A 144179-nucleotide genomic window follows, 5' to 3' on the forward strand; every position below is an offset into this window, starting at 1 on the left:
TTATTACTGTTGTATTTCACAACATGTTAAGTTAAATCAAAATTCCAATTCATCTGTTCAACAAGTATTCACCATATATTTAACAATGAATAAAATGTGGGGCGCCTGGGTGGCTCAGTCAGTTAAGCGCCTGCCTTCGGCTCAGGTCATGATCCCAAGGTCCTGGGATTGAGCCCCACATTGGGCTCCCTGCTCAGCGGGAAGTCTGCTTCTCCCTCTCCCACTCCCATTCCCCCTGCTTGTGTTCCCTCTCTCGCGGTCTCTCCCTCTCTGTCAAATAAATAAATAAAATCTTAAAACAAAAAACAAAAAACAAACAAACACAATGAGTAAAATATGAGTAAAGGTTATGGCAGGCTTTTTTTTTTTTTTTTACTGATCTCTGTCATGTAGAAACTGGAATTAGTGAGTGCCAAACACACTTGAATAAATAAAATGAAGTGTGATAATTATTGTCTTGAACATTGAATAAAATGCCATCTCAGTTTAAAAGTGAGAACAATTACCTCTGCCTTAATAATTTATGAAGCTACCTGGGAAATAATGTTTGACCTGGGTTTTGAGAAATGGGCTTATCAGGAAGAACAGAGGAAGAGACAAAGTCCAGGCAGCAAGGCTATGTGTGCTAACATAACTGGGTACAGAAGATCACAGGCAACAAAAATGAATTGGAAGCTCAAAATGACTGGATTAGAGAGGAGATTGTGGAAATGGTAGGAGGTATAATTAGAATGGTAGAATGAGTCAGATCTAGGAAGCCGTTTCATGACATGTTAAGGAATTTGAAAATTATTTTATAGATATTAGGAGCTGCTGAGATATCATTGCACAGAAATAGTATAATTAAATAAAATGGCTTTAAACATAATCTTGGCAACAATTAAAGAGGGGAAGACTTGAAGCAGATGTACCCTTAACTGAAATAATCTAGGCAAGAAAATATAAGAATTTTTATTAGGAGAAGCAATCAAAAGGAAGTCTGAGATTTAAAAATGGAAAATGTATTAGCTAAGAGACAGGCTAAAGTAGGAACTCTCAATTGGCAGCAAAAGTTCTGGTAGAGTTTTGAACATATGGGCTTAGAGGAGCCTGAGGGTCATGAGGATGGACACATACCTAGGTAGTTAGCAATACTGGTCTGGGGGTTCCTGGGTGGCTCAGTCGGTTAAGCATCTGCCTTCTGCTCGGGTCATGGGATTGAGCCCTGCCTGGGGCTCCCTGCTCAGTGCAGAGTCTGCTTCTCCCTCTGTCCCACCCCCAGCTTGTGCTTGCTCTCTCTCAAATAAATAAAATCTTAAAAAAACAAAAACAAAACAAAACAAAACAAAACAAAAAACATACTGGTCTAGAGACATCCAGAGAGATGCAAACTCAATAGATAGATTTTAGGGGTCATAGGTGTATAAATATTATTGGAACGTGTGCAATTAGACTTTTTTCAACATAGTTTGGTGAGATTTGCTTCAAAGAACACTGATGTTTCTCAGATTATCCTCACTGAGACACTACAGTAAGAGGATCATGAAATAAATGGACTGTCAAAGAGGCTTGGGTTCAACTACTAGCTTGGTGATATACTATTTATGTATTGTTGGATTATGTATTTTTTTTTACATCCCAGTTTTCCAGACTGCAAAAATGAATAATAATAATTTAACAAATTTACTCTGACTGAATGAGATTATTTAGGCACAGAATACCTTTATCTACAATTCTGAAATCCACAAAATTCCAAAAAGCAAAAGATTTGGTTCTGTTTTGTTGTTTCTGATAAGTTTGTTGCAAAATCATGATGGCAAGATTTGACCTGAACTGTAGAAAGGCTATTTGTAGTCCTTATTTATCACACATACTATGAACATTCATGTTTGATTTGGAGATACTGATAATTATATAGTATACTCAATGTACTGGTTTCCTAAAATTTGAGAGTCCTAAATGCAAAACACAACTGACCCAAAGGGTTTCGGAGGATTGACTATGAGCCTGAATATGTAAATTGCTTGTCCAACACAGAATGAGCTCTTAATAAACATTAGCTACTGGTATGATTATCATTATCTGACTCTACAACTCTCTGTTCATACCTGCTATTCAATCTTACCTGACTTCACATGTTGCTTATGATCCATTTAATACTTTTATGCATGACCAGTTAGCCTTAGTTTTCAGACTTTGATTTTTTTGTCATTTCTTGGGATTGATATTCTCCTTTCCCTTTCCTACAGATAAGCATCATTACAACTCTTTCTGGATCTGAAAGACCCACTGTAGCCACATTTGCCCACTGGTTTTCCTAAATCACACAACTCATAAGAGTATTAGCCAAATGATATTGAAGGAAGATATGATGAATGAGAATAGAATGGGACTTAGAGTAATTCTGGGGGTAGATCAAATCCTAAATAGCATAGTACTCAGAGAGACTGAGGAGGAGGGAGTGAAAACAGAAATGCCAGGATCACAGAAGTCAAGAGAAGGGAAAGATTTAGGAAGAAGGAATGGTCAAATATATCAAGGGTAAGAGAAATTCAATCAATGGGGAGTGAAAAAAAAACCAAACACAGGGGATTAGGCGTTACAGCACGAGGAGGCAGAACTGAGACTATCATAGGTTGACATTGAGAAGAAAGTGATGCAAATAACTGTAGATTACATTTCCATAATAATGAAAGTTTTTATGTTTAAGAATACATTATGTTGACCCCTGCTCCTGTCAATGGAGAAACAGAAGAATGCATTTTTAATGCCAATTCAAAGATACAAAATGAATAAATCCACATAGAGATTTATATATAGAAGTTAGACTTCTACAAAGTAATCTTTTTATTACCAGAGGAAGAGAGAGAGAGAGAGAACCTCAAGAAGGCTCCATGTCCAGCCCAGAGTCCAACATGGGGCTTGATCTCACGACCATGAGATCCATGACCTCAGTTGACGCTCAACCACCTGAGCCACCCAGGTGCCCCAGTAATCTTTTTAAACTGTTGCTTTAATTTTTTTAATACTTTAAACTTGTATAAGGAAAGAAGTGGTATGTATTACTTGTGAATGGATGTTTCAAAGCTGGTGCTCAACCCCACAGACTTCTCTTCTTTCTTAGTCATCATGAAAGCAAGTCTTGAAAGCAGTGCCCTGGAGAGTCACTAAGGCCACTAGCAGGTCCTGCAGAAGTGAGAGAAAAACTTTTGTTATATTAAGTGACTTAGATATTGGGGTTGTTTATAATCTATACTCTCCTAACTTACACAAACTCACTGAATAAAGGAAACATCCTATCCTCCCTCCTACCTTATATTTGACTATATAATAATGTGCATACTTATGAAAGGACTTCTTTCAGATTAAATGGATATTTTAGCTTGCTTTCTTCCTTACCCCTTTACCCTTATCTCAGTGTTTTAGGTCTATCTGCTTATAAGGACAGTCAGTCAGATCTAATCCCTTCTTAGTGTATATATGCTTCTCTGTGATTTTCTAGACTTCCTAAGAGGACAATTACAAATATCTTTTGCAGACATATAGGGAAGACATTTTGGTGCATTTCCATACACCTGTACTGAACTTGCAACGGCACATATGCCACCAAATATTTGTACTGAATATGTCCAAGTTATATATCTTTTCTATGGTGGAACAACAAAGATAAGGAAAAATTACGTAAAGAAAGAGATGAAGGGGGAAATGCATGGAAATAATTTTTGCCAAACTAGAAGTAAAATGAATTTAAACACACACACACACACACACACACACACACACACACACACACACTCCCAGATATATCAATATTTTTTATACCTGACACCCAATATTTTCTTTCTACATAATAAGTGACTTCGATTAACCCAGGGCATCTTTTCATGCTGTTATTCCAATGTAAATCTCATATTTACAGGAAGAAAATAGAAATCACTTCTTGAAATCATGAAATGAACAGTGACCCATATTTATTTTAAAAAGGAGAGACTATTTTTCTTCTTGTACTGTAGAATTGGGCTCCATTGAAAAGTAAAAACTTCAAAGTTCAAAATGTGTGATTTTACATGTAAAATCAAAGTAATGACTTTAATGCATTTACAGACAAATAACAATAGGTATTCAAAAAGGATTTAAAGCCAAAAGATAAATAAAACACCATTCCAATATATATGCCTTAGTAAATATTTTTAATTTTCTTTAAATCTGATGAGTACTTTGTGACTTGTTTTAATTGCTTCTTTTACATTTTTTTTTTTTTATTTTCCTGAGAGCATATCTCCAAGCCTTCCAAACTTTTAAAAAAGTTACCCACCAGCATGAACATTTAATCATGGGTTTTGTTACAGTTGTGGTGGTACTCTGTAGCTGAAAACAAGGCAGTGTTGATGTGTCTGGATTTATCACAAGTTCAAGATGTTCTGGAAATCTGAAGGAGGCCTCTGGCAATTCACCTAGGTACCCTTCACCTTGCATCACTTATAGTGGATTTCATGGCAGGAAAAAAAAATCATATGGGTTCTAGTGACAGCAGATATAGCTCAGATCATGAGCAGGATAAAAATAGATATGCATCTCTATTATGAGTATACATGTACTTATAGATTCCATAGTCTCCAAGTTTTTCTCACTTGGATAATGGCTCAAGTTATATTTTCCTGCCAATTTGCACTATGTTAGTTACACACGAATGCATTTTATTATATTGTAAAATGCATTTAAATGTTAGCATTTATTCTTATCACACTGTGTTAGAAAATACTACAAAGTTCACACAAGCCAACTATTCTATTTAAATAGAAGTAGAAAAAATTCAGACATTAAATCAGTCAAACCAATATGATGCTTATTATATTTAAATAATCTGTTCTAAATGCCTTAAATAGCATATTTCTATTCCCCAACTGCCCTCATGGGTAGGTAATAAAATTATTATCCCAACTTTCTAAGTGGGGTTAAGAAGGAGTAATTTAGCTTCAGGGAAGTTAACTTGCTTGCCTAAGTTACATAGATAGTAAGAAAAGATAAATCTTAAACCTACGTAGTCTAGTTTTAAATACCCCCATAGTATACTCACAATTATGTATTTCAGAATCTAGAATACTTCATCTGGAAGCTAGAATGTTATATGCTGGATCGTTTATCTCTCTCTCTATGTCAACCTTTTTACCTTTCTATTCATCCAGGTGTAGCTCTTCCCACTAAAAAGTAGTTTATTGGAAATTGATTTATTTACTAGTCTCATGGGGAAGAGGACAAGGTGAGGCCAACAGAGGTTGTGAAAAGAGTTTCTCTGCTCCCACAAGTCTTAGAATATTTTGTTCATCTCTGCTCTAAGAACAAAAGCATATATTCTACTCAGATTAGGTTTAAGAGACTAGTGTGCAATACACTCAAAAGAGAACATGGGTCAAGAGAGGTATAACAATCTATTTTAATATTTGTTATAAGCACTAAATGTGCCCTCAAAGTGACTCTGTTATTTATGGTGTGGCTCACAGATGGATATTATTAACCATGTGTGCCATCTAATAACTTCCTATTTTAACTAGTCATTCTAATAAGTAGTACTAACTCTTTGAAATTATTATTTTCGTGTTTGCATTGTCTAAATTTGGGTGAACTAGGGTAGGGTACCAATTGTGCTTTCCTAATTATATTTCTGTGAGCTGGGTGTGAAACTCAAAGAATAAAAATAAGCCATTTAATAAAGCAAGTTTGAGCAAGTTGAGGAGTGAAAGTTTGTGAGGTCTGAATGCTCTACATCTGAAATAACTTTCAACATTAAGTCATATATAAATAACAAAAGGAAGATTATTATATATCTCTTAATCAATGGTTGTAGTACAACAAATGGATATCTAAAGATTTCAGTTGTTAAAGAATTTCCAAAAGTACATGAACATGTGTTACTAGTTTCTTGTTTTGTACAAGTATATATGGGGGTTTGTCTTTGTTTCTCAATTAATTAATCTCCTAATTAGCTATAGACTACTTTTAAGGAGCGACACTGGAGGAACATATTCTGTGGTTCTGGTAACAGTCATGAAGAACCATACATTGAACTATCTGGGCATTCCTAAAATAATTCAAAAATCAGGATTCAAGGGGTTTTCAACATCCAAGGATCTCGGAGTCCTTCGCTGGATTCTTTTCCTTCAGACATCTGCAGAATAATGAAAGATGAAATGGAGATCACTTCTTCCCATATTCTATAGATTAGAATTTGTCTTATGGCTCTACCAAGATGCAAATGTGGGAAACATGGTCTCTGTCTAGAAGTAAAATGTAGTGATTTGGTAAAGGCGTAGCATGGTCTTTACCAATTGTGAGAACCTCATATTTTATTAATACTTAGCTCTTAGTTCACATGATTTTAGCTATTTTGATGTAACATACTCATGATTTCAAGGAGTGTGAATGGGGGACTTCAACAAAGCCAATTTCATAATAATCATTCATTCTCCTCCAGTGTGCTCTTTTTATTTGTGCAACAAAGTTACAGATTTTCCTATTTCTGATTAAATAGTGGAAAATACCTTGTTCTGTGCTTAAGTAGGTTCTGTGTTTCAAGGGTGAAAGGAAATAAGATGAGAAAAATCAGTGATTGGTATTTATCCCATTTACCAAATTGACTGCTAGCTCTGCAACAGGCAAAGGGGTTTTTGAAAAAGCTGTGTTGTGTCACTATTGCTTTGGATGAACACAACATACCATTTTATCATCTCCCTATCCGTAGTAATGAATGTAACACCCAACTTTTACAGAGAAATATTTAAAAGTGTATTTTATTTAATGATATGCATAATGTATAATGAAGTATAACTTGATCTTGCTCCTAAAACTAACATTGGAGCTCAAAACTTAAAACTGTTTTCTTCCTCTAAAAAAGGAATTAGTTTTGGGAACATGACTAGTAATTCAGAAACCAAACAGTTGTCAGTTGTGGAAAAAGAAATCAAGAAGACTTAAAAGAGTTAAGCATCTAACTATAGTAAATTTGAATTTGATATAATTCATATGATTGTTTAGGTATTTAATTATCACAATGAGAATTTATAAGATATAGGTTGAGCTATCAAAATGTTTGAATATTGATCTTTAATATTGAATTAAATGAAAATTAACTAGCAATGATTTAATTGCTATCTCCCACTGACAAGACCTCCCTTGAATTAAATGGCATATAAAGAAATATGAGTATTAAAATGAAGAAAGACAAAATTAAATATAAAGAGCTTTGTAAAAGGTCAAATGACTCATGAGTTCAATTACTGGCTAAAACATCATATCTTGATTCCTGACTGAGGGTTAAAACTATGGCCAAATTTTCTCTTCTCTTCCCTTTCAAGAAATTCTAAATTAACAACAGTTACAACATGTTTGGCAGTCATGCTTCCCAGACTATCAGTCTCTCTACAATTATGTTGGGCTATATGTACAGGTTATTTTGATTGATCTGACCAGTCAAAGCAGCCCATTGATTTTCTCAAAGCACATCTTTGACTACAGTTTGCTTAAACTCCTGCTACTTTTACTATTTAGATTCAGGTACAAAGCAGAAACATGTAGGTAGAAGAAACAATTGTAGGCATTAGTTATTGAACATTGCACTTACAGGATTAATAATTTTCTAAGCTATTCAGCTGTATGCAGTCCATGGGAAATAAAAATCTCCTTTGAAAATAAAACTTCTGTAGTGTTAAAACCATCCATGAAAAGTCCCCTAAAGCTTGTACTGCTGCAGATTTTCACAACAGAGGTACGATTTTTTTAAAATGTACAAAATTAGATTAAATTTCAAGATCTAGTTTACATATAGGAAATATAAATGAAGACTAAGCATTTAACTGTACTCCTTACACTGTGAAAATTACATATGAAGGAGGCTTGGAAACTCAAGAGCACAAAAGAGTAAGAATGGAAATAGTTTAACCTGAGTGGGCCTTTGAGCATACACAGTAGGCAGTAATCTAGAAAAAATATCATGATCAAAAATTTCCTCATCCCTGCCAGAATAAGTGGTCAATGCATTCATTCTTCTGTGTCTTCTGAGTTCTCTAAGTTGATTCATTAGGCACTTTTTCTTAAGTAGAACACAGATTTATACCCTAAATCTCAACCTAGCACTGGGAGCTTGATATTTACCCATAGAAGTAGAAGCCAGGACCAGTTTCAAGTTGTGAACATTCTAAAAATCAGGACAGAGTTACAGACACAAGCAGGAGAACATCAGAAACTTCTCACTTTGCATTATGACCACATACTAAATCTCATTCAGGCAGACATTGTGGTTTTCATTTTACCTTATAGTTTAAGTTAAAATAAGAATATGTTAACATTATAATGACTTAACATCATATACACATTAAAAGCATGGATCTTCTTTAGATTTATCTCCTTTCCATGTCCTGAAACTTCTAAAAAGAACTCTGTCAGACAAGACAAGTGAAATTGTTCTCTCATCATAATTTAAAATTTACCTAAAGGGTATATCTTTTGTATATTTTCTTTATTTAAAAAAAAAATTAAAGTAATCTCTATGCCCAATATGGGGCTCAAACTCACGACCCCAAGATCATTAGTCGCATGCTCCACTGACTGAACCAGCTAGGCACCCCTGATATTTTTTTTTTTAATACACATCTTTTTTCAGGTGGTCTCTTTCTGGTAATAATATACTACTACTAATGGTAATAATAATAGATAATACTTATACTTATTGATTGCTTTCTCTGGCCAAGAATATATAATACTGCATCATCTGTATCCCAATGTTTTTCACTGGCCAGAGCTATACAAGGTTGCAAATAAGAATAAGCCTTTTAAAGAAACTTCCTTTTGTTCAGCCATTCCCTTGGAAAACATCTGCATCAATCTGCAGAAGAACTAGGACCATTAAGGACTATTGATTGGCTTAACTTTGTGTATAGTCAACAAGGAAGTTGATTGACTTCTAAGACACGTAGGTTAATGATTGTCTGTGAAGCAGGTAATACCCGATGTCATGCTCTCAACCTGTGAATTAACATTCTGAAAGTTTGGATTCTTGAGTTAGTTAACAAGGGAATTATTATTTATAGTGTCTCCTGAGAAGATTATAGTTTTATTTATGACACTCACTTCATGAGCCTTACGTATTTGTTTAGAAAGTCCCCATGAAAAGCCATTAAAAATCCTATCCCTAGAAAGTTAAATGTGTCTATATTTATCTATCCGTCTTGTATCGAATTACTACAAAGTACTGGGAGTTAAAATCTGTTATAAGCAGAAATTTAATATTCATGCAAAACAGTTTAGCTTTTGCTGTCCAGAGCCTCTCCATAGCACAAGAAGGGCCAAGCATCAGAGTGTGAAGAGTGTCTCCATGGTTCCTTAAAATTAGATATACTAAGTTAGCTTCCATGTATTGAGATAGGGCCATTTTGGCAAGTAAAGGAATCTACATCTTCGTATGGCAATATAGCAAATGCAATAATTTAGGCCAGTAAACAGACTCAGATTCAGGTATCAATGGTAGTCTAATCTCATCAGCAGACACTGACAGTTTGATTATTGCAAGAATATTTTCACTGTGCCACATCTTTGCAAGTAGAAAAATAATAGTGCTATTAAAATTGGAAACAAAGTCACTGGCCAAGAGTTCTATGTTATGGAAGCAAAACATGTTAATTTCTTGACAAGCTGAAAATATGGGATAAAAACCCTTTTACTTATAGTTGAATCTGGACTTATTTAGAAATGGAGAAGGAACTTAAATTTATAAATACTTTTAGAAATATCCACTAACTCAGAGTACTTCAAGATAGTCTCAAGGTAATGAAAAGACCAAAGGGATGTACATCTTGATTTTTTGTGTTGAGAAACAATAGACAAATTTTATATTGAAAAATAGTTTATTTTCAAAAGAGGACTCTGTTGCAAAACTCTACTATAATTTTTTATCATAATGAAGAGCCACATATTTTTGTAATATCTTCTTTATGTAGAAATATTGAGTTTTGCAGATTTGGCTTATTCATTTAAATAATCCTGGACATAAGTTTGGGATATCTGGTTAGGATCCTGACCTAAAGGTACAAACTCTAATATTCTTTGTATGGCAAGTATATCTGTATAAGAAACTACATACTTCAAAAATCATCGAAAAGTGCAAAAATGAAGATATATTAATTTTTTTCATAGTTTGGTTTAAAAAGTTTTAAAAGTCAAATGTTAAAACAAAAATAAAAAGAGATAAAGAAACAGTATGAGCCATGAGTTTCTTACTCTAAAGCCATTAAAATTGAATCATTCTGTTCCCCTTCTTCCATTGAGATTATTATGGTTCCATGCTATGTAAGCAAGTGAAACTAATAATAGCATTCATCCTCATAAGCATGCCATTAAGACAGAAGATGACAGCAGAAGCAAGAGAAGAAACAACATTATGCATAAATCACTCTGACCTAGAAGACTGAAGGAAACATAAAAATAAACTGTAAAAACAGGACTAGTCACAGTCTCAAGAGTTGTAACTGGGGTGGGTCAGCTATCAGAAGAGCATCAGAGTGGCATTCTAAAACAATATAATACATCCAGGGGATATCTACGAAATATCTCAGAGGGGAAAAAAAAAAACAAAAAAACTAGATAATAGTCATTAGTAAGACCATAAATGTTTTCATTAGGCTATTTGCTAACCTAATAACTGAAAGAAACTATGAATTCATTCCCACCCAGAATGATTGCATTTAAGTTATCCCATACTACCATTTTGGCAGCAAAATTAGACTGATCAGTGATCTCCAGTATACAGTTGAATTGATGATGTCAAATTTTTTAAGGTGTTAACAACTTTGGGATAATATGTTATTACATGACCACAGGATATACTACTCATAATCTTATATATCTTTTCAGTCCTGTTCCAAACATTATTTTATTGACATTTTCTCACTGAACTTTTATTTTCTAAATATTCATATTGTTTGCAAAAGTTGACCTGGTAGACTAGATAGAAAAATCTACATCTCAGGTAACTTTTATAACTTGTGGATTTCAAAATCCACAATTAACTTGCTAAAATGTATTATTTGAAAATAATTACAAATTATTATCAAAAAGGTATGGCAAAGAATGGATGCTTGCCTTTTGATGGTTTAGGGTAGGGGTCAGTAATTTTTTTCTCTAAGAGACCAGATAGTAAATATTTTCAGCTTTGAAGGCCATATGGTCTCTGCCTGCTATGGTCTGAATGTTTGTTTTCCTCTAAAATTCATATGTTTAAATTCTAGTCCTCAATAGAGTGGTATCAGGGGGTGAGGCTCTTGGGATCTGCTTAGTGCTCTTATGAAAGAAATCACAGAGAGCTCACTAGCCCCTTGTACTATGTGAGTATATGGGGGGAATCAGTGACCTGGAAGAGGGCACTCACCTGACTATACTCTGATCTCAGACTTCCAGCTTTGTAAACTATGAAAAATAAATTTAGAAGCTACCCACTCTGTAGTATTTTATTATAGCAGCCCAAATGGAGTAAGTTACTGATGTAACTACTCAGCAATACCATTGTGTGCAAAAGAAGCCATAGACAACGTGACTTTTCCAAAGGAACTTTTTAATAAAAACAATCAGTGGGCCAGGTTTGGCCAATTGGCCTTAGTTTTCCCATCAGTGGTTTAAGAAAAGCTGAAAGTAAAATTACAATTTAACTATGTTTTCAAAGTCAAATTTACAAAAGGCAAATTTATCCTCTACATTATATGTTGCTTTCTCTCTAATGATAATATTATAACTATTCCACTGAAATATTTTAAGTTCATTGTCTAATGATTTCTTTTCACTTTTTCTTAATTAGAACACAAATATATAGTCCAAAACTCAAAATCCATAATATTTGGTAAAACTATGCTGATGTGAAGTGAAAAGATACACAAAGATTAAAGTGTTTAGGAATTAAACATATAGTATAAGTTGTATACTATTGTTCAGTTGTAGCCAGACATATTATTACCCTAGCTGGAAGCTGCTTAGATTGAAGATATTGTACTTGAAAATGTCACCATAAGTATATTTGTTCACCAGAATATGTGTTAGTTAAACCCTTTCTGACTCTATACACTGGCTCATGTTGTGATGTTGCCACTGACATCAAAATGTTAGAAGTACATATAGATGTAGCAGCCATTTTCTCAGATTATAAGTTATAATCTATTTACTAATTTCTAAATGATCATTAGCCATCAGGGAAATTCAAATCAAAACCACACTGAGATACCACCTTACACAGTTAGAATGGCGAAAATTGACAAGGCAAGAAACAACAAATGTTGGAGAGGTTATGGAGAAAGGGGAACCCTCTTACACTGTTGGTGGGAATGCAAGTTGGTACAGCCACTTTGGAAAACAGTGTGGAAGTTCCTCAAAAAATTAAAAATAGAGCTACCCTATGACCCAGCAATTGCACTACTGGATATTTACACCAAAGACAAAGATGTAGTGAAAAGAAGGGCCATATGCACCCCAATGTTCATAGCAGCAATGTCCGCAATAGCCAAACTGTGGAAAGAGCCGAGATGTCCTTCAACAGACGAATGGATAAAGAAGATGTGGTCCATATATACAATGGAATATTACTCAGCCATCAGAAAGGATGAATACCCAACTTTTACATCAACATGGATGGGACTGGAGGAGATTATGCTAAGTGAAATAAGACAAGCAGAGAAAGTCAATTATCATATGGTTTCACTTATTTGTGGAACATAAGGAAGAGCATGGAGGACATTAGGGGAAGGAAGGGAAAAATGAAAGGGGAGAAATTGGAGGGGGAGATGAACCATGAGAGACTATGGACTCCGAGAAACCAACTGAGGGTTTTAGAGGGGAGGGGGGTGGGGAATGAGTTAGCCTGATAGTGGGTATTAAGGAGGGCACATTCTGCATGGAGCACTGCGTGTTATACAAAAACAATGAATCATGGATCACCACATCAAACACTAATGATGTATTGTATGGTGATTAACATAACATAATAAAATTAAATAAAATTAAAAAATAATTACTAATTCAGGATAATAATCTTTTATAAATTTGGTTTTGGCATTTAATGGCCTAACAATCTTTATTTTTATTTCTATTTTTTTATTTTTTATTTTATGTTATGTTAATCACCATACATTACATCATTAATTTTTGATGTAGTGTTCCATGATTCATTGTTTGAGTATAACACCCAGTGCTCCATTCAATATGTGCCCTCTTTAATACCCATCACCAGGCTAACCCATCCCCCCACCCCCCTCCCCTCTAGAACCCTCAGTTTATTTCTCAGAGTCCATAATCTCTCATGGTTCGTCTCCCCCTCCGATTTCACCCACTTCATTTTTCCCTTCCTACTATCTTCTTTTTTTTTAACACATAATTTATTATTTGGTTCAGAGGTACAGGTCTGTGATTCAACAGTCTTACACAATTCACAGCGCTTACCATAGGGGAAATACCCTTCACTCTTTTGAGAGGCAGAATACTTCACTGTGTGTCAGAATTTCCCGGTGCTCCACAGTAAATGGAAATTGTCATTCAATTAATAAAAAGTGTAAAGAAGCATAAAATTGTAAAAGTTACCACATAATGCGTGATTCTCCTGATTTATTCTAGTGTTCTCTCACAGAATTTAGAATGACGAGCCCCTTACTTTCCTCATGTCACTTTCGGAGTCTTTTGTTGGTATTTTATTCTCTGTAACATTTTTTCCTGGTTATTCATTCTCGTCAGTTAAAGTTGGATAGAAAATGCATTTTTCCTCTAACTTCTGGTGATGTAGTTCTCTGCTTATGCAGCACTGTCACTTTTATTTTTGGTATTTGTAGGTAATGAAAGTAATTTTGTAAATGTATCTTAAAGGGGGAGCAGAATATGCCACCCCAAAACATTCCCCCGTAGTAGCATGTGGATTATTTTGACCTGATGGCAATCAAATCCCAGACAACTCAGGAAAAACTTTTACCTCTTCCTTAACTACCTAAAAGAATTTATATAGGGGACCTATACCAGAAAAAGAGCTATGATAATTAGAGATAACTTTTATCTGGAAGACCTATCTGCATTGAAGGGCAGACTTTTAATTACCAAATATTGCTCTCCTCCCCTCTGAAACAGCAGGCCCATATCCCATTCCTTAGCTGATGGCATATAAGCTTTAATTGCCTGACTTGCCCTCGGGCTTCATATATTTACGGGACTCCCATATATACAAAATTTGTTTAACTCCCATTAATCTGTTTTAAGTCAATTATAAGACCAGACAAAGAACCTAAAAGGGAAAATTTTTCTACCCCAACAATCTCTTGAATTAAGGGTTCCTTCCTGAAAGCAGGAAATTTAGTTTTGTAATTCTTAGACTTTTCTGAAGGCTTAGGCCAGTATAGTTGGGGAGTGGTAGGGTAGCTATCCATTGCCCAAAACAGCTCTTTAAATTTCATTTTCTTGAATAACCTTACATAGGAAATGTATAGAGGTAAACATATATGGAATGAATGCATGCATTCTAAAAAAGTTGAATTTATTTCAAATTCTGTTTGCCATTAACATCTATAGTAAAACTGAAGATGTTTCAGCCAGCTGGTTTGCACTGAAAAGGAATTGCTATGATTGATATCCTGAATAACATATATTAAGATGTATTGAAGTTTTATACTAACAAAGAGTTTCAGATCCAATTTAGCAGCTTAAGTTTTAATTCACATTTTTAGTAGTTGCTCAATTCTAGTTTATCCCTGTGTCCTATTGGCCATCCCAGTTTCCCTCAAAACTGTGGCGTTTTCTCAGGTTTGAGGAACTCTTGATTCTTCTGTGAATTATCATAAACTCTGATACCCTCATTTTCTTTCTGCTTGGGTGTTCTTAGAACTTGAAGACAAACCAATATCCAAGCTTTATCATTAAATTTTCTACTGTAATTTGGTCTAAAAGTTTATTCCCCCAGAAAATAATTCTGTTTTCATAAAAAGGAAAATATATAACCTTCAAAAATACTCAATTTTTAAGTTATGTAGGGTCACGAATTGATATTATATTTAAAAAGCAGTTTTTAAAAATTCCATTTAATTGAATACTTCAGAGGCATGGAAACTTCATAAACTCTCTTGCAGCTAGGGTCCTGGTGTGGTTCATTTTCTACCAATTAGTTGATTGACATGTTGGCTGGAAGATCTGGATATCACACAAATAAGAACCCATGCCTTTCAGAGTGAATTCTTTATTCTAAAATCTTAGAGCAACTATAGTATTTTAATATTCAGTAAAAAATTAAAGTAGGATGATACATATCTAGAGACCAAGACTATTTTTTTTTTAAGATTTTATTTATTTGACACAGAGAGAGAGAGAGAGAGAGAGCGTGCACAAGCTGAGGGGAGGGGCAGAGGGAGAGGGACAAGCAGACTCCCAGCTGAGCAGGGATCCTGATGTAGGACTCAATCCCAGGACCTGGAGATCATGACCTGAGCTGAAAACCTTTAATGAACTCACCCAGGCACCCTGAGACTGAGAAATTAATTCTAATTCCAAAAACATGTTTCAAAGATAGCAATAGTTATTGGAATCAAATAAAGTATATAAATTTTAGCATTTCACATATTCATTTCAATCTTATGTTCACATTACAATTTAGTGGTAATTACATTCTAATAGTTGCATACGAGAGCATTTTCTATTGACTTTCAGTTAATTTCAAACTATTCAAATTAAAAGATTCAGTTTTTATTAATATAAATACAACTTTTATTAATGCACTTAACTTTGGCACAACAGACTCATGCTCAATGCACAGATATTGATTTAAAAATATTTTGCAGTTTACTTGAATTTTATTGATATTTTTGATTCTAATATATCATAAAGATAAAGAAGTTCCAATAATAACAGCACTAATTCAGATATTTAGCAGAAATTTCTCTCTAAAAGAACTTTATTTATATGTATTTGCAAAATTTTCAAATTAAAAAGATGCTTTGATCTGCATTTTACAATGGAGAAAAACTCATGATGAATATTATTTGTTCACTATAATACTTAAATGAAAATAATTAGAATTGATTATAAAATTGTAACTTACAAGATACTCCACTGGTTCCAAGCAGTAAATGCCTAAGCAGAAATACACATGGAATCATTTCAGACATTCTATCAGACACTGCAGCAAAAGCTAAATGTGAACCTATATTGTTTTCAAGTCAATCCTTAATGAAATGATTTTGTTGATTAATTATACACATTATTAAACATACTGACTCTCTACCATATATTTTTATAGACATTTTTTAAAACATGGGATATAAGAGTATTGCTACAACATGCCTTCATTCATTTACTCAACAACATACTTGTGTATTTGTAATTATTCAAATTTTGATATGTTATTATGGATATAAATATTTAGAATAAACACACATACATAGTAGTTGCTCTATAGATTATCACACAAGGGGGAAAGATACAAGTAAATAGACAAAAACAATATACTTATAATAAGTGTTATAATGGAGCAAAATATGACTCAAATTTATCTAAAAATGCAACCTTGAAGACCCTCCCAATCAACACAGTGTAATTTTACATAGGGTATGTATTTATGTTTAAAAAAAACATGGGTAGCTGGGTGGTTCCGTCGATTAAGTGTCTGCCTTCAGCTCAGGTCATGATCCCAGGGGCCTGGGATCCAGTCCCTTATCGGGCTCTCTGCTCAGCGCTGAGTCTGCTTTTCCTTCTTACCTCTGCCCCTCCCCCCTGCTTGTGCACTCTCTCTCTCTCTCAAATAAATAAATAAAATCTTTAATAAAAAAATGACAGGCTTAGATCATTGTAATTATTATTTCAAAATTTGACTCTCTGAAGTGTTATATTTATCTTTCTACACACATCATTATACCGTGTCCTAACATCTTTTTCTATTATCCAAGTTTTGTGATTTTAACATGTTTAACTACCAGATTTTTCTTTCCTATATATATATATCAAATTCAGAGAGAAGCAGATAATAAATTAAATGTGTCAGACTAATAGGAGAGGGCACTTCAATACAGTCCTAAAACCAGATCCAACACACACACACACACACACACACACACACACACCTACCTATATACATATCACACACACAGACATTTTTATATACTTACACTACACATACACATATGCATTAAAGCCTTCCCTTTGAAGAAACTTAACTGCTCTGCATACATGGTTCATCTTGAACAAACACTAAAAAATAGATTTGATGTGAGAACAAATGAGTAAATATTCAATGGAAATAATTACTCTATGCAATCAAAGTATGTATGCGAAACATTGGGTCTGAGTTTTTTGAAGGAGAAATTCTAAAATCAAGCTTAGTCAAAATATGAAATACCTTGAAAATCATAAAAATTACCTATGCAAGTTTTTGTGCTATATGACCAAAATGGACTTTATAAAAGATTAAACAGTGTACAAGGTAGATTGAAATCAGAAGTAATCTTGGAATCAGGATGCTGATCTCAAGGCATATTTTAAATGAATTAATAAGACTCAAAAGAAAAAATGAAATGGAGAAGGATTTGTATATACCAAATTAGTGGGTACATTGCTGAGGTTTTTGGTGAACCTTTGGTCAGCAATTTAAATCCATGCACTTAAGAACTTTGTTTCTTGTATTGTTTTCTTGTATAGTTGATTTAACTCAATACACAATATAAATTTATAAACCAAGGATGTTCATTCTGGGCACTTTTGACATTCTAAGCTGGATGCCAGCAGCACTTCCTGATTTGTGACAACCAAAAATGTCTCTAGACATTGCCAAATGTCCCCTTTGGAGCAAAAATTTTCCCAGTTAAGAATCTTGCTAAACACTAATTTTTTTTCTATTTTTTAAAAAATTTCAATACTTAAACTATCTATAATCCCTGTTCACAATAATGATATATAACTAACTCTCTCAAATGTTTAGTGGCTTCTCAAAACAAATGTCTGTTTTTCTCACTCAGAGATATATGTGCCAGTGGGATTTGGCTGATCTTGTCTGGGCTTGACTGGACCTAGTCAGCCTGGCTCTGGGCTATTGCTCGAGTTCAAGTATGCTTCCTGGAAGTATCTTATATCAGAGTCTAGGTTTAAGGGGCAGACATGGCATATGTTTGTCTCATGATGATGTCAGGACCCCAGCAAGACGGCCTAAATATGTATGCACATTTGAAGCTTTCACTTATATTGAGTCCTCTAACATCTAGTTGACAAAAATCAAGTCATGTAGCTAAAGACCTAGGGAGGGGCAAGGATATCATTCTGCCTAACACGTAGCCGTGGAAAAGGTATGGAGTAAAGACTTGGAATCGGCATTCAATCTCCCACATCTACCACCTACTCAAATAATATGTGAGGCTCTTTTTGTAAAATTAAACCAATTAATTCACTTACTTCTATAATATTGCATCACTTTATACAATTATTTACATAGCTGTATTAATATATATTTATATATAGGACACATATGTGTATGCATATTCCACACTAAATTGAGAGCTTTATGGTGCCTAGTCCAATGCTAGACGCAGAAGTGTTTGAAGAATAAATGTGGGACACCTGGGGGACTCAGTGGGTTAAGCATCCAACTCTTGATTTAGGCTCCGGTCATGAAGTCAGAGTAGTGGGATCAAGCCCTATGTCAGCCTTTGTGCTCAGCACAGAGTCTGCTTATCCCTGTCCCTCTGCTTCCCATTCATTCCCACTTGCTCACTCTCTCTTAAATCATAATAAATAAATAAATAAAATCTAAAAAAAAAATGAGGAAGATAATCATCACCATTATTTGAAAGGTTGTATTTTTAAATTGTAAATAAGATATTTTAAGACACCAAGTAAATAGCATTGCATATATAACATTAAATGCCATTATATTAAAAAGAGTCATGTTGAATATTTTTAATAACAAAAAAATCTTAAAATGACAGGTCATTCTGTAATTTGTGGAGAATCGTGTTGCCCATGAAATGTACTAATAATACTTATTGCTACTTGGCAAGATATTAATTCTAATAATTACCTTCTTGGGATACTTGCTTTCATCATTTTCACTTACCTTAGTAACTTAAATAATTAAATAGATATAATTAAATAAATAGAAAAATAATCTGTATAATTATAGATATAATTAAATAAATAGAAAAAAGTAAATAATCTCTATAATTTCTCTACAAGTACTTTTGACTTACGTGTACTACTTGAATGACTTATTGCTCACAAAATCTAGCTTCTCTGTTCTTCTAATCCCTCCATTGTCTCTTTTCTCAATAATTCTGTGAATGCCCAACTTTTTGGAAATCAAAAACAAGTGTTGGAATGACAACATAGCATGCTTTTATATAATGAGTAAAGAGGTATTCAATTACAATGTCATTTCCCTTTGAAAAGAGAATTTGAAAAAGTGTCTAACAAACTGAAGTAGCAAGTACTCTATTTTACTTCTTTAGATAAATCAAAAAGGTAACCAACAAGTCTAAGCATTAAGTCAGTAGAATTTGTAACTGAAAACTAACTAATAACTGTAGGTATCTTATCATTTGTTCTTTCCCTGGGGTTATGTTCAATAATATATTGGATTCACAAACTTAAATATACTGGGTACTTCATGTTTTGCCTTATATAAATAAGCTTACTGCCAGTTCCCAGCAATAAAAATAATACTATATATTACAGACTATGCTTTAAAAATGTTAGATACTATTTAGAAAAGATTCACATACCTTCTGGGGAAAAAAAGATCAATTTATTTTAGAAGACTTGAGAAAATTGCCACAATAAAAATATGATTATAAATATATACTTTTAGTTGTTTAGGGATATGACTGAAAAAGACAGACAAAAGACAAAGAGGCAGAGAGACAGAGATGTCTCTTAGGCTACATTTATTTATCACAAAAACCACAGCTTCCTAAAATCCATATGAACCATGGGCAAAAAGAAACAACTGCAATTTATTCAGTTCTTGTTATGTACCAAGCATATTGTTCTTCTAATACCTATAGTCCTCACAAAAACTCTTTGAGGGGGGCACCTGGGTGGCTCAGTCGTTAAGCGTCTGCCTTCAGATCAGGACACGATCTCAGGGTCCTAGAATCGAGCCCCGCATTGGGCTCCCTGCTCCGTGGGAAGCCTGCTTCTCTCTCACTCCCCCTGCTTGTGTTCCCTCTGTAGCTGTGTCTCTCTCTCTCTGTCAAATAAATAAATAAAATCTTTAAAAAAAAAAAAACTTTGAGGTTTATAATGGCTGGTTTGTGTGTTTAGTTTTATATAAGAAATGGGACACAAAAAAGTAAAATGGCTTATTTTCCAAGTCAATAAAAAATAGTTTAAACTTTGATGTCCAGGTTAGTTTGTCTCCAAAGCAAATAATTATTTTTCCTATACCATGTTTCCTTTCCCTACACTGTGAGTCATTTTCTACTTGTAATTGTTTTATATCCAACAATCTCTTGTCTGTACTTTCCTTAGAGATCAGGTCTCATTTACAATTCCACATGTTCTATTGCCTGCCATTGATCTAATTCTTTGACTTGAATCCTGAAAAATATTCTTGAATCTGTGTTGTTACCAGGTCCCAAATCAAATCCAAACAGATGCACACCCCACATATGTTCAGCCATCTTTCCTATGAATTCTAGTAGGAACAACTTTTAACCAAAAAAAAAAAAAACATTATTCTTTAAAATACCTGCATCATTGTCTGGAAGGCCTCTAGCAAGGAATGTACCATAGAACCAATACCCAGAATTTTAGTTTTTTACTAACAAAATTCCCTTTCCAACCAAAACTCCTCCCCGGAAACTTCCTCTTTATGCCCTATATCCTTCAATCTCAGGTATTAGATGTCCTCTCTCAGTTTGCCATCCATTTTCTTTTATTTAATGCACCTAATAACTATATAATTTTTTTAAAGATTTTATTTATTTACTTGAGAGAGAGAATGAGAGAGAGAGAGAGAGAGAGCACATGAGGGGGGGAGGGTCAGAGGGAGAAGCAGACTCCCTGCCGAGCAGGGAGCCCAATGTGGGACTCGATCCCGGGACTCCAGGATCATGACCTGAGCCGAAGGCAGTTGCTTAACCAACTGAGCCACCCAGGCGCCCCTATAATTTTTAATTATAGGTTTGATAAGGGGTCTTGTGCACATACACACACACACAAAACTTCTAAGTTGGATACAACTAGTTATTACAAATAGAAAATATTTTTCTTATTGTCACAAGTTTATTATATTAATTAAGGTCACCCATCTTTCCTGATCTACTACTTAAACACATATTCAAATGCTTAGAAATCCTGCCATTCTTTTGGTTCTATTGACCTATGGCCTTTCTCAGACTGTGGTAACTAAGAATCAGGCAACTTCTTGGATATATATAATCAATCATGTTTCAGAAATCATCTTTATCTGGCTATAGGATAGTATTTCTTTAAAAAAATTAAGAAAAATTAAGTCAAATTTCTATACTACTTTCACTCACTAATATCAGAAATGATTTCCCCATGGAGAAATAAAAATAAAAATAAACTATTAGGACCAGATAAAATAAAAAGCTTGCACAGCAAAAGGAAACAATCAACTAAACTAAAACACAGTCTACTGAATGGGAGAAGATATTTGCAAATGACATGTCCAGTAAAGGGTTAGTATCTAAAATATATAACTTACACAACTCAACACACACACAAAAACAAATAATCCAATTAAAAATGGGCAGAAAACATGAACAGACATTTCTCTGAAGAAGACATCCAGATAGCCAACAGACACATGAAAAGATGCTCAACATCACTTATTATCAGGGAAATACAAATCAAAACTACAATGAGATATCCCCTCATACCTGTCAGAATGGCTAAAATCAAAAACAAGAAACAACAAGTGCTTACAAGGATGTGGAGAAATGGAACCGTTATGCATTATTTGTGAGAACGCAAACTAGTACAGCCACTGTGGAAAACAAATATGGATGTTCCTCAAAAAGTTAAAAATAGAATTACCCTATGATCCAATTGAACTAGTGGGTATTTACCCCAAAATACAAAAGCACTAATTCAAAAGATTCATGCACCCCAATGTTTATAGCAGCATTGTTTAGAATAGCCAAATTATGGAAGCAGCCCAGGCATCCATCAGTTGAAGAATGGATAAAGAATGTGGTATATATATATAAATATATATATATATATATATATATATATAATGGAATATTATTCAGCCATAAGAAGGAAGAAATCTTGCCATTTCAACAACATGGATGGAACTAGAGAGTATAATGCTAAGCAAAATAAGTCAGAGAAACACAAATACCATATGATTTCACTCATATGTGGAATTTAAGAAACAAAACAATTGAGCAAAGGAAATAAAAAAGAGAGAGAGAGAGAGAGAGAAAGCAAGAGCCAGACTCTTAATTATAGAGAACAAACTGATGGTTACCAGAGAGGAGGTGGGGGGATGGGTGAAATAGGTGATGGCGATTAAGGAGGGCACTTGTGATGGGCACTTGATGATGTATGGAATTGTTCAATCACTATATTATACACCTGACATTAATATAAATCTGTATGTTAACTATATTGGAATTAAAACAAAAACATAATAAATTAAAAAAAAGAAATAATTGCTGTGGAAGGAGTGCAGTATTAAAACACTGAAAAAATAGCATATAATTCAGGAGATTTATGAATTTTTATGAGATAAAAATTAGCAACTTACAGTTTCTGAGTTATTAATATAACTCTGGATGGTAAGATCTCAAGTGTAACTAATTTATAAAGGAAATTAAGCAAGCAGGATTTAGAGTAGTAGTATATTATTTTCAAACCAAAAGTTAGATAACAGATAAATAAAAACTTAAAATAAAAAATTACTAAAAATAAAGAGCAAGGAAAAGACCAAGAATAGCCAAAACAATATTGAAAAAGAACAAAGTCAGAGGACTGATACAACCAATTTCAAGACTTTTTAAAAAGCTAAGTTAGCCAAAACAATGTTAGTAGTGAAAGAATAGAAAAATCAATGGAACAGAGAACCCAGAAATAGACTCACATAAATATAGTCCACTGATCTTTGATAAAAGCAATACAGCAGAGAACAAATAATCTTTTCAAAAAATGGTGCTGGAACAATTGAAAATTCACATGCAAAAAACGAATCTAGACAGAAACCTTACACCCTTCACAAAAATTAACTCAAAATGTATTGTACATGTAAATTTAAAATATAAAACTGTAAAACTCTTAAAAGATAACATAAAATCCGTTTGATCTTGGGGATGGTGATGCCTTTTTAGATACAACACCAAAGGCAGGATCCATGAAATAAATAAGTGACAAGAGGAACTTTATTAAAATTAAAAAAAAACTTTTGCTCAATAAAAGACAGAGTGGGAATGAGAATGAGAAGAAAAGCCACACACTAGGAGAAAATATTTGAAAAAAAACACATGTGATAAAGGACTGCGATAAAAAACATATATATACAAAGAATTCTTGGTGCACCAAGTGGCTCAGTCAGTTGAGCATCAGATTCTTGGTTTCAACCCAGGTCATGATCCTGGGGTCTTGGGATTGAGCCCTGCACACTTAGTGCAGAGTCTTCTTGTCCCTCTCCTTCCCCCTCTGCTCCTCAACCTGCTCCTTCTCTCTCTCAAATAAATAAAGAAAATATTTTTATAAACATAAACAAAGAACTCTTAAAACTCAACAGTAAGAAAATGAACAACATGATTAAAAAGTGGGCAAAAGACCTGAACAGACACCTCATCAAGAAGATACACAGTTGGAAAGTAAGCATATGAAAAGATGTTCCATTTTATGGCATCAGGGAAACACAAGTTTAAAACACCACTACACAGTTATTAGAAAGGCTAGAATCTGTAATACTGACAACACTAAATGCTGACAAACACATGGAGCAACAGGAACTCCTCATTCATCACCACTGGGAATGCAAAATGGTATAGCCATTTAGAAGAAGTTTAGCAGTTTCCTACAAAAATCTCCATAATTTTACCATACAACCCAGCAATTGTGTTCCTTGGTATTTACCCAAAGGAGTTGAAAACATGTCCACAGAAAAACCTGCAAACAGATGTTCATAGCAGCTTAATTCATAATTGCTGAAACTTGGAAGCAATACAGATGACATTTAATACATGAACAGATAAATAAACCGTGGTATATTCAGTCAATGGAAAAAGATTCAGGGCTAAAAAGAAAGGAGCTATTAAACCATGAGAAGATATGATGGAAATTTAAAAGCATATTACTAAGTAAAATAGCCAATCTGAAAAGGCTATATCCTCTATGATTCCAACTATATAACATTCTGGAAAGGAAAAACTATGGAATAGTAAAAAAAACTCAGTATTTGCTAGGGGTTATGGTGTAAGGAAGGATAAATAGGCAAAGCACAGAAGATTTTTAGGTCAGTGAAAGTATTCTGTATGATACCATAATGGTAGATACATGTCATTATACATTTGTCCAAATCCATATAATGTGTAACACCAAGGGTGAACCTTTATTATAAACTATAGACTCTGAGTGATAATGACATCTCAATGTAGATTCATCAATTGTAACAAATCTACCACTTTGGATGGGAGGTTAAATAGTAGGAGAGACTCTGGAGAGGGAGGGGACAGGGAATGTATGGAACTCTCCATAGTTTCAGCTCAATATTTCTTTGAACCTAAAACTACTCTAAAAATAGTCTGTTAAAAAATTAAAGAACAGAAAAGGGAGAAGTAATATAAAAAAAGCAGAAGAAAGTAAAAAGAGATGTTTTAAAAATCTAAATGATTAAGAAATCAAAATAAATGTAAATCTACTGAATTTATCAATTAAGACAGATAAGGTAAGAATAGAGTAAAAAAGGAGAATCAATTAAATAATGTTTAGAAGAGGCTCACCCAAATTCTGGGATAATAATAATAAATGATAAAACATTGAAAGCTTTCTGAAGAAAGATAAAATTTTAAATCACTGAGTTGTGCTAAAAAAATAGCTTCAAATTAAAGATATTGTATTATTTTTCTACACTGTGTAACAAATTATCATAAACTTAATTGCTTAAAAATGCAATTTATCATCTTACAGCTTTTTATGGATCAGGAGTTTGGGCCCTGCTTCTCTGGATCTAATAAGACTACAATCTGGGGGTGCCTGGGTGGCTCCGTCGTTAAGCAGCTGCCTTCGGCTCAGGTCATGATGCCAGGGTCCTGGGATCGAGCCCCGCATCGGGCTCCCTGCTCCACGGGAAGCCTGCTTCTCCCTCTCCCTCTCCCACTCCCCCTGGTTATGTTCCCTCTCTCACTGTGTCTCTCTGTCAAATAAATAAATAAAATCTTAAAAAAAAAAAGACTACAATCTGGGTGTCATCTAGGACAGTGATCTCATCTGAGTTTTGTGCTCTTCTTCTGAACTCCTATGGTTCTTGGTAGAATTTATTTATGCATTTAATTAATTAATAATTAATTAATCTATAGCTATAGAATTGATGGTAGCTAGCTCTCTCAAGGACAGAAATAACGAGAAAGAAAGAGAGTGTGTTTTTCAGGTCTATACCTTTAGAACCTCTTTTATTAATTTAAAAAATTATGTTTGAGTAGAGTTGACGCACAATGTTACATTAGTTTCAGGTGTATAACATGATGATTCAACTCTGTTCACTGCAAATGTAGCTACCATGTGCCATTTGTACACTATTGTACAACACTATTACATTATCATTGACTATATTCCCTATGCTGTGCCTTTTATTCCAATGACTTACTCACTCCATAATTGAAACCCTGTATCTCTCTCACTGCCTTTCACCCATTTGCCTATCCTCCTACTCCCTGCCCTTCTGGCAAGAAATAACAAGTGTTAACAAGGATGCAGAGAAAAAGGAACCCTAGTGTGTTGCTGGAGGGAATGTAAATTAGTATAGCTACTGTGGAAAACAGTATGCAATTTCTTCAAAAAATTAAAAGTAGAAATATAATATGCTCCAATAATTCTACTACTGGGTGTTTACCTAAAGAAAATGAAAATACTAATTTAAAAAATATATATGCACCCCTATGTTTATTTCAGCATTATTTACTATAGCCAATATATGCAAGCAACTTAAGTGTTCATTGATAGATGAATGAATAAGGAGGATGTGGTACACTCACACACACACACACACACACACACACATGCACACACAGGAATATTACACAGCCATAAAAAAGGATGAGATTATGCCATTTGTGACAACTTGGATGGACCTGGAGGGTATTATGCTAAGTGAAATAAGTCAGATGGAGAAAGAAAACTACCACATTATTTCACTTGTATGTGGAATCTAAAAAGACAAAACAAATGAATAAACAAATAAAAAGCAGTATCATACATATAAATACCCTCTTTTAAAAGGCTTTATCTGATTAGGTCAAACCCACAAGGAAGTTTTCCTTTGGTTAACTCAAAATTAACTGATCCAGTCTCTTATTTCATCTTCAAAATAATTTCACTTTTGCTTTATAGTACAGTTGACCCTTGAACAACATGGATTTGAACTTCATAGGTCTATTATATGCAGATTTTTAAAATAAATACAGTAAAGTACTATAATTGTATTTTATCTTCCTTATGATTTTCTTAATAACGTTTTTCTTTAGCTCACTTTACTGTAAGAATATTGTACATATTATAAAATATGTGTCAATCAACAGTTAGTGTTATCTGTAAAGCATCTAGTCAATGGTAGGCTAAGTTTTAGGGGAGTCAAAAGTTATATGCACATTTTTTTTAAAGATTTTATTTATTTATTTGAGACAGAATGAGAGAGAGAGAGCACATGAGGGGGGGAGGGTCAGAGGGAGAAGCAGATTCCCCGCCGAGCAGGGAGCCCGATGCGGGACTCGATCCCAGGACTCCAGGATCATGACCTAAGCCAAAGGCAGTCGCTTAACCAACTGAGCCACCCAGGCGCCCCTATATGCACATTTTTAATTGCATGGGGGCTGAGCACCTCTAATTCCTGCATTGTTCAAGGTGTGCAATGGTTTGTTGATAATCATTCCTGGAGGTCTAGCCTGGAACCTGTTCCTCCAACTTTTCTTTTTGAATGCACATAATTCACTGCATTACATATTTTTCTTTTTCTTTTCTTTTTTTTTTTTTAAGTAGGCTCCATGCTGGGCCTGGAGTTCAACACAGGGCTTGAACTCACGACTCTGAGATCAAGACCTGAGGTAAGATCAAGAGTCAGATGCTTAACCAACTGAGCCACCCAGGCACCCCCTTTCTTATTAATATACTATGTTGAACAAAAAAATTCTGATATACATAATTTTGTAAGTATGACAATATAGAGTTTGATCCTTACTTCATGATATACTAAGTAAAATCCATAAGGAAAAAGAACTTAAATGTGAAAGGCAAAATTATATGAACATTAGAAGAAAATATAGGCTAGAACATTTATGTTCTCAGGATGCAGGATTTTAAAAGGAAACAAAAGGATTAACCATAAGGAAAAGATTGTTGAATTTGACTACATTAAAATTAAGAACTTCAGCCTATAAATAAAAGAGTAAAAAATAAGACAAAAACTAGGAGAAAATGTTTGAAGACATATAAATAAACAGGAAAAAAGGATGTAGGTTATATGGAGGAAAAAAGCTTGTTTGAAATGTGAATAAAAGGAATTTCACAGAAGAGAATACACTAATGGCCAATATACACAGAATAGATGCCTAACTCATTTAGCAATTAACGAAATGCTAATTCAAATCACAGTGAGATACCATTTTACACATACTATATGGTGCAAACTTACAAAATCTGGTAATATTAATTGTTGGCAGGGTACAAAGCAAGGGAAACACTTAAATACTACTACTTGCATAAAATGTTTGTTGGAAGAATAGGGAAGCAAGAGAAAATGAAAGACAAAAATGTATTAAGAATAACATTGTGAGAATGGAATGTATATGCAGTGGGAGTTCTGAAAACATGTTGGTCAAAGAAAGCTTATAAATAAGGGAAATTTGCATTAATGGGGAGCGTCCAAACTGTAGTACATCAGCATGCCCTCAGGTACTGGATGAAAAATGAAACCAGTTGATATATTTTATAAGGATAATTCGAATTCAGGAACTTGGGATGAAGAAAAAAAAAGGAAAGTGAAACAGCACAGATGTTTTTATAATATAGCATTCCACAAAATGAAAGAAGTTGAAGCAAAAGAGGTAATCATGCCTTGCAATCACATTGACACCCTACAAGTTTGGAGACAGGTGACTATTGAGCAGAAGGAATTGGAAGCATTAGCATTCTGAAGTGTTCTGATATGAGGTCATATTTGGTGGAGGAGTTGGGTTTTGACCCATCTACATATGACTTGGGGAGAGGGTCAAATAGAACAACAGAGTTGGCTAAAGCTATTTCTATCTTCCATGCCCTATTCTTCATCTACAAAACCACGCTAATGAATTAGGGAAGCAACATCTAGAGCACATTATAACTTGCATACTGAAATTAATAGTCCGATTAAAATTACACCTTAAATAAGTTACACAAAAGTCTCAGTTCCTTCATATGATTAAGGTGAAATAATATTTCAGATAGAATTAAAAGTCGCTATTTTATTCCTCTAAAACACAGATACAAGAAACTCTCTTTCAAACAGCATATTTAGTCAATTGAAAACAAAATTATTTTAACTTAGATATTTTCATTTTATTTTAACTTCAAGTTTTTATTTAAGTTCTAGTTAGTTAACATGTATAGTAAAATTGGTTTCAGGTGTAGAATTTAGTGATCCATCACTTACATACAACACCCAGTCCTCATCATAAGTACCCATCACACATTTAGCCCATGCCCCCACCCATCTCCCTTCATCAACCCTATTTTTTTGTTTTTTAAGATTTATTTATTTATTTGAGAGAGAGAGAAAGCGAGTGAGCGGGGGGAGAAGCAGAGGGAGAGGGAGGGCATAATATCAAGGAGACTCCCCACTTAGCACAGAGCCCCACATGGGACTCGATCCTATAACCCTGAGATGGTGACTAAAATCAAAAGTCTGGTGCTTATCTGACTGAGCCACCAGGAGCCCTTCCACCAAACCTCTTAACTTAGATATTTTTTAAAATATCTAAAATTTGCTAATTGCGAATGTTGCTAGGTTCTCAGAGCTAGATGGCCGGAAGATAAGGAGGGCATAGTTCTCATCTAGTTTATTCCTTTTATTTGGGAGAGTGACCATCTAAGTCTTTACACAACCTCTATATGCACAAGTAGCTTAGTTGTAGTCTCTATTTTTCTCTCTCACTTTCTCTTATCTTCAGATAAATTATTTCTTCGTGCTTCCTGACCAATATATATTTTAAATTAATTAATTAGAGAGAGAGCACACACCTGCACTCTTGTGAGTGGGAGGAGGGTCAGAGGGAGAGGATCTGGAGCAGACCCCCCACTGAGTGCAGAGCCTGACAAAGGGCTGGATCTCAGGACTGTGAGACCATGACCTGAGCTAAACCAACAGTCTGTAACTCAACTGAGGAAACCCACCCAAGCGTCCTGGTGACCGATACATTTGACATCATATCCTGGTTGTTATTGGGTTCCTGCCATAAAGAATCATTAAAGATGGCCTAATCATCAAGAGAAAAATAATTTCTTTAGATTGATAATTACCTAAACCTTTAAAGAATTATAATCCTTTTCCCAGTGGCTGTTCTTCCAACACCCATTGCAAAACTGCCTTCTTCTTCCTAATTTCTTTTTACTCTGAAGTGCATGCCTATATCTAGGAACTCAGAGCATTGTCATTCCAGTAGACATTTGTTCCTGCAAAGTGGGAGAAAGCAGACTTATCTTAATCTCTAAAACCAAAAATTTAATATAGATGTAAGAGAATCTTTTCTGGGTGTACAAATTAACATTATTTACCAGGTTTCAATGAAGAAAGCTTTAATCTCTTGGATTAAGAGAACAGTGCTGTCTTAGGTTAAGTTTCCTAAAAACAGAGCCAAAGACAGATTTATATGTTCTTCAGGATGAACCTGAGAGTGAGGGAAGAAAGATAGGAAAAGGGGAGGATACCAACAATAATGTCTTCAGTAAAGTCTGGTCCTGGGCAGATCCAAGGGAACATAAGGGGACTCAGTATCACAAAACCCACCAGAATGGGCCTGCCTTGAAGCAAGAGTACCAACCTTTGCTCAATAAATAACTAATTGTCCGCTGTCTGGGGTTGAGAGGGATAACTTGCCGGGTGGTCTAATAAAGACTACTCCCATCAGCAAGTTGTATCCCTCACTCACTATTCCTCACTCAGAATCAGAACTGACTTCATGGGAGTGTAACCTGTGTAGTCACATAGGACCCTGCACTCAGAAGGGCCCCATACTTTGTTCAATGATCTGTCTCTGTCTTCAAAATTTCAGTAATATTGTCTTTGAACTTGTGAATTTCAGTGAGACAATGGGGTATGTTAATGAGCAGAGGAATTTCATGTAATATATGTGTTCCCCATTTCTTGCTGCCCCATTTGCAAATAGCATTTATAATGTCCTGTGAGCATGGAATTCCAGTGGAGCCATGACATGTCGAGATTCAGTGAGAATCAACCGAAACTTGCTTTGAATAAAGAATGGCAACTATGTTCTTAGAGACACAAATTACAAAGAAAAAAAAAAACCCTCATATCATTTTTTATTCCTGTTACTTCTCTGTAGTAGCCAACTATTACTCTGAAAATGAGGAAAGAAGGAAGGGGAAAAAAAGGGCCACCAATAATTCCTTTTCTTTTCAGTTCTTCCTTACTCAGGAAAAGGATAGTGTTGAGAGAATGTGAGCAAATCAAGAAGTAAAATAAAAGCAGTTGAGTTAGTTTTATGCTTTTCCACTTTTCTGTTAAGAATGAAATGCATATGCATGTATGAGTTATGAAATTTGAATTGGATAATTTTGGTGTTTCTAAAAATGACTTAAATGCTCTAATATCTGCCTTTAAAACTGGCATTGCACAATATAAAGATGAATGATAAAATTCATGCAAATAGTTTAAAATTTTCATTTTACATAGCAAATAAAAAACTTCAGCACAAGACAAAGATCGTGAAAAAAGACAAAGCTTTATATATTAGTTCCTTTAATGACATTCTTTTCTGCTTTTTTTATAGCTTTGTCTTTTCTTTTTAATTTTTTTATTGTTATGTTAATCACCATACATTACATCATTAGTTCTTGATGTAGTGTTCCATGATTCATTGTTTGTGCATAACACCCAGTGCTCCACACAGAATGTGCCCTCTTTAATACCCATCACCAGACTAACCCATCCCCCCACCCTCCTCCCCTCTAGAACCCTCAGTTTGTTTTTCAGAGTCCATCATCTCTCATGGTTCGTCTCCCCCTCCGACTTACTCCCGTTCATTCTTCCCCTCTTGCTATCTTCTTATTTTTCTTTTTTCTTAACATATGTTGCATTATTTGTTTCAGAAGTACAGATCTGTGATTCAACAGTCTTGCACAATTCACAGCACTCACCATAGCACATACCCTACCCAATGTCTATCACCCAGCCACCCCATCCCTCCCACCCTCCACCACTCCAGCAACACTCAGTTTGTCTCCTGAGATTAAGAATTCCTCATATCGGTGAGTTCATATGATACCATGTCTTTCTCTGATTGACTTATTTCACTCAGCATAACACCCTCCAGTTCCATCCACGTCGTTGCAAATGGCAAGATCTCATTCCTTTTGTTGGCTGCATAATATTCCTCTTTTCTGCTTTTTGAAGAAAGGCCCCACATTTATATTTTTCACTGGACTGTGCAAATTATATAATGGCCATGGAAATATGGCCAAAGCCAGTTTTCTAAACAAGTCTCCAGGTATATACCATTAACTGCAGCATGCCTCAGAAGTCACAGGAGCTAGGGAGAAAAGGTATGGCAATTAATAAATAGCTACAGCATTTCTTCCAATTAGCTCCTTGCCCAACACAGATAAACCTACTTGCTTTACAAATTAAGTTCACTCTAAGAACACATAGAATCTCAAGGATAATTGTTGGTCACAATTTCTAGGAAAACTTATAAGAGATGGTGGGGCAAGCTATAACCCTGATTCTGCAGTTGGTTTAGAGGCTTTAACTGATACTCATCAATTTCCTACCCATCTCTCATATTTCATTGCTTCTTATTGTCTAAGTGGCTAGCCTAGGTTGACTCAGACCTCCACTTTGAGGCATCAAAACAAGAATTTAAGTATTATATACACAATTTGCCAGATGCTGTAAAAGTGACACTTGAAGGGAACTAGGAAATGATGAGGGATGGGATTGTGGACTCAGTGGACCTGCTATAATACAGGCCTGGACTAAGACTCCACTTATCACCTAATTCCCATGCACCAGTTCTCTAACAGGCATGACACAAAGATTATACATTTTTGTCTTTGGTGTAAATATGGAATCTCTTTTCAAAAGGCTTTAATAGGTCTAGGTATTCTCTTTTCCTCAATGAATTATTACTGAATAAATGAACCTAAGTCTCTGGAGAACACGTGGGGGAGTCATTAGTATATATACTTCCTCAGGGGACCTAATCCCTCCATTAGCTATTGAATTGCAAGTGTGAAAACTTGCTTAAGTCTGTAACATGGAAAAGGGATAGTGGGGCTGGCTGACCATATCTTACCATTCTTAAAAACCTTTAATTATATATATTAAGCAATACTGTGGGCTGGCCATCTTCTCTTTAAGAAAAAAAAATGTGTCAGGAATAGCAAATAAAACCACAAATCACCAGTTAAATTAGGATTCAGATAAATAAAATGCTTTAAATATAAACACGTCCCGTGCAATATTTAGGACATACTTATACTAAAAAATTGAGCATTGTTTATCTGAAATTTAAATATAATTGCATGCCTAGCATTTTATCTGGAAATGCTTCTCTAGGAAAACCATAATTTGGTAGCCACTGTTAGAGATCCCCACCAGTCATGTCACCCTGGCTGACATTCAGAAATTGATGGCCATTAGGATGACAATAACAATCTTACTTCTGATTGTTAATTGTTGCCACCTGGCCTTTCCTGTTGGGCTGTCAGTGATCACAGTTATGTTTCAGAATTTCTTACCATAAGTATCAGCCTACAGAGCCTCTCAATGTCACTACTGTCCCCCTTGACTTGTACATCCTTTGCTCCCTTAACAAATAAGGGTTCTCCCCAAAAACATATACAGCTAGTGTGTTTCCTGATCTTATATAATTAATTCACTGATACATCTACTTCTCTTAGTGATTTTGCCCCTTCCTCCATGGCCTTCCAAGCAATTCTGGAATTTCTACTTTATATGATACTGGCTATTATCTATCTCCATCTTGCCTCCCAATTTCCAAGAGCCATCATGACACTGAATTATAAGTAGTCACCCTCTCTTTGCTACCTTGGCCAGAATGTTAAATCTTGTTTGGTAGGAAATTGGTCCCACATCACAAACACCATATCCAGGTTTATGTTCTACCTCCGTTGATCTAACTTCATCAGCATGTTCTCCCAGGTATACTTTTCCATTCCTTGTCAATAGAACATCGTCAGGACACATAGTTTATGATTCGTTAGCCTATAATCCTTCTCTCCTTTTCTTTGCTCTCTGCACTTCACCAGTTGGGTCATGCTGAAATTTTCTGAAATAGATTTTGTTTTTCTTTTAGGTGGCCTGTACAGGAAGCTGGAGAAGATCCTAACTCAGGAAGCATTATCCTATAGGACACCTCACTGATTTGAGGCCTCTGAAAGAACTACAAGTAAAAGAAACGGGAGATGGGGCAGTAGTTGCTACCCTTCGACATGTTGGAGTTGGCCACATCTAGAAGCCCAGTGTCAAGGGAATCTGGGTGCTCAATGTTCTCAAGTGCCTATATCCAGATATCCTCATTTTTCAATCTCAGTCCTACTTTTTTCCTATCAGTCATAAGAGACTTGCTGGAGATGAGAATTCAACTTTTTTTGGAGTTTTGCTATTTCTGCATAAAGTTCCTGAACCTACTCTTCAGTGTGATCAACTCTCAGTTACAGGAGATGACTATATCTTTAAACACTGTCATTGAGGCCCTCTGATTCTCACATTTTGTATTAAATTGGTGATTGATCATCTGGAATCTATCATTTTCTCTCTTGTAAGCATCATTGGTACTCAGCAATAGCCACCCAGTTTCTATGCCCTTATCATAAGTATGTTCCCTGTTCTTTTAAAAAATCAGTTATTGCTGTTGCATGAATAAGTGCACCTTCCTCCACCTCTATCCTTTCCCAGTTCACCACAGTAAATTCTTAATGACAATTCTTAATGACAAACTGCTACAGAATGCTAAGAACAATTAATATTCCACTTACCTTAAGTGACAGAGTGCTCATTGTCAGGTAGCTAGCTGATGAGTCATCTCTGAAATCAAATCCTTGGTGTCCTTCCCACAACCACTTCTGATACTAACTCTCCAAGGTTAGGCACCACACAAGCAAAGCCAGGCCAGAGTCAGGGATTCAGGTGCATGAGATTAATTAAGGAAATTATTATCAGGAAAATCAGGAAAGCAAAATAGGGAAAGGAAAAGAGTTGAGCAAGAGTATAGTCTCACATAAATTCTAGCCTTGATCTGATTCATGAGCATGCTTTGGTGCATAAATCACATTGCAGATTCATCCTCCTGAGGCAAGGCAAATAGACCACAGTACTCCCATATAGAAAGTCACTAACTTCACTGGGGTGCAGAGTGTAACAAGTGTCCCAAGTGTAAGCTGTGAACACAGCCTCCTACAACTAGGTTGGACATACCAGCCAATAAAGTGGATATGGGCAGGGGACACCAGCAACACTTACAATATTTGCTTTATATAGTCAGTTATAACTACATTGAGACTTTAATTTATGCAGTATTTTGAATCATCCTAATACATTAAAATATGCTTACTATGTCTCCTTTTGCATAATGTAATCTCTCTCTGTAAATCATTTTTTATCTCAGGGCCAATTCTGCTTATTGTAGTATCTAAATTACCCAAAACATTTTTTGTAACCCACTACTAGTATTATCAACCTAAGAAATGTAGGTTGATGATATACAGCTGCTTCCCTTGTTTAAGGGATAGAGTCTGGCCCTAATTAGGTTCTATTTCTTTTAATATTTATCCTGGGGTCTATTTAAACTCTCATATTCTATTTTATGCTTTGGGTCAATTATTATTCATTTTTATTTTTCTGCGTATCAGTGGCAAATTTCTTGTTGGCTACCATTCTGACCCCTGCTTACTATTCCTTATCTATAGATTATCCTTACAAATATAATCTAATATACATATATAATATTTATATAATATATATTTATAATTACTTTTTCCAACTCTAAAGTAAATCATAAACACTCTATGCCAATCATTTCTAACTAAGAGGGGGCAAACAGGCTGTAGAGTAGGTAAAGCAAACATCCGTACCTTGTTCTTCATAAAACATTATCCCTCTGGGAAGTAGGCTGTTGTATGTCTGAATTATATTCATTATAGAAGCACAATGTGTATATATTGTGCCAGGACACCCCAGGTTTTTAGGAACCAGACTAACTGTTAAGATTTACATATTAAAGTGGGAGATAATCTCCATGAAGAAAATATTTTAAATGACAAATGGTAATACTAATAATGTAAAGGGAATGTAAGATAACTGATTTACTTTTGTTTGGGTTAATTTTGGTCTCATTGATATATTTCTTTGTAATACATTTTATTTAAGTCAGGAATAATCTTACTTAGCATAGTTGACTATAATAAAAAAGAAATCCAGTTGTTATTTAACGTTATTTAAATGATACAACATTACAAATTACCATTAAAGATTGCACTTAAATCGCATATTTAATTGGGTATCTATTTACCCAAATAATTTGCCTTTTTATGTTGAAAATACAAATCTGTCTGAAACATATTGATCTCTTCATCTATTTTTTATTGTTGATTCTCTCTCTGTGTTCTTTATCTTTTTAATTGTGTATTTAATGCCATATCATAGCTATGAAAATAGCCATTAGAAGATAAACTATGTAGAATAAATGTCTTCTGTGCCCAAGTAGCTGAGATATTTTATTTATCAAAACCATACCTGTACATATTAAGTATAATGAAATCCCCAAGATGCTATATATCTCCAAGAATATAAAAAGCTCTATTGGCCCAGATGAACAGGCAAAATGGAGAAGAGATTATTTTCTCATAATCTCTGTTATACTGGTAAAAAAAAAAATACTGAACTTGAATAAGGTAAGTCAAAACAAATTCTGTCTATTGTTACATCAAATGAAAATATCCCCATAATGCTGAAAACTTTTAAATAAAGAAGTAGTTCAGATCAACCATATGATTTTAAGAATTAATATTTCTGGGGCAACTAGGTAGTTTATTCAAGGGAATGCATTATGTATGATTCAGCACTACTAGACAATTCCCTTCAAATACTATAAGAATCATTAAAAATCAAAGGAAATAATATTTTAAATTTCCTATTTTAAAAGAATCTTTTATTTCCTACTGTAGGCTACTAGGTATATTACCCATGGCTTAATGAAAGAGAGGGTAAGTATGGAATTAGAACTGAAAGGTGGGAGATATATAATAAGTATAATAATTTGGGTTTAAAAAATAAAACTTTAGATAAAATAACCATTATTAGTTTTATTGTCCCTGTAGAAAAAAACAAAATAAAAGCCATCATGGACTGGTTACAAAGGGGATACTGATCAAGGGAACAGATTAAGAGATGATAAGCCTTTACTCAAATAACCACCATTTACTGTCACCGACAGGGAACCACAGGGAAGATGAGTCAGTGCTCAATTATCATCCAGTTGGGACTACCAGCTAAATGCAGTCAGCACATGTCCACTTGAGTGACCAGCAAGAGCAGGAATGAGTCAGTGTTTGTGGCTCATTATGTTTATACAGTGTTGTTTGCCCCATGCCCCATTTTAAAGAAAAAGAGTTTATGAATATGTTGCCAGGGCCTCCCCCAGGAACTTGAAGGGACTTAGACTAGTGAGCCTCTGTGAAGGTTCATTAAGTTTTAAGTAAATTAAATTATTAGCTTGAGTTCATTAACTTTATGGTAAATCTACTTCTGAGCCAGAGTGATGACCATCCCTTCCCCCAGACTTTGCTCAGTTTCCACCCCAACACTGCACTCCCATCAACGACCTAAGACCCACATAAGACTTTTCTTTCAATCTATGAGTGAAAAAGAGAGCAATGGAACCAAAGAACAGGGATGGTGGTGAGAAGGTAGCTGTACCTACTCCTACTCTGACCGTAAGTCAGGATAATGTTGAAATGCACCATCTCTGTTTCAAGTAGTGTCTTCTGTGGCCATAGAAGAACCAGGCAATAAAGCTAGAGAAAGAAGAACTAAGTAAACCATTTAATTATATTTGTGAATAATAATGATATTTGTTATCTTGTCAACTAAAAAAGAAATGCAAAAGGACTTTTCTTTCTTAAATATTTGTGATTATATTAAGAATTTCTTATGCTATTGTGTTCTAAGTAGAATGAACTAGAAGAATCATTAATTGGTGAAAGTAATAAGAGCAGCAGAGAACTACAGAGCTGGATGGTACCTTAGAGATTGACAAAACCAACTCTTGCATTGTCTAGTTGAGGAAACTGGCAGTCTGGAGAGGTTTAGTGACTGAATAAATGTTTCGCAGCCATAGGGTAGCAACATCAGAATTAGAGCTGAGGTAATAACTCCAAGACAAGCTACCTGTGTAGATAGATTATAAAATATAAATTTTAATTGAAGATACGTTTTCTATAATTCCTGAGCTTTGTCCTTTCTCAATTTCTAACAAAATAAAAGTACATGAACAGAAGTTGACTCTAGGAAAAGGCACAATGAGGAATTAAAAGAAGACCTGAATTAGAGTCTTGGCTCTAGTGACAACAAAAAGACAGACATGTAAAGGTCCTAAGCTGCTTTAATTCTCTTACTTGTTCAGGCAAAACAAAATATTTTCCCTGTACGTGCCCGACAGCTCTTGTAAGAGTCAAATGAAATAGTTGTGAAAATATTTTATGAAGTGTGAAGACAGTTTTACAATTATAAAAAAAATTTATGAGAAATAACATACTGGGACTGTGCAATCACACTATTTAGGCATCATCACTTTGATTTAATTTGCCTTAACTCAAGTTCTGTGATCTTTTATTATATAAAAACAAATTCACAATAAGAAAACTAACAACCAAATTAAAAAAAATATCAGCCAATCTGTGCTTCAGATTATATTTCTCTTCTCTCTTACCAAATCGTCCTTCTAAAAAAGCTGATGTATACTACAATTCACTTCAATCTAGTTGTATTCCCTATAACTCTACTAAATAACTTTCTTGGGGCACCTGTGTGGCTCAGTTGATTAAGCTCTGCCTTCGGCTCAGATAATGATCTCTTGAGTCCTGGGATCAAGTCCCACATCTGGCTCCCTGCTCGGTGGGGAGTCTGCTTCTCCCTCTCCCTCTGCCCCTTACCCCTGCTTGTGCTCTCTCTCTTACTTGCACATGCATGCTCTCTCTCATATAAAAAAATAAAATCTTAAAAAAATAACTCTCCATAGTTACCAATCCTTACTGATAAACCATTGATTAATCATCAATCATTTTTTTTCTGACCTACCCATTAATTACTTTCTTTTCTGAGAACATTTTTTTTTCTCTCTGGCTACTCCTTCACTGCATATATATATATATATATATATATATATATATATATATTTCAAATACTGTATCATTCATGAGCCCTGGGTGTTGTATGTAAGTGATGAATCACTAAATTCTACTTTTAAAACTAATATTACACTATATGTTAACTAATTGGAATTTAAATAAAAACTTGAAACCAACAGAGCTAACTAACTAAATAAATACTGTATCATTAAAATTTCTATCTTACCCTCTTTTTCTTTTTCTAACTCTGGTCTTGCTTTCTGTCCTCTCACCCTCCTCTATGGTTTTAAGTGCTATTTGTATGTTGTTGTCTTTCAAACCTGGATCTCTATCCCAGAACTGATTGAATGTTAAAACATGTTCCATATATCAGTTATATCTTGAATATCTTTACTTGACTCTGCTATTGACACCTCAGACTTAGTATTTCAAAAAATAAATATTTCATCTTCAGTCTCAAACCTATTTTTATGTTCTAGTCACTGTCTTGAAGAATGACATAAATTTCCTCCTAACTGCCAAAGACAAATCTCCATATCATCCCTTACTCCTTCCTCTTCAATTTTTTCCATATCCATTCAACCACAAATTCCATGAATTTTATATAATTCCATAGGAATTTACTTCTATCGACACTGCAACTATGAATCATCCACATGGAATTATTTCTAACCTGGTAATTTTAACTGCTTTATAACTCCTTACTTCTTCTTCTATCTTAACCTTCCTCTAGTCAGTTTTCCATTCATCAAACTGAATTATATTACTAACACAGAAGCCTGATAATATTTTTCTCCAAATCCAAAGTTTATCAATGACTTCCCATGCTTTTATGCGTAAGTTTAAACTTCATAATATGTCCTGCAAGATTCCTCATCAACTAGCTTCTGATAATATCTTTGACAATAGCAAATTTTTTCACTTCCATGAAAGTGTGTATTCTCCTTAACTCTAAACATTTAACTTTCCTGAAACACCCTTCATAAATCCTTTTGGTCCATGCCTATTTCCAGCTGACTAATCTCAATTCTTCATTCAGTTTAGACATCTACTAAAAAGAATTCCTTTTCTGATTTTTGAAATCTTTTTTCAGAATGCTCTCTAAAACAAACTACTTCCCTCACTAGCATACTTCTCACATTGTCTTCTATTTGCCTGTGTGATTGTCTCTATCCACTATTAGAATGCTGGCAGGATGTACTTCTGTGTTGTTTACCATTTCTTGGAACCAATTCTAGGAAGTAGATGGTAATCAATAAACATTTGTGGAACAGAAAAAAGTATCTATGAGGACAAAATAATACTATCAAATTTCTAAGTTTATTAGCAAAACAAAGGGGAACTGAAAAAGAACAATTGTTATTATCATAGACTGAAACAGAGAGTTGTGTGTCTGACTTAAACTAAAATTTTTTGATTCAATTGAAATATATGTAGAACTGAGCCTTTAGAGTTACAGGTAAAATAATAACATGTGCACCGATTTCTAACTATCTTCTCCTCACAATCCCATGGAAATAACCAATAAAAATTTTTAAAAAATAGAATTCACCTTTCATGTTAGAAATTAGCTAAAATTATACAGTCCTTGTTACAGTAAATCATTGCAGGGACTGCTGTTGTATTGATACTCTTATAACCTGAGAAGAATTAATATTAGTATAAATGTCAAGGTCATAAAAATATTCACTCTTTTTGACATAGTCATTCCAAATCTAAGAAGATATATTAAGAATATTATGAGAGTTATATGCAAAAATTTACATATAAAGACGTTCTGTCTTACAGAAGGTTCCCTTGAAGACAATCCTATGTCTGAGAATTCATCTTCCAGTGATTTATTGAGAAAGTGTTCCCCAGAGAAACCAGTATGGAAGTAGATTCATAGGACAGGGAAGGGGAAATGAATCAAGCAAGGCAAGATTTCAGGCCATACACAAACTTTAATCCCACAAGGTTGTTCTAGACCAGAATCTAGAGTATAAATAAAGATTGTCTTGATTAGATGGTAGGAATTAGGCACTTATACTCTAGCACTCTTAACTGTTTGAAAGTATAATCTACTAGACCCATTCTCTTTTCTGCTTGCAGGCAAATGTCTCCTGTACTGTATGGCAATCTCTCAAGAAATTTTATACTAGTGGGCCATTAGAAGCAAAGGAGGATAAATTTTAGAAGGGAGGAATGGGCATACAAAAATGATAAATGATATCTGTGGGTCTAAGTGGAATATGAATTGATGAACATAAACATCTAAGTATTTTTAATCATAGTGAAATGGAAGAAATGTGAGTAGCAATGAATTTGTAGTTTTATAAAACACTTATGTGATGAATTTCTAAGCATTCCTAAATCTTATTTCTGCTTTTAATATCTAATGATATGAAATGCTTATTTAACTTTATGACTTGGGAAGAGAAAGAAGTTAAAAAGAAAACCTTTATATATAGTATGGTCTCCAAATATTCAAACTATAACATATATGTGTGTGTATGTGTCCATGTATTATATTATAAATGGTGTAGAACAAATACACAATCTCTATCTCATAAAAGCCTACATTTTAAAGTACAAAATTTAAAGAAATCTCCAAAATCAAAAAATCAGAATACAAGATAAATTATGGCTCTTATAATAAAATAACTTATAACCTCACCTGTTGGGGAACTTGTTTGACTCAAGTAAATAGAGTAAACAGAAAGTCAGATAGCCAACACTGAAGTGTGTAGACTTTAGAGCCAAACTGTCTTCGTTCGAATGTCTGTTCTGCCAGTTAGTACTTATGTGCCCTTAAGCAATTTACTTCACTTTTGCAAGTCTCAGCTTTCTTATCTATAAAATAGGAGAAATAGTAGTACTTATTTCAGAATATGTTGTGAGAATTAAATGAGATTCTCAGGAAATTACTTTGAACTGTGGTTGGCAGATAGAAAGCACTCAGTAGATGATAGAAATTATTACTAATACGTAAATAATATCTAGTATTTTACTCCTATATCCAATCTTAAGAAAAAAAATTTCTTCCATAGACAAGTTGTCAAAAAGCAGATAAAAGTGACCTTATAAAGCCTGACTATTTTTAGGTAATAATTAAAAAAACAACAACATAGAATTCTTGCTCTGGTCAGTGCTAATATGGGAAGACTTTTCCAAAATAATGTTTTGTGGGAAGAAAGGTCTTTAAAAGAAATGTGAAAGGAGAACATTTATGTGGATGGGAAATGTGGCAATTTAATGTTCTGTGGTAAAATGTCAAGTGTTTTGGAACAGCAGTTGTAAAAATCTATGACCAGAAAAGTAGAAAAATTCTTATAGAAAAAACAAATAATCCCATTGAAAATTGTCTAGCAAGAAATTCTGATCCAAATGGCATAGGTTCACTATTAGGTAAAGGTGTTCATTGGGTAATCAAGGGATGACTCATTGAGGAAAAAATAAGTTTCAATTTTAAATTTGCATATGTCCCCCACACTTTTGAATACTTGCTAATTGATACTTTTTAGAGATGGTTTCTTAATCCTTTGTGCGTTTTATCTTCCCTGTCCTAATTTGTGCCTGTAGCACAGACTGGATCTCCAATCAATTTTTCCAGTTTTCTCCTTTGTTTTTTTATATAAAATTACACAAGTTTTCTGTCTTATTCTGGTTAAATTGAATACATCAAGTAGATTTAAAGGGAGCCTACTACATTTGTAGCACTCAGAAGAACATAATACGTACATCGTTAGCAGTTTACATTTTAAAACCTCATGCAAAAGTTTTCCTTAAGGAGCTGTGAAGGAGTTCTCTTAAAGAACTTAAACTTACAACCAGCTTGATCCACAGGGTGAAACAGAACCCCGCTATTAGAAACACTGGCAAACAACAAATGGAAGTAAATCAATATAGTACAGTGAGAAGAACTTTGATCTGGGATTCAGGGTAACTGATAGTCTTGAGTTTGCAGTTTATAGTCTGCATAATCAACAACACATCACCGTTTCATGAGTAAGGATATTGATCTAGATAATCTCAAAATTCCTTTCCATTCTCTTTATAACATTTATCTACCATATTTTTTTCTTGTTTATCTGTTTTTGTTAGAACTGTTAATTTCCAAGTAGTCAAAATCCTCAATATTTGTCAAGTGATATATATATATATCAATTGATAAATCCTCAATAAATATGTGTTTAATAACTTAGTAATGTTCAGGAATATTACAAGTTAGGTATTCAGACATATCTTCTAACTGAAAGTAACCAAAAATGCTGAAAAATAAATAAAACCTTTCCGTTAAATGACCGAAGAATTGAAAGATAGTAAAGAAATACAAGCCAAACTCTGAATAAAAGCTTGAATCCAAAGATATAAGTTGATCACTGAAGGCATTTTTGCCCAAAGGGCATCTGCCAAACTGAAAATGTAAGCTATGATTTACAAAGATATTTTGGTTATATGGAGGAAAAGAAAAAGTCAAGTCTTGCCCAAGTTGTAGAATAAAATATCAGATACTCTTCTGATAAAATTCAGAACCAAAAGTCTGTACCCTCAGTTTTACTGTGAATCAGAAATAAATATGTCCTAACTGCATGTCAGAGTAACAGCAAAAAAAATTCTTTAACACTGATTATGAAATTGGGCAAATATTTATATAAATGCAAAATTTCATATAAATTAAATTAATATAGGATAATCTTCCATTATATTTGCAGATCTGCAAAATCACAAACAAAACAAAACAAAATTCAAGCACAAATTTAATTTAAAATTATTCCTGCTTAGCACTGCCACCAAGTGGCTAACAGAAGCAAGCACAAATAACTTCATACCAGAAAAAAAGATTCTCAAGAAAAATAATCAAATTAAGTTAAAAAATCAAGCATGTAAACATGGTATTGTGAGAAAAAAATAAGATAAAACAGAGCAGAAACAGACCTGCATAATTTTCTTATCAGAATTTCCAGAAAAGTTCATAAGTTTGCTTACTATGCTACAAGGAATAAAATATAAAAATAATTGTAAACTTTTATCAGAATATCAAAATAAGATTCCAATAAAGTTAAACCAATCTTCTAGGGAAACAAGTAATAATAATTATAACAAAAACATTATGAATAGCTTTAACAAGTATATAGGTAGAGCTGAAAAGAGAATTCATGAACTGGTAGATAAATCAGATGAAAGTATCATCAATGGAGCATATGAAGATAATGACTTAGAAAATAAATAACTATTAACACATATATTAGGGTTTTTTTTTCTGTCATAACAAATTACCACAATTTAGCAGCTTATACAACACAAATCATTACTTTTTAGTTCTGTAGGTTGGAAGTCCAGTACAGGTGTTAGTGGATTAAAATCAAGGTATAGGCAGACTGCATTTATTTCTGGAGGTTGTAAAGGAAAGCCTATTTCCTGCTCATCTCGGTTTTTGGAAAAATTCAGTTCCTTGTTACAGGACTGGTGTCCCTCTATCCTTGCTAGCTGCAATCCAAGAGTATTACATATCTGCTGGAGGATGCCATATCTCTTGGCTTATTGTCCCCTTCCATATCTCAAAGCCAGCAACTGTGGGGCAAGTCCTTCTCAAGCTGAAGTTTTTTGAAGCACTCTTTTATTTTGTCATCTCCCACTTTTAAGGACACATGTATTTAAATTGAAATCACTCTGATAATCCAGGACCTTCCCATCTCAGGACCTTAACCTTAATTACATCTGCAAAGTCTCTTTTGCCACGAAAGGTAACATATTCGCAGGTCTGGGGCTTAGGAATAGGGGCATCTTTGAATGATTATTATTCTACTTCTTGTAACACATACAAATATAGAACTGGAAGGTTAACATATGTTTAACCAGAATTGCATAAAAAGGAAAAAGAATATAAAACAAAATATGTAAGTAAATGATGGCTGGTAATTTTTCCAAAATGATAAAATTACTAATGCCCAAAGAAGTTCAGGAATCTCTAAACTTCCAGGCCTGGATAGCTTTACTGGCATATGATGTCCAATATTTAAGGAATAATATCAGTAATACCAGTCTTAAATCAAGTCTTTCAGAAAATTAAGGAATAAAGAACAGCTCTCAGTCCATTTGGAGGGACTTGCATGGCTCTGATACTAAATTCTGGGGATTATCCTACAACAAATGAAATAGACAAATGAATCCCCAAAGAAATTCTAAGAATCTCAAGCAGGATAAATAAATAGCAATTGTCATGTGATCTCATGTAGAACATGGAAGTATAGAGAAAGATTTTTGCTTGGTTGGTTTAAAGGAGTCAGAGAAAAAATTCTTACTACTTTCAAATTAGTAACCTTTACACTGATAACTGGTTTATAAATACAAATAATAAAATGATGATTTAATGGACTGCCATCTTCAATATGCTGAGAGAAAATTACTACTGATCTAGATTTATATGAACAACTAATGGATTGAAGAAATTTTTATGTGCATAGTAATTTTATATATGCAGAAAGTTTATATACACAGGAAACACACAAAATAACAACAACAACGATGACAACAAACAAACAACCTTTCCACTAAGAAACCTCCAGGCTTAGAAAGCTTCACTGGTGCATTATGTCCAATATTTAAGGAATAATATCAATAATATTAGTCTTACATCAAGTCTTTCAGGAAAGAAGAAAGAATAGCTCTCAATCCATTTGGGGCTTTGCACAGATCTGATACTAACTTCTGGTGATTATCCTACAACAAATGAAGTATACAAATCAATATTACCTGTTCCCAAGGAAGCAGAAAAGGTGTCAGCGATGTATAATTAGGAAAATGCATCATGACCAATTGAGATGTATCATGAGAATTCATTAGAAATTTAACAATGATACAGCACATTATAAAGAAGGAAAATAATATACCACATTAATAGATGCTGAAAAGGTATTTGACAACATTTAGTGTAAACACACACACACACACACAGTAAACTCTCAGCAAGCTATGAAGAGAAGGGAACTTCCTCAGTCTGATAAAGAACAGCTGTGAAAAAAAATTCACTAAAATAAATGGTAAAATATTGAAAAGTTCCCAGTAAGATAGAGAATATGGCAAAGATGTCTTATTAAATTACTTGTATTTGGCATTGTCTTGGTGATTCTAGCCAGAACACTAGAAGAAGAAAAAGAAACAAGATCCATAAATATTGTAGAAGTAAAATGTCTTTATCAAGAAATGACAAGACTATAAATTTCAAAAATCCAAAGTAGTCTACAAGCAACTACTAGAATAACTAAGTCCAATATTTCAAGATAAAAATTTAGAAGAAATCAATTACATTTATATATACTAACAACAAATGATTAGACAATAAAGGTATAAAAGCTATCATTTAAAATAATATAAAAGGGGCGCCTGGGTGGCTCAGTCGTGAATAGAGGGACATCAGTGGGAATGGTGGAGCAAGGACCTATGAAAATCTGCTCCTCCATAAAAGCAGCAAAAATACTGACAAAAAAAATTTAAAAATTAGCTTTTTCAGTATTCTTGACATTACCCAAAGACTAGCAACGATCCATAGAGCTATTCAAGAAAAAAGGAAAAAAAAATACTGAATCTGAGTAAAAAGAGTGACCTTGGTTGTATATTAACTTGCCCTGTTCCTATTCCATTCTTAGCTCAATGGTAGCCTCAAAAACTAACAGCCCTACTATTTTGATGAAAAGCAGCAGTTTAGCTGACGACTGGAGAGGACATATTGGAATTGGAGCTCTCAAAAACATCATTTTCAGAAAATTGTCATTATTTTATCTGTCTGGCAATTCCATGGAAACCCCCATTTGCAGGGCTAGTCTTTATCTGACCTGACTCAAAGCTAACTCAAGTGCAAATAGCTTTTTCCCAGGGGGTGAGGAGGGTTGTCAAAAATAATCGGCAGCAACTGTTTAAATCAAAACTGCCTGAGGCTGTAATAATAGTTGGGGCAAAAAAGAAGTGACCAAAAGCACTTAAAAGGAAAGCTAAGAATGAAATGTCCATTTGAAGGTTTGAATTGCTCTAATATATTCCTGGGGATCTAGAGTCCACTCACATGTGTAGCACTGTGCTCATATCTTTGAATATTCAAATTAACTTGGTATTAATCCAAACTGGATCGGTTTAGTTATTAAGTAAACCTCCTGGAAAATATCAGGGCAAGAACCTAAGAAAATAACCCAAAAACATATAGTAAAAGAAATGACAAATGACTTAAATTGGTACACGAGAAAATATCTTTTGAATACAAAATAAGATTATAGTAGAGAAAATGAGGAATCAAAAAGACACAGACATATAAAACATATAGCAAAATGGCATATGTAAATCCTACCTTATTGTCAACTACACTAAGTGTAAATGGGTGTAACATACCAATAAAAAGACAGAAATCAGTAGAATGGATTAAAAAAAAGTAAAATCCAACTATGTGTTTTCTAAAAGAGGTACATTTTATATTCTGTGGTACAAATAAGTCAAAATTAAAAGATACCAATAGGTTGAAAGTGAAAGGATGGTTGAAAATAGACAATGCACACAGTAGCAAAAGAGTATGGCTATCCTCTAATATCAGACAAAATAGATCTCAAGACAAAAAGATGTCGCTAGTATAGCGACAAAGTATAACATTTTATAATGATAAAAGGGTTAAACCACCCAGAAGACACAAGAATTATAAATGTATACAGGCATACTTCAGGTATATTGCAGGTTCAGTTCCAGACTATCACATTAAAGTAATTATTGCAATAAAGCAAGTCAAATGATTCCAGTGCATATAAAAGTTATGTTTTTACACTATACTATAGTCTCTTAAATGTGCAGTAACTTTATATCTAAAAAAACAATGTACATACCTTAATTTAAAAAGATTGCTAAAAATGCTAACAATCATCTGAACTTTTGATAAGTCATAATCTTTTAGCTTGTGGAGGGTCTTGCCTCAATCTTGATGGCCACTTACCGATCAGGATTGTGGTTGATGAAGTAGCTGTAGCAATTTTTTTAAATAAAACAACAATGAAGTTTGTTGCATCAATTGACTCTTCCTTTCATGAACAATTTCTCTGTAGCATGTGATTCTGTTTGATGGGATTTTACTCACAGTAGAACCTCTTCCAAAAATGGGAGTCAGTTCTCTCAAAAACAGCTCCTGCTTTATCAACTAAGTTTATGTAATATTCTAAATCCTCTGCTGTCATTTCAGCAATCTTTACAGCATCTTCACCAGGAGTAGATCCCTACTTAAGAAACAATTTTCTTTGCTCATCCATGAGAAGCAACTCCTTATCCATTCTAGTTTTATCATGAGATTGCAGCAATTCAGTCACATCTTTAGGCTCCACTTCTACTTCTGTTATTTCCACCACATCTGTGGTTACTTCCTTCACTGAAGTCTTGAGACACCTAAATTCTTCCATGAAGGTTGGGATAAACTTCTTTCAAACTCATATTAATGTTGATGTTCTGATCTCTTTCCATGAATTGTGAGTGTTCTCAATGGCGTCTAGAATGGTGAATTATTTCCGGAAGGCTTTCAATGTACTTTGCCCAGATTCATCAGAGGAATCACTATCTATGGTAGCTAAAGCCTTACAAAATGTTTTTTTTTTTTAAATAATAAAATTTTAAAGTCAAAATTACTGCTTGGTCCAGGGACTGTAGAATGGATGTTGTGTTAGCGGCATGAAAACAACATTAATCTCATCATACAGTTCCATCAGAGTTCTTAGGTGACTGGGTGCATTCTTGATGAACAGTCATATTTTGAAAGGATTTTTTTTTCCCTGGGCAGTAGGTGTCGACAGTGGGCTTAAGATATTGAGTAAACCATGTTGTAAACAGATGTGCTGTCATTCAGGCTTTGTTTATAGAGCATAGGCTTCAACTTAAAGTCACAAGCTGCATTAGCCCCTAACGAGAATCAGCCTGTTCTTTGAAGCTTTGAATCCAGGCATTAAATTCTCTCTAGCTATGAAATCCCTAGTTGGAATCTTCTTCCAACAGAAGATTGTTTTATCTATGCTGAAAATCTGTTGTTTAGTGTAGCTACCTTCATTAATTCCTTAGGTAGATCTTCTGGATAACCTACCGTAGCTTCTACATCAATACATGCTGCTTCACCTTGCACTTTTATGTTATGGAGACAGCTTCTTTCCTTAAACCACATGACCAGCCACTGCTAGCTTCCACCTTTTCTTCTGCAGCTTCCTCACCTCTCTCTGCCTTCATGTGGATGATAGAGTGAAGACCATGCTCTGGGGCACCTGGGTGGCTCAGTCATTAAGCATCTGACTTCAGCTCAGGTCATGATCCCAGGGTCCTGGGATCGAGCCCCACATTGGGCTCCCTGCTCAGTGGGAAGCCTGCTTCTCCCTCTCCCACTCCCCAGATTGTGTACCCTCTCTTGCTGTCTCTCTCTCTCTCTGTCAAATCTATAAAAATAAAATCTTAAAAAAAAAAAATCTTAAAAAAAAAAAAAGACCACGCTATGGATTAGGCTTTGACTTAAAGGAATGTGGTGGTTGGTTTGATCTTCCATCCAGATCACTAAAACTTTCCATATTAGCAATAAGGCTGTTTTACTTCCTTATTATTCATGTGTTCACTGGAGTAGCACTTTTAATTTCCTTCAAGAACTTTTCCTTTGCATTCGCAACTTGGGGACCTGACACAAGAAGCCTAGCTTTCACCCTATCTCAGTTTTTGACATTCCTTCTTCACTAAGCTTAATCATTTCTAACTTCTGATGTAAAGTGATATATGTGTGACTCTTCCTTTCACCTGAATATTAAAGGCCATTCTAGGGTTATTGACTGGCCTAATTTCAATATTGTTGCATCTCAGGGAATAGGGAAGCCTAAGTAGAGGAAGAGAGATGGGAAACCACCAGTCAGTGGAACAGTGAAAACAAACACATTTATTGATTAAATTCACCATCTTATATGGGTGAGGTTCATGGCACCCCAAACCAATAATAGTAACATTAAAGATCACTAATCATCATAACAAATATAATAATAATGAAAAATTTTAAAATATTACAAGAATTACCAAAATCTGACACAGAGACATGAAGTGAGCAAATGCTGTTGGAAAAATGCACTGATAGACTTGTTCAACAAAATTTGCCAAAAACCTGCAGTTTCTAAAAAAAATGCAATACCTGCTAAGTATAATAAAGTGAAGCACAATAAAACAAGATATACCTGTATAAACCTATAAACAGAGACCCCAAATTATAAAGTAAAAAACTGAAATAATTTATAGGAAGAATAACAAATTCAACATAACAGTACAAAACTTCAATACTCCACTCTCAACCATACGTACAACAACTAGGAAAAAGATAAACATGGAAATGGAAGAGTTGAAAAACACTAAAAAATGACTAGACCTAACAGACATCAATAAAACACTCCAACAAAGAACAGCAGAACATACATTCTTCTCAAGTGTGCATGGATATTCTCCAGAACTGACAGTATATTAAGCCATAAAACAAGCCTTACTAAATTAAAAAGGACTGTGATCATACAAAGTATATCCTATTACCCCAATGGAAGGGAATTAAAAATAAAAAAGAAATTTGGGGAATTTATAAATATATGGAAATTAAATACTTTTTCCTAAATAACCAATTAGTCAAAGAACAAATTGTAATGGGAATTTTATTACTCTTTGAAATGAATAAAAAAGAGTAACAGCATATAAAACTTAAGGAATATAGCTAGAGTTGTGCTTGGAGGGAAATTTATAACTGAAAGAAAAAAAAACCTGTATTAGAAAAAAAAATCTTAAATCAATGATCTAAACTTTCATATTAAAAACCTATAAAAAGAAGAGTAAATTCAATGTAAATCAGCAGAAAAAAGGAAATAATAAATATTAGAAAGTAAATTTAAAAGTCTAGAAAAATAAAGAGAAAATTAAATACAAAAGTTGGGTCTTTGAAAAAAAATTGATTTTAGCAAAAAAAAAGAGAGAGAGGGGGGTTTTTAAATTTCTAATATCAGGAATGATAGACAATACATTACTACTGACCTTAAAGAAATAAAAAGTAATATAGGTTTATACTATGAACAATGGTATAGCAAGAACATAGATAACCTATATGAAATAGACAAATTCCTACAAAGACACGAATTACAGGATGTGATTCAAGAAGAAATAGGGAATATGAATAAACCTATAAGAAGTAAAAATATTGAACTAGTAATTAAAAATAAATAAATAAATAAACATTCCATAAAGGAAGCCCAGGCTCAAATGACTATTTGGGCATATTCTTCCAAATGTTTAAAGGGAAATTAATATAAATCTCTACAAACACTTTCAGAAAGCAGAAAAGGAAGGAATCTTTCTCAATACATTGTATGAGACCAGTGTTACCTTTATACTAAATCCATATAAAGCCATCATAAAGGGAAAAAATGAACAGAAAAATTTTCTTAATGAAAATAGACACAAAAATCCTAAGCAAAATAATAGCAAACTGAATCCAGCCATATATAAAAAGTAGTATAACCATAGCCAAGTAAGATTTATTCTAGGAGTGCAAGGTTATTTCAACAAGAAAATAAGTCATTGTAGCACAACACATAAATAGAAAAAATGACAGGGTGCCTGGGTGGCTCAGATGGTTAAGTGTCTGGCTTTGGCTCAGGTCATGATCCTAGGGTCCTGGGATCGAGCCCCACATTGGGCTCCCTGCTTGGCGGGGAGCCTGCTTCTCCTTCTCCCTCTACTGTTTCCCCTACTTGTGCTCTCTCGCTCTCTCTGTCAAATAAATAAAATCTTTAAAAAAAAATAGAAAAAATGACAATAACATATTATCATCTCAGTAGTCACAGAAAAAAAATAGCTCAAAATCCAAAATCCTTTCATAATAAAAATACTCAACAAACTAAAAGTACATAGAACTTATTCAATCTTATGAAAGATACAAAAAAAATCTAGCACTGACATTATACTTAATGAAAGACTGAATTTTCCTCCTAAGATCAGGAATAAGAGAACAATGTCCACTCTCAGTACATGTATTCAACATTAAACTGGAGGTTCTAACAAAGACAAGCAAGAAAACGAACTGGAAGGCATCCAGATAGAAAGGAAGAAGTAAAACTATACCTATTATAGATGACATGATATTATATAAAGAAAATCCTTAGAGACTACAAAAATTAGATCAACAACCAAGTTCATCACTATCATAAGATTCAAAATCATTATAAAAATTAATTATATTTCAACACATTAGCAATGAACAATCTAAAAATGAAATTAAGAAAATGATTCCATTTACAATAGCATCAAAAAGCAAAAATAATTAAGATTAAATTTATGAGGGTTGTGGAAGGGAAGTCGGTGGAGGATGGGGTAACTGGATGATGGGCATTAAGGAGGGCACGGGATGTGATGAGCACGGGGCGTTATACACAACTAATGAATCATTGAACATTTCATCAAAAACAAATGGTTTATTATATGTTAGCTAATTGAATTTAAATAAAAATATTAACAAAAAAGTGCAAGACTTGTACACTGAAAGTTATAAAATACTGTTGAAAAAAATTAAAGAAAGCTAAATAAATGGAAATCCACTCTATGTTCCTGTATTTAAAAATTTAATGTTGGGGGCACCTGGGTGGCTCAGTTGTTAAGCATCTGCCTTCGGCTCAGGTCATGATCCCAGGGTCCTGGGATCGAGCCCCGCATTGGGCTCCCTGCTCAGCAGAGAGCCTGCTTCTCCCTCTCCCACTCCCCCTGCTTGTGTTCCCTCTCTTGCTGTGTCTGTCTCTGTCAAATAAATAAATCAAATCTTTAAATAAATAAATAATAAAAATTTAATGTTGATCTACAGATTCAACATTTCATATGAAATCTCAAACTGCATTTTTTTTGGCAGAACTTATCAAGCTGATTCTAAAATTCAGATGGAAATGCAAGGGGCCCCCAAAACCAAAGGAATCTTTAAAAGGAGCAAAGAGAATTTCAGAACTTAACACAAAGGGATAGTATCTAGACAATGTGGTATTGGCATGATAATAGGCATATAGATCAATGAACAGAATTGAAAGCTCCGAAATAATTTTTTACTTTTATGGTCAATTATTTTTCAATAAGGGTAACCAGATAAATTCAGTAGGAAACAATAGTCTTTTCAACAAATGATTCTGGGACAACTAGAAGTCCACATTCAGAAAAATGAATGTAAACACCACCTAACAACCCTTACAAAAATTAACTCCAAATTGATCTTATTCCTAAATAAAAGGGTTAAAACTATAAACTCCCTAGAGGCAAATGTAGGCATAACCCAAAAATTGACAAGGAAAAAAACAACAAATGTTGGAGAGGTTGTGGAGAAAGGGGAACCCTCTTACACTGTTGGTAGGAATGCAAGTTGGTACAGTCACTTTGGAAAACAGTGTGGAGGTGCCTCAAAAAATTAAAAATAGAGCTACCCTATGATCCAGCAATTGCACTCCTGGGTATTTACACCAAAGTCACAGATGTAGTGAAAAGAAGAGCCATATGCACCCCAATGTTCATAGCAGCAATGTCCACAATAGCCAAACTGTGGAAAGAGCCGAGATGCCCTTCAACAGATGAATGGATAAAGATGTGGTCCATATATACAATGGAATATTACTCAGCCATCAGAAAAGATGAATACCCAGCTTTTACATCGACATGGATGGGACTGGAGGAGATTATGCCAAGTGAAATAAGTCAAGCAGAGAAAGTTAATTTATCATATGGTTTCACTTATTTGTGGAACATAAGGAATAGCAGGAGGACATTAGGAGAAGGAAGGGAAAAAGGAAGTGGGGAAAATCGGAGGGGAAGATGAACCATGAGAGACTGTGGACTCTGAGAAACAAACTGAGGGTTTGGGGGGGGGGGGAGATGGGTTAACCTGGAGATGGGTATTAAGGAGGGCACGTACTGCATGGAACACTGAGGGTTATACGAAAACAATGAATCATGGATCACCACATCAAAAACTAATGATGTATTGTATGGTGACTAAGATAACATAATAGAATAAAATAAAATAAAATGTAGGCATAGCCCTTCATAGACCATAGATTAGGCAATGGTCTCTTAGATATGACTCTACAAACAAAAGCAAAAAAATAAAAAATAAATAAAGATAATAATAAAGCACATTTCATCAAAATTGTAAACTTGTGTGCTTCGAAAGATTCTATAAAAAATGAAAAGAAAACGCACAGAATGGAAGAATATTTTCAAAACATATTTTATAATGGGTTAGTATATAGACTATATAGAGAACCCTTACAATTTAATGAAAAGACAACCCAATTAAAAATGGGCAATGCATTTGAATAAACATTTAGCACCTGAAAAGATGCTCAACATCATAAATTATTAGGTAAATGCAAATCAAACCACAATGAAATACCACTTCCCACTCCTAAGATGGCTGTAATAAAAATAGAAAAAGACACATAATAACGTGTTGACAAAGATATGGAGAAACTGGAACATACTGTTGGTTGAAATGGAAGATGATACAGCTGATTTGTAAAACTTTGGCATTTCCAAGTAAAACAGAAAAAAATAAAGTCAGAAATAGAAGTTCATTTTGTAATACTCCTGTCAAGCATATGAGTTTTATTTTCTTTTCTAGATTGAAATCTCCAAATATAAAGCCATATCACATACTTGCTTGTACTTCCTTATGGTTTCTGGCTTAGTTTTGAATACATATTAAGTAGAGATATGCTGGTAAAAGTTTAATAAGTGGCCCTTGGCATGATGGGGAAAAAGATCTAATTTGTAACATTTGCCAAGTTCAATGGTGTAAATACTCCTATGATGAATGGACTATTCATGATATATAGAAAATATTTAGAAAAAATTCATATTTTAAATATAAAATATTTTTATCTTTAAAGAGAGAGAAATCTGCATGGGGAGTTAGTTTGACCTATAAAGTATTTTATTAATAATTACAGAAGTACGTTTTCCATGCCAAAATCAATAAATTATCTGTCACTATTGGTGTCTACATGATGTCACCAAGTACAGCTTAATCACTATTTTTATTCTGAATTGGTTATTTTTACCAATATATAGCAAGTCTGAAGAAGAAAATGATCTAAAATATACTAAGCATGAATTAGTCATTGAGAAGTCTGGGTACTGTCAGCAATTACTTGTTGTCTTAGTCTACTTGGGTTGCCAAGTAATACCAGAGAGTAGGTGGCTTAAACAACAGAAATTTATTTTCTCATCGTTCTGGAGGCTAGAAGTCCAAGATCAAGGTGGGAAAATTCAATACCTGGTGAGAACTCTCTGCCTGGCTTCCAGACAACTATTTTCTCGCTGTGCCCTCACCATGGCCTTTCCTTTGTACTCACAGAAAGACATAGATCTCTGGTGTCTCTTCCTCTTCTTAAAAGGATATTGGTCATATTTGTTCAGAGTCCCACCCTTATGAACTATTTAACCTTAATTATTCCCCCCCCACACACACAAAAATCCTGTGTCCAAATACGTTTTTGGCTTCAATGTGTGGATTTGGGGGTGGGGATTCCATTCATTCCATAATGCTTACATAATAAATTTCCCATAAAAATTTATTCTCTCAAAATCTATGATAATGTGTGTTGTTGTGCAAAGTAGAAGAAGCCTGAGTGTTTGAAGCACAGTTAGGCAATTTGAGTAATTTATAGTGTGGATATGCTATCTGAACAATGGAAGCCAAACAAAATTACATAGGGTGTCTTTTGTTCCCATGAAATACCCCAGTTTCTATATAGTTCTACATACCTAGGAAAGTCAAAGTTAAGATTAATTTATGAATGTGAAATGTTATGTAGAGATTTGATTACCTCCCAGCCCCAATCTCTTTTTCGGCAGCTGTGAGTCTTGATCAGTAATGGCTCACAGCTACAACCTCAGCCAAACTGGAGCCATTCCCCCTGGGGGCTAGTGACCCCTTTCCTCTCCCCTTTCGCAATCAACTTGGCCAGTGGCTGAATGATAAGAAGGTAAAAAACAGGTTTCCTTATTTCAAAGTAGACTGACTCATAGAATTTGTGCTCTAGAACTTCCTCCTAGTGTAAGATTACAGCTGGTTCTTTAGCTAAAACAAAAATTTAGGTTAACTATTTTTTAACTGTACTTTTTATTTCTTTAAAAGACACAATTCCTTTTTTTTTTAAGTGCACATTTTTATTCATCACCACTGTGGGTTTTTGTTTGCTTGCTTATTTGTTTTTTTAATTTATTTTTTATTGATGTATAGTTGACACACATTGTTATAGTAGTTTCAGGTGTACAACATAATGATTCAACAACTCTACATTATGCTCTGCTCACCACAAGTGTAGCTATGATCTGTCACCATAAAATGCTATTACAATACCATTAACAGTATTCCCTATGCTTTACCTTTTATCCCCGTTCCTTACTCACTTTGTAATTGGAGAGCCTATACCTCCCACTCCCCTTCACACATCATGCCCATCCCCCCCACCCCACTCCCCTCTGGCAACCATCAGTTTGTTCTCTGTATTATCGGTCTGCTTCTGCTTTTTATGTTTGTTTGTTTTCACTTATTTTGTTCTTTAGATTCCATATAAGTGAAATAATATGGTATTTGTCTTTCTCTGACTTATTTCACTTAGCATAATGCCCTCTAGGTGCCTCCAAGTCAATGCAAATGGCAAAATCTCACTATTTTTATGGTGGAGTAATACTCCATTATATATATATATATAAATATAAATATAATCACATCTTCTTTATCCTTTCATCTATTGATGGACACGAGTTATTTCCATATCTTGACTATTGTAAGTGATGCTTCAATAAACATAAGAGTACATATATCTTTTTGAAATAATGTTTTCATTATCTTTGGGTAAATACCCAGTAGTGGAATTACTGGATCATATGATATTTCTATTTTTAATTTTTTGAAGAACCTCCATACTGTTTTCTACAGTGGTTTCACTAATTTACATTTCCACCAACAGTGCACAAATGTTTCTTTTTCTCCACATTCTTGCCAACATCTATTTCTTAACCTTTTGATTCTAGTTTCTCTGGCAGGTGTACTAGGTGATATCTCATTGTGGATTTTTTTTTTTTGCATTTCTCTGATGATTAGTGATGTTGAGCATCTTTTCATGTGTTTGTGGGCCATCTGCAAGGCTCCTTTGGGAAAAAGGTCTATTTCTGTCTTCTGCTCATGTTTCAGTTGGATTATTTCAGGATTTTTTTTTTTTTTTTGGTGTTTAGTGGTATAAGTATTTCTTTATGTATATATTTGGTTGTTAAACTCTTATCGGATCTATCATTTGCAAATATCTTCTCCCATTCAGGAGTTTGCCTTTTCATTTTGTTGATGGTTTCCTTCACTGTACAAAAGCTTTTTATTTTGATATAGTCCCAATAGTTTATGTTTGCTTTTGTTTCCCTTGCCTAAGGAGACATATCTAGAAAAATGTTGTTAACGCCAGTGTCAAAAAGATTACTCCCTATGTCTTCTTTTAAGAGTTGTATGTCTTCAAGTTTCGCACTTAGGTCTTTAATCCATTTTGTGTTTATTTTTGTGAATGCTGTAAGAAAATGGTCCAGTTTCATTCTTTTGCATATAACTGTCTAGTTTCTCCAGCACTGTTTACTAAAATGATTGGGATTTGGGTTAGCTTTTCCACTCTACTCTATCCTAATTCCCTTATTACCCTTGTCTGAGGGCATTCCCTCAATTATTCATTTTGAGATGATCTCCCATCCTAAGCTCTGCTTTTAGGAAACTCGACCTAAAGTATGTGGCATTAGAAATTGTCCTAGGAAGCAGACTTTAAGAAAGGGATTCTTCAGTCAGATTTTTTACCACCTTGATAGTAAAGAGGATTCTATTACTTGTAGTGGGTAGACATTGGTGGTCTCTAGCATGTTGTGCCAGTTGAGGTTGCCAAAATTTTCAGCTGTGCTAAACTGGGATGAGATACAGGTGGAAGGAAGCACTAGTTGGTGCTGTATCTGGGGTCTTTGAGAAGTTTCAGAAAAACAACAACTATAAGGACTTGGCATTGAATGGCTGTTGCTGAGCACCACTGATGCTTTTAAAAGAAAAAAATGTAGTTCAAATCTGTTAATTAACAATTTAAAACAACATGTGTGAGTTAGAGGTTTTCCTTGGTAGCACTTAGACCCTTATCTCCTGCCTCTGAATGTCAGATATGGTTAAAGATCAGGCACAGAACTTAATTCTAAGTGTGTCTAAGCTTCAGAGAACACAGAATTTCCACCTTGAGCAAATCTCCTATTCAAAATCAAGACACTAATAGGAAAGAAGTGAGACTCTGATCTTGAGATAGGCATATAAAAGATGCACCTTACACATTTAATATGAGATACTAATTTGGCATAATTACAGTAAAGCAGGTCTGGGCTGAAATGGCAGGCAGGGGTCCTGACCTAATGGGAACTAGGGAGAAAACTCAGAATATTATGTTTTTAGAGGCAAGTTAAATGATTAGAGTGATTCACTTTGAAGAATGAGAAAGGGACCAGAAACCAAAATGGCCACTAGGGGCTTAAAAAGGCAAAGAAGCAGAGTGTTCCTTAGGGCCGGAACCAGTCTTCTTTACACTTTGATTTTAGCCTAAAGTTATTATGGACTTCTGACTTCTATAAGTGTATGATAATATATTTTTTTTTAATTTGTGGGGTTTTTTTAAGCTACTGAGTTTATGGTAACTACTTACAGCAGCAATAGGAAACTAAAAGAGGAAAGAAATGGAACTCTGGCCAAGGTCCATCTTACTCTGGGTACATTGGATCCACAACCTCACCTAGTAGTCTTTTATATTTATTTCTAGATCTGTATGCATAGTTATAAGTTTGTATTTGGAAGGAACATAGAATATATCCCAGGTATATATTAATTCTTTTCTCTGTTATAATATAGTCAGAAGGGACTTGGGCCATTGGGATATTCTAAAGATCAGATCACATTGATTCATTTTATTTATATCATACAAATCAATTCTGATGAACAAAAAAGTGTCAAGTTTCCTGGATTCCTTTGTAAGACATAGTCTCCACTAAATGGGAATAAACCTACACAATTTTAGGACCTATGACATTAGCAAAGATTTCTGGGTCTAGTGGTCTGGAAAGTGTTAGGAAAGTAAAAAGTACTACAGTACTTTTTACAGTTGAACCTTGCAACTTCTATCATTAAGAAAACCTTCTAGGTTTGGGAGGTAATGCATTCTGTGCTTGAAACCACAACTCAAGTACATTTTTAGATAATGTCTAAGCATGCAACTTTTGAGTGACACCCCAAACAAGAAAAAGAGCTAAGTAGGTCCAGACTGCTGTACAAACAAGCCTGATTGGGCCATGTGACTTGATAGATCCTACGGCATTAGAGGTATCTCTGTTGGAGAAGGACCGGATGCCTCTGCCACAACCCAGTAGGAAAGTCACCGAACAGAACTTAAGCTCTAGAGCATGGTAATGCTGTCTTTATCAGAAAATCATAATTACTAAAAAAAAAAAAAAAAAAAAAAAAAAAAAAAAAAAACAGTTGCTAATATGCTACTGAGCTCTGATATATATATATTTAAATTATTACAATGAGCTACCAAGAGGCTATGAAGCTAGAACTGTTCTGAGTGAACTAAATACTATTATACACATCAAGGTCCAGTAGCAATCAGCCCTAAATCCAAAGTGGAAAATCTGAGATGAAACTGAACAGTTCTAAAAGACACAAATAAGCTATACAAAGATGGTGGTCTCACCGACCTCTGTGTTCCCTTCTATTGCATAAATATCTCTCCCTCACCTCAGACTATTGGCCTCATGGAAGAGTTCCCTAAGATTAACTAATAGTGGAGGGGGGAAAATGTTTAGTTGAGGGATATGTCTGGTATGTGGATACAGGCTGCAAATGAGCTGCCTGATTGGCTTATAGCCACACCCATTGATAGTCCAGAAAGATAGTAAGAGGGAATCTCCCCAATGAACATTGTCTGATGTGGTCTCTGGTCATTCTTTTGTATGGAGAGGGAAGAAACCCACAGTATGGAAACAGACCTCAATTTTGTGGGTGGCTGTGTGCTTCCTCTTCTCCATACCTCAGCCTATCACTGATTGACATGGGGTACAAAAGAGTACTTCTTGCTTTAAATCTATGATGGAATTTATGTTTCATACTGTCTTATGAGGTCACCTGAAAGCTAGTTTCTGATATCTTACTCAGATTCATTTTTCCCTGCTCTATCTTGTTTCCCACATTCTCCTCTTAAAACCACACAAACAAAAATTTCTTTCTCAAGCCCTGCTTTTAGGGAGCCTAATCTAAGACTCATATTAAACTACATTGTTGATGGTATCTTTTAAGGGATTATAAATCTCTTCCCTTACCTACTGTAAGAAATTTACTATCAGTAACCTTGATAATAGCACAGCAGCAACAGATTATAACCTAGCTTGGCTATTTAAATAACCTAAGATTTAAAAAATCTAAAGTAAAGTTTATTCCATCTTCTGAAGTTTAAAGAAAATATTTCAACATCATATTTTTTTTCTATTATGGCTTCCTACAGTCTTAAAATGATTCAAAAATTTAAATGGTAGAACCAGAGAACTGATTAATTAATAACATCCCAACATATTTTTAATAAATGGAAAATTCATCTATATTGTAAAAAGTCAGATCAGTTTGTCCAGTATCTCATACTTCCTTTTCAACTTTCTTGTGTGGGCTGCCTAGTTGGCAAATCAACACAAATTAGGAAAAATTTAAAAGAAAATTAAGTGGAAAATTACTTTATAAGGAAATTGTTGACTATGCCAACATCAAGCTTAATGTACTAAAACAACTTGAATCAAGCCAGCTATTTTTTTAACTCCACAATTTACAAAACTGTATAAGAGGTGGGCTCTCAAATTAATACATTATCTACCAAGCATTTGAATCATTTAAGGAAATAAATGTAAATCAAATAATATAAGTACAGCTTCTAATCAGTATTTTATAAAACTGTAGCCTAAGAAGAAGAAAATAAAGTCTACTTAAAAAAATAATCGTTCCATTGAAAGTAAATATGTTTCATTGCATGATTTTGAGTTGGATGAATGAGTACTGCCAATAGAATGTCAAAGGCCTTCAAATAAATGGATTATAGCAATTTACCCTGTATTTGTGGCTTTTGACATATAATAAAGACCTTATTTTTTTCTTATTCCAATAAATATGGATGGTCAAAATCATCAGAGATTAACCAGTTGTTTTGTCAAATTTCACTCTAGAAATAATGTCTATCCTGAATCTTTTGCTTTCTGGCTTCTTCCAGCAGTATATTACTCAAACTCCACTCTCAAAATCACTGACAACTTTATAATCACCAAATCCCATAATTCTTAAGAGTCCAGATAGCCAACATTTTAGAGTAAAATCTAATTAAAATTTTTCTTTGTGTTTACACTACTAATGGTATCTAATCAATACTAAAAGAGTCTGGACAAATAAAATTCTCCAATTGGTAATGACTTTTGTTCATATAGGAATGAATGATGCATCCAAAAGTTACCTATAAAGAAGTCCATCATCCTAAAGAGCTGCATATGAAAGGTTATTGTAACAGAACACATGTGATTTATCTTAAGGTCACAACAGAATTTTAATTTTGCTCTCATTTGAAGATCAGGTATTTGAAATCATATGAGATACCTGCTTCTCAAAACAAGGACCGAAATTCAAAAGTGACTCAATAGGGAAAGTTGACATGAGCATTGGGGGTCTAAAAATACTAAAAAGTGAAGGTCAACCAAAGAAGGGTAATTCAGGTAGGTAGATTGGAAACTGGGAGAGTGATCTTTTTTTCTTTTCTTTTTTTTTTTTTGTGAGTGGAGTGAAAATGAAGTAAATATATATAGCTTCTATTAGTAGAAGCTTCTAGTCCATTATCTTAAGAGTTCAACTTAAATCATTATATAACAAGGCATATAGAAAAGGGTCTGTCTAGAAGAGATAGGGAATACAGTGTTCACTGGGATTTCCATATAAAGTGAATCTCCTCAAGAACTTGTCCATTCTCATCCAATACATTAAATTTCAAGGCATTTTCTAGAGCTTTCCCACATCACTGATGTAGTAATGAGATAAAAAGAGTGTACAAGTTAGCCAGTCCCCAAAAGTAGACGCGGACAGCTGATTGTCTTTTTTTTATTTTTCCAAGATTATGAGATATTTGAAGTCCTTGAAGATATCTCAAGCATTAAAGTTGAAATTAAACTCACAATTTTGCCCTTAACCTCCACTTCTTCATATTTTTACCCACTTTCATTTTGGGAAACAATAGTAAAGCCAGTCACCATTTCAAAAATCAGGAAATCATTCTACTTCTTATTATTTCTTCTCTTATTTCTTCTTTTTCAGGATGCACATCCATAATATGATGAAATATTGTCATATCTGTTTTCTAGTAGATGTTTGTAGTAAGCAGAATTCCAAGATGGCTCCCAAGATCTCTACCCCCTGATGTACAAGTCTTGTATAATTTCTTTTCCTTGAGTATGAGTGGGACTCATGAATAAGATGGGAAATGACCCATGTGATTAAGTTATGCTAATATGATACAGTTGAACTTAAGAAAGGGAAATTATTCTAGGTGGGCCTCTCCTAATCAGGTGATCCCTTAAAAGAAACTGTAATATTCCAGAAGAAAGAGATTGAAACCTGGGAGAATTCAATGCGAGGGAGATTTTCTATTGCAGTCTTTGATGACAGAGGAGGCCATGTGGCAAGGAAGGTGGGTAGCCTCTAGGAGCTGAGAGCAGTCCTCAGCTGATAACAGGAAAATAAAAATTTCAGTCCTATAATCACAAGGGAGTGAATTCTGTCAACACTCTGAGTGAGCTTGCAAGAGGATTTTATGCTTCAGATGTGAATATAGCCTGCCAATACCTTGATATCAACCTTCTGAGAACTGAACAGAGAACCCAGCCTTACCTTCCCAAACTTATGATCTTCAGAAACTATGATATACTAAATGGATATGTTTTAGGCCACTAGATCTAGGCTAATTTGTTACACAGCAGTACAGAACTAATATAATATTTCTCCAACAAATCTCATCTGTATCATTGCTCTTCTCCTCTTTTTCCCTCCCAATTGCTCAGCCTATCTCTAGTTCCAAGGATGGTGGTCTCACTTTTCTAAACCAGTTATGGTAATAGCAGTCATTTTGCCAGAAAAATAACTCTGTAATCCAGTCAGAGGCCACTAATTTCTCTGTCAATTGTTATTGGTCAAAATGAGAGCATATGATCTGAGTTGATATGATAATACTGGAGCTAATTGCTTTTATTCTGTGTTGAAGAAGAATCATACATCTCTGATAGGTAAATGAGGGAACTTGTCCTAGATATTGCTACTCTGAGACTATGCAGGATACCACCCTGAAGAGAAAGCTGACAAGCTAAGGAAGAGAATGATAGAAAAATGGCCCCAGATTCCTGATCCTACTATGTATGTGTGTTGCTGCACCTCAGCAGACTCTAAGCCAAGCGTGGGTGATGGTCTGGTGAGGCTAAAGAAAAGAGCTGGAAGACAGGGATTGAGACATAGGCTCATTGGGGGAAACTAGAAACAGGAGTCAAGGAGCAGCCAACAGGACAAAGCATCTCTGCTGGAATCTACATGCAGCTAGTTTTCATAGCATGGCAACTTATCCTAGCAACTATCTGTAGCCCTTCCCCTCCTTGAACAGCCAGTGTTCCAAGGAGATCAAGGCCTGACATCTGGACATTCTTTGTTACAAAGGGAGATACTTTGGAGCCCCTATGTCGAATGCTGAACAATACATTCTTCTCCACATTCTTCTTGATGAGAGTATAGAGGGAGGATGGGATCTCTACATTCTGAAGGTAAGGATTAACAGGGACATTCAGGGTGTGCTTATACAAACCAGCCTTCCAGCACATACCATACAGTATGCAGTCCATCTTATTATCTCTTAACGTCTTGATTGTATGAAATAATAAATTGGTTTTCATTGATTAAGCCAAATTGAGCTAGATTTTTTATTAGATAAAAATAAAAGTATCACAATGTACAGATGACCCAGTCAGAAAGAACTTATGGAATAGCTACTTAATTTGAATTCTGAAAATATTTACATAGGGAAGACAGAGTAGTAATGAGGATTTAAAATATGAATAAATCATTCAACTTTATTTATATAAAAAGAATAATATCTGATAAATGCTTGCTTTGCTGACAACACACACACACACACATAAACAACAAAATGGAATTCTGCCCTTCATTTAACAAAAACTAACAAAGAAATGCTTAATTATGATTTGGATGTTATGGGAACCTTAAGAAAAAGTGTACATGTCATCCTAGAATTTATAATATTTGACCAAATGAGTACTTTTAAAAGTATTCTAGATTTTGGTAATTAAGATTTAAAAAATAACTTTAAGAGTAAAGATCTTAGTAGAAATATGGCTCAAGAATGACACTACATCAAAAACTAATGATTTAATATATGGTGATTAACATAACATAATAAAATAAAAAAAGAATGAGTTATTAATCTAAAGAATTAAATTGTGACCATAAAAACAAGACAATTTTAATAAAAATTGGAGAGGATTCACAGCACATATTTTAATCTAATTGAGTTCCTTGAGTTCAGATATGCTAAAAGCTGTATTAAAAAAAAACTCTCCATTCATTCATTCCATGTAATTGAGATTTAGAGATATTTTGATCCCTGTATTTAAATCTAGGCTAAACATTTTGGAATCCACTAGAATGGAATATCTATGAGATCAAGGGCTGTTAAGGGTTTTGATTACTGCTGTGCACATGGTAGGCATTCAATAAATATTTGTTGAAAGAACTTAGTTTCTGTTCAAGTTAGTAGATTAGTAGATTGTGATTTTATGTTTGCCTTAGTTTTTCTCAATACCCAAAAAGAAAAACAAAAACAAATTTGAAAAATCATGCACTTATGAGAGAAATGATTGGAGGTATTTCTAAAAAGAAAGAAATCAGTAAGAATAAACAACCTAGAATACAATAGGAGGGGCTGGGACAAGAATTGTCTCCAACTGAATTTAATGAAATATTTGGTGGGACCTAAGAATTCCACCTTGATTTTGACAAACTATAAAAAATCTCATAATGGCATTTGGTGGCTGTTATATAAATGAGCCAAAGACTACCTCTGTGTATTGGTTTCTAGGTTGTTTACTTCTTCACAGCATGCTAAGGCTTGTTAACCCATAAGCCTGCTGGTGACAAATGCAATTTTTTACACACCCATTTGTTTTAAACATAGCCCAAATAAGCAGAATTTTAGCCATTTAGAGCCTGCTTGCTTTGCATAACTCATGAAACTATGCCCAATGTCTGCTAGCTATAGATAAGATGAACTCCAGAGCTGTAAAGACCCCAAGTCATTGCTTTCCTTCTAATCCAGAGACTCCTTGTCATACTACTTAGTGACATTACATGTAAGCCCACAGTCACTCCTCTCATCCAGAGAGATCCCTTGCATTCCTCCTCCTCTGAAGATTGACCTCTCCTCATAGTCTCTAGACAGGCTCATGCTGTCTGCATGCAAATCTATCAAAACAACACCTAAATAAAGTTTGTGTATATTAATACCACCATGTGGTCATATCTTTGTCCTTGATCAGTCCCCAAATCCCTTAAACCTCCTATAGTGGATAAATGGGAATAAGGGAAGGTCTAGATTAATACTGGCTCCCAGTGAACTCATCTTAAATTACATTGTTAAGTTCTATCATTCTGTCCCAATGACATCAATTGAGTCCTTGATATTTATGCCTAAAGCCAGTTCTGTTATTATGAACTTCCATAAAATGTCATTATAATCCACCCTTTTTGCTTAAAACACTTTTAACTGGGTTTCCCATACTTGCAATGTAAAAAGTCCTGACTAATACAGAAATTAGTATTAGTACATGAATGGGATGGGGGGGATATGGAGTATTTAGAATCTATTTCCTTTTCTCCCCTTATAATCTAGAAGTCATTCTTTTGCTGCTGCTAACCCACATTGTTATCTCTAAGTCTGGAGAACATAACTGAAGGAGCTGACACCAAGGTCCTCCCCAACGGTCTCATTTCATGTGTCCTAGGCTGAATCAGTACTGTGCTCTGGGAGAAGAGCCAGCTTAATCAGATGAGAGAGTACTTTGAACTTCATTAGACATTTTTTAAAACCTAAAACAAACCAGGAAAACAGCCAGATCAGCCCAGGGTTGTATACAGAGGCAGAAAAAATTATTTGAAACACTACTTACAACCTTATTTCTCAAGGTATGGTCCACAGGGGCAGCCGCAGCCAGGAGCTGGATTCGAACTAGAGAATCATAGGGTCTACCCAGGACTTCTTGAATCAGAACATTAATTTTAACAAGCTCCCGATATGGTATATACCTAAGGGCACTGGTTTACAGGACAACAGTGAGAAAGAGTGGTGTTGATTTCTTTCTTGCAAACTTTTGATTTTGGATCATTGAATAACCTAAAGAAATGTGCAAAGTATTTAGAATAATTTACTTGACTGTTAAAAAACTGAAGAAAAAGTCTTAAGCAATCATTGGGATGAATCAGCAAATTGTTTTTTGTTTTTGTTTTTTGAGTGATAAGTCAGACTGCCTGTCATGACCAAAAATTTTAAAAGTATAAGATATACTAGCCTATCAAAGAATGAGCTCTAATAAGAAAGATATCCTATGTAAATAAATAGCTTTCAAGTGCTGCCTGGCATGCTAGGAATTCTCTGTTTCTGTCTCTGTCTCCATCTCTGTCTGTCTCTATATCTGCATTTCTGTTTCTCTCTCTATATATATGTAAGTATATATGAAATTATTCCATTTTATAATATTATATCATATATGCTATTACTTTTAAGCACTATTAAATTATCATGTATCTAAGTGTTTCTCCTCTGACAAATCTAGATACATAAAATCAAATTATACTCCTGTTTGAATTATCAATTGAGTGGTCCTACTTCTTTTTCTCATTCTCTATGTAGTCAATAGTTGAGAGTTTTATGTTAGTGTTTTGTAAGTAAAATACTTTTTATAAAGAAGTATAAAGACTTTCTTTAGGAAAAAAAAAAAAAGTATGTAATTGAAGGGGTGGGGGAGGTATGTTCCCAGCTGAAAAATGAAAGGATGTAAGATAGGCAGCTCTTGGCTTATCTAGAACAACGGGACTAGACAAGTTTTGCCTGATTAAGGCAGGCAATTTAGTGGTTTGGGATTTTGAGCTCTGACATTTCAGTGCCAATCATAACCAGGGAGTATGTACCCCAACAGCTGGGATCCTTATAATAACTTCAGGGAACAAACATTTTTTTCCCTCTGCAAGAACTTAATCCTTACTCAACTACTTTCTGGGCCAAAGGTTTCTCTAAGGCTTTACAGAAAAACTCACACCTAAAAAATAAAGGCATTTAACTGTCGTACCCATCAACCTCTTTTCAATTCCCTATGACCTTTAAAAAGCTGGTTATTTTATAAGTCATAGTAGGCTCAAATTAATAACCTATCTTACAAGTAGGCTATTTTATAACTATTTTATAACTATAAGAGATAGCCAAGAATTTTAACATCTTGTCACCATCTCTGTCACAGCAAAAATGTTATTTTTTGGAGCTTACTATGTTTGCCATATTTCTAGAAATTCACCTTATAATTATAAATTATGAAAACAAATGGCAAAAAACTTCTATTTTAACTCAGAAATATAAGCTAAGTATACATTAATAAAAATTAACCACAAAGTAGATTTTGCTGGCTATCATTCCACTCAAATAAAAAGAATCAAGCACATTTGATATACACAGTAAAGTAATTATTATAAACTTTTTGCATCACAGGCAATGAATGCTTGCTTACCAAAAGGAAAAAATATATTTCCATTTCAAGTTCCTTCTTAATGCTAACTTGGATATTTGTCTTAGGGTGTCTTAGTACTCATAAACATACTGATCTGCACAATCACCTCCCAGGGGTCTGTGGATTGTTTTTTGTTTTGTTTTTGTAAAGGATACCAAATATACAAGCAGTGTAAAAGGAATGGTTCCCCACCAAATAGTTTCAACTTTATTTATTTTTTTGTACCCAAAGAAGACTTGAACTTAACATAAGATACTGACTCAGCCTGAGTCTACAAGTCAGACAAACATATTTCAAGGTCAAATAAGATATAACACTATGCATAGGTTTTCCTAGATAAATGATCCAATGACTAAATAATTTATCTGTTCAAAATTGTATTTCATCTGTTTTTGAACCATTTTGTTTTGTCAGTTTAAAGAAATAAGTTTAGCTAAAATAATTGATGATACCCTTCAAACAGTTGACTGCTTGGCCCACACTGATGGAACACAATATTAAGCTACACACTCTAGTCTTTAATATACTCTCCAATATACTCTGCTGTTTTCTGACAGTATATGTGAATCTTGAGTCACTTTTTGAATTTTTCAGTGGGCTGAGAGAAGGGGAGGAGAGGGCTCTTACTTCATAGAGCAAGTGTATCAAGTGGTGAATGAGCACGGTAGATCTTAGCTCCCAATCTTTATGAGCTAGAGAAACATCACTAGACTATCCTTGACAAATATAATTGGGTCTCTCTGCCAATAAATCAGACAGCAACAACTGGGAAAAAAAAAAGCAAATATCCCTCCAAGCAAGTTCAATTTCTTTTGAAAATTTTTAATAACTGCTCAGTTAGCTGTAGGTAACTATAAGTGGCCAGTCATATGTAGCAGAAATTTTCAAATCAAATAATGCATGATATAATGCTGTTTATTAAAATTTGCATTTTATCATCTTAATTTAAAATTCTTTCAATATACCCTCAATAAGTTATACAAATATAACTATAAAAGGATAAACAAATTCCAAAGAAATGATAATTTGTCAATTAAAAAATGTATAAATATATACAGAGAGAAACTTTGTGTTGGTCAAAGATAGATACAGATATAAGACACAGTAAGTAGAACCTATTATCAACTATAAGACATTTCATATTAGTTTATGGAATGAGAAAATAAGGGGCTTGAAAAAGTGAACAAATGTAGGCGTGGAGGGAATCTTGAATCCACTATATCCCTCAACAAAATAAAGGGGCTTTCTAGAGTGGTCTTCCACAAAAGGATGACTTTCAGTTTAGAAAGAAAAACCACTAACTTTCCATTAAACAGAGTAGAACCTTGTGTTACTAAATTAATGAGAACAAAATGGAAAGTGCTCTTTTGATTTTGGCTTTTATCAGACTAAATTTACATGCATGCTTATGCTTTTGGTATCATATCTGGCAATCTTTTGTCAAATCTAAAGATTTTTACTTTTACTTTTAAGGATTTTTATAATTTAAGCACTTACATTTAAATCTTCGAGTCATTTTGAGTTAATTATTATGTAATGAAAAGCTGGAGTCAAACTTCATTCTTTTGCATGTGACTATACAGTTGTCCAGCACTATCTGATGAAAAGATTATGTATTCCTTATCCACTGAATTCTGGTATTAAAAATTTCCTAGGGCTGTTATAACAAAGTATCACATTGCTTGTGTTCCCTCTCTCGCTGTCTCTCTCTTTCAAATAAATAAATAATACCTTAAAAAAAAAAGAGTGCACTTACGATGAGCACTGAATAATGTAAAGACTGTCATCAAAACACTATATTGTCCATAACATAACACTGTATGTCAACTATACTGGAATTAAATTTTTTAAATAAGATATTTTTGTGGATAGTTGTTTTACTCAGAAATTGATCATTTAATTGTTTTTCATAGTCATGGAGTTAAGGATATTACTTCTAATATGATACAAGTCCACCAGCCACAAAGGTAAATTTTAATTAAAGTTTATATTTTTAAAATTACACAAAACATAAAAATATAAAAGCCACAAGTATATGAAAATTTGTGGTAAAATAATAAATATGATGAAAGAATATTTTCTTCAATATATGAAGATTTTTTATAAATAAGAAAATTAAACCAAAAGAAAAATAGGTAAAAAGCATAATAGGAGATTGCATTATGTATTTTACAATAAATTTTCTCTCCATATTCTTTCCATGCTTCCATACTGCATTGAATTTGGTCTTGACCATGTGACCCACTTTTCAATGAAATGTAAAGGAGATATTGTCATATCTTAGATGTTCTCACATCTGAACAGAAGCCTTAGATGTTATTGTATGTCTTGACAGGGGCCTTTTTGTTCAGCTCCCCAACAATGAGAACTGTAAATTCTAAATAGTGACTATGCCTGCAACCTGTTTTAAAATGCATAAACTCACAGAGCTGAGCCAAGCAAATGCAGATCAGACCCACATATTTACATTAACATGAAGAAAAAAAATGTATTTTGTCAGAAAACACTGAGATATAGGATTGTTTGTTACCATAGTAAAGTCTGACTGATAAAAATACAAAATGAAAGTTCAAAGAAATATAAATATAGTAGCTGGTTAACACAGGAAAATATGCTCAATTTCACTCATTTCTACAAAGTGCAGATTAGAACAGCAATGAGACATATACATTTCTTTAGTTTATCAAATTAGCTAAGATTTATAAATAATGTTGACAATACCCTGGGAGAATGAGGTATTTTCAAACACTCTTAATGGTAGTTTAAATTTGTTCAACCTCTTAGTCTTGTGAAAATTTAAAAACACATACCTTAAGAGCTAGCAATTCCATTTTGGGGAATTAATTATCCTTATGAATTCAATCATGTGTAAAAAGATATGTGCAAAGTGATACTCATGGTATATTTCTTTAAGTGGTTAAAAATGGGGGGGTTGGGCACCTGGGTGGCTCAGATGGTTGGGCGTCTGCCTTCAGCTCAGGTCGTGATCCCACGGTCCTGGTATCGAGTCCCGCATCGGGCTCCCTGCTCCTTGGGAGCCTGCTTCTCCCTCTGCCTCTCTATCTCTCTCTCTCTGTCTGTCTCTCATGAATAAATAAATAAAATCTTTAAAAAAAATGGGGGGCAAGCAAAAAATAAATGAAGGAAGTATGGAAAAAAAAAGAAAGTTAAAAAAGTAGGGGATTCTTAAACCCTGTATTAGATATATCACTTGCAAATATATTAATGGACAGCTATACTGTGGAATAAGATGTAGCCATTTAAGAACATAATTGAAAGAATATAAAAGGATATGCTGTTAATTTCAAAAATCAAATTGTACAGCAGTGCCCCATACAGTTTATTTTATTTTTGAAACATTGAGATACATGAATAGAAGTTATGTGGCTATACCTAAGAAACAACATAAACATTATTGTATCTGGGGAATTGTCTTGTGAAGCTGCTAGTTCCAGAGTGAAGCAAATTCTACTTATCACTATTTGCTATTCTATATGAATATTTATACCATATTATGTATTATTTTCATGATTAGAAAACCTGGTTTAAAAGTAAAATTAAATTAAATTAAAATGTGTTTTAAAAAGTTTGACTGAGTTGATCTGTTTGGATCTCACATCAGCATGCTCTCTATCCTGGACCCATGAGACTCTGCCGCCACCTGTGGCAGGAAACATAAATTGAAGATGAAGCCATTAAAAGGTGAAAAATAACAGAAACAAGATTCTGAGGCTGAAAATATGTAGTTGCTATTTGGGCAAATCACCTGGAATAATGTGATCACCTAACTTTGTGCTGAACACAAAATAAATATGTAGATTTATTGATGGAGTGATATAGCATTAGGGAAACAAGTGAAAAACAGTGTTTCCAAGATCCTGTTTCTCTGTTTTGAACAGTGTGCCCCTCATGCAAAATAAATAAATAAATAAATAAATAAATAAATAAATAAATAAATAAGTAAATTGTAACTCACAGCCTCTTTAATAGATCTCACTTTTTTTTTCTAGCCCACATTATTCTCCTGTGTTATTGATTTATTTATTTTTTAAGATTTTATTTATTTATTTGACAGAGAGAGACACAGTGAGAGAGGGAACACAAGCAGGGGGAGTGGGAGAGGGAGAAGAAGGCTTCCCGCGGAGCAGGGAGCCCCATGCGGGGCTCAATCCCAGGACCCCGAGATCACGACCTGAGCCGAAAGCAGACACTTAACGACTGAGCCACCCAGGCGCCCCTCTTGTGTTATTGATTTAAAATTAAAAAAATCTGAAGACTTTCTGCTCTTGTTGCATTGTGATTTCACATGTAAATGAATTTCAGTGTTTTCACTGGACTAGACAAAGTCGGTTAAGAAAAGACATTCAAACAGGTGTTTGCCTACAGTCATATGCCATCTCTTACCTTATCATTTTTGTCCCTCATGGCTAGGTTCCCTAGGCCCTGCTGAGTCAAGTTAGGTTAGCTTAGGAAAATTTCAATTCTGTGTACCCATCACTGACAGAAGCATTGAGTAATGAATAAAGGGAACCACAGGGAGTAGTTTCAGGCTTCAGTTTCTGTCACCGGGAAAAATTAATCACAAATTGTTAGATACAGGAACATCATTTTTAAAACTATGATTTAAAAGGGCATAATCAGTTAATGAAAGCCAGAAGAGAAATGCTTAAATAATGTATAAAGTGAAAATCTTGGTAAAAACTATTTGTTAAAAATTTTAAAAAATTATTTTTTTCTTTCTGTGGCTTGAAACATTCCCAAGAAGTAATGACATGGAAAAACCAAAATCTGGCTAAAGGTAATCAGAAAAAAAATTGAACCAAAAAATGTCCCAAATGCCACAAAAACAGAAATGAACCAGTCAAGTAGAGTGACAACTATACAAAACTCATGTTTATTATATCATCCATATTATGGATTTATGAAAAGAAATATGGCATTGTAGGCACTTATCCTTTGTCCCATTCTAATTGATAGCAATGGTATTTACACATAGAATCTAAATAAATTTGTATATAATTTCTCTCCCAAACGGAGAAGAGAATGGAACGCAAATTTGAATCAAACTTCTGCTAGATTTAGGGATGTGCTATCGGGATTTTGTGTGTGTTTTTTTTTTCTTTTTAAAGTTTTTATCCAAATTCCAGTGTAATATACAGTGTAACATAGAGTGTAATATTAGTTTCAGGTGTCCAGTGTAGTGATTCAACACTTACATACAATACCCAGTGCTCATCACAAGTGCCCTCCTTAGTCCTCATCACCTAATTAACTCATCCTCCCACCCACCTCCCCTATGGAAACCATCAGTTTGTTCTCTATAGTTAAGAGTCTATTTCTTTGTTTGCCTCTTTCTCTCTCTCTTGTTTTTTTCCCTTTGCTCATTCATGTTGTGTCTTAAATTCCACATATGAGTGAAATCATATGATGTTTGTCTTTCTCTGACTGACTTATTTCACTTAGCATAATATACTCTAGCTCCATCCATGTCGTTGCAAATGGCAAGATTTCATTCTTTTTAATGGCTGAAAAATATTCCATTATATATATATATATATATATATAAAATACTGGTATAAACATAAGGGTGCATATACCCTTTCAAATTAGTATTTTTGTATCTTTTGATGAATACCTAGTAGTGCAATTTCTGGATTGTAGGTAGTTTTATTTTTAACTTTTTGAGGAAACTCCATACTGTTTTCCACAGTGGCTGCACCAATTTGCATTCCTGAAAAAGGGCTCCCTTTTCTCCACATCCTTGCCGACACCTGTTGTTTCTTATGTTGTTGATTTTAGCCATTCTGACAGGTGTGAGGTGGTATCTCACTGTAGTTTCGATTTGCATTTCCCAGATGATCAGTGATGTTGACCATCTTTTCATTTTTCTGTTGGCTATCTGGATGTCTTCTTTGAAAAAAAAAATGTCTATTCATGTCTTATGCCCATTTTTAATTGGATTATTTGTTTTTTGTGTGTTGAGTTTTATAAGTTCTTTATGCATTTTCTTTCTTTTGTTTATTTTTTATTTTATTATGTTATGTTGATCACCATACATTACATCATTAGTTTTTAATGTAGTGTTCCACGATTCATTGTTTGTGTATAACACCCAATGCTCTATTCAATACGTGCCCTCTTTAATACCCATCACCAGGCCAACCCATCCCCCACCCTCCTCCCCTCTAGAACCCTCAGCTTGTTTCTCAGAGTCCATAGTCTCTCATGGTTTGTCTCCCCCTCTGATTTCCTGCCTTCATTTTTTCCTTCCTGCTATCTTCTTCTTTTTTTTTAACATAGACCTGTACATCTTTATGCATTTTCATACTAACCATTTATCAGATATTTCATCTGCAAATATCTTCTCACAATCTGTAGTTAGCCTTCCAGTTTTGTTGATTGTTTCCTTTGCTGTGAAGAAGCTTTTTATTTTGATGAAGTCCCAATAGTTTATTTTTGTTATTGTTTCTCTTGCCTCAGGAGACATATCTAGAAAGAAGTTGCTATGGCCAATGTCAAAGAGGTTACTGCCTGTGTTCTCCTCTAGGATTTTTATGTTGATCTTTGCCCTCCAGGATTTCAACTTGAGTGTTTTGGGGAGGTAATATAATTTGACAAGGGTTATTCTAACAGTATGAATAAATTGCCTTGTAGCACTCATAAGAAAACAAATAGTGCTTCAGTTGAAAGTTATAGAAGTTGTATTAGTTATTTATTGATGTATAACAAATTATCCTAAAACTTAGTAGCTGAAAATAACACATTTATCACCTCAGTTTCTGTGGATAGGAAGTCTGGGCATTGCTCAGCTTGGTCTTCTACTTCATGGTTTTTTCAAAGGCTACAATCAAAATGTTGGCCAAGGCTGGGGAGTCTCTCAACACACTGCTGTGACAAATCCACTTCCAATCCACTTAAATGGTTGTTGATAAGATTTAGTTCTTAAAGGGATATTAAGAATAGAGAATCTGAGTTTTTTGCTAACTGTTGGCAAAAGGCTTCCCTCAGTACATTATCACATGGGCTTTTCCAACAGCAATTTTCTTCCTCAAAGATAGCAGGAGAGTCTGGTAACAAGATGGAAGTCACTATCTTTTATAATAATCATGGATGTACCATCTCACCTTTGCTGCTCTATTGGTTAGAAGTGAGTCACTAGATCCAGACCACATCCAAGGGAAAGGAATTATAAAATGGTTTGAAAACTAGGAGGTGGAGATCATTGTAGGCCATTTTAGAAATATGTCTACCACAGAAGATCTCAAACTGGAAGTTATTTTTCTTCTTCTTTGAAGATATGTAGCACGCTCCCAGTACTTTTCTGTTTGCCTTTGACAATTTGCTGAATAATTAATCTAATGACAATGCTGTTTTCATTCAGAAAATAATGCCATTAACAATAAAAGATTTTTTTTTCTGGTGAGATACATATAACTTTGTTAGTTTCATTTTCCTGAAGATTTCTCTAAAATTTATTTCTAATCCTTCTACTGTCACTAGTTGTAATGAAATGTCTTTCATCAATAAAATAAAATGGCAACAGCAAATGATATTGTGGAATTTATTGCAGTACCAAAACTTTGAATAGTTATAGCCCTTTAGAATTTGCAGAAATGATAACTAGACAAAAACCAATTTTGCTTACCAAATTGTATGGGATTTTATTGATTTTGTGTTGCTTAATCATAATAAGCAGGCTTAACTTCATGATAAGCCTAAGGAAATGAAGAAGAAATTAGAAAATATTTTATAAATAAGCCCAATCTCCATTTTCAAATCTTAAAATTTACCCCATTCTGTTCCCTCTCCTCACTTTATTCACAAATCATAATGACATCTAGAGTTAATAATGAAGTAGGGTGGCTGACTGAAAGTTGTTCATTGTCTTTTTGGCATTTGGTCTATGACAATAAGGATTAAACAGCTAGTTAGATCTCTTCTGGACTTTGCTGATTCCCAGATGATTTTAACTTCTTATGAATTTCCTAAGAACTGAGACTAGAAAAGAGGAAGAGAGTGCTGAGAGCTCTACTCCATTAGGATAATAGCACCCAATTAACTGCAATGGATGCCAGCAAAGAAGAACCACTTCATGAAACCTAGTATTATGATACCACCACCCATGAGGAAAAGGTGAGAAAAGTCTTTGATTTCTTGGGTTACAGCTTGTCTAACAAGGCCTAAGTAGATTACAGGGGAAGAGAAAGTCCCACGGATATACGGATTTTTTTTTTTTTTCCAAACCAACTGCAGATAGAAGGGCAATTAAAAACTATCTAATTCGATGGAAAAAGTCAAGGGCAAAACAGGTAAAACATAAAATTGAAATTAAATCATAAAAATAAATCCAGGGTGTCTGGATCACTCAGTTGGTTGACTGTCCGATTCTTGGTTTCAACTCAGGTCATGATCTCAGGGTTGTGAGATCAAGCCCTGCGTAGGACTTGGTGCTCAACAGGAGTCTGCTTGAGATTCTCTCCTTCTGCCCTTTCCCCATCTCACGCTTGTGCTCACACTTTCTCCCTCTCTCTCAAATAAGTAAATAAGCCTTTAAAAATAAATAAATAAATAAATAAATAAATAATAAATAAATCCAAATATTGTATATATAGGAACTATATGTTTAATATGTGTGTGTAATTTCTTTTTTGCTGTGAAAAACCAAACTTTTCAAACTGGACTTTTAAAGCTCATATGCTCCTATCTTCAAATCAAAATAATAAGTCAGGTTTAAAATAACATGTAACAGTGTTGAGAAAAAATATCATTAGTCAGCCACCTGATAACTAATGCTAGCATGGCAATATTTAAATCAGATTATGAGGTTTATTATATAAAGCAAAATGGATATTACAGAATTGTTATTCATAATGAAAAAAAGTTAAGCTGTTTCTAATGACAATAAATTATTCCTAATGACAAATAGAAATAACGTGTTGGGAGACAGTTCTCTCTCATATTTTTACACAACATGATAGCTTTTATTGTTGACTATCTTTCCAATGATGTTTGTATAGGGTAGAGCTTTGGAAAACAGAGATAGATAGCCTCTTCCTTCAGAGCAGAAATGGGGTTTTATGGGATTTTTGTTTTGTTTTGTTTTGTTTTACTGCCCAGAATAATAAAAATAATATCTCCCTCTGGGGAGAAGTTTAGACTTATTTGATTGCAGCCCATTATAGAGACTCAAGTTACCTAAGTTTGAAGTTCCTCCCTTGTAATATGATCTACTATTTATGCAGGCATCATACAGGGTCCTTGTAGCATTATCCTACGGGAATTTAGGCTCAGGGAACTTCTGCAAGAATATGAAAATATTGACTTTCTCTGCTTGACTTATTTCACTTAGCATAATCTCCTCCAGTCCCATCCAAGTTGATGTAAAAGTTGGGGATTCATATGGTTTCACTTATTTGTGAACATAAGGAATAGCATGGAGGACATTAGGAGAAGGAAGGGAAAAATGAAGGTGGGCAGATCGGAGGGAGAGATGAAACATGAGAGACTGTGGACTCTGAGAAACAAACTGAGGGTTTTAGAGGGAAGGGGGCTGGAGGATGGGTTAGCCTGGTGATGGGTATTAAGGAGGGCACATACTACATGGAGCACTGGGTATTATACAAAAACAATGAATTGTGGATCACTACATCAAAAACTAATGATGTATTGTATGGTGACTAACATGACATAATAAAATTAAATTAAATTAAAAAAATAAAATAAAAAACCTAGAAGTACAAGTAATAAAAATAAAGAATATGAAAATATTGTGGCTTCTGCTATTGCTTCATAGCAATATAAATTAATAATAAATTATCTGATGGTTCTAAACCAGGGGTCTCATGTTTTATACAAGTATACAAGAAATCATAGAAAATTAATTTATAAGTTTGTGTGTAGGGTAAATTTTAGATTCTTCACAATCCCTTACACAACTAACCAAGAATACATAGCAGTGATAGACATGCATGCACTTACCGATACAGTCTTGAAATATATGCTGAAAATACTGACAGGGACAAAGGAAATAGATAATTCCACAAGCATAATGAAAGATGTAAATATACACATCTCAGAAACTGATAGATCAAGTAAATTAATACTTGCTTATAGTCAATCCAGAAAATTTAAAGAAAGCTTAATCTACTAGATACATATGTTTGTAGATCCATGGACCCAACAATGTTGAAGTTCATGTGGAATATTTGATGCATACTGGATTGCAAAGGAAACTGTAACAAATATTAAAGAATTGAAACCATACAGACTGAACTGAATTAACTTTTCTGTAATTAAAATACAGTAAAAATGGAATAAAGAAAAAACTATGCAAATTACAAAATGTTTAGAATTGAGCAATAAGAAATTCTGCATCAGAGATCTTGTGCTGTGAAGTTATATTGATACTTAGAGGGACATTTCTAGTCCATCTTTTTAAAAAGAAAGATAAAGGTTGAATGAGTTAATAAGTGCTCATGAAGCTAGGTTAATGTCAAAAAGTAAACAAATGGAACATAAAAAGAAGAAAATATATCAAACAGCAAATATTAGTTAAATAACAACAAGGAGAGTGAGAAAGAAACAAAACCAGCAAATGATTATTTGAAACGTCTAATAAGATAAACTTCCCAATCAAACTCAGTAAAAAAGAAGGAAATTAATACATCAGTGTCTTAAAAAGATGACTAAATAATGAACACTTTTATATCAACAAATTTTAAACTGTAGACAAAATAAATAATTTTCTATTTTTTTAAAGATTTTATTTATTTATTTGAGAGAGAGAGAATGAGAGATAGAGAGCATGAGGGGGAGGAGGGTCAGAGGGAGAAGCAGACTCCCCGCTGAGCAGGGAGCCCGATGTGGGACTCAATCCCGGGACTCCAAGATCATGACCTGAGCCGAAGGCAGTCGCTTAACCAACTGAGCCACCCAGGCGCCCCAATAAATAATTTTCTAGAAGAGCAGTTCTCTAACAGTTTGGTCTCAGGAACTCTACACTGAGTAGAGTAAAGCTCTTTGGGGTCCTCTTTGGTATATTAAGAGTATACACTCTTAAAATTACTGAGGACCCCAAAGAGCTTTTAGTTATGCAGACTATATCTATTAACATTCATAACTTAAAAATGAAAATAAACAATGTTATATTTTACAACATAAAAAATAATAAACCCATTATGTGTTAATATAAATAGTATCTTTTATGAAAAAGTAACTGTACTTTTATAAAACAAACAGAAAATAGCAAAAATAGTGTCCACATTTCTTTATAACTAATAGCATATTAAATCTGCTAAAATATGAGTGAAAAAGGTAAATAATATTTTAGTATAGTGTAATTATGAAAATATTTTTTACTTCACATACCTCCCTGAAAATTTCTCCAGGAACCACAGGAGTTCTCAGAATGCACTTTGAGACAAGCTGTTCTATAAAAAATTACATAAACAAATTTGAATCAAGAAGAAATAGAAAACATGACTACATCTGTCACCTTTAAATAAAATGTCAGCAATCAAAAATTTCTGCCAATACCATTCCTACCCAAAGGGGACAAGGACAGACAAGATACTAGATCTAGATAAGTTTACCAATTTGTCAAGAATAGGTAACCCCAAATTAGCAGAAAATAGAAAATAAAGGAGATAATCACTCTATGTCGCCAGTGTAACTAATAAAACATGAAAGCTAGCTCATAGCAAGGAAAGAAAATTTTAGCTCTCTCATTACTAGAATTGATGAATAAGTTCACTGGGATTTCTGGATATGAAATCAGCATACAAAAATGAGTAGCATTTATATTCAATGAACCAATTTTTCTATTTAGATATTAGAACAGGAAAAAATACCATTTGCAAAGGCAATATAAAGTATATGGTATCTGGGTAAAATTCCTAACAAAGGGTGTTCTTTATAAAGAAATTTAAAACACATTATTGAAGGATTCCAAATAAACTGTGAAAAAATAAAAGTACCATGCTCCTTTATGGAAGGACTCAATATTTTTTTAAAACCAATTCTCACCAAATTATTTTATGAATCATACAATTCACATTAGTATTTCAAATTTTAAATTAAAAAAATTTGAAAAACTGTTTCTAATACCTGCTGCTCACTGTCAAAATCTAAGAGCTTTAGAGAAAATGCAGATTCTCAGGTTCTCTTCCTGACCTACTGAATTACCCCAACCACATGTGGTTTATAAGCACATTAAAGTCTGAGAGGCACTGATCTTTCAAAAATGTAGGAATGGCCATAGCACTCAAAGAACAAAAAATGGGCGTATTTGTCCTACCAGATATCAAGATTTAGTATTACTAGAATAGCATTTAAGGCAACGTGCCATCAATATATGGTTAGATGATCCATAAAACAAAATATATAATAGGAACAGGTCCTATCTTATATATCATGGTATCATGATATAAGATAGATGAAACATTGCAAATCAGTGGTGATGGGGTCATCTATTCAATAAATATCTTTGAGACAATTTGTTTTCATTATTTGTATAAATATATATAATATTTAAACATACAACATATATTTGTAAATAATAAAATATATATAAATATATACATATAAAACATGGGCACATGCATTACATGTGAAAAGCAAGATTTTACAGATATTAAAAGTCATTACAGGTGAATATATTTATGAGTTTGGTAAAAAGAAGGATTTACTATATGTCTTAGTCAGCATGGACTGTCACAACAAAATGTCATAGACTGGGTGGTTTAAACAACAGAATTTTTTTTTTTTTTTTTTTTACAGTTCTGTAGACTAGAAATCCAAAATGAAAGTTTTAGCCCATGTTTTTTTCTATTGAGAGCTCTCTTCCTGGCTTGCAGATGGTGACTTTGTCCTCACATGGGCTTTCTTCTGAGCATATGGGAGAGGGGGGATAACAGAGGGTAGAGTGAGAGGTGAGAGACAGAGTCAGAGGAAGTGCCCTTCTTTTCTTATAAGGTCTCCAATCCTATCAGTTAGGGTCCTACCTATAATGGACTGAATTGAATGTTTGGGTACCCCCCACACAATTCCTATGTGGAAGCCTCAGCTTCCATTTTGTCTGTATTTTGAGATAGGACCTTTAAGGTTTTTTTTTTTTTTTAGATTTTATTTATTTATTTGAGAGAGGAGAGCACGAGAGGGAAGAGGGTCAGAGGGAGAAGCAGACTCCCCGCTGAGCAGGGAGCCTGATGCGGGACTCGATCCCCAGACTCCAGGATCATGACCTGAGCCGAAGGCAGTCACCTAACCAACTGAGCCACCCAGGCACCCAGGACCTTTAAGGTTAAAGGAGGTCATAAGAGTAGGACCCTGATCTGATAGGATTAGTGTCTTTATAAAAAGAGACACCAAAAAAGCTCAGTCTCTCTGGGTGTACACAAAAGAAGCCATGGGAGTACACATTGAGTTGGAGGCCACCTACAAGCCAAACGAAGAGGCCTCAGAAGGAAACCTACCTTGCCAGCACCTTGATTTTGAACTTTCCATCCTCCAGAACTCTAAGAAATTTTTGTTTTTTAATCCATCCAGTCTGTGGTGTTTTGCTATGACAGCTTGAACAGACTGATAACACCACCTTTGTGAGCTCATTTAACCTTAATTACCTCCTAAAGGTCCTATCTTCAGATATGGGCTTCAACATACAAATTTTGTGGGGACACAATTCATTCCCTCACACTATACAAGATCAAAAAACACAAAACAAAAATTAGGTTGATTAATAAGATTGCATTACATAAAATCATCTGGGTGGTAAATATACTGTAAACAAAGTTAGAGGTCTAGCCATAGACTTAAAGAAGATATTTTAAGTATTTATAATAAATAAAAATACTGATAAAATGTAACTAACTGCTACAAATCAATAATAAAAGACAAATAGCTGAAAAGGAAATATGTACAAAGGATATAAACAGGAATTACTAAACAAGGAAACACAATGGACAATAAACATATGAAAAGACTCTCAGCCATTTTGCATTTCTGTAGGGAAATGCAAATTTTGAAAAATGAGATTCTTTTCATACCCAGGTGATTAGCAAAATAAAAACGAATCTGGCAATATCAAGTATTTATAGGATGTTGGGGAAGGAAAACTCCCATACACCTTTTGTTGAAGAGTTTATTGGTAAAACCATTTAGAATGGAAGTTTCAGTCTTCCTAGAATAATTTAACACATGCATATTCTTTGATACAGCTATTACCCTTTTATTATATATCCTACTGAAATTCTTTCACCTATAGAGAAGATATGCACAGAAATGAGCCCTAAAATATTGTTTGTAGGAGTGAAAAATTGGAATTAATCCAAATGTCTCTATCAGTAGAAATAGATGAATAAATTGTGGGGGTTTTTTTATGCAATGGAATCTCATCTGATTTCGGAAGCTAAGCAGGGTCAGGTCTGGTCGGTACTTGGATGGGAGACCGCAGAGGATTTAAAAGGAGTGAACAAGACTGTATATAAACCAACATAGATAGACTTTTTTTTTAAGATTTTATTTATTTATTTGACAGAGGGACACAGTGAGAGAGGGAGCACAAGCAGGGGGAGTGGAAGAGGGAGAAGCACACCTCCTTTGGAGCAGGGACCCAATGCGGTGCTTGATCCCAGGACCTTGGGATCATGACCTGAGCCGAAGGCAGACGCTGAACGACTAAGTCACCCAGGCGCCCCTAACATAGATAGACTTTTAAGCAGAATGTTGAATGAAAAAAAAAAAAGCAAGTTAAACAGAATGTTACCCTGAATAAGATGAATTTTATGTCACTTCCATGAAGGTGGAAGGCCTAAGGATCATGAAAACTTAACAGTATAAATAACTAACCCTGTCCTTGTTGTCAAGGACAACTTGAAGTTTTATGTTTTATTTTTTTTAGGAGAAAAGCTTTCTGGGCCAGTACAGCAGGAGTGGTGGAAACAAGGGTCATATCTATGCTGGTCTCAGATTAGCTTTTCCTTGACTGTCTGGGATTTAACCGCAGCACAAAAACATAATAAGGGTGTCCAGATAGTCCAGATGCTGACCTCAGGACTAAAGCAATTCAGAAAGCAAAGGCCAATGGGGTTTGCTAACCTCTATCCCTCCTGATGAATGCTCATAATCACACTCAAGGCATGCTCTGATAGGCATTACCTTTTATAAATCCCATTCCTAGCTATGTCTGTAATGGTCTGATCCTTCCAAATGGACCATCTTATCATTATGCTATACCCTAATGATTTAATGAAGTATTCCCTGATTATAAGGTATTTTCAGAGCAGTATTAATTCTTCAAGTCCTGGCAAAGCCATGTATATTAGAAATGGAAGCTAGGATTGCTTGGTTTGTGGTTGGCTAGGTGGGTGAGCAAGAGAGAGAATCCCATGACAGCCAGGTAAACAGCCCAGGTTTATTCTCAGCAGTTGCAGCAACTAAGGAAGTGACTATACACCAGCTTCCCATACCAGCTGTTCTGGCTCATTGCCAGCTGCGGGAACTAGAACAACTGACAAGCAAAGGGAATCTCCAAGCTTCTTGAAGGGGCTACATTTAAAGAGTCTGCCCCACCCCTTCCAACCAACAGTTCTGTGAAGAGGAGGTCTGAAGGAAGCCAGTGAGAAAGAGATGAGTATTTTTACTATAGATATTGTCTTTATTTCAAGTTACAGGCCTGATCTAGAGTGTATTATTGCAAATTACTCTTCTAACGCTGAAAGTTTTATCATAGTTACCTGTATAATAAAACACTTCTGAAATTTCCCAATTTAAGTCCAACATTCTGCATACCACCTGGTAACATAACTCATTTTTAGCCTGCCACTATGCTCCTGAATCTGTTTATCAACCCTGATTCCTCTTACAGCACTGATAAGAACACATTATGCAGATGTCTTGAATTAGTTTAAGTTCTAATTGACAGAACACTTGAACTTGACTGAGAAGATAAACACTAAATAAACTGTATTTATACCTTTGTTTATCTGCTGTTGGCATTTCTGTAAATGTTTAGAAGAGAAAAATCTCAACCATTGAGTAGATTTTTATGTAAACCATGGATGCTAGTTATTTATTTAATTCCAAATACTAATTTGAAAAATTTTACACCATAAAAAGCAAACCTTCATAGTTAACCAACTTTGCTTATTGTGCTCTACACCTGAATGTAAAATGTAACAGTGTTTTTAACACTGTAGTAAATATTTGAAAAATTTAAGAGACAACAGACTCTTGAAATTTATATTTTACCTGTATAATAATGAATAGATTTATTTTGCCTAGTTGTTGTCATACTCACTGCTTATCTGAAATGTTAGACTACTGTATCAAATCTTGCTACAGTTGCTCCAACAAATACATTTTAAGAAATTTAAGAAAGAAACATAGACTAATAATTTTTTCTTCTGGTTATTGAGGATTATTTTGTGGGAAAAAAGAGTCTTATCATGATACCATTGATAGGAATTATATGACTTTGTATTAAGTTTTATTTTGTATATACCGGAAAAAATTTCCCAAAAACTTGAAGTTACTTTTGTTTCTTGCTTCTTTTTATATTCACCAGCCAAATATTTTTATGTAACATTATTGTTGCCCTCAGCATTTTTAAGCATGATAGTGTTTGATTTTTGCTTCAATTTATTTAAAGATCACATACTTTGATTTCTAAAATAGATAGATAAACCAGTCAATTAATATTATTCTACTACCATGATTTTCCTCTGTTCTGACTTCTCTGTTTTAATAATTTTGTGCTAAAATTGAACCAAACTATAAGGAACACTTTTCCTGCATTGTGACACTTTAATAGAAATCTTTTTTGACAAATATGTTGTCTCTAAATATAAACTTTAAATGTTTTATATTTTCTTACTGCTGATCAGCAGAGTATAGAGTACTTAAAATATCATATCCCACTACTGCCAGACTCATTTGTTTCTTAATCACTGTTTGAAACATGTACTGTTAGAGATGCATTTGAATATTTGAAATCTTTAGTTCTCTTTTTTATTTTCAGATATTGAGGGCTTTTTAAAAAATACTGACCATGATTACTGTTCCTTTTTTTTTAAGACCTCTATGTTTAGTACAATTATAAGAACCCCTCTTTGATAATATTATAGTGTATTGGAACTATATATACATAAGAAAGGCATTTAAATAGACTTAAATGGCATATACTTACAGTTTAAAATGGAAATGGGCCAATGGATCTCAATTTTTACGCCAATCTAATTGATGTTTTCAGCCTGAACTCCTCTTTTGCAAAGTATTTGGAATCTCTTTATAAGATCATTGGAAAAGACTCTCATAATGATAGGATTGAGTTCAAGGTGGTGGGATAAAAATTAAATGTTTTCATTTTCTGGCTTAAAATATCAGGAACCAAAGTGTAAATAGAGGAAATCAACATTAATTAGACAGAATGAAGTAAAGTCTTCAAAGAAAATATGTTACAGTAGAGATCTTAAAAGATTGGTAGTACAGAGGTGCCTGGGTGGCTCAGTTTGTTAAATGTCTGCCTTCAGCTCAGGTCATGATCTCAGGGTCATGGGATCTAGCCCCATGCTGGGCTTCCTGCTCAGCGGGGAGTCTGCTTCTCCCTCTTGCTCTGCCCCTCCCCCCGTTCTTGCTCTCTCTCTCTCTCTCTCTCTCCCAAATAAATAAAATCTTAAGAAAAAAAAAAGATTGTTAGTACAGATGAAAAGAGAGAAACTCAGTGGAGGGAATGGTAAAGCTTCAGGGACTTGAATAAGCAAAGCTGATTTTAAGCAGTGTGTATGAACGATCTGGTTAAAGTAGAAGATTTACATTGTAGAGCACTAGATGATAAGCCTTATATAGGTATGTTGTGAAAAAATTGAAAGACTGTCAGGCGTTTCTGTCAAACCCGTCTAAAAGGATTAATGTATGACTGAAAAAACTATTATTGAGGGACATTTGAAAGAAAAAATTTGAAGACAGGCCACTTAGAAACTGTGGCCATTAAAAGTGTTGGCTAATTAGAAGTGGAATTAGGGTCATGACACTGAAAACTGAAAATAATAAGTATGCTATGACTGTTCTGTGTCTTATACATAAGAAATTATGTTTAACATTTTAAAAATTGCTAATTTGATATGAGGTGTAGAAAATGGAATTTTATATTTGGACAAACATTAGTGATTATAATATCAAGGCTATTTCTGGCTGTTGTAATAAATAAACTCAATATTTTATTTGCTGTATACCATGGAATATTATTTTACACTCAAATAATGGTTTAGATGTTACTGATGAGTGAATGATATTTTTTCTACATGGTAATTCAGGTTTTCATCTTTCGGCTCTACCCTCCCTTAAGGCTTTGGAATTGTCTAAATTCATTCAGCAGAAAGTAAAGGAAATGTGGAGAAGACAAATTTGCTTCTCTAAACTTCAGCCCAGAAGTAATATATATTACTTCCAATCATATACTAATGGATTGTGCCCTAAATGCAAGGAAAACGGGAAATATCCTCTGTGGTTGGGTAGCTACTTCTTAGCAAGAATTATCTTTATACATGGAAGGGGATGTATGAATTTTAGTGGTGAGAGAGCTATCATTAACACAGGGACCATTCAGCCTATATTCTCATTTTGCAGATTATAATTTCCAAACTCAGATAAATTAGCCAAATATCTCAATTTACATAACAATGAAAAGAATCCACACTGCATAAATTCAGTCATTGATTCACTCATTCATTCAATGGTTATTTACATAGTCTATCTTGGGCCAGGCACTATGGTAGGTACTATGGATAACTTGTTTAGACAACACAAAAATCATATGCAGGTTGGATAACCTGCTTTACCATAATAAGTTGTATATACTGAAATTATTACAATAAATTTGTTTAAAAAATAACAACTCTTAATCCACTCTGTAATTAGTAGCTAACCATTTAGGTTTGGAGTTACGCAGGTATTGTGTAGAGTAATGAATAACTGACATTTAATGACTTTGTGTCTCCAAGTACTTTTATTTAATATGTCTATGCCTCACTTTTCTTATCTTGAAAACTGAAATAATGTTAGTAACTACTTCATTAATTCATTTATTTAACAAGAATTTATTGTGCACTTATGATATGCTAGCTTCTGAGGCTATATGAGAAAATAATTCAGGTTAAGTGCTTAGTGCTTAAATTATAGATAATATATTCAATATTGTTAATTATATAGAGAAAAATGGAAGCAGAGTGAGGGATATAGAGAAAGATTAAAAAGTTGATTTTTTTTTAAAGTTGATATTTTAAATAGGGTGATCATAAAAGACCTCTCTGGTATGTTGACATATAAGCATAAATCAGAAGGAAATAAGAGAACAAACCATGTAGTAAGTTGACAAATAGTCCAGAAAAGATCCATCAAATACAAATATTGTGAAACAGAAATGTGTTTGGAGAATAGGACGGAAACTAATGTCCTGAGGCTGAGGATATAGAAGAGTAAGTAGGCCTCATCAAGAAGGTCTTATTCCCCTCAACTTGACTAAACTTTGGACAGGCTTTTTCCTGGCTAGTTCCCTAACCACACTTTTCTTAAAGCATTTACTTTAGAAAACTTAAAATTGTAAATCCTCTCTTCTTTGAAATGTATGTAAATCTTTTTCTATTCTCTTGCCAGTTTTACAACCTAGGAAATATCTTTTTCAAGGACATGGAGACAATATCTTTGAAGTATAAACATTGAAAGAGAGCACCTCTATCTTTCAGTGTCTGTGGGAGGGTAGGAGCTTAATATCTGGGGCATTTGGCCTTAAGTTGTAGGGAAAAAAAAAAAAAAACACATACACACAACAATAAAAACCTAACTCCTGTCATGAAAATAAGTGAAAGTTTACTTTTCCTCTGGGTGAGAACAACTTGTAAACACAGGTAACCTATGATTTCCCCTACCCCAGCTCTAAAACACACGCCCAGCTCTTTGTTTTTGTTTAGTGTGTTGAGTTCAGTTTCTCTCCCCTATTGCACTTGTTTTGAATAAAGCCTTTCTAGTCTATTCAACTTTGACAGGACTGAGAGACTGTTCACAGTTAGGACAAAGCCACAAATGGTCTTTTAACTATGTCAGGATTTTGACTTTCTTTTGAATGAACGGGAACTTCTCTGAAGTTTTGAGCAGAGGAGAGTCCTGATAGACCTTGTGTTCTAAGAGGATCACTCTGGGTATCAGGTAGGGAAAAATGGGAGAGAGAAGCAGAAAAACCAGTAAAAATGCTGTTGCAATAATCCAATCAGTGCATCCCTAAATGTGAACTGAAATTTGGACCCTAAATCTAGTTCTCCATTTTGCATGGAAGAAAAAGCACATTCAAAGGTACTGATTCACAGGCATTGGCTAATTATTTGTTTAGTTTGTCTGGGACTTAGAGAAACCAGATTGGAAGATTTGTGTCCAGGAAGTCTGGGGAAAAGGCATTTATTTTTGATTTTTCAGAAAGATGACAGCATATGAGAATGTTTACCAGAGAACAGTGGTTATGTCTGCTCTATTGCTCAAACCCGGCAACCCAGGTCTTGTACCACCTGCTTCCTGTATCTTTCCAGTTCTAGGTATAGTGAATTCTTGCGTTTTGCTGATTTCTATGTGCTCTACCTCCCCACTTGCTTTGTCTCAGCAAATCTAGCATTGTTATACTATATACTACATTGTTATATGATATCCCCTCTATTGAACTACTTGGTGTGATGTTTGGTTTGTTTTTAAATCCCTAACTACTAACTGACTAGTTGAATCAGTTATTTTGTCCACTGTGAATAACTGAGCATTAATGTATCTGGATACAGCAATTGTTAGTTTGTCAGTTTATTGCAGAAAGGAAAGTTCAGTTTCTCTGTTTTAGTCGGTTAGTGTGCTATGTTGAAGAAACTGTATTTAGGGTTTTATTTGGGCCTTCCAATCAGGAGGCTTTGGACAAATGATCATAGTTTTTTGAACCAAATCTATATCTGGCTTTATATCTATATAGAAATTATTTTTATTTTTTTAAAGATTTTATTTATTTATTTGCCAGAGAGAGAGACAGAGCACAAGCAGGAAAGTGGCAGGCAGAGGGAGAAGCAGGCTCCATGCTGAGCAGGGAGACCGATGTGGGACTCGATCCCAGGATCCTGGGATCATGACCTGAGCCAAAGGCAGCCACTTTAACCAACTGAGCCACCCAGGCATCCCTGAGAAATTATTTTAAAATGTGAGCATGGGTCAATCTACCTTTACTATATACAATTTGGTAGGTGGATCCCATCAACTACGTAACACTGTTCAGAACCAAATCCACATAAATGTTTCTTCTATATCACTTCTCAAACAATGTCTATCTTGAGTAATGAAAAAAGTGCCACAGAGGTACACAGCAATACATGAATTGAAACCCTGCAATTGCTATGGGGTTTTCTTAAGAGCTCTATTGAGGTGTAGAGGAAAATGTGAATTCAGCTTCTACGTTACAGTTCCCTCATTTGTAAAATTGGAATAATAATACTTATCTGTCTCTCTTGGGTGTTGTAAAATTAATTAGAATGTTATAGTTCTTTTAGAATCATGAATGAAATTGACTCTACAAGAGCAAATGTTGATCGCCATTCTTAATGTCAACACTAACAATAAAAAATACATTTCTGTACTTTTTCCTCTTTCAGTTAGTGATCAGTAATTTGCAATTTTTAAATACTATGGAAGACTGCATATTTAAGGAAGAAAATGCAGCCTTTGAAAAATTTTGTGAAATAGAATATAAAATCCATAAGGAGATAAGTTTGTTTCGTTCATTGCTATATCTTGAACATATAGAAGCATGCTTGACACTGTTCAGTATATATTTATTTAATGAATATGGGTAAAAGATATTTTGTTAACACATGTGCATTCATAGTTATATTAAAGACTCACCACAAAAAGTACCAATTTGAATTCTTATCCACATCAAAAACCATACCACACACACACACACACACACACACACACACATATTTTCCAGGTAAATAACTAATTACAATATATAGTAAGTTTTACTATGTATAATAATTTTCTAAGAAAATAACTAATTATAATATATAAGACAAACTAATCACAATATAATTACAATGTATATAATAAATATAATAAATAATTATAATATGTGTTTCATAAGCAACTATTTAAATGGAACAACATGAAAAGAACGCTCTGTATGATATCTATAAATCATTTTCATGTAATTGTATTAAAATGTTTCTTGGATTTTAATTCATCATCACAGGCCCTTCCTTGGTAGTGTGTTCTTTCCCTACATTTACACAGATAATTATTTTCATGAAATATTGCCAGATTGGCATTATCATTTTACTTTCCCCTTTCAAAGCCCTCTAATCTTTTTGGTTCTGATAGAAATTTGGAATTCAGAACAGGTACTCTTACCATGGAATTATATTAATAATCTTAATTTATAAAAACAGCATTATTTCAGTGACTTGCATTTATGAAACTGGCAAAACTAACTCCTGTCATTCTGTCAGGTACCTAATGTTATGGAGTCTATAAAATGCGAAGGTAACCTCAGTTGATCATATAAGAAATTCTTTTATTTGGACTTCTTCAAAACAAAACAAATAAGCAGAAACAAAAAAATTAGAAGTAAAACTTATCACAATATTTTTATCTCTCAGAATTACTACTACTCGATTTTGTTGTTGTCATTGTTGTTGCTGTTGCTTTGGCATTCATGGTTCGATGCTGCCTCAGCTTTATGAATCTGATTCCCATATTCTGAAAACCAGGCCTCTCACATCAATGAATATTCCTTCATCTCATCTAGGGAAGGAAAACTTACATCATTCCTACTTGCTTCTCTCTTTTTTAGGTAAATGTCTTATTCCCCTTTTCACTGGTCTGTGATCACTTCCATTTTCCAGAAGGAACCCCGTTTAGCCAACATATTGCTTTTCTTCTGTAGCCTCCTAAAATGCACTACTAATCCACAAATTTTCTATTTAATATTTATCAACAAATAATGCCTTGTATAAATTCCTTTTTCATATATGGGCATCTCCCAATTTATAAATATGGTATGTTTCAAATGTCCATTAGCAATTAGTTGTTTAATACCCAAAATACACTATTAGTGGACAAAATACCATAAATTGTGTTTACAACACCAAACCAACACTAAAACCTTTTGAACAATATTTTTGGCTATATGGTGCCAAAAAATTACAATAACAATGGAAAATATATATATATTTCCAAATTGGTAAAACCCATATTCCGAAGGCTATGGTGACTTTGGTGAAAGAAATCAATAAGTGTAACATAATAAGTACATTTTTAAATGTGTCTATTATAACCCCCAGCTGCCCTTCCCAAACGTGATTGTCTTAACACAGCAACTTCAGATTCCTTGAGTTTCCCTGAGATTGTGCTAGGTGGTAATCCTTAATGACTGTTTCACATGTACCTTGAAAACTTATTCTAAAGTTATTATGGTGTTTGTCTTTCTCTGACTAACTTATTTCACCTAGCATAATACTCTCCACCTCCATCCACATTTTTGCAAATGGCAAGACTTCATTCTTTTTTATGGCTGAGTAAGATTCCATTATATATAAATGGAAAGATTTCATTCTTTTTTATGGCTGAGTAAGATTCTGTTAGATATATTCTGTTATATATATATATATATATATGTATATATATATATATATATATATATACACACACACATATATATACACACACAAACACATATATACCACATCTTCTTTATCCATTTATGTGGGCTCTTTGCCTAATTGGCTATTTTTGACAAATACCATATGATTTAACTCATATATGGACTTTAAGAAACAAAACAAATGGACATGGCTGTGGGAAGAAAAGAAAAGAAAAGAAACAGATTCTTAACTATAGAGAACAAACTGATGGTTACAAGAGGGGAGGTGAGTGTAGGATGGATGAAATGGGTGATGGTGATTAAGGAGGGCACTTGTGATGAGCACCAGGTATCATATGGAAATGTTGAGTCACTGTGTTGTAAACCTGAAATTAATATTACAGTGTATATATTAACTAACTGGAATTTAAATAAAAACTTGGAAGAAAAAAATTAAATAAAATAAAAATAAAAGTTATTATGTGATAACTTGCTTCAGCTTGTCTGTTGTTTTCCTCCTTTTCTCTTTTAGCTCTATGCCACTTGATGTAATCTCTTACTGTGATCCATTTCAGCCCTGCCAACAGTGACCACCAACATAGTATTGCTTTTTCAGTTAGTGTTACTTTTTTTGAAGGTTTAGCTCACTGCTGTTGCCACCATTGACTCCCCATGCCATTCTGTTGCCCTTGCTGATGTTGTCTTCTTCCCATTCATCAATGATGTAAGCTTTCCTTCCCTAGATGAGTTCATACACCATTACCAGTGTCAATGATGTGACACTTTAAAACTCAATTTTCCAAGGAGATTATAAAGAACTAGCATTTTTGCTTTCACTAATTCTTCTATCAAAACTTCCATAACCTATGTAAAAAAAAAAATTGGAAATCTGAAGTGAGGAAAGGCTTTGCAATTAGTCATGAGGTAGAAACTGAGGAGAGAAACCAAAAATCTGGGGCTCTAGAGTAGAGTTAAAAGTAAACTCCATGAAAGCGCCTGGGTGGCTTAGTCAGTTAAGTGTCTGCCTTTGGCTCAGGTCATGAACCCAAGGTCCTATGATCGAGTCTCGCATTGGGCTCCCTTCTTAGTGGGGAGTCTGCTTCTCCCTCTGCCCCTCCCCACTGCTCACTTGATTTCTTTATCTCTCTCTCCCCAAAAATAAATAAAATCTTAAAAAAAGTAAACTCCATGAGAAAAATCCCCCAAATGCTTTTCCTTCTTATGTCTTCCCTTCCTTCATCAACCATTGTTGCGTTTTCATACATTTTTAAAAATTTCTAAAATATAGCATATATTAGAAATGGGCATAGAAACATAAATATGTAGTTTAAAGATGAAAATTAGAGAAATATCCATGTAGCTATCATTTAGGCCAAGATATCAAACATTTTTAAGAAAATATCATGTATCTATAGACTTTTGTGAGATGCTTCTTTGAGCTCAAATTGTGGATTTAAATTCATCTATTATGATGTTTGGGCTCAATCTTTCATTTTCACTATTGTATTATAATCATATGAGTATATTGCAAATTATTCCATTTGTGGATGCTGGGGTCAGGGTATATTTTTGCTGTAATAGACAACACTGATATAAGGAATTTTGGTAGATGTATCTTGATACACATACACAAGAGTTTTTTAGGATAGGTAATAAGGAGTGGAATTGCTAGTTATGAGATATGTACATGTACATCCCTCTTTACTAGGTTACACTAAACTGATTTTCAGAGTGGTAGTAACTATTAAAATTCCCATCAGTTAACATTCTTGTCAAAACATGGTATTATTTGACTTTGTCCATCTACTGAGTATAAAAATGTATATCATTGTGGTTCTAATTTTTAGTTCCCTGATCATCAATTAATTTAACATCTTTTTATAAATTTTATGGTCCATTAGTGCTTTTTCAAGATTTTATTTATTTATTTATTTATTTATTTATTTATTTATTTATTTGAGAGAGAGAGAGAGAGAGAGAAACAGCATGAGAGGGGAGAGGGTCAGAGGTAGAAGCAGACTTCCCGCCAAGCTGGAAGCCCGATGTGGGACTCGATCCCAGGACTCCAGGATCATGACCTGAGCCGAAGGCAGTTGCTTAACCAACTGAGCCACCCAGGCACCCAGTGCTTCTTCTTCATTGAAATTTCTGGTGGTTTGTATTGCTCTATTTTTATTGCTTTGTCTTTTTTTTTATTGATTCTTAGGAATTATTTAGTATGTATTCTGTATATATGCTGTGTTGGTTTTATGTGTTGTAAAACCCCTCTCCTGGATTGTTGATAGACTTTCATATTTTATAAGTGTCTTGGATGAACATAAATTCCACCTGAGATTGTTTTCTGTATATTGTGTGAGGTAGGGATCCCATTCTTTCAGGCCTATATATTACCCACTCATCTGCATTATCCCTTCCTGAATTTGGGATATTCAGCAAACATTATGGTTATCTAAGACTTTAAATTAAGCTCAAAAATGTATAATAATTAAATTAGTTGGACTGTAGACTGTCAGATGAAGAAGTATATTTCCCTCTGACCTCTGGTACGATTATGTCCAGTTTATTCTTCATAGTAAGAATATTAAGATCTTTTTGTCTCCTCCATTACTTAGGCTCTTAAGTTGATAATTCTAACTAGGTTTTAGTAGATTTAGTCCTCAGTAGAGAAATGTAGAAATGGAAGTCTGGTGACCTGGATTGTAATCTTGACTATACGTTATTTCACTTTGTGTTCTTGAAAAAATCCTGGATATCTCTCTGGGTCTCTAAGTAGTATCTGTAACAACATTAAAAAAAAAAAAACATATCTCCCTACCCTCATTCATTAAACACTTATCCAAGGAGAATAGTTAATTGGTTATGGTAATCTGCAGCATTGATTAAATTGTATTTGAGTCATTATATTGAGGGGAACTTTATTATCTCAGTGTCAATTTCCACATAGAGAAATTATCAAATAATACCCTTTACTATAGTTCTTGTTACTCTGTTGTCTAACTAATACTAATATAAGAATATTTTACATAAATGAAAAATACTAAAACTTCAGATTTCTTCTTTTCAACTTCAAAAGGGCTTTCCTTTTATCAGTAGGGTCAGGGAATAAGAGATGGACTTTAAAAAATATTATTTGTTTTTCTCATTGATAATTATCTAGAGGCGAACAGTTTTTATTTTGCTGCTCTTTCACTCCTTAATAGAGAGGAATCATGGTAAACAAACTGTTCATAGTTTTAATCAGTAATGATGTATTGCCCACACAGTCTATGTTTCTTGAGTTTGCAGCCTCCTTAGAAGCATAAATCAGAAACCTAGAGTTATTAAAAGCATTTCAGGAAGAAAAGAAGGAGCAAGAGCAACTTCCTTAGAAATAAGACCTTAAAAAAAAAAACGGAAAGAAAACCTTTTTTAAAATCATTGCATTTTGTCTAGAGATACAGTAAAATAATAATAATTCATGAGGTTGAAATTTACCTGTTTTCCCTATTTAATTTATTAATATCTAAAGTTAGCCAGCATATTATAATTAAGCAGAGCACTGGAAATGTTAAATAATAGAAAGTAATAGAAGTTTTATCACATATGAAAAACAATTCAATTACTATTAAATATATACAAAACAGAAAAAGAAAAGAAAATGCTGTATTTGCAATTTAAAGCTATCAGGCAGGTGTGTAATGTCACATGTCTGCAGAAGCCTATTTATATATGCACATCTTAATACCAACTCATTGGCCCTATTCATTAAGGGGAAAATGCTGATTAGAAACAATTTTCATTTTTTCTGTGCACCCCAAGAGTTATTTCTGAAAAAAATTAAATCTTTCTAATTAAATAGTTTAGTCTCATTTTTAATGAATTCATAAATTTTTATGAATTCATAAATATTGTTTCTCTGAGATTGTTTAAGCAGTATATACATATGTATATGTAGCTACCTAATATAAATTTACGTGTGTGTGTGTGTGTGTGTGTGTGTGTGTGTGTGTATGTGAAGGTGACTGTGGAATAATTTTATTTAAAGAGAAAACCAAAAGTGGACAGTAAGTATAATTAATTTGTATTATATCCTTCAATAGCTTAGAAATAAATAATGTGAGATTTTAAAACCCATAAAATCCAACATTGTTTTAAAAATTAATAAGAATGCTTCTCCTTATGCATTTTCTATGTGGGAAGAGCCATAGTTATGTTTTTTTTTTTTCTCTTACATTCCCTTTTTAAAGAACATATTGTTGTTGGAATCCTGTTCATCCAAGCCAGAGCTCATATAAGTGCATATTTAATTCTATAATTAGAGCTTTTAAAATGAGTGGAATATGGTTTGATTTGTATTTTAGAAACATATTTATAGCAGTTCCAAAGATCAATGGCAAATCAAGGTATTTGTGAGCCAGCCATAGGAGTCAAGGAATTAGTTAGGAGGCCATCACTACAGACCAAAAAAGGGGTGATGAGCCTGTAAACAAAAGAGGTAGCTGTGGGAATGAAAAGTAGAAGACAGATTCCAATGATATCCAGGAGTTGGAATTAACACGATGTGGTGACTGAATGTGAGAGATGAGATGAATGGATGAGTTAAGGATCATAATGAGATTTCCTAGCTTGGGTGACTCACTGAATAGTGATTTTATTAACTGAAGGGAAACATAAAAGGGAAAGAACAGTTTTGGAGAGGAAAAGAACTCTGACCTGGAATGTGTTAAAACTAAAATCTCCCACGGGGTATCCACATGAAACGTATCTAGTAAGCCTTTTTATTATTTTATTTTATTTTATTTTATTTTATTTTATTTTATTTTATTTTATTTTATTTAAGATTTATTTATTTATTTTGAGAGAGAGAGAGAGCACGTACACACAAGCAGGGGGAGGGGCAGAGGGAGAGGGAGAGAGAGAATCTCCAGCAGACTCCCTGTTGAGCGTGGAGCCTAACTCCAGGCTCAAGCCCACAACCCTAAGATCATGACCTGAGCCAAAACCAAGTCAGATGCTCAACCAACTGAGCCACCCAGGTGCCCTTAGTAAGCCATTTTAGAATACAGGTCTATATTACATAAGGGGGGTTTTATAAATAAAGATTTGTAAATCACTGAAATAAAGGAACCCTCTTATGAAGGGATTAAGTTAACCCACTGAAATCATGTAGAATGAGCAGAGAAATGATCCAATAATTGAACGCTGTGAAACACAAATGTTTACTAGGTGAATGGTGAAATGGAAATCAAGACAGGGCAAAAAAGGAGTAGCCAGAAAGGAGAGAGCCAAATTAAGGAACTGGATATTGTATCATTGAGTTTCAAGAGAGAAAAAGTGGTGTACTACATTCTTAATTACTGCATAAATTTGGAGAAGGCTGAACATTACAAGATCACTACTGACTTTTAGAGCACTTGCCAAAGGAGTGTTTGGGTCAGACACCAAATTCCAAGTAGGTAGGGAATTAACCTGGAGGATGAAGAGCTCAGGATCCCATAAAACTGTTCTCAACTGTTGTCAGATCTATTTAATTCTCTCATAAAACTACCTTATTATAGTTTAACTTGAGTTAGCTCTAAGTTGGCATTGCTGCTAAGCATATTTTTTTTTTCTTATAACTATGGCTTCCTTTCTTACAAGGGGAAAGATAAAATTACAATAATCTCTCCCACTTTCCCTAGGAATTTGGAGATTTCCAATTCCTCTAAGTTTTCCCTGCTCTCTGTATTTTGGTTTGCATATAGCATTTTGATAATTATGATAAAGACATTTTATCCCTTAAGGAAAGGGTTTTACTTGACTCAGGCTTGACTCAGCAACATCTGAAACAACACTTAAAAGTATGTAGGAAGATGGTGAAGGATATCATAATTTTAGAAGTTAATGTTCCAAATTGTTGGATCTCTTACCTTATCACAAATAAGTAGATAATGAATAGAACTTAAGACACTATGGTAAGATCCTTAGACAAATCTGGTATACACTCTCTTTTGAGATCACACCACATATATTAATTTCAATTTTATTGCTACAAAACATGGTTTAAATCATTCTAAAAGCAATCAGAACCTGCTTAAGGGTTTGGCCTAACATTCCAGTGAAGTAGAATATCTTGTTTGCTTAAACAAGAGTTCTACCCTGGCAAACATTTAATACTTAAGGTGCTGTTGGGTGGTCTACTCTAAAACACTGTATTTTCTACTAAATATTTTTTACTTAATTTTCAAATGCCCATCTTGCATACACCATCTTTCCACACATGCTTGGTGAAATTTAGAAATAGTAATGCATATCATACAGCTTTCCAGCAGGAAGTAGGTAGTACATTCCAATTTGGATAGAGGAGGGTTTAAAACAAACAAACAAACAAACAAATAATTCACATAGCTGTGGAGAGGGATAGGAAAACCACAAGAGACAGTGAAGTATGCCAGGGATAGCAAGGTTCCCATATTACCCTTAGGTATTTGGAGTGGAAAAAGAATCAGTTAGTGGGAAATTGCAGATGGGAAAAGCTATGAGGCATGTTGACTTGCATTCGGAGACCTTTTCATGGAAGGTCACAGACAGCTCGCCTAGCCAAAAGAAGACAGTAGAGAGAGAAAGAAAAAAAAAAAGTTTGATTCTATTCTCTCCTTGCTTCCCTTCCATCCTCTATCAATGATCTCTAATGATGGAGCCCAGAGGGACTGGAGTCTATTGGTGTAGTCAGTACAAGTTAGCCTCTAAGGACATAGAACAAGATGGAAAAGCATAAAGAATAGCTGCAGATGGGGTAAAAAAAAAAAAAAGAAATATTTAATGAATGAAACGGTGTTCAATATGGTTAATACTCAGGGAAATGAAAATTTAAAACAAAATAACATTCTGCATACATTTATTAAAATGGCCAAAAAATTTAAAAATTGAAAAGCTGATATGTCTAGGTATTCGTGAAGGTAGAGAATAATCTAAACCATCATGTATTACTGTGTAACATGTAAATTAGTATAACTTTGACATATTCTACCAAAACTGAATATAGCCTATGACCAAACAATTCCACTTCTGAATATATAAAAGTGTGTTATATTGCATGTTAAAAGACTTGTAGAGAATATTAATAACAACACCATTTATAATAGTCACAAGTAGAAACAATCCAAATGTCCATAATAATGGAATAAATTGATAAACTGTGGTATATTTGTGTAATGCAATATAATATAGCAATGAAAATGAACATATAACAAGGATAAAACTCACAGTGTTTAGGGGCACCTGGGTGGCTCAGTCGTTAAGCATCTGCCTTCAGCTTAGGTCATGATCCCAGAGTCCTGGGATCAAGCCCCGCATCGGGCTCCCTGCTCCAGGGGGAGCCTGCTTCTCCCTCTCCCATTCCCCCTGCTTGTGTTCTCTCTCTCTAATAAATAAATAAATAAATAAATAAACAAATAAATAAAAACCTCACAGTGTTTATTTAAGGAAAGAAGTCAAACACTAAAGAAAGCATGTAGTATGTTTTCATTTATATAACATTTAAAATAAGTAAATTAATCTCTAGTGATAGAAATCAGAATCATGGATACCTGGGAACTATAATCACTGGGAAGAGATATAAGGGAAGCTTCCGAAGCAGTGGTAGTGTTCTGTATCTTGATTGGAGTGATGGCTATGCAGGTATATTCACTTTGCAATATTTACCAATATGAACACTGAATTTTTAAAGGAAAGAAAAGTGTGTCTGAAAAGTCCAGTGAATATACCTTGCACACCAAGAAGTGAGATATTTTCCCAAATTCTGGCTTTGTCCAGCACTACTTGGAAAGGGATCTTACCAATATGGTGAGGAACTTCTGATTTGGCTATGAGAGGTCATCATGCGGTAGATAAAATGTAATAGCTTCATTATCCTTAGACTCAGGAAACCTTACATTTAGTTGTAGTTATATTTCAAACCACCTGTTAATCTCTTTATGCTTCATTTTGCCCATCTCTACATGGATAGATCGAAATAAATAATTATTAAGATTTTCTTTTGCCAAATCTGTGACTTTCTTACCAATTAAAGTATAGATGGATGATAGATAATAGATGATAGATAGATAATAGATGATAGATAGATAGATAGAGATAGACCAGTAACATAAGAAAGGCAAGGTCTTGATGCTTTTTCATGTGTTGTATGTCTTTGTAGTTATATTTAAGACACATCAATATGAAATTATAATCAATAAAAATCCAGCAGTTGCAGATCTAAAAAAAGCAAGCTCACAAGATTAGCGATAAGACAAAACCCAAAGCAAATAGAATGTAGACCGATATCAAGTTTTAACTTCACCAATATTTTTAATTAACTGTCAGAAGAAGAAGCTGGACACATTAATGTGTATGACAAAGAGCAGTATATGCTTCATACTACATATTTGTAGTCTGACAGTCTAAATTTATCCAATCTACAAGACTTGCCTTATATATAAAGGAAAGTAATCAATAATGAAACAAACAAGTATCTGCTTGCTTAGCAGATCCCACATATTTTAAAATAAAAATAAGATTTTCCTTCAAGAGGAAATATATTTTCATGACAGGTTTTATGGGGATAAATTCTGTTTTTTCGAAACACTGCATGTGACAATAATTAAGCCTCTATTAAGCCTGTTGTTTATTTTTAAGTTTAGATTTACTTAACAGCCATTAAAATCTCAGTGTTTGTATTTGCTTGTAGTGAGTGCGCTTCACCATGGTTCACAGCAGGCAGTCAAGCCTAATAATAATGGCATGTTAATATTAGAACAGTCTCCAGCTCTCAGAAATTAAAATATGAAATGTTTAAAAACTAATATTTACTTTAAATGTATGATTGTTTTATCCTTTCAGATGCATGAACAGGTTGATTTTCATTAGCTTTATGTTCTTATGAGATGCTGCCTTTCTGGGGGGCGTGGTTAGTTGGAATACAATTCATCCACAGCTAAATAGCAACCGTGTAAGAGCCAAACTGGGGCAAAATGGAATATGGTGTGTAAGAACATGAGCTGTAGAATCCAGTAGATTTGTGTTCAGAACTTAGCTAAATAATAAAACAACATTTTTTAAAAAGATGTTTATTTATTATTAAATCATCTCCACAGTACTCTAAAACACAAAGCAATCAAAAAATGTAATTAAGAAAAATTGAACACAACATTTTAGGACTATGAAAAAAATAAAAGTGCATATTTTTTGAATTAAGAGATTGTCGATACTTTTCAGGCAGGATAAATTAAGTGAAACACCAGCAAATATATTGAGATGGTGCTATTAGAGTGTGCCAGTAATATTGTCCCTTGTTTCTGCCTCAGCACGGAACAAGTTGAGAAATAAGACAAAGCGGTTGGCATATGGAGACATGATAGAATTGCTATTAAAGGATATATATGTGGGCATATCAGCTCCCTAATACTGAAACATAGAATGGGACAGGCTTTACCACAAGGAAATGCTGGAACCAGAGGCCAGACCCCCGGAGAAGAAAAGTAGAACCCAGACTTCCTGACTGCAGTTTGCTCATCGTGAAGAGGGAAGGAGAAGAATAATTATGACAGTAGATGTCCTTCCAATCAAAAGAGAGATCAGGAATGGGGATCAGTGTCTCATAGTATTTTTAAATATCTAGATGTTGAACAACTGCAAACGGTGAAGCATTTCGCAAAAAAAGAAATGTGAAATGTGTGTCCTAAAAAGCAGCATCAAGGGCGCCTGGGTGGCGCAGCTGGTTAAGTGACTGCCTTCGGCTCAGGGCATGATCCTGGAGTCCCGGAATCAAGTCCCACATCGGGCTCCCTGCTCAGCGGGGAGCCTGCTTCTCCCTCTGACCCTTCCCCCTCTCATGCTCTCTCTCTCATTCTCTCTCTCACATAAATAAATAAATAAAATCTTTAAAAAGCAGCATCAAAGGGACCCGATTTCTCTAGATGAAGAAAAAAAAATTCATCATCACTTGTATGAAAAGCACAGGATCCAAAGAGAAGCTGAGCAGAGACTTATAACATACCCATGGGTGTCTTTATCTTTTCAGTGAGCTTTGTGAGGAGAGATTTGGAATATATCATTATATCTATCGTTTATTTGATATAATCCTAAATTGAAATATTAAGTTTTACTTTTGATATGCAGATTTCTATACTAGGAGCTTATTTATTATGTTTTTTTCTTCTCTTTTCAAATTAAAATGTGTCTTCAAATTGTCTTTACAGGCAGATATTTGTGTTAAATAGGACTCGTGATCATTTCAGTCAATATCTATTGCTGTAGAGTTGCTCAAACAACACATGTAGCATTTTTATGGAATGAAGCCCTAAGAAACACATTTAAAAAGTCAAGGAGAGCTTTCCACATGTAATAATTTGATTGTTTCAAGTATCTCCACTAACACAAATGATTAACACCATACCCACACTTTTTAAATATAAATGAGATTTTGGCATCATAGAAATTTGTACATACATTCTTATCTTTTGAATTTTTCCTACTCTGTTGAAACCAAAGTAGTTTTCTTTGTGTAGTATGGGAGAAGATTAAAATTTTCAAAAGTATTTACTGTTATCTTTTATGGAAAAGTAGAATATTGGTATGTTGCTATAAATACTACCAGCCATTTGCAGAAAGACTGTATTTAAAATAAAGAGATGAGAAGTTAAAATTGTGCTATTTATCCATTGCATTTACTATAGATTGAAAGGGATTTGTAAGTCAAAAGGAGCGAAATGAAAGCAAGAAAAGGTCAAAGAAAGTAACCAAGGTAGAATGCAGAATAGGTAAATGCACCCTTTGGGAAAAACACAACAGGAAAGGTAAAAACATGATGGCACACAATTTCCACTGTGAATATGTATTTAAGTGCCTCTACTTTAGATAAGTGTTTGTTTCATCGATTGTTGAGCCTAATAATGGTAATATCTAAATAGGGTTTGCTTGGCACAATACTCATATTACAAGTGTAAGTTCTGCCAGAACTTCTTTTATTTTTATTTATTTATTTATTTATTTTTAGATAGAGAGAGACTGAGTGAGCAGGGTTGGGGTGGGGGCAGAGGAAGAGGGAGAAAGAGAATCCCAAGCAGGCTCCACACCCAACATGGAGCCCCACACGAGGCTTGACTTCATGACCCTGAGACCATAACCTGAGCTTAAATCAAGAGTTGGGCTCTCAACCAGCTGCTCCACCCAGTCACCGAGTGCCAGAACTTCTATGCCTCTATCACAGGAAATAGTTTTCTTCAAATCTGGTTTAAGAGTGGCGAAGTGAAGAAAGTAAATTCAACAAAAGAAATAACATCTTATGTCATAAATGAGACTCAACAAGGATAGAAAAAGAATGGGCAAAGAAAAACCTTTCAGAGTTATGAAATTCATTATTTTCTATTTGCCCTATTTACAGTGAGTACCATCCTTCAACTAAGAATTGTTATGTGATAGAGTAATGTTATGTTTCTCCAATTTATGTCTATTTGCTCATCCCAGATATATTTGTATCATACAAAGGTAGAGATAAATGCTATAATTACCATCACCAAATAGCTTATTTATTAATTCATGGAAAGCCCTTTTGCTGCTCAAAATCATTAATGTTCCTCCTGGTATTTCTCTGCTGCTAGGGACTCAATGTTTTTCCTCATCTATTCATGCAAACTCCATTCATGTTAAATTGAAGTGCTAATAAGAGTGCTTTTCTGGACTATGTGGTAAACATAGTTGACTAAACATATTTATGGTATATAAATCTTCCTAGTATATTCCATGTTTTTACAAGTATTTGATTATAAATCTTATAAATGCTTCTGAAGTGATGTCTTCAACTAATGTTGATGGAAGTAAAAATTAATAATCTTACATCATACAATGTACTTTCAAAGTTGTTTTATTTTCATAACTTCACTTAGCCTCCACTTACCACACAATGATGTAGATAAGCAGTCAAGTAAAATTATGTCCACTTAAAGACAGGAAAACTGAACACCTTAACAAGTTAAGTGAAAAGTTTGAAATCAAACTTTAGGAAATTGACACCCAAATACCCCTCTGTTGTACCTGTTGGGAGAATATAATTAAAAATAAAAATTTCCGGGGCACCTGGGTGGCACAGTCAGTAAAATGGTTGCCTTTGGTTCAGGTCATGATCCCAGGGTGCTGGGATCGAGCTCCACATCAGGCTCCCTGCTCAGCAGAGAGCCTGCTTCTCCCTCTCCCTCTGCCCATCGCTCTGCCTACTTGTGCTCTCTTTCTATCTCTCTGTTAAATAAATAAATAAACTCTTTTAAAAAAAATTTCCTCCCAACCCAGAAATCTTCTCCACCATGGTATTAGAAAAAGAAAACACTTTTATTATTGAATAAGCATTAAGTCAGGATGTGATGGACATCACAGGCAATTTACTAAGAGACTGCAAAGACATCTCACTCCCTTACATACCCAAACAGATACAACCCATTACATAAATGTTTCAAGACAAACAATATCTAGTCCTCAAGTAAGAGCATTGGACAACACCATTTGTCACAAATAGTTCATCCTAAATTTACCTGGTTACCTGTATTCACTAATCACCTTTTCCAGAGGAAAAATAAAGTTCTCAGCTCTTTATGAGAGAAAGTAGGTTTGGAGCAAGGTACCTACTGGTCAGGCTCCTACTTTCCCTCAGAAACTGGGAGAAGGGATGCTGTCACCATGATTTTTACAATTCAAAGAGCTGACTCCCAGGTTCTTGAGAAAGACATTCCTGGATCATAAAGCTGACAAAAGGTCAGCTAACAACAGACCTATCTAGTCTTCAGAAGGATTTATACATATTTCAAAGACATGAGAAAGTACTTAACAATTAAAAGTGTTCTAAGATAAATGATTTAAAAGAAAAAAGGAAAGAGGGGGAAATCTCTACTCCCATTTTCATCAGGGAGGGAGAAAAAAGCCTCTCATTTTTAATTTATATTTTTCTTTACATGCCTAGCAAATTTCCAACTCAAGGGAGCACGATTCACCAAGGGTCCTTCCTGCTGTTCTTTGGCCTTCCCATAGGTGTCACCTGCCAATGCCTGTGACCAAGCAAAGATACAAAAGTAGGAAAGAGGGGCCCTTTGTTGGCTAACGTTGGCTCAAGAATTTTCCTGACAGTTTTGCCTAACATTCTTTAGACAACTTGGCTGACTAGGACACTTCTACTCAATATTTTCCTTTCTCTCTTTCTTGGGGGGGGAGACTTGCATCCTGTCTGAATACTTTCCCAGTCTTGCCTGCCACCCTCTGTATTTACTTTTAGGCATTTACCCAAGTAAAATCATATTTAGTGCCCTCTTGGCATTTGTTTCTTAGAAGACCTAGACGTATTATGGACATACCAAATAATATAATCGCTGTGGAGTGGTATCATTCAGAATTACCAATATGCTTACACTTTGGCCCCACATTTTCACCTCTGGGAGTTTATCCTCCAGATGTGCCTGTACAAACCAAAAATGATTTATGTATAAAGGTTAAATATCACCACAGTGTTGTTAACGGGATAAAACTGGAAATAACACAAAGGAACAAATTCAATGAAATAGTGTGCATTTATAAAATGGAACCCTATGTACCTGTGCAAAAGTTTGAGGCAGCTCTTGGTGTCTCTCGTTAGAAAGATCACCAGGACATATTTTTAAGAGAAGAAAGTGAGATGTAGAAGTGTGTTTATAGCATAGGTGACTTTCTTCATGAACTTAAAGGAAGGTAATAAAAATATTTTTTTCATATTTGCTTGTATTTGCATAATGAAACACTGGAAACCCACTTAGAAAAGTAATTATTTTAGGGAGTAGATGGAGAGAAATTTGGTAGAAAAGGAAATAAGTATAATCAAGTTGTCAGTGTGTATATTTTACTGACAATTGAACCATGTAAATATATTACCAAATAAAAAATAAAATTTAATAAAAAATAAATGTATAAATATTTTTGGAACCGTGTGTGCACTTAAATCTTAAGTAGGGAAAAGAATTGCTACCTTATATTACTTTTGAAATGTTGTATTTTGTTTTTATCCCTCCTCAGTTCATTAACTTGCTATAATGACCTGCTTGTTAGTTTAATAAATATTTATCAAACATCTACTAGTCAATAGGCACGATGACAAATTCTGGAGTCGGGAAATAGGACAGATAAGATCCCTGTTCTCATGGAACTTATAATCTAATTTTTAAAAACAGAAGAAAAAGACATCAATTTCCAAGTGAGGTAAATTCACTGAAAGAGATATACTGAGGAAAATGAAATTTACAAGTGGGATTTCTCCCAACTCTGGGGTTTAGTTAGGAAATGAATCAATTATTACAGTAGTGATAATTTAAATTATTGCTGTTATTGGCTATTTGAGAATTCTAAGCATGGGTAATACATTAAATTGTAGATAGATTTGGATAGATAGATAGATGATAGATAGATAGATGATAGATCTATATATATCTGAGAATTTCTGTATTAGGAAAGTTTACATGGAAAGGAATAGAATGTCTTTGAAATCTACTTTAATTGGATTCAAGCAAGGCATAACCCAAAATTTTTCTTTCTTTTTTTGCTTTTCTTTTTACTGAAACCAAAGAACAAAATAAAGGCATATAAAGTAATGAACATCATCAATAGGATGTCAGCATGACACCAAACAGCATAATATATTGTCAAGATGAACATTTAATCTGGTGACTGAAATTTCTATACCTTTGGTGTTTTCACAGAAGACAGAAATGTAGGCAATAATCCAGCAATCCACAATCACAAAGAGAGATTCAGTGCAGTGGATTTGAAATAAGCACAACAGTTTGTCTGACTGACTGAGAAAATACCCATCGATAGAACTGGCTCCTAAACTCTAGCCCAATTGCTAATATGCTGGGTTAATTACCATCTAATTTTTTTGCTTTAATTCGTTGATCAGGGATGCTGTTGTTGGTGGTGGTGGTGCTGCTGATTTTTTCTTTTAAAATCAGCTTCAAGTGCTTGACATTACAGATGTTACAGCTGTTCACATGGTATGAATACTGGATAAAACCCTGAAGTTCTAAGCTTTGTAGAAGAGGAAATTTATAATAATGATATGATTTTATACCATATGAGCAAGATCCTTTCAGGTGTATATATGAAAATATTTGTTAGTTATTCTTTTTTTATTATATTATGTTAATCACCATACATTACATCATTAGTTTTTTTATTATTATTTATGTTAATCACCATATGTTACATCATTAGTTTTTGATGTCATGTTCCATGATTGTTTGAATATAACACCCAGTGCACCATTCAGTATGTGCCCTCTTTAATACCCATCACAAGGATAACCCATCCCCCACCCCCTCCCTTCTAGAACCCTCAATTTTTTTCTCAGAGTCCACAGTGTCTCATGGTTCATTGCCCCCTCCAATTTCTCCCCCTTCACTTTTCCCTTCCTACTATCTTCATCTTTTTTTTTTTTTTTAACATATAATGTATCATTTGTTTCAGAGGTACAGGTCATTGATTCAACAGTCTTACACAATTCATAGCGCTCACTATAGCACATACCCTCCCCAAAGTCTATCACCCAGTCACCCCATCCCTCCCACCTGCCACCACTCCAGCAATCCTCAGTTTGTTTCCTGAGATTAAGAATTCCTCATATTAATGAGATCATATGATACATGTCTTTCTCTGATTGACTTATTTTACTCAGCATAAGACTCTCAAGTTCCATCCACGTCATTGCAAATGGCAAGATTTCATTCCTTTTGATGGCTGCATAATATTCCATTGTGTGTGTGTGTGTGTGTGTGTGTGTGTGTGTGTGTGTGTGTGTGTGTATACCACTTCTTTATTCATCTGTTGATGGACATCTTGACACTTTCCATAGTTTGGCTATTGTGGACATTGCTGCTGTAAACATTGGGGTGCATGTACCCCTCTGAATCACTACATTTGTATCTTTGGGGTAAATACCCAGTAGTGCAACTGCTGGGTCATATATTACCTCTATTTTCAACTTTTTGAGGAACCTCCATACTGTTCTCCAGAGTGGTTGTACCAGCTTGCATTCCCACCAAGAGGGTAGGAGGGTTCCCCTTTCTCTACAACCCTGCCAACATCTGTCATTTCCTGACTTGTTAATTTTAGCCATTCTGACTGGTGTGAGGTGGTATCTCATTGAGGTTTTGATTTGGATTTCCCTGATGCCGAGCGATGTTGAGCACTTTTTCATGTGTCTGTTGGCCATTTGGAGGTCTTCTTTGGAAAAATGTCTGTTCATGTCTTCTGCCCATTTCTTGATTGGATTATTTGTTCTTTGGGTGTTGAGTTTGATAAGTTCTTTATAGATTTTGGATACTAGCCCTTTATCTGATATTTCATTTGCAAATATCTTCTCCCATTCTGTCAGTTGTCTTTTGGTTTTGTTGACTGTTTCTTTTACCGTGCAAAAGCTTTTTATCTTGATGAAGTCCCAATAGTTCATTTTTGCCCTTGCTTCCCTTGCCTTTGGCAATGTTTTTAGGAAGAAGTTGCTGCAGCTGAGGTCGAAGAGGTTGCTGCCTGTGTTCTCCTTTAGGATTTTGATGGACTCCTGTCTCACATTTAGGTCTTTCAACCATTCGGAGTCTATTTTTGTGTGTGATGTAAGGAAATGGTCCAGTATCATTCTTCTGCATGTGGCTGTCCAGTTGACCCAAGACCCAAGTTGAAGAGACTGTCTTTTTTCCACTGGACATTCTTTCCTGCTTTGTTGAAGATGAGTTGACCATAGAGTTGAGGGTCCATTTCTGGGCTCTCTATTCTGTTCCATTGATCTGGGTGTCTGTGTTTGTGCCAGTACCATACTGTCTTGATGATGAGAGTTTGTAATAGAGCTTGAAGTCCAGAATTGTGATGCCACCAGCTTTGCTTTTCTTTTTCAATATTCCTGTGGCTATTCGGGATCTATTCTGGTTCCATGCAAATTTTAGGATTATTTGTTCCATTTCTTTGAAATAAATTGATGGTGTTTTGATAGGGATTGCATTAAATGTGTAGATTGCTCTAGGTAGCATTGACATCTTCACAATGTTTGTTCTCCCAATCCATGAGCATGGAACGTTTTTCCATTTCTTTGTGTCTTCCTCAATTTCTTTCATGAGTATTTTATAGTTTTCTGAGTACAGATTCTTTGTCTCTTTGGTTAGTTTCATTCCTAGGTATCTTATTGTTTTGGGTGCAGTTATAAATGGGATCAACCCCTTAATTTCTTTCTTCCATCTTGTTGTTGGTGTATAGAAATGCCACCGATTTCTGTGCATTGATTTTATATCCTGCCACTTTACTGAATTCCTGATGAGTTCTAGCAGGTTTGGGGTAGAGCCTTTTGGATTTCCACATAAAGTATCATATCATCTGCAAAGAGTGAATGTTTGACTTCTTCTTTACTGATTCAGATGCCTTTTATTTCTTTTTGTTCTCTGATTGCTATGGCTAGAACTTCTAGTACTATGTTGAATAACAGTGGTGATGGTGGACATCCCTGCCGTGTCCCTGACCTTAGGGGGAAAGCTCTCAGGTTTTCCCTATTGGGAATGATATTTGCTGTGGGTTTTTCATAGATGGCTTTTATTATATTGAGGTAGGTACCCTCTTCCCCTATACTCTGAAGAGTTTTGATCAAGAAAGGATGCTGTACTTTGTCAAATGCTTTTTCTGCATTTATTGAGAGGATCACATGGTTCTTGTTCTTTCTTTTATTAATGTATTGTATCAGATTCATTGATTTGTGGATATTGAACCAAACTTGCAGCCCTGGAATATATCCCACTTGGTTGTGGTGAATAATCCTTTTAATATACTGTTGGATCCTATTGGCTAGTAATTTGATGAGAATTTTTGCATCCATGTTCATCAGGGATATTGGTCTGTAATTCTCCTTTTTGATGGGGTCTTTTTCTGCTTTTGGGATCAAGGTAATGGTGGCCTCATAAAACGAGATTGGAAGTCTTCCTTCCGTTTCTATTTTTTGGAACAGTTTCAGAATAGGTATTAATTCTTCTTTAAATTTTGGTAGAATTCCCCTGGGAAGCCATCTGGCCCTGGGCTCTTGTTTGTTGGGAGATTTTTGAAGAGTGCTTCAATTTCCTTAGCGGTTATAGGTTTGTTCAGGTTTTCTATTTCTTCCTAGATCAGTTTTGGCAGTTTATACATGTCTAGGAATGCATCCATTTCTTCCAGATGGTCTAATTTGCTGGCATATAGTTGCTCATGATATGTTCTTTTAATTGTTTGTATTTCTTTGGTGTTGGTTGTGACCCCTCCTCTTTCATTCGAGATTTTATTTATTTGGGTCATTTCTCTTTTTTTTTTTTGATAAGTTAGCCAGGGGTTTGTAAATCTTATTAATTCTTTCAAAGAACAGCTCATAGTTTTGTTGATCTGTTCTACTGTTCTTTTGGTTTCTATTTCACTGATTTCTGCTCTGATCTTTATTATTTCTCTTCTCCTGCTAGGTTTAGGCTTTATTTACTGTTCTTTCTCCAGCTCCTTTAGGTGTAGGGTTAGGTTTGGTATTTGAGAGCTATCTTGTTTCTTGAGGAAGGCTTGTATTGCTATATATTTTCCTCTTAGGACTGCCTTTGCTGCATCCCAAAGATTTTGAACAGTTGTGTTTTCATTTTCATTTGTTTCCATGAATTTTTCTAATTCTTTAATTTTATGGTTGACCCATTCGTTCTTTAGTAAGATGTTCTTTAACCTCCATGTATTTGAGTTCTTTCCGACTTTCCTCTTGTGATTGAGTTCTAGTTTCAAAGCATTGTGGTCCAGTAACATGCAGGGAATGATCCCAATCTTTTGGTACTGGTTGAGACCTGATTTTGTGACCCTGGATGTGATCTATTCTGGAGAATGTTCCATGGGCATTAAGGAAGAATGTGTATTCTGTTGCTTTAGGATGGAATGTTCTGAATATATCTGTGAAGTCCATTTGGTCCAGTGTGTCATTGAAAGTCTTTATTTCCTTGTTGATCTTTTGCTTAGATGATCTGTCCATTTCAGTGAGGGGGATGTTAAAATCCCCTACTATTATTGTATTGTTGTCTATGTATTTCTTTGCTTTTGTTATTAATTGGCTTATATAATTGGCTGCTCCCATGTTAGGGGCATAGATATTTACAGTTGTTAGATCTTTTTGTTGGATAAACTCTTTAAGTATGATATAGTGTCCTTCCTCATCTCTTATTATAGTCTTTGGTTTAAAATCTAATTTGTCTGATATAAGGATTGCCACCCCAGCTTTCTTTTGGTGTCCATTAGCATGGTAAATGGTTTTCCACCCCCTCACTTTCAATCTGGAAGGGTCTTTGGGTCTAAAATGAGTCTCTTGCAGACAGCATATCGATGGGTCTTGTGTTTTTTTTTTTTATCCTATCTGATACCGTGTGTCTTTTGATTGGGGCATTTAGCCCATTTACATTCAGGGTAACTATTGAAAGATATGAAAATTGTGCCATTGTATTGCCTTTAAGGTGACTATTACTGTTTATTGTCTGTGTTCCGTTCTGGTCTACGTTACTTTTAGGCTCTCTCTTTGCTTAGAGGACCCCTTTCAATATTTCTTGTAGGGTTGGTTTCGTGTTTGCAAATTTCTTTAGTTTTTGTTTGTCCTGGAAGCTTTTTATCTCTCCTTCTATTTTCAATGACAGCCTAGCTGAATATATTATTCTTGGCTGCATATTTTTCTCATTTAGTGCTCTGAATATATCATGCCAGTCCCTTCTGGCCTGCCAGGTCTCTGTGGATAGGGCTGTTGCCAATCTAATGTTTCTACCATTGTAGGTCACAGATTTTTTTTTTTGTCCTGAGCTGCTTTCAGGATTTTCTCTTTGTCTCTGAGACTCATAAGTTTTACTATTAGATGTCAGGTTGTTGACCTATTTTTATTGATTGTGAGGGGGTTTCTCTGTGCCTCCTGGATTTTGATGCCTGTTTCCTTCCCCAAATTAGGGAAGTTCTCTGCTATAATTTGCTCCAATATTCCTTCTGCCCTCTCTCTCTTTCTTCCTTTTCTGGGATCCCAATTATTCTAATATTGTTTTGTCTTATGGTATCACTTATCTCTCCAATTCTGCCCTTCTGATTCAGTAGTTGTTTATCTCTCTTTTTCTCAGTTTCTTTATTTTCCATCATTGGGTCTTCTATGTCACTAATTCTCTCTTCTTCCTCATTTATCCTAGCAGTTAGAACCTCCATTTTTTTATTGCACCCCATTAATAGCCTTTTTGATTTTGACTTTGTTAGATTTATTTTTTATTTCTCCAGGAAGTGTTTCTCTAGTGTCTTCCATGTTTTTTTCAAGCCCAGCTAGTATCTTTATAATTGTCACTCTGAACTCTAGTTCCAACATCTTACTAATGTCTGTATTGATTAAGACCCTGGCAGTCAGTACTGCCTCTTTTTTGAGCCAAGAACTCGGGGCCCTAATCCTCAGTGAGCCCCCGGAGAAAAGCAGTCAGTCACTCCCATCTCCCTGGTAATTTTTTCCATCTTGTCATTTTGTTCAGAGGAGAATAAATGAATGAGAGAACAAAATGCTAACAGTGTAACAACGACCCCAGAAAAATATGCACTAAACAAATCAGAAGAGACCTGGGGAAAAAGAAAGGGAAAGAAAGAAAAAAATGAAAGAAAAAGAAAAAGATAAAAAAAAAAGAATATGATCAAATATGATCAGGCTGGTGCAAAGATTAGTGCCACACACTAGATTTTGGGCATATTTTGGTCTGTTAGAATAAACTGCCTCCTAAAATTTTAAAGAGAAAAAAGCTTATATATGTACAAAAATAAGGGTAAATATGATGAAGGATGGAATATGACTGTAAAGATGAAAATTATAAAAGTTTTTATAAAAGGAATTGATAATTTTATAAGTTGGTTGAAAAAAGAAAGAATAGAAATTAAAAAAAAAATGAGGGGTGGAGAGAATGTGATCAGGCAGGAAACTAGAACAAAGCCATACACTAGAGATTTGGGGTATATTTTGGTCTATTAGAAGAAACTGTCTCCCAAAATTTTAACAAGAGAGTAACTTATATATATATACCAAAAATAAGGTTAACTACAATGAAAGGATAAAATATGACTCTAAAAATACTAATAAAAAAGATTTTTTAAAAAAGGGATTGATAAGATGTTGGTTGAAAAAAGGAAAAAGAAAAATTCAAAAAAAAAGGGAAAGTTAAAAAAATTAACTTTGAAAGACTAAAGAATCATGGGAAAAAAGCCATGAATTCTATATGCAGTATTCCCCTAGCACTGGAGTTCTGCTGTTCTCATTGTTCGGTAAACTTGGTCTTGGCTGGCTGTTCTTGCTGATCTTCTGGGGAAGGGGCCTGTTGCCGTGGTTCCCAAATGTCTTTGCCAGAGGCGGAATTGCCCTGCCCTTGTCGGTCCAGGCTATGTAATCTGCTTGGGTTTGCTCTCCATAGCTTTTGTTCCCTGCAAGCTTTCCGTACAGCTTTGGAGGATGAGAGTGAAAATGGCAGCCTCCCGATCTCCAGCCTGGAGGAGCCAAGAACTCGGGGCCTCACTCCTCAGTGAGCCCCCGGAGAAAAGCAGTCAGTCACTCCCGTCTCCCTGGTCTCTGGCTGCACTCTGCTCACCCGGCCTGCAACAGAGCATTTCTATCTCTAGCACCCGACTCAGTGTGGAGTCTCCAAACCCAGCAGATCCCTGCGGTGCTCCCCCATGTCACTCCTCCCAGGGGGAGGAAGGAGAGTCTCCCTGGATCTGCTGCTTGTTGGGTTCCTGCTGGAGGAGCAGTGCCCGACTGTGCCGCGGATCACAGTTTATGGCAACTCCAAGCTGAGAGCCCATGCCTTGGCTCTGTCTCTGCAGCCGGCTTCCCCGCTCCGATACCCGGGAGCTCCCCCGCACTCAGGTGCCCCCGGTCTTTCTGTGACCCCAAGGGTCCCAAGACCACACTGTCCAAGCCAGTGTTCCACCCCTCTGCTTAGCCACTGAAGTGACATCCCTCAGCAGAGCTGACTTCTAAAATTCTGATTTTGTGCTCTGCTGCTCTATCACTTGCCAGAAGCGGCGGATGGAGGCCCCCTCCCCACTATCTTCCCGAATATTGCCTCAGATTCACTTCTCCACATGTCCTACCTTCCAGAAAGTGGTTGCTTTTCTGTTCAGAGAGTTGCTGCTATTCTTTTCTTCGATCTCCTGTTGAGTTTGTAGGTGTTCAGAATGGTTTGATCCCTATCTAGCTGAATTCCTGGGACCAGACGAAATTTAGGTCTCCTACTCCTCTGTGATCTTGTTCCTCCCCCCTCAAAATTTTCATTTCTTAAGCTGAAATGTGAAGAGGCTGTCCCTTCCTTTTTATGAATAAAAAATTCATTTTCAGGACTTGCATAAATTAGTTTTCAAATAAATATCTGAATTCTCATAGCCATGTAGCATCTCAGTAGCCAATGTAATTAAATTGATATTTTGTATAAGTAAAATGCATATATATTTTAATTACATTATATAAAATTTTATATATAAATTTCTTGAATATTTATTTATATAGATTCTCTTTTTTCATTTTGGGTGTTTTTAAATTTATATTTTCACTTGAAAACAGTTGATTTAAAACTAATTAAAAATTAATTATTATTTAAGGCACATGGGTTAAAGAGAGGTATAAAGTAAAAAGAATCATAATAAACAAGCCCATTATGCAAACTACCCTGTTTAAGGGAGAAGACAGTCTCATTGTCTTTAATATGTTCTTTGTAATCTTATTTCCCCTATCCCTTCCCTTCTTTTCAGGGGGAATCTCTACCATGAATTTTGGATTTATTTTTCATTTGCTTTAGAAAAATGTTATCATTTATTCTGAGTTTTTAAATAATTCATGGTTTATTTCACATACTTTTAAACTTTATTAAAATATAATTAAATTGTGTATATTTATCTGAGATTTACTTTTTTAGCACAACTGGAAGTCCTTGAATTTTAGGTTTTCCCCTCTATGTTATTACAGGTAACTGGAGTTCATTCATGTATATTGCTATGTAATATTACACTGTATGGATATAACACAATTTATTTATCTACTCTGCTGATGCACATTTCATCTCCTGTGAAGATATATATATGCCTCTTGGAGTAGGTATACAGGAGGATATTCCAGATAAATATTGCAGATTAGGATTTCTAGTCATTGTACATATATAGTCATCAATTTATTGTGATAATGCCAACTAATTTTCCAAAGTGTTTGTACTAATTTGCATGTCTTCCTGCCAGCAATATATATGAAAGTTGTCATTTCACATCATCACCAATATTTGATGTTTGAAGGCTATGAATTTTTGTAATAATGCTGTTACAAGTAAAATGGTATGACATATTGATTTTAGTTTGTATTATCATATTGCTAATCAGTTGAGCATATTTTTAATTGTTTTAATGATGATTCAGAATTCCCCTTCTGTTGAGTCTTCATGCTTTGTTTTATAATTTTTTTTCTGTTTTTTTTTGTGGATTTTTTATTATACATTCTGAATACTCATCATTTTTCATCTAGGAAATTTTTTTCTAAATTAGAGATTCTTATTTTCACATTTTTTGGTCTTTTGATAAATAATTAATTTATGTAGTCATAATACATAGTCAACGTTTTGTTTGTGTTGTGCCTTTGTATCTTTTTTTCCTATCCTTGGTTCATAAATATATCCCTCTGAAATTACTTCTAAAAGTTTCAAAATTTTATCTTTTACATTTGTCTTTATTCCTCTTGGACTTGATTTTAATTTATACATTAATGTTGGGGGAGGGACTTCATTTACAACTTCTTTCTCATTTGAATACCAAATTGACTAAATAATTTAATAATTATTTAGATTATTTTGGTACAATCTTGCTTTGGAGGGACAGGACAAAGTTCCAGGGGTCTCCAGCCTAGTAGACTTAATAGGTGTATTTTACTTTACAACCTAACTTTTGATGCAATTTTTGTCTGTTATTTTGTAAGCTATATTCACCATTTTGGTTTTTCATTAGTTACCCTAGAAATTTTAATATGGTCAACTTATCAAAATCCCTATTAATATTGTCTGTTCCCTACCACTGAACACTGAAATTCCAATCACCTCCCCTAATTTATATGCTAGTATCATCTATGTAAATCAATCTTTCTTTTTAAGACCACAATTCATTATCATTTTTTAGTCATAGTGTTTATTTTGATTTACAGATTTATTAACTAATTTCTTAGCTTTCGTTTCCTAGCATATTAGACTACATAACCTGGAATTAATTTTCTTCTGCCTAAAGTTTAACTTCAGGATTGTGTGTGTCTGGAATCTTGGCCAGTTTTATTCTGCTGTTTGTTGATTCTTGGGCTGTTGCTCTTCTGTGCCTTGTTTGCTTATGTTTTTTTTTTTTTTTGATTTATGAATTTGTTCATTTTCTTCCTTAGCAAGTATTTGATCCTTGGGAAAGGATTCTTTTAGACAGGATTGTCTTTTGTCAAAAGTCTAGGTGCTGTTAGAAAAAAAAAGGCCTCAACCACTTTAAAATAGTTGCAATTTTTTGTTTGTTTCCCTTTAATCATCTGGTAATGTTATTTTGAATTTTACTATACGTTCTGAATACTCATCACTTTTACATATAGGAAATATTTCTTTTTCTAAATTAGAGATTCTTATTTTCACTTTTTATGGTCTTTTGATAAATAATTTATGTAGTCATGAGAGCTAGCATGTGGTTGTAAATTATTAGGGATGAAAGCAGACTAAGTCCTACACAAACATTTCTAATCAAAAAACATTAACAAAACCACAGTAAAAACTGAAATTAATGGGTAACATACTTAAATGTAGTTATTAAGTGTATTCCTGATATCACAGATAAGCATACCACACTTATGTCAAAACTTAAGTGAAAATGGGAAGCCAATGATGTAAGTGATCCCTGAAGCTATTCTTTTGCCCAATTGAGAGGGCTTCCACTTTGGTTTGTAAACTTCATATGTTTCTTACAGGACACAGATAAAGTGCAAGGCTTGCTGTCAGTTTGGATCCTCCTAGAAACAGACATGAAGATAACATAACCAACTGTGAAAGATAAATAGAGGAGAGAGTAAGAATAAGGAGAAGGAGCCTTCAGACAATGATTTAGACCTAATGTCTTTGAAAGGAGAAAAAACAGGGATTGGATAGGAAGAGTGTCAGGATGAAGTACAGTGCTCAAAGTCTTAGCACTATAAAAAGCTCCAAGCAAAGATCTCCTTTTAGAACGGTCCTGCATCAACCAAAATTACTCTCTTATTTCCTTGTGTTCCATCATTGGCTGAGAGAGTCAATGAGGCATGGTCTCTTTGAATGTAGTCACTAACTGAAGGTATGCTGGCTGGAGGTAATCAGATAAATACAGTCCTTCCAGCAAGTTCCTCTGAAGTTGTATCTGAGCAGGGCAACTTTATGGTTACTGCACCTAACCAAGGTGAAGAGGCTATGACATAATATGAAAAATATATCTGGTGTCTGTCCCTAGTTCTTGAAACTTTTGTAATTTTCTGAGTAATGGAGTAATAGGAATATCTTACACAGTGCTCCTAAATCCCTTGTTTCTCAGAGTCCATAGTCTCTCATGGTTTGTCTCCCTCTCCAATTTCCCCCCCCTTCATTCTTCCCTTCCTTCTATCTTCTTCTTCTTCTTCTTCTTCTTCTTCTTCTTCTACTTCTTCTTCTTCTTCTTCTTCTTCTTCTTCTTCTTCTTCTTCTTCTTCTTCTTCTTCTTCTTCTTCTTCTTCTTCTTTTCTTTTAGCATGTAATGTATTGTTTCAGAGGTACAGATCTGTAATTCAACAGTCTTGCACAATTCACAGTGCTCATCATAGCACATACCCTCCCCAATGTCTATCACCCAGCCACCCCATCCCTCCCACCCCCCACCACTCCAGAACCCTCAGTTTGTTTCCAGAGATTAAGAATTCCTCATATCAGTGAGGTAATTTTTATCCTTTATAAGTATTTTATAATAAAGTGGTAATAGTAAATTGTTTCCCTGAGCTCTGTGAGCCATTATTGTAAACTATCAAACCTGCGGAGGGAGTCATAAGAATTCTTGATTTGTAGGAGCACCTGGGTGGCTCAGTTGGTTAAGTGTCCAACTCTTGATTTTGGCTCAGGTCATGATTTCATGGGTTATGAGATCAAGACCCATGTCCAGCTCTGTGCTCGGTGGGGAGTCCGCTCAAAGATTCTCTCCCTCTGCACTCACCCGATGCGCATGCGCTCTCTCTCTCTAAAACAAATAAATAAATATTTTTAAAAAAGAATTCCCGATTTGTAGCCAATTTAGACATAAATGTGGGTAACCTGGGGACCTACTACTTGTGATTGGTGTCTGAGGTGGCATAATCTGAAGCTTTAACCTCTGGGGTCTGCACACTGAATCTGGGTAGTTAGTATCAGAATTGAATTAAATTATAGGATATCTAGTTGGTGTCTGCAGAAAACTGGAGAATTTCTTGGTGTGGAAAACCTACATATTCGGTGTCTGAAGTGTTGCCAGGAGAAACAATTTTATTTTAAAGTCAAAATATACCCCATAAACATGGGATTCCCCAGAAAAAAACATTGTTTCTATAAGGATGAAATAGGAATTATATCCCCCACCCCACCATGGAAATGAATAAATGTCTGGATTCTTGTCATTGAATGGAGGGCAGAATGTAATTCTAAATAAATAAGATTCTTCACTATATTTATAACCAAATGTCATTTTATATAGAAGGATTTTTTTTTTTTTTGGACACAGACATTATTCCTTTTTCATGATGCCATAATGAGGTCATACATTACGGTTGCATATTTGTTTTAAAAGGTTATAAGCTTCCAGAAGGTGGGGACAGTAGCATCGAATTTCTCTCATTATCTTCCTGGTGCTGGGCCCAGAGCAGATGTGCAATAAATGACTTAGTGAAGAACATGGATCATTTGTGCCAGAAGGAACCGTAGTGTTTGGGGGAAAGGTCATGGCTGAATGCCCTTTTGAATTTTGCTTATCCTGGGCAAGGGATGTTAGAATAATTGTAAGATATGAAAATATTCCTTACCACTCTGGAAATTTGGGATATTTTGTGTACAGAGACAGGTATGCTGACGGCTGAGTTATAACTAGAGGGAAAGCACTGAATGTGTTTGAGGACAATCATTTTTCTTCTATGGGAGGAAATTATGGTTATTATCTGAGATTTTGTAGCCATGAATGGAATACTGATAGATTCTGAAGTATCTCAAATTTTCCTAGGTGTTGTTCTTGTCCAAAGTGTCAAGGGTTCATAGCAAGTATGAATTAGGATGTATAGAAAGTATACAATTATAATGGTATAGAGAAAACAAACACAAAAACCATAACTCTGGATCCAGACTGCCTGGCTTCATAGCCCAACTCAGCTTTTCTTAGCTGTATAACTTGGAGCAGTCCCTTACTATATGACACTATTTCCTTATCTGTACAAAGGGAATACCCACAAATCTTGCCTAATACAGTCATTGACAATATAAATGAGTTAATGTAGATAAAGTGTTTAGATAATATCTTGGCACAATATTAACATATTAATATTATCTCTGCTTTCTTACCTGGACACCCAGTAAGTTGAAGGGAAGGGAATGTACTATTCATCTCTTAATGTTCCACAGCCCTAAAGACTGTGACATAATAATAGTAACAATAACAATGATAATAAAATTTATTAACATCTTGTATGTCAGTCATTGTGATTTTATGTTTATACCCATCCCCTTATCACAGTGGGGATAATAATATCAATATGTACATCTTACAAAGAAACTGATTAAAAAGACTTATTACCTTGCTTAAAATTGAACAAATAATAAGCAATAAAGTTCAATTCCAGCTCGGTCTGACTTCTGAGTACTCTTTTAAAGCCAGTTACGCTGTCTTAAAAAGAGCAGAATTTGATAAAGCATGCACTGAATAGATGAAAGAACAAATGAATTTTCAAAAAAAAAAAACCCACACCATCTCTTTTTACAATAAATTTACTTTATGGATATGTTTAGTAATGATAATGACTTCACATTCATTTCAGCACTGGTAAATGTGTTTTTGTTTTTGTTTTTTTCAGTTTCTTTTACAGGTGCTTCACAACAATGGTCTCCATAAGGCAAAATAAAATGTGGTGCCCTGGTATCTGTTTCTTTAATTGAGATTTTAAAATATATATCATTTGAATGAAATTATAATGATTTCATTAACCTATTTTGCCCTTTCTCAAATATGATGACTATAAATGTGATAGGAAATTAAAACTGCTCATTGCTGGAGGAAAGCAATCAAGCTAGATTGACCAATATGTTTACATGTCTGTCTGGCAACTTTTTCCCTCTAGATAGCAAAGCTGAAGGTGGTGGATCAGTATAAATATCTATTTGTTTGTCTATGAAAAAAATTAAATTGTGAAAGCTCAGGTTCAAAATTTTAATTAATCAGTTTTATAGAAGGGAAATCTCAAATTTTTGTTTCTTAGGGATTTCCACTTTAATAGTAATGATAAAATATTCTGGTTTATTTTGTTATATGGAGGTGATGGATATATATCCAGTGATTTACAATGGCATATTTAAAATGCATTCCCAAATACCAAATGTTTTATTGTGAAATAGTTTTAAAATTTAGGAGAAAAAGAAACTATTAAGCTCTCATGGGTGTGTAGGTTCATTCGCTGGATACCATACAAGCCAGCTGCTATCTGAGATATAAGGACTTGCAGATTTAGTCATTTTCTCATCTTTAAAAGTGAAGAAGTGTTAATAAATATGCTGGCATATGGATACCACAGAGAAAAAAGAAACAAATAAGTAATGTGATACTGGAAAGAAGGAAAATAAAGTAGCAATCAAATAAAGGTCAGAGATGTACGGCATTGTATAGGGGAATGCAAAAAATACCCCCCATTCTCCCTCTCTCTCTCTCTCTCTCTCTCTCACACACACATGCACGTGCACGCACACACACACACTTACACTCACACTCTGGATTGTGACCAGTGGTTTAAAAAAAAAAGAAATCTCAAGTGGTTGGACACTGGAACAGAAACCCCATTTATATGTGTAGCATTTATAGGAATAGAGATTACAGAGAACCATACATCAGAAAATAAAAATTTTCTTTCCAAAAAGACATTGAACATTTTATTTATCCTATATATATGCAACTATTTAACTCACCCTAAAGGCCACCTTTTCATATAATTACTTACTTTTGCCCTTGCTCTTCAACATCATTCACTCATTTTTAACCCGTTTGAGAAAAAATACTCACCTCAATGAAACATTTCTCAAAACAGCTAGCACAAATGACAAAGAGTAGTTAGAATATTGAGATTAGTTTATGTGTTGTGTGTTGAAAGAATTTTGGGCTTGTTTGCAAATAGGTAGTCTCTACACATTTTGTGTGAACAGGATCTAAATATGACCTTGAGTCCTACTTCTTATTTAAATGATTTATTATTTTGTTAAGGACTGAAAAAGAAATTACCTCTTTGTCTTCTTCCAGTAAAAATAGTTATGTTCTGGGGGCGCCTGGGTGGCTAGTTGGTTAAGCGTCTGCCTTCACCTCGGGTCATGATCTCGGGGTCCTCGGATGGAGCCCTGCATCGGGCTCCCTGCTCAGCGGGGAGCCTGCTTCTCCCTCCCCCCCCCTCCCTTGTGCTCTCTGGCTCTGTCTCTCTGTCAAATAAATAAAATCTTTAAAAAAAATTAGTTATGTTCTGATTCAGTATGGTGTCTTCTTTGTCAAACCACACATAAATACACAGAGACCTTGGTTTTTGGTGAAGAGGTATCTTGAGATTTGATGTATAAGCCAATAGTTTACTCTCTTTTTTGGTCTTTCCTGGCACTTTGAGTCCCCATCATATTTTAATATGCATTACATTCTAATTAACAGTCTGCCTGGGCACCTGGGTGGCTCAGTTGGTTGAGCAACTGCCTTCGGCTCAAGTCAGGATCCTGGAGTCCCGGGATCGAGTCCCACATCGGGCTCCCTGCTCCATGGGAGCCTGCTTCTCCCTCTGACCCTCTTCCCTCTCGTGCTCTCTGTCTCTCATTCTCTCTCTCTCAAATAAATAAATAAAATCTTAAAAAAAAAAAACAGTCTGCCTCAAAACCAGATAGAAAACTTCTTGTTTATAAGAAGGGACTTCTATTTTCTCTGTAACACCATTAATAATTAGAACTGCTGTTTGAAAATAGCAGGAACAGAAAAAAAAGTATCCATTGATTAAACGTTGGAAGACATCTTTCCATAGAATGCTTATTACAAATGATAGAGACACAGGCCTTACCAAGAAGTCCATTAATTTGACAAGGTCAAAAAATTATAATTACTTATATTTTGAGTGACAGGACCAGGTTCTAGAACTTCAGGGAAGATGCTGTTTTCTCCTCATTTTCTCCTGTAACAACAACGGTAGGCACAGTTTTGGAATAAGACATGTTAATTCTGGCAATGACAGTTCTAGTCTCCAATTTTCTTACAAACGTTAGTGCTTTCCTTCCCAGTGTCCAGTACATTTCCTCAGGTCCCTACATTGGTGATTAGAATACGTATCTCTGTAATCCCCATTTCAAAGAAGCAAATTCAGCAAATCACAATTTTTTTCTTTTTGAAGAATAACTTACTTTATGTTTGTCAGGAAAAAAAAATAAGCACAAATTTATTTGTATTAACACATGATTGATTAATAACCTCAAACCCTTCCTGTTTATTTGTATTGGAAAATAGGGTACATGAGAATCATAATAATTTTTTTCTTGGTGAAATTCCAAGCACTGCTTTGTGTTATAAATAATTTTTTATTTATATATATTATATATATAATTTTTATTTATATTTTTATATATATATATTATATATATAATTCATGCAGTTGTAGAACTTTTTGTTTTTCTTTCCTTAGTTGCCTCAAGTTAAGGAGTTGTGCTCAGAAATATATTTGCAATATTGCTTCTATCATGACCACTTCTCTGCAAGGGTTTGTTCTCTAAATAACCCCTTTCTCTCTAGAAGGCTCCCTAGCAGCAACAAACCCTGTGGTTTCCAAATTTGCCACCTTCTAAGACTTTTCCACCAGCCTTCCTTTCCACTCTCATCTTTCCAATGACTTTCCTCCCTTTCCAATCTCATCCCCAGCCTTTCTTTCATGAAATACCTTTCACTTAATTCACCAGACAACTATAGAAAAGTTCAGTGATCTGGAGTCACTGAAAGACCAGAAACCAGTTCATGGTGCACAGGAGCCTATATATATATATGCATATGACTTCAGAGTAAAAAGTTTAGATTGTTCATCAATGAGGAATGGATATATAAGAATGCATATAAAATATACAGAGACAAAGATAAAAAGAGAATAAAGATATACTATAGATAGAAAAGAGATACACTACATAGATTGTATGTACTACATAGAGAGAAAAAGATACATGTGCCAGTAGGAATATTTTTGAAAAGTATAAACAGGCATACTCTTCCTTTAGGTTTTAGATTTTGTTTTGTCTTTGTTTAAAACAATTTTAATAGTGCCCATTGTTCACAAGAGTGTGAAAAAATGACACTCATGTTTAACAGATGGTTTGAAAAAAATTGTTCAAATTTTTCTGTAGTGCAATTAGCAATATAAATACCAATGTAAATTAGAAGCCGCCAAACTGTGCAAAATATTAAATGTAACAACTAGACTTCTAGAGACTCATCACAAGAAGCATTTATAAATGTGTTCATGTTCATTTCAAGTATACTTAACACAACATTTTTATAGTAGTGAAATGTTGACAGTGATGTAAATACCCAACACAGAGAAATTATTAAATTAATTATACACATGTACACACACATATGTACTAGAAAAATATACAGCCATTAAAATGGCATAATAGAAGACTATCAAATGATTAGGAAACTGCTCATGATCTATAAAATGACAAAGGGTCCTTAAATTATATATATAACAAGATACGTGTGTGTGTGTACATGTATGTGTGTATACACACATATGTATATATACAAAATTAAAACTGGAATGAAGCCCACAAAAATATTAATAACTTATACCTGGGGTACTATAGATTTTATTCTTTTTTTTGTTTTTGGAGAGAACATTTAAACTCTACTCTCTTAGCAACTTTCAGTTACGTAACAGCATTGTTGACTATAGTCACCATGTTTTACATTAGATCCTCAGACCTTATTTATTTTATAGCTGAAAGTTTGTGCCCTTTAACCAAGCTCTCCCTGTTTTCCCTACCCTTCAGTCTCTGGCAACTGCTTTTCTACTCTCTGTTTCTATGAGTTTTGTGGTTTTGGGTTTTGGGGTTTTCTCTTTGTTTTTGATTTTAGATTTCACATATACATAATACCATGCAGTACTTGTCTTTTTCTGTCTGGTTTAATTTAGTTAGCATAATCTCTCAATATCCATGTTGTCTTAGGGGCAGAATTTCCTTCCTTCTCATGGCTGGGTAATATTTCATTGTATACACAACTCATTTTTTATCCATTTATCCATTAAGGGACACTTAGGTTGTTTCCATACCTTGGCTGTTGTAAATAACGCTTCAGTGAACATAAGAGTGCAGATATCTTTCTGATATCCTGTTTTCATTTTCTCTGGATATGTACCAAGAAGTGGGATTGCTGGATCATATGGTAGTTCTATTTTTAATTTTTAATGGAATCTCCATACTTTTTTCCATAGTGGCTATATATAACTTTTACAAGTGGACATTATATTACTAAATACTTAAATTCTTTGTTGAATGAATGCATGAATTAATAAATAATTGACTGGAAATTGAATGAAAAATAAATGTGCAGGGTTAATTATGGTTATATTACCTGATCTGTGCATATTACCCTCTCCCCTTTACTCACTCCTGAATACAGAGGTCTTCTATTGCTCCTTGTCTCTCATGATGTTTACCATAAAGCCAGGATGGAGTGAGATGGAAAATCAATGCCTATTTATAAGTTGGAACTCTCTCTACATTAAGAACTTGTGCATATATTATACCTATATATTTTACACCAAAAAATATGTTAAAAAATAACTTCTATCATCATAAATTGCATTCGCTCCAGGTTTCATCATTTTCCCTTATACTCCTTTTTTAAAATTTCATTTTATTGTGTTATTTAGTCACCTTACATTACATCATTAGTTTTTGATGTAATGTTCCATGATTCATTGTTTACATATAACACCCAGTGCTTCAATCAATATGTGCCCTCCTTAATATCCACCACCGTGCTAACCCATCCCCCGAAACCCCTCCCCTCTAAAACCTCAGTTTGTTTCTCAGAGTCCATGGTCTTTCATGGTCCATTTCCCCCTCTGATTGCCCCCCTTCATTTTTCCCTTTCTACTGTCTTCTTCTTCTTCTTTTTTTTTTTTAACATATAATATGTTACTTGTTTCAGAGGTATGGGTCTGTGATTCATCAGTCTTACACAATTCACAGCGCTCACCATAGCACATACCCTCCCCAATGTCCATCACCCAGCCACCCCATCCCTCCCACCCCCCACCACTCCAGCAACCCTCAGTTTTTTTCCTGAGATTAAGAATTCTTCATATCAGTGTGAGCATATGATACATGTCTTTCTCTGATTGACTTATTTCGCTTAGCATAATATCCTCCAGTTCCATCCATGTCATTGCAAATGGCAAGATTTCATGTTTTTTTTGATGGCTGCATAATATTCCATTGTATATATATCACATCTTCTTTACCCATTCATCTGTCGATGGACATCGTGGCTCTTTCCATAGTTTGGCTATGGTGGACATTGTTGCTATAAACATTAGGTTGCACATAACCCTTCGGATCACTACCTTTGTATCTTTAGGGTAAATACCCAGTAGTGCAACTGCTGGGTCATAGGGTAGCTCTATTTTCAACTTTTTGAGGAATCTCTATACTGTTTTCCAGAGTGGCTGCACCAGCTTCCATTCCCACCAACAGTGTAGGAGGGTTCCCCTTTCTCCTCATCCTCGCCAATATCTGCCATTTCCTGACTTGTTAATTTTAGCCACTCTGACTGGTGTGAGGTGGTACTGAGGTTTTGATTTGGATTTCCCTGATGCTGAGCAATATTGAGCAGTTTTTCATGTGTCTGTTGGCCATTTGGATGTCTTCTTTGGAAAAATGTGTGTTCATGTCTTCTGCCCATTTCTTGATTGCATCATTTGTTCTTTGGGCGTTGAGTTTGATCAGTTCTTTATAATTTTGGATACTAGCCCTTTATCTGATATGTCATTTGCAAATATCTTCTCCCATTCTTTCAGTTGTCTTTTCGTTTTGTGGACTGTTTCCTTTGCTGGGCAAAACCTTTTTATCTTGATGAAGTCCCAATAGTTCATTTTTGCCCTTGCTTCCCTTGCCTTTGGCAATGCTTCTAGGAAGAAGTTGCTGCGGCTGATGTCGTAAAGGTTGCTGCCTATCTCCTTTAGGATTTTGATGGACTCCTGTCTCACATTGAAGTCTTTCAACATTTTGAGTCTATTTTTGTCTGTGGTGTAAGGAAATGGTCCAGTTTCATTCTTCTGCATGTGGCTGTCCAATTTTCCCAACACCATTTGTTGAACAGACTGTCTTTTTTCCATTGGACAGTCTTTCCTGCTTTGTCAAAGATCAGTTGACCAAGGAGTTCAGGGTCCAATTTCTGGGCTCTCTATTCTGTTCCGTTGATCTATATGTCTGTTTTTGTGCCAGTACCATACTGTCTTGATGATGACAACTTTGTAATAGAGCTTGAAGTCCAGAATTGTGATGCCACCGGCTTTGCTTTTCTTTTTCAACATTCCTCTGGCTATTCAGGGTCTTTTCTGGTTCCATACAAATTTTAGGATTATGTCTTCCAGTTTTGTGAAATAAGTTGATAGTGTTTTGATAGGAATTGCATTAAATGTGTAGATTGCTGTAGGTTGCATCGACATCTTCACAATATTTGTTCTTCCAATTCATGAGAATGGAACATTTTTCCATTTCTTTGTGTCTTCCTCAATTTCTTTCATGAGTATTTTATAGTTTTCTGAGTACAGATTCGTTGCCTCTTTGGTTAGATTCATTCCTAGGTATCTTATGATTTTGGTGCAATTGTAAATGGGATCGACTCCTTAATTTCTTTTTCTTTTGTCTTGTTGTTGGTGTATAGAAATGCCACTGATTTCTGTGCATAGATTTTATATCCTGCCACTTTACTGAATTCCTGTATGAGTCTAGCAGTTTTCGGATGGAGTCTTTTGGGTTTTCCACATAAAGTATCATGTCATCGGCAAAGAGTGAAAGTTTGACTTCTTCTTTGCCGATTCAGTTGCCTTTTATTTCTTTTTGTTGTCTGATTGCTGTGGCTAGAACTTCTAGTACTATATTTAATAGCAGTGGTGATAGTGGACATCACTGCTGTTTTTCCCTTAGGGGGAAAGCTCTCAGTTTATCCCCATTGAGAATGATATTCGCTGTGGGTTTTTCATAGATGGCTTTTATGGTATTGAGGTATGTACCCTCTATCTCTATACTCTGAAGAGTTTTGATCAAGAAAGGATGCTGTACTTTGTCAAATGCTTTTTCTGCATCGATGAAGAGGATCACATGGTTCTTGTTTTTTCTTTTATTAATGTATTGTATCACATTGATTGATTTGTGGATGTTGAATCAAACCTGCAGCACAGAAATAAATCCCATGTGCTTGTGGTGAATAATCCTTTTAATGTACTGTTGGATCCTATTGGCTAGTATTTTGGTGAGAATTTTTCATCCATGTTTCTCAAGGTTATTGGTCTGTAATTCTCCTTTTTGATGGGGTCTTTGGTTTTGGGATCAAGGTAATGATAGCCTCTTAAAACGAGTTTGGAAGTTTTCCTTCCTTTTCTATTGTTTGGAACAGTTTCAGAAGAATAGGTATTAATTCTCCCTGAAATGTTTGGTAGAATTCCCCTGGGACGCCATCTGGCCCTGGGCTCTTGTTTGTGGGGGATTGATTACAGCTTCAATTTCCTTAGTGGTTATAGGTCTGTTCAGGTTTTCTATTTCTGGTTCAGTTTTGGTAGTTGATACATCTCTAGGAATGCATCCATTTCTTCCAGATTAGCTAGTTTGCTGACATATAGTTGCTCATAATATGTTCTTATAATTGTTTGTATTTCTTTGGTGTTGGTTGTAACCTCTCCTCTTCATTCATGATTTTATTTATTGGGGTCATTTCTCTTTTCTTTTTGATAAGTCTGGGCAGGGGTTTATCAATCTTATTAATTCTTTCAAAGAACAAGCTCCTAGTTTCATTGATCTGTTCTACTATTCTTTTGGTTTCTATTTCCTTGATTTCTACTCTGATCTTTATTATTCCTCTTCTCCTGCTGGTTTTAGGCTTTATTTGCTGTTCTTTCTCCAGTACAGGTGTAGGGTTAGGTTGTGTATTTGAGACCTTTCTTGTTTTTGGAGAAAGGCTTGTATTGCAATATACTTTCCTCTTAGGACTGCTTTTGCTGCATCCCAAAGATTTTGAACAGTTGTGTTTTCATTTTCATTTGTTTCCGTGAATTTTTTTGATTCTTCTTTAATTTCCTGGTTGACCCATTCATTCTTTTTTTTAATTTTTTTATTTTAATTTTTTAATGTTTTTTAATTTTTTAAAATTTTATTGTTATGTTAATTCCCATACATTACATCATTAGTTTTTGATGGAGTGTTCCATGATTCATTGTTTGTGCATAACACCCAGTTCTCCATGCAGAATGTGTCCTCCCCAATACCCATCACCAGGCTAACCCATCCTCCCACTCCCTTCCCCTCTGGAACCCTCAGTTTGTTTTTCAGAGTCCATCGTTTCTTATGGTTCGTCTCCCCCTCCAATTTCCCCCCTTCATTCTTCCCCTCCTGCTGTCATTTTTTAAATTTTTTTCTTAACATTTATTGCATTATTTATTTCATAGGTACAGATCTGTGATTCATCAGTCTTGCACAATTCACAGCGCTCACCATGGCACATACCCTCCCCAATGTCTATCACCCAGCCACCCCATCCCTCCCCCCACTCCAGCAACCCTCAGTTTGTTTCCTGAGATTAAGAATTCCTCATATCAGTGAGATCATATGATACGTGTCTTTCTCTGATTGACTTATTTTGCTCTGCATAACACCTTCCAGTTCCATCCACGTCATTGCAAATGGTAAGATCTCATTCCTTTTGATGGCTGCATAATATTCCATTGTATATATATACTACATCTTCTTTATCCATTCATCTGTCGATGGACATCTTGGCTTTTTCCACAGTTTGGCTCTTGTGGACATTGTTGCTATAAACATCGGGGTACATGTACCCCTTCGGATTCCTACATTTGTATCTTTAGGGTAAATACCTAGTAGTGCAATTGCTGGATCATATGGTAGCTCTATTTTCAACTTTTTGAGGAACCTCCATACTGTTTTCCAGAGTTATTCATTCTTTAGTAGGATGGTTTTTAGTCTCCATGTATTTGAGTTGTTTCCGACTTTCCTCTTGTGACTGAGTTCTAGTTTCAAAGCACTGTGGTCCAAAAATATGCAGGGAGTGATCCCAATCTTTTCGTACTTGTTGCGACCTGTTTTGTGACCTAGGGTGTGATCTATTCAGGAGAATATTCCATGGGCACTAGAGAAGAATGTGTATTCTGTTGCTTCGGGATGGAATGTTCTGAATATATCTGTGAAGTCCATTTGGTCCAGTGTGTCATTTAAAGTCTTTATTTCCTTGTTGATCTTTTGCTTAGATGATCTGTCCATTTCAATGAGGGGATGTTAAAATCTCCTACCATTATTTTATTGTTGTTGATGTATTTCTTTGTTTTTGTTATTAATTGGCTTATATAATTGGCTGCTCCCATGTTAGGAAAATAGATATTTACAATTGTTATATATTCTTGTTGGACAGACCCTTTAAGTAAGATATAGTGTCCTTCTTCATCTCTTATTATAGTCTTTGGTTTAAAATCTGATTTGTCTGATATAAGGATTGCCACCCCAGCTTTCTTTTGGTGTCCATTAGCATGGTAAATGGTTTTCCACCCCCTCACTTTCAATCTGGAGGTGTCTTTGGGTCTAAAATGAGTCTCTTGCAGACAGCATATTGATGGGTCTTGTTTTTTTTTATCCAATCTGATACCGTGTGTCTTTTGATTGGGGCATTTAGCCCATTTACATTCAGGGTAACTATTGAAAGATATGAAAATCCTGCCATTGTATTGCCTATAAGGTGACTATTACTGTTTATTGTCTGTGTTCCGTTCTGGTCTATGTTACTTTTAGGCTCTCTCTTTGCTTAGAGGACCCCTTTCAATATTTCTTGCAGGTCTGGTTTTGTGTTTGCAAATCCTTTTAGTTTTTGTTTGTCCTGGAAACTTTTTATCTCTCCTTCTGTTTTCAGTGACATCCTAGCTGGATATAGTAGTCTTGGCTGTCTATTTTTCTCATTTAGTGCTCTGAATATATCATGCCAGTACTTTCTGGCCTGCCAGGTCTCTATGGATAAGTCTGTTGCCAATCTAATGTTTCTACCATTGTAGGTTAGAGATCTCTTGTCCTGAGCTGCTTTCAGGAATTTCTCTTTGTCTCTGAGACTCAGAAGTTTTACTATTAGATGTAGGTTGTTGACCTATTTTTATTGAATGTGAGGGGGTTTCTCTGTGCCTCCTGGATTTTGATGACTGTTTCCTTCCCCAAATTAGGGAAGTTCTCTGCTATGATTTGCTCCAATATACCTTCCGCCCCCCTCTCTCTTTCTTCTTCTGGTATCCCAATTATTCTAATATCTTTTTGTCTTATGGTATCACTTATCTCTCCAATTCTGCCCTTCTGATCCAGTAGCTGTTTATGTCTCTTTTTCTCAGCTTCTTTATTTTCCATCATTGGGTCTTCTATGTCACTAATTCGCTCTTCTGCCTCATTTATCCTAGCAGTTAGAGCCTCTATTTTTTATTGCACCCCATTAATAGTCTTTTTGATTTCAACTTGGTTAGATTTTAGTTCTTTTATTTCTCCAGGAAAGGTTTCTCTACTATCTTCCATGCTTTTCTCAAGCCCAGCTAGTATCTTTCTAATTGTCATTCTGAACTCTAGTTTCAACATCTTACTAATATCCGTATTGATTAGGTCCCTGGGAGTTGGTACTGCCTCTTTTTTGAGGTGATTTTTTCCATCTTGTCATTTTGTTCAGAGGAGAATAGATGAATGAAAGAACAAAATGCTAACAGGGTAACAATGACCCCAGACAAAAATGCACTAAACAAATCAGAAGAGACCTGAAACTGGGGGAAAAGAAAGGGAAAGAAAGAAAAAAGGGAAAAAAAAGAAAAGGAAAAAGATAAAAAAAAAAGAATATGATCAAATATGATCAGGCTGGTGCAAAAATCAGTGTCACACACTAGATTTTGGGCATATTTTGGTCTGTTAGAAGAATCTGCCTCCCAAAATCTTAAAGAAAGAAAAACTTATATACGTACAAAAATAAGGGTAAATATGATGAAGGGATGGAATATGACTGTAAAGATGAAAATTATAAAAGATTTTATAAAAGTAATTGATGATAAGTTGGTTGAAATAAGAATAGACATTTTTAAAAAAGGGGGGGAGAGAATGTGATCTGGCAGGGGACTAATACAAAGCCATACACTAGAGATTTAGGGTATATTTTGGTCTGTTAGAAGAAACTGTCTACCAAAATTTTTAAAAGAGAACAACTTATATATATACCAAAAATAAGGTTAACTACTATGAAGGGATAGAATATGACTCTAAAAATGAAAAATAAAAAAGATTTTTAAAAAAGTGACTGATAAGATGTTGCTTGAAAAAGGAAAAAAGAAAAATTCAAAAAAAAAGAAAGAAAAATAAAAAAAAGAAAATTAAAAAAATTAACTTTGAAAGACTAAAGATTCATGGGAAAAAAGGCCATGAATTCTATGTGCTGTATTCCCCTAGCGCTGGCATTCTGCCATTCTCATTGTTCAGTAAACTTGGTCTTGGCTGGCTGTTCTTGCTGATCTTCTGTGGGAGGGGCTTGTTGCAGTGGTTCTCAAATGTCTTTGCCAGAGATGGAATTGCCCTGCCCTTGCCAGGTCCGGGGTAAGTAATCTACTAGGGTTTGCTCTCTTAGCTTTTGTTCCCTGCAAGCTTTCTGTACAGCTTTGGGGGATAAGAGTGAAAATGGCAGCCTCCCAATCTCCACCCCAGAGAAGCCGAGAACTCCAGGTCCCACTCCTCAGTGAGGCCCCAGAGAAAAGCAATCACTCTCTTTTCCCTGGTCTCTGGCCGCTCTCCGTGTTCACCCGACCTGTGACCAAGCGTTTCTTTCTCTGACACATGACCCCGTTTGGTGTTTCCAAACCCAGCAGATTCCTGCAGTGTACTTCCACGCCACTTCTCCCCGGGGGGAGGAAGGGGAATCTCCCCAGATCTGCCTCTTGTTGGGTCCCTGCTGAAAGAGTAATGCTAAATAAAGTATAAAGTGTGCTTGAATTTTTTAAGGCTAAGGGAATGGGCTAGTATGTCTCTCTCTCAAGGATGATGACTAAGAATTCATATATTGGGTCCAAAAGAGCATAGCAAGTGTGGATACAGTTAAAGTGTGCAGTATATTAGGTGACTGGCAATACTCATAGCTAGTTGCATTACATGGTTTAGCTCTAAGCACTGGGTTAAAGAGAACTTAAACAATGGGGTGCGTGGGTGGCTCAGTCAGTTAAGCGACCGACTCTTGACTTTGGCTCAGATCATGGTCTCAGGGTCGTGAGACCAAGCCCCACGGCAGTTTCCTTTCAGTGGGGAGTCTGCTTGAGATTCTCTCCCTCTCCCTCTGCTCCTCCCCCTGCTCACTCTCTCTCTCTCTCTCTCTCTCTAAAGTAAATAAATAAAATCTTAAAAAAAACTGGAGAGAACGTAAACAGGAATTTGGAGACAAGCACAAGACATGGTCCTTGAAGGATAAGAAAATATGGGTGACTTGATAAAATGGCAAAAACCTAGCCAAGAATGTTCTAGTCTTTTTGGAAAACTGGAGAGGAAATCACAGTGAGGACTGTGACCAACATGGAAATTGATCAATGTGGGAAAAGTTAGATGGACAGGCTGCAACTTTGGTGGTACACATGTACCCAGGATGTCATTCTTGTGTGTCTGCCATTGAGTTTGAAAAGTGCAGACCTACAGATCTTAAGAGACTCACAGATTTAGTTTTCCCAGGGGAATAAGGAGGCTGAGTCCACAGATAGGCAAAGCTGACAATAAGGAAGATTAATAATTATTCTTTTCATGGAAATCTTGATAGATTTCTTTGAAACTCAGTGTTTTCGTCTGCAAAATGGGAATTAAGATAACTGTCCTTCCAGCCTGGAGGGTTATTGTAAATATCAAACAACTCATGTGAAAGATCCAATAAGCAGTTTATCATGTATGCATGTGTGTGTATGTGACATTATTATGACTATTTATTTTTATTACCTGAGTCATCTGATTCTCAAGCACTTCATAGTGTGTGTGCCCCAGTCTCTTCCCCTCCTCGTTCCCTTAGGCAGAACACTATATATTTTAGCCAGAAGTTTCTTTTCATTCCAAAAAGACTGCTCTACTTTGACCCAGTTCTACTATTTCCCTTAGATGTTTAAAAATCTTTTCTAATATCTTCATCCTCAAGATCATCAATTTCTGTTTTATACATATAGATCTCCTTTGATATTTCTAAGTAGAATACTTTCCTAGTGTTGCTTTATAAGTGGTGTTTTATTCTCCTATGCTGTCATGTACTTCACCATATCCTTTTCAAAATTTCCCTTTTTTTTCCTTCAAAATTTTATCTTCAGGAAAGCACTCTTATTCCCTCACTCTTTCACATAAGCTGGTGAAATTTGAAATTTGTTCCCCAAAGTATTGTTACGGTTGGCTTTGAAACATGAAGATACAATAATAAATTGTATAGTTCTCTTTTAAACAGGAATGTAACCCTCTATTAAGTTGTTCCTGTGTTTCCAATGGAACCTGAAAAAGCCCCAGCCAGAAGTGTCACATACTTGTGGGGAGACCACATAGAACTAAAGCACACACACAAAAACTATCACTGGAAACTGTTTACTCAGCCGTGCTCTATTTCCTAATAGTGGCTGTAGCCTTAATTTCTTCATTTGCTTTCCTGTTCCATGTTTTATTTCATCTTGCACCATATTCCTCTCTATAGAGTGCAAACCAATGATTCTCCTTGAGTCAGTCTCTGCATTGTGACACTTCATGGTGCTACTTTTGTCTCTGGCAGCACATTTACAGTTTTGCTACTTTGATCTGTTTAATTGTACTTCATTCAGCTCTCTGGAGAACCCTCATCTGTCTACATCCTGTGCTCCTCCTGTAACTCAAAAAGCAGTGTCATCTGTGTTAAATAAAACTCATTTTTGACTGTATATTAGAATCCCAGTTTCACTTGTGTATTTTACTCTCCTGGAAGTGCCTAAGAATCTCCAGACCATACACACAGACAGAAGCTAGGAAAGCAGGCTTGTCTCATTTCTCTGGCACCTTACATTACACAGCCTTCACACACATGCCCCCACTACTGCATATGAGCTGCTGGTGGGGTTGCTGGGAAATGTCTTCACATATTTCAGCAATGTTCAGACAGATGGTCTTAAAGAGAAACTGTTTGTGTTGTTGTTTTCCTGATCAAACATTTGCTTCATTGAAATAAAATTAATGTTCTTCCTACTTTGCTCTTAAAGCATGGTATCTCTTCAAATTCCTCAACCCAACAGCTTTTTTCCTTGCTACCATGGTGCCTATCATATGTTCTCTGCTATGCTTAGAAAACTTTCAAAATCGATGTCTAATTTCACAGTCTACAACTTTTAATACATGTCTTTTGATTCTTAAAAAAAATACAGAGTCAAGATTCTACTTGTGATAACCATTTTTAAATATCGTAGTAAATAATATGTAAAATGTGTTTAATTTAACACAACATGTCTTTGGAGTACTTTCTTCTTTGAACTTACTTCTTGAACTTGTGATCACTTCCAATAAATCACTCGCTTATTCTTTTGTTGACACCTTGCATCAGCTCAGATTCTTTCTTTTTTCCTGTTTCTGAATTTGCTTTATGAAGTTTGCTCCCATTATTTAGGGAGCACACATATCGCCATTGTTTTTCTTTAGTGCCATCTTAACCTGTACTTTTTTTTTCCCCTTTTACTCTATCCTCTTTCTCGGCACAACCTCAGATGTCTGTGGGAAGTGTCTTTATTCTTTTCTGCCTTTTTCTTTATTCTCTCATCACCCTGACTGTCTTTACAGACCTGTTATTTCCATATGGAATACTGCCTCCAAGTCCTCACCCTGATTTTCTCAGTCTGTGTACTCCTTTAAATATTTCTGCAGCTATTTTGCTCTTTAAAGCTGTTGACTTGATTCCTTCCCTAGGGAATTTTCTTTATATCATTTTTTAAAAATATGAGCCACCACTTTATGACATCTGGAAAGGTGAACAGGGAATCTCTATTCTTGATTATCCCTCTTATATTTTTAAAATTTTCTTCTTGTTCTCATAGGGACATTCTCAGCCTCCAAATACCTCTGCCAAATTTCTCAGCTGTTGAGAAATTAATTTCAGCTATTACCGTAGCAGGATCAGAAAAACTAATATCTTTCACATTGCATTATAGAACCTCTATTTTTCCTTGTATAAAAATACTATAGGCTCCTCTCATTTTTCCGGGGATCTTTTTGGTAATACAACTATAAGTGTGTGTATCTAAGTACCCGTCAATCTCATATTACAGATTGGCTTACACTTTTGACTTTATTGCCAAGAAATTTGGAGTTTGAAAGACCTCTAGCCCCTTATGAACTGCATGATTCCATGACTCAATTTTCTCTTGGAGAAATGGAGATATTATTAACTAAGTTTTTGTTTACTGTTGTAGACTGTGTTGTTGTTACATGTCAAATGTTTTTACATGTGAAACTTTGGGCAGGATACTTAAATCTCTGACCTTTATTTTCCTTATCTTAAAATTGAAAATAACACTTCATTTACAGAAATGGTGTATATATTAGCAATAATGATTATAAAGTAGCTGACATTCAATAATTGGCTGTATTAGTGATGGTTGCCATTATCATAAATCACCTTTTAAAGTTTATTCTATTCCTAAAGCATTATATTCTGAGACAGTTAAAATTATATCTTAGTATCAGTTCTTTTTTAACATGGTGGTTTATTATGTGGCTTAAAATATTTGTATTTGTTTTAAATGGGAGGAAATTTTACTTTAATTTTTAGTGTTTATTTTTCCTTCTCCACTTCTCATTTCTGATCATACATTATACAGTTTGAATGTCATGTCTGGCACATCCATAATATCCACTTCTACATGACAGACCAGTGCATAGAACCCTGAATAGAGACCCTTAACCTTCTATGCATCTCCCTCCATAGATGTAATGTTGAACTTTTGGACTAATATATACAGTTTTTTTTTAATTCCAATTTCCACAATCTTTTTTCAAGTCTTTTATGTGACATTTACTGAGTGCCCTAAACATGCCAGACAATATGCTAACCACTGGGAATATAAAGGTGAAGCTAATATCCTTGCTCAAATGATTTCATAAACCCGTGGAAGGTACACCCACATGAAACACATCATTACAGTACAAAGTGATTTTATTGTATTTTTTGAGAATCTCTTTTTCCTAGTTTTCATTCTACTTTTAATTCTCCTCAAGTCTATCTTTTAACTCCTTTTCAAATCTTATGTTAATTCTTACTTTTTTTCTAGGATTGTATTAAAATTAAAAGGAGCCTAAGTTTTCTCCTCCCCTGCTCTGCTATAATTTATAACAGAAATTTTTATTTTTTTTCCAGTAGACCATCTTTTAAAAAAATTATACAACTTTTCAAGTAAAAAAAAAAAGAGTGTGATGTAAAGACTCTCATATATGCACAAAATAAATCCAGTATATAATTATTTAGTTAAATATGCTTCATTCATCCATATCCTAGATATTAAAATAGTTTACCCTTAAATACATTTTTTGTTTTTCCAATAAAAAGTATATTTTCAAAACTCTAATCCTATTACCCATCTAAAAAATTAACAATAGTTAGTCATTGCAGTCATATACTCTTCATTAAAAAATCCATTTTTTGGATGTATTAGTGGTATAAAACATCAGTCCAGTGATTATGTACATGCATTTCTGGGTCAAGAAGTTGAGCAGTGCTTAGCTAGCTAATTCTTTTGCTCCATGTGATTACTTAGCACTATGCTTAACCACATTCAGGGAGAGGGGATGTATACCCTAATTCTCAATGGGAAGAGTGTCCAATAAATTTGGGGACATCTTTTGAAACCACATCAGTCTTTAATATTATATAATACTAGTTCCATATTTCAAATTTTCTCAATTGTCTAAAAAATGTCCTTTGGTGCTTGGTGTTCAAATCAGGCTGCTTACAAAATATCTATATCATATTTGGTTTTTATTTTCTTTAGTATCTTTTATTTTTTTAAAGGCTCTTTTTTATGGTATTGACTTGTTGACAAACCCTGATCAATTATTTTATAAAATGACCCACATTACTTCTTTGTAGGGTCATTTAATTTTATTGCTTCAGCTCCTATATTTCCTATAAACTAGAAGTAAAATCTGAAGGTTTATTAGATTTACTTTCAGCCTTTTGTCAGGATGTATACTGTATCCTATTAAGACACACATAATGTCTGGTTGCCCATTTTTAGTGGCTGATAAATTACTTCAGGAAGTGACAGTTTGTCTGTTGCAAATTCGTGTGATATTTTTGTTTGTTTTTCATCTTGAAAATCAATAAATAACACTTGGGGTGATGATTTTACTCTTTAGGAATAAATACACCTATCAATCTCTCACAGAATGATTTTTAAATACTTTGATAATTCTTGATACAATCATTACAGTAGTGGTGATAAAGTGATGAATTTCTAATTCTACTTATCCTTCATATGTATTAAATGGAATTCATACATAAGTAATTTTTTTCTTGTAAACCAAGGTTATTTAGTAATATAAAGTACATTCTCTAGAGAAAAGAAAAGAAAATGCTTATTTTTTTCCTTTTATTACTGATTTTTTAAATAAATTATTGTTGCACTCAATGTCCTCAATAACAATAAAGGAAGTTTTTCTTGTTTGGGTTTCTTAGGTTTTTGAGAAATATTTTTAACAGCATGAATATAAAATATATTTTTAATATTTTAAATCAATTGTGTTATTATTTTCTCTGATCTTTAAATTGCCCCCTCTTTGGCAGTGGGAGCTTCCTAAGGTTTTCAACTGTGACTTTTGGGAATGACTACATTACTTTTTTATAGCTTCCTTGATTTTTAGTATAGCAAACTATTCTATGTTAATTTTGTACATTTTTCTGCTCTAAACTTGAAACAAACTATTTTTTTCTAAGCAGCCCTAGTAATTTTTAGTGAGAATATTTACCATGCCAAGTCTATATGGGTGCTCAGAGCCATTGAGTTGATATAACTTCTAGGCCTTTTCAGTGGATAGAGCTGGGGAATTTTTTTTTAAGCAAAAATACTATGAATTCATACTTAATATCAAATTTAATATTATGTAATTTTTTTTAATTTTTGAATTTTATATTTGTATCTCTCCTCTCTTACACCGAGAATTCTAAAATGATTAACTTTTCATTTGCTTTATTCTATAATATACATAAAGCAAATTTCAAATAACCATACTGATATTCTAATTAGAGCAATGCAAGCAAATAAAGTTAGAGTATTTTAAGTTTTCTTTGTGTGTAAACATTTCCTTTAAGGAAGTATATCCAAAATACTATGTTCTGAATCTTATTGAAATTATTTGTTTTGTCTGTGTGGTTATATCACTGGCATAATGTCTTTTTTTTTTTTTTTTAGTTTGTCTTTGATTTTTCAGACCTGCATTTTTATGTGCATTTATTTATAATATATAAGTTTGAATGTTTTAAGTCAGAATTAATAACAATATTCACTCAGAAAGTCTTTCTTTCATTATAATTCCCTCCCTCTGTTCTCTGCCTCCCTGTAAAAATAAACATTTTTCTTAGTTTTTGTTTTAACTTTTCAGTATTTTGTTTGTTTGTTTTTGGTTTTGCCTTTGTTATTTTACAAATATAAATACAAGTATTATATTATATGCAATATTTTGCTTGCTTTTCCCCTTGTAGACTTAAGACAAAGCTGTATATTTATTCCTTCAGGGAATCGTTGTTAGAAGATTTAAAATTATTCACTTTCCAGAAAAACTAAATACACAAATGAATAATGGTTAATATAATCATGAATTTAATAATAAGTTCAAAACAGAAGTTACTTGATGTAACTGAGAATAATGGGTGGTGGGATACTTAAATAGGATGTTCTAGGAAAGTATCCAGAGTGATGTGACATTAATCTTGTAAGCTGAAGGATGAGAAGAATCCAATTGTATAAAAATGAGAGAAGAAGATGAGTGTGGCATATTTTAGGAACTAAAAACAGACCAGGGCATTTGGAAATTAGTAGCAAAGAAGAAATAAGTTTAAATTGGAGGTTGGAAAAAATATGAAGAGAACTTGTATGCCAAGAAAATGAAATTTATTTTATTTAAAATACAAGAGAAAGCCACAGAATGATGAGGGCAAAGAAGTGACATGATCCCATTGATATTTTTAATTGTATTTTTTTAAATGTATTCCCATAAAAATATTTAGTGGGAAGTAATTCAGTTCTTTTGGATGTTATACCCTATTTTTTTTTACCAAATTCTAATTAACTTTCATATTTTTTATCAACCCACCTTCATGAAATCATTCTGAGAACCATTATCCCTTTGGCTTCTATAACATTTTTTAGAACAATTCTTATTCTATTTTGCCTTACTGAAGTTATTAGTGTGTGTGAGTGTGTGTGTGTCATATTCTCTACTAGTAACTAAACTCCCTGAAAATAAGAACTGCTTCTCTTTTATCCTATTATATGCATGATAATGAGTCTGTTCTCTTTAGCCCTTATCACTTTTCTTGTTTTCTCCTATTCTGTCCATATTAATTGAACTAACCCTATTATCTGATCAAGGTAGCCTTAGTCTTAGCCTGACTGAACTTTTGACACTTTTTTCCCCCTGGTTTTAAGCATTGGATCTCACTTTTCTTAGAGCATTTACTTGATAAAACTTTTGATTGTAAATTCTACCTATGCCTCTTTAAGATGTAAATCACTTTTCAGCCTCCTGCCAATTTTAAAACCCAGAAATGTCTTTCTCAAAGACCTAGGAGCCATCCCTTTAAAATGTAGTCATCAAGAAAGATTGCACTTCTATCCCCTCTTCTCTGTGGGAAGGTAGGAGCCTACTGTTAGCAAATGTATGGCTTAATTACATTGACCAATGCCCTCTTAAAATCTTCCAGTACTATCCGCTGGCTAACGGAACATAATAAAAACAAAGTTAAATTAAATTAAATTTTAAAAAGAACATCATTGATGAAGCAGTAAAATTTATTAATTAAAAAAAAATCCTCCAGTGTTCTTCCACTAGGTCACATCAATACTTAAACCTTCCTGTCTTTTTTTCAATAGAGTTGAGTTCAGGTTCTCTCTCCTATTGCAGTAGTCTTAAATAAAGTCTTCCTTGCCTATTTATCTCTTATGCAATTATTCTTTGACATATCCCTCTTTGAACTGTTCACTTGAAGATGACTATCTTCCTCTCGGTAGCTGATGCTGGGATAAGCAGACAAAGTGAAGAACAAAACTGAGTCAAGTGCATTCAAATTCCAGAAAGTCTCCTATTCTTTCCTTAGTTTATCAGGTCTACATGATCAAGCAGCTTTTGCATAATTTGTGCCTATACCATGGGTGTAATGATTCCTTTTTCTCTTCCACTTATGCTTTTTGACAGCTTTACTGAAGTTTACATGGTCACCAGGTTTTGCCAAAAAATAATGTGCTACACCATGGGTAGAATGGTGTTTCTTTCCTCTTACACTTGTCTATTTTAACAAAACCTTGAATTTGGGTCATCTACTGTAGTAAAGTAGAAATTTCTGGTGGCCATATGGACTCCATTCTAGATGTACCACACACTTCTTTGAGACTTTTATGTAAAGTTAAGATGGAGATGGCAAGGTTTATATCTTTATTTAGTAGACGAGTATGCAGTAGAGATAACCTAAGTAAATGACTTGGCCAAAGTAGAGCTAAGACTAGCCTTGTGTGTTTCATTCTACATCTTTAAACCATAGTAATTGTACCTTCTGATAAAGACACTACTGACAACAGAGCTCCCTACAGCCTAACATGATTTTAGGAAAAACTTTGTTCAAACTTCCTTAGGAAAAACTAATTTCTAAGGCTAAAAACACTATAATGACATTTAATGACACTGATGCAAATGACTGATTTTTTAAATTCTAATGTATTTGCTTTAAAATACTGAAAATCAGGATACTTTTGAAATGGATCCATCATTTCTTAATCCTTAATGAAGACTAATAATAGCACAGTGGAAGAAAAACAACACAAAATTGCCTAAAAACTGCAGGGTGTCTCTGTTGTTCTTGCTTTGTTTTTGATTGCAAACAGAATAGGAGCAAACAGATGCATATTTGAGCACCAGAACAATGTCCAACCATGGCAACATGAAATAAATAAATACCCCCCCCCACACACACACAGGCTGGAAACTATTTTAATAATAAATAATATGTTAAAGAAATAATGACAAAAATTATTCTGTAACTGTGTATTATTGAGTGTAAATTGCTTGTATAAGATTAGATTAAGAGAACAGTGGGTCTTCAAAGTTAAAATATCCTCTTTTTAAATTTCCTCTTTAGGTCATCTTAGCTATTTAGATAATCTTGATGTATGATGAGTTGTCAAATGAAGTGCTTTTCTCATCTCTGGAAAAACTATATAACAAATGCTTATTCTGACACTTGTACCATTAGGGGTGTTTTTTTGCTGTGGATAGACTAAAGGAAGACACTTTTCTACTAGTTTTGTTTTGTTTTCTTGTATATGTATATGCGCACACACACACACACACACACACACACATCTATATAATACGTAATGCATTCATAGACATAGTAGATGAGATTATTTTTAGGTGACAACCATTCCTTTTACCACCTGCATGGGAGTAGGAGTATACGTCTCCTTTCCACTGGTGCTGGTTTTGACCAGGTAGCTTTTTGGTCTCATGGTCAGTGGACAATATTTCTCTTCCCTAGATTTTAGACTTCGTCATATAACATGCTTTAGCCAATGAAATATTAACCCGTGTGACACAAGCAAAGACTAAAAACTTGCATGCATGGTGAGGTACTTATTTTTGTATTTCTGGTATCATCATGGGCAGAAAATATCTTGGGTGACCTGCTTATTCAAGAAGGATAAGAAATAGGTGAAATATACCTGGATCCAACATGTAGCTTAGACTCAAATTCAAATCAGCCCAGCCTAGATTAATTGAACTTCAGCCATCCACAGGTGCCTGAAATGGAATAAATAACAATTTTCAAAGCTGTTAAAGTTTTGGGGCTCTTTATATGCAACTAATTAATACAAAAATGTACAAAAATCAAATGCTGCAGTGAAGAGTGATTCTCCTTACTACTCCATTATCTAATCACCCAAGTCCTTGCCCAGAAAGCAAATACTATTATCAATTATTTATATATCCTTCAGATATCCTATGCATATATGAACAACAATATGCTTTTGTAGACACATATTTCAAAAAAATCCATTTTTACATACACTATTTTATATCTTGACTTTTTTAATTTAGTAAACCTTTAGGATTTCATAAATTATAATAATGAATTACCATTTGCAGAGTACCTAAGTGCCAAGATATTTTTATAGATTATTTACTTAATGTTAAAAATAGTTTTATGAAATTGCTTTATTACCCTGATATTACAATTAACAAAATAAGGTTCAAAAACATTTTCATATTTTCCAAGTTTACTCAATAAATGATAGAACTGCGAATGGAACCCTGATCTGGCAGATCTCAAATCCTTGCATTTAATCATGTATACACTAGTTCTATAACTAAGTAAAAAAATGGAAAGATAAAGATTCCTAAATGAAACATAAAGATCCCCCCATTTTTGTTTTCTTCTTATAGAAGGTAGATTATTTAAGTGTCCTGTTTTTTGGTATATGAAGTAACATGACCCTATGTTTGTCAATATGATGGTGTAGGATGTGTTTATAGAGAATGACTCTTTTCTCTATTTAAAATTGATTTTATGGGGCTGAAGGAAGAACCCCAACTCCCCCTGCTTTTTTTGTTTTTGCCACTGTACTCACATGATTCACCAAATATCATTGTATAAAACATTGGTTTAATGATATATGTATTTGTAATCAAACACAAAGACACATACACACACAAATTTACAATACTCAGGTGTTTCAGAGTCTAAAATTACTATTGAGTTAAATATAAAAAAATAAAAATACGATATTTATGCTCAAAGCTTTAACAGCAGGAAACATAAAAATATTTCAGTTACCAGTCAAGAATGGTAGGAGTCTTCCTATCTTATAAAATAAAGAACTTAAAAAAAAATTTTCTAAATCTTTTTATTTTCCAAATAAACAACTTCCGTTTGCTTCCAAATTTTAATTATTGCCAAGTCACATTAACTGGGAGAAGATTTAGATTCAAGCACATTTACATGATCTTTAAATAAATAATTAACAAAACAGAAGATAAGCTAACAAAGACAAAAGCTAGATATAATGTACCAACACTATGGGATAAACTGATATTTAAAAATAATACAGTTTAGAGGTATTCTAAAATATATGTGAATGTATTATTAGGCTAAGTAAACTTAAAACACAATTAAAAACCTGTCTAAATGTACTTCCTCCAGAGTGGAGATTTTATAACAACTGCTTAATTACATACATGTTCACAACTTATTAATATTATTAAATATAAAGAAACAGCATATTGTTTATAACACTTAAAAAGTTTTTCTTTTTATTTTTTGGAGCATATTTCCACTTTTAAAAATAGTTAATCAATAGTTTTCTTTAACATACAATATAATATTAGTTTCAGGTATAGAACACCTAAAAGTTTTAAAAATCATGAAACAATGGGTAGGGAAATTTTCTAAGAAGAAATATTTGACAATTACATATTAAATTCATTGGAGTTTCACATAATTATGGGGTTTATTTATGATTTAAAGCTAATATAAAATTATTCTCCTTAGGAAAACAGTGGAGATTTCATAAAAAATTAAAAGTGTGATTCAGTAATTTCATACTTAGCTATATATCAAAAGGAAATGAAATCACTAGCTTGAAAAGATATCTGAATTCCTATGTTCACTGAAATATTATTTATAATAGTCAAGACATAGAAACAAGCTAAGTGTCCATCAATGAATGAATAGATAAAATGTGCTGCACATATATGATGAAGTATTATTCAGCCATTAAAAAAAGGAAATTCTTGGACACCTGGGTGGCTCAGCCAGTTAAGTGTCTGCTTTTGGCTGGGGTCATAATCCCAGGGTCCTGGGTTTGAGTCCTGCATCGGGTTCCTTGTTCAGCGGGGAGCCTGCTCCCTCTGCCTGCCTCTCCCCTTCCTTGTGCTCTCTCTCTCTCCCTGACAAATAAATAAAATCTTAAAAAGAAAGAAGAAGAAGAAGAAGAAGAAGAAGAAGAAGAAGAAGA

This window comes from Eumetopias jubatus, unplaced genomic scaffold, assembly GCF_037043125.1.
Source record: "Eumetopias jubatus isolate StellerSeaLion01/CBP00866 unplaced genomic scaffold, mEumJub1_p1.0 scaffold_1, whole genome shotgun sequence".
NCBI classification, from domain to species: domain Eukaryota; kingdom Metazoa; phylum Chordata; class Mammalia; order Carnivora; family Otariidae; genus Eumetopias; species Eumetopias jubatus.